Source organism: Triticum aestivum, chromosome 2D (assembly GCF_018294505.1).
Source record: "Triticum aestivum cultivar Chinese Spring chromosome 2D, IWGSC CS RefSeq v2.1, whole genome shotgun sequence".
NCBI classification, from domain to species: Eukaryota; Viridiplantae; Streptophyta; class Magnoliopsida; order Poales; family Poaceae; genus Triticum; species Triticum aestivum.
This window is the reverse complement of record NC_057799.1, coordinates 438,705,773-438,849,951: the sequence shown is the minus strand read 5'-3', so window position 1 is coordinate 438,849,951 and position 144,179 is coordinate 438,705,773.

Here is a 144,179-nt window from a genome sequence, read left to right as displayed (position 1 = left end):
AAAAATCCGAGTTGGTGATGATGGTACGGGTGCCATCTTGCAATATAGACCGTCCGATCTATATCTGACGGATGGAAATTAAACTAAAAGACACTTGCACCCCTCTCCACATTTGCAGACAAGGCCTTCCTCGTTCATCCTTATCTCCAACAACCTCATTGTTGAGCAATTAAGAAAGGAAGCCTCTGGAACAAACTAGCCTGGTGGCCGCTGCCGGCGTCGTCAATCCCCATGCCTCCGCTCAGTCCGAGCACCAATCACCACCACGCCCCTCTCCTCTTCACCTTATCTTCTATTTCTCGAGATATCATTAGTTTTTACACATGGGATTACTCCCGCATGGGTCAATCACAATGAGTGTTTTATAAAAAAATGCATCTTGATGTTCCGTGCAATGCACGGATCTTGCTAGTACTCCTACAGAAGACTAAGTTGGTGATGATGTTGTGTCTGCCATCCATCGTTTGTGACCATTAGATCTACATCTAACGACTGTGAGGTAAGTTGTTTCCTTTTCTCACCAACATCCCACTTGTCTACCAATTTGCAGAAAAACCCATAATTAGTACCAACCACATCCCTCCCTGACCTCACCAAAACAGCCCAAAGAATATATTCTAATTGAAACATAATATATCTCTAGTGATATATGTATATCAAAATTAGAGTGTTTTGTATCAAGTTTGTGAATAACTATTATTCTAATTATGATTCGCTGCAACGCACATGAACATTGCTAGTATTTCCAGCCATGCAATTTTTTTTCCTAGTATTCCATAGTTTTGAGTTTTCCATCAAGATATTAGTCACTCATGGTTGATATTTACCTTCAATCATGTACACATATGCACGATGTAACTAGCCTTGCTTATTGGGTTCCAAAGCTTACCTTTCACTCCTACTTACAATATGTACAGTATTTAACAAAAAACTACCACTTTCAACCAGCCCTAGGAAAAATCTATTGTACAAAAAATAGCAAAAACATACCCAAAATTTCTTAATCCACGCCAAAAACTACTACCTAGTACTCCCTCCGTCTCACAATGTAAGACGTTTTTGCAAGCTAGTTTAGTTTGCAAAAACATCTTATATTATGGGACAGAGGGAGTACCGATTAGGTTAGTTTAAACCCATTTAAAACAGGTTTGGCCCACACGTCCGTGCTGACGAGGCAGCTTAAAAAACACATTTTGTTTGACCGTTGACACGAGGGACCCACATCTGACCTTCTATCATGTTATCCCCCTCAAATCATTATTTTTCCTGAACATTACTTCAAACAGTACTGATGCGTGTTCGTCGGTGGTGTCGGTGATGAGCGAGTTGGCCGCCGCTCCGCCGGACGGGCCGGACGCCGCGCTGGCCTCCGCACGGGTTGGCAGGCTGGCCCGAGCGTGACTCATGAGCGAGCAAGCCGCCGCGCGGGCCTTCGCTCGAGCCAGATGGCTGGCCTTAGCGCGGCGCGCGTGAGCAAGCCGCCGCGCCGCCGTGCCAATCTAGCTAGGAAACCTTGCAGACAAGCAGCTAGATGGAGCTATCTTGGCTAGCTAGCGGCCACGAGCGCCGGACGGAGCTGGCATCCGGGCTGCCGCAAGATGGGCTCCGCACCGCCGGCGGTTTTGACCTCGCCTTTTGCCGGTGGCGGTAGCTGCGTCCAATGGCCGAGGATGACTAGGTGGACGGGCCAGAGGTAGGAGGTCACTCGGGGATTTTTGTGCAGACTGACATGTAGGTCCCACAAGTCATAACGCCCGGTCGAATAGAAGGTGTTGACTTAATGGGCGACATGGGCCCTATTTGGATACTCTAAGTCAGAGGTTAGATTCTAACCCTGAACTAACTCTAACCAAAGTGGTGTTTGGATGGCAGGGTTAGATTGACAACAAATGTATCCAAACAGGGCCATGGGTTGAAACGTGCCTATAACAGCACTTTGTAGAGTAGTCGTTTCTTGGTAGGGCTGGTTGGTAAGAGCATGTACAATGGTTGATAAGGTAGTCTTATCTTAGGTCTGCCACGTATGCAAGTGGTAGTAGTTTCTTCGCATTATTAGTGGTTTCTTGCATTATTAGGGGTTTCTTGTAAGGAACAATGTACTACTAGCGACAAAAGGCGATTCTAGGTTGCGTTGTACCCAACGAGTACTACTAGTGGTCGCGGGAGTGTATACCTTGTTTTGTGGGTTCGATCCCGGCCGAACGCACGACGGCCTTTTTTTAAAATAGTAACTTCGCTGCGAGCCAATATTTTACACGGGTAGTTTGAGTTTTGAAGTCAAACGGACGTGCGGCACCACAATCTGGGTGCACTGGATAGCCTAGCCACTTGAACAGGTTTTCCTTCCCAGCATCTCGTGGCTCGCGTGCTCACCCGAGCCGCACCTCGCTTGCAGCTTCCTCATCAGCTAGTAGCATATTTAAACTATCGCCTCCCAATTAAGCCCGAGGAGCCGGAAAAGCCTGGCGGGGCATTGGGAACTGTGCAATATGGCTCTGTACGTAAAGTGCTCTACTACTACTCTGTAGCTTGTGGCGTTGCACGCATGGACTTCACTCCATTATCGGCTCTACTATAAAAGAAATTCCTCTTGACGTGTTTTTTTTAAATGGAGGCAAAAGCTTTGCTTCATCTCATTCATAAAGAAGGAACTACTAACAAAGTTCGATGAGATCATTACACCTCCACAAATGGAAGCGAAAAGCCTAGTCTCGCTGTATCAAATAACTCAAATGTTCTGCTCCCGCAGTAACCATCGCTGATAAACAGGCTGCAAGTGTGTGCATGAGAGGAGTGGCTGAGTAGGCTAGCTACGTAAGAGGAGCGGCTGAATAGAGCACCGAGAGTACCCACTAGGCCACTACACAGGTGTACTTTCCCTGCATTGATAGTACAGCGATGGTTCTAGAGAACAGTAGTGCCCTCCACTTCCAACTGTAGCTCCTTGGCCCTGAGATTCAAGAGTTCAAAACGGGTGCACTATACAAGAAGTACAGTACATCGCACTACTAGTTGAGAAAGCAGTACTAGTACTACTATAGTACAAGTACGTACTCCTCCGTCACATAACGTAAGACATTTTTTGACACTAGTTGGCGTGTACAAAAAATAGCAAAAACATACCCTAAATTTCTTAATCCATGCCAAAAACTACTAGCTAGTGCCAAAAATTTCTTACTAGTGCTATTATTTACAGTATAATGCAATCCCATAACATCCCATAATGCTAGTACTAGTAGTAAATAATAGCCTCACCCCTTCGCTAAGGAACGATCTACAGTTGGAAGGGACGAGGCCCTGCGGTTACTACGCTCTTATCTCCTCCTCGCCAGTTCTCCTCCCCCCGAAGAGATGGTAGTTCGTCGTTGCTCCCATGGATTTGCCAGGCGGTTCTCCTCCTCGTCGGGGCTGGGAGACCTTGGACGACGATCCTCTGGGAGAAATCGCACGCCGTTCCGACGTCCTCACCGCCGCAAGACTCGGTGCTTCCTGCACCAACTTTTTCAAGACGGTGCTTAAAAAGGCTTGGGAAAAGGCCATGCTTGTTGGTCTTCCATGCGTCCTCGAGGAGAAGGTTCTTCTATGGGACAATCCTTTGAACAGTCCACCGCTCCCTGGCCATGGTTGCACGTTGATTCCGCTAGAGTTGCCGACGTTGAGAGGTAGTCGGATTTTGTCCGATGAGCAGGTCAGTAATGGAGTTTGATCATGTAGTACTTAGTTATTCCATTTCCATCCCGTAATTTCTCCGCTGCCCGCCGTCTTATATATAGGTCTGGGTCGGTGCCAACGAAGATTGGCTTGCATACCTCCGGCCGGATACCACCATCATTTTGAACAACATCCACAGCAGTGCGGCCGTTCCGGTAGACCCCTTCTCCACCATTGGGATTGGCCTTCCGGACTGGCTGGGCTTGAATACGTATGATGATGCCTACATGAGATTGAAGAAGATAGCAATTGCGGACCCGCCGACAAAGCGACGCGGCTACGACGATTACTATCTCATCGCGGTGTTCGACATAAGGATTGCCATCAATGCAAGAGGCAGTAACGGCAGAGGCTGGCGCATGTTGGCGGCGGCAGATTTGTACCCCTACACGTTCGAAGACGCTGTGCGCCATCTAGGCCGCATCTTCGCGGTTACAAGCCAAGGGACTTGTTTCATCTGGTTGCCGTCCTACGGTATGGGAGATTACAAACGGAATGCACAAACCATCATTTCCATCCCTAACGGTACTCCATTATTTTGCAGGGACCAGTCATCCCGCGATCAAAATAAGATCGCCGATCCTGGATGTGCATTTGCATCCGCGATTCGGTCTAACCTGGAACCTTGTAGCTGACTTTGGCATATTGGGATCAACTATCTTAGCAGTCGTTACCCATGGTACCACTGATGTGCAACATGGTCACACAATCGGACCGTCACCATCAACCCAGCTATTCCATTTTTTAACCCTCTCGCCTTCTCTTTCATTGTTGTACTAGTACTCTACTTACGTACTAGTAGGAGTACTTTTTACCTTGGAGGACGCGTATAGCTAGCTAGGCCCTTGAAGACTTGAACCCACTAGCTGCCACCATTTTTGTTTTTCCATGTCTTACTATCCCATCCACGTAGCCAAGAGTGGCTATATATAATAAGCCGGTTATTTTACTTCCTCTATCCCGGAGTAGTACTATTTGCTGCACAGTATTACTGACCGCCATATTTGAGCACAACATTATTATGCATGCACCTTGACTATGTACGTCACCATGTGTCCAGATCTGAGATGCCGCGTGTACCAGATGAACGGCACCGAGTTCGACCCCCATGATGCTACGTGGGTGCCGAGGAACACTCTTAGAGAGTACTCGCTTTTCATTGGGGACAGCTACCCCATTGTGACGCGGATGCCACCTTCCGTGCACGACACAGAAGGCCTGCCGTTCATGCAGCATGTTTGTGTCTTCAGTGCGCACCGCCAGATGAACGACATGCTGGGACACGCTATCCCTGATTTATGCCGCTTCAGCTTGGATGAGTCTCCATCGTGTGGAACCGGACTAGAAAGCTGTGACAATGCCGTTGCCCACCGCTATGGATCATGCCATCCATGAAGAACACCTAGGACTAGAACCTGGAGGAGGACATGTAGCCCATCTATAACGTGTAAGTGGAGTACGGTAAATTGTGAACGGTAGCGCTGTGAATATATGTAGAGTAGCCGTGCACAAATTTATCACATGAATTGGAAATGAACTTGTGTGGCAAACTGGCATTTCTCCTTTAGAATGTATTACTAGTAAATGTGTTATGTGTACGTGCAACTTGTGTGGTTGTTGCACGGGCCCCAACACGCTCTTTCAGAAGAAAAAAAAGGTGGCACAGCTTTGGATATATGTGACGTGCCGGCATCATAAAGTACCATCATTCGCTATAGTTGTAGTACACTCCTACTAGGACGACAACTCCTATAAAACCTTGCGCTTGGCTCTTTGCCTCTTCGGGAGGTTCAACAGTTCGTACTCGTGTGAACCTTGCACTTGGCTCTTCGCCTCTTGGGAAGGTCCAACAATGATGATACTACAGTACATTATGCTTCTGGCAATCTGACACCGATTGAACTGCTGCACGTCCACCGCGAGGGCGAGGGAGAGGGCGATGTAGTCAAAACCCTCTCCTCGTCCTATGAACCACCGCGCGCGTGGGCGAGGGAGAGGCGTAGTAAGCAAGCTTCTCCTCGTTCGACGAGTTGACGGGACACATCAAAGCAGTACTAGTACTAGTCCATACTGTGTCCTTTCTATTTAATATGGCTTAATTTGAAACAAGAAAAATACTCTGGCGGTCAACGTATGTAACAATACGCTCTTTACGATCACTATATATAGTTTTGCGGTGATTATACGATCACTAGCTCATCGTAGAGCACCGTATTGCACCCTACTGACCGGCCACATAGTCGACGTGGCACTTTGTTGACTGGTTAAATTGTCACCTGGTTTCTGGGTCCCACCTGTCAGTTGGCAGAGCAAAGAAATTAGCTAAAAACAAAGAGTGTAGTACATCTACACTTCCAATGCATTTAGCCTTTAATCTAAATCGATATTGATTGACTAATGCACCAACTTGTGCTCTAGCTATAGGCTACATGTATATCCTTAATTACAGCATGCAACGACCTTCATTTAATCTTCTTCTCTCAATGGTCGCATGCACACATAAGTCTGCTACTTTTGGGCGTTAATTATGCCCTGGTCAATGTGTAAATCTCTAAATGTACAGTCTTTCATGGACGTAGGGAGTAGGTTGAGCACTTGAGCGTGAGCGTGTGTGTTGCGTCGTGTGTTGTGTGCCACATGGGTGCGTGAGTGTTGCGTGCGTCCATGTGTACGTGTGAGTGTTGCATGTTGCATGCATGCATGCATGCATGGGGCTTACTCCCTCCCATTGACATGTTCATATTTCAAGCTTCCTTTGTTCCCTCCATATGCTGATACTCCCTCTATTCCCAAATACGGAGTAAAATCCTCCCTCTGTTCCCAAATATGGAGTATTTGTCTTTCTAGAGATTTCAACAAGTGTCTACGTACGGAGCAAATTGAGTGAAGTGGGTGTAGAGGCATTGGGATAATGTAGAAAGGAAGTCTTTTCACAATCCATTATTCCCCATCTCGGTTAGAGAGAACTATTCAACTAGTCTTCGCAGTGAAGTGACAATACACGCTGCAGCAGATGGGACACTTCATTAATAAGCTAAACCAGCGTGTTGGTGTTACTAAATCAGCCTTACCCAGTACTGCCATCATGTTTGCTAGTAGAGCACGCTTCTGTCCTCCATTAACTGACATATGGGCCCTCTTGTGGTAGACCCACATGTCATCGGTGTAACTATTTATACTCCAAAGGACGGTATATCCTGGTAATAGTACTAGTAGAATTGAGATTTAATGCACTTTCTTCCCCGGCATCCACTCTTCTTCCTCCTCTCTTCTTCTTCCTCCTCTCTTCCCCATCGTCGGACGCACACCATTTCCCCCCACTCACTGCTCGCCCGCCAGCGCTATCTTCCTTGGTAGCTCGCGCGTACCATATCCCCCCGCTCACTGCTCGGCCACACGAGGAGAAGCTTCTTCACTCGCCCGCCCGAATCCACTTCCCCGCTGGCTCGCAGGCACCGAAAACCCCAATGGCAGAACCGACTGACACGCAGAGCCGCGATTGGAATTCCCTCCCGAATGTTCTCTTGGAGCAGATCTGTAATTGTATGACCTACTCAGCACTGTCCATCTAGCCGCATGCTCGGTGTCTTTGTACCGTCTAGTCGTCTGCAACCGGCCGGCTCTTTTCAAGACACCCTACTTGCTGATGCCCGATCCTCGCAGGTGGCCCAGGCACCGACTTGACGATCATACGGAGGTTGCCGTGGTGCCCCTCGACATGCTACCACTACCCGTCCACCTGTCCTTCATACGCGGCCACTACTGGGCGTGCATGAAGGCCAACTGGATCGTCCTCATCCACCAATCCAGTAGTCCGTGGCGTCTCATGGATATCTACACCCAGCGAGAGGTCACCCTTCCATCGTTGGATACCGCCGCCATCGAGCCTCGCGGCCCGCCGAACACTCCTGCCTACTACGCACGAGACGCATCAAGCTTTTGGCTCGACCTCTGTTTGCTGAAAGTTGTAATCTGCGAAGTGCCCACACCATCAGAAGACTACATGGATTACAAGCTCATTGCCTTGTTTAACATGGGATTAGTTTATCTGGAATCCGGTCGCCATACATGGTTATGGCTCATCGTCAATCCTGTTGAGGCAATATTTCTGTCTGATCCTATAGTGCACGATGGCATCGTTTACGCGGTCGACGCACAGATTGGTTGCCTATACTGGTGGAATCTATCGCCGTGTAATTGTTCTATCTCATCTCATCTTTACCTTATGAATACGACTGCCTGTTCATTGTTACAAATTTAGAATAGATAGTATGTCTATAACCAGATCATTGCTATATGTTCCTCTCATGTCCTAGATTTTTATGACCACACATGTTATTGTTAGAGTTGATATGATAACAATTGGCATCTAATGATTGTTAGGATAGATATTATGAGCATAACATCATGATTGTTATAGGTTACTCTCATTTCCAAGATTTTTATAACAACGCATGTTATTTCTTAGAGTTGATATGAGCACAGTAGTAGTAAGTGCTATGGTAGAATATGAGTAGGCTCTATCATAGCTGTTTTCCTCTCATTGTTACATGATGTTTGAACCATGACATATTGCTAGAATATGAAAGCCATTGGCTTATTTTTTAAACTTGGGGTATGATTATGACCACGGCATTGCAATTCTCTGTGTATGATATGTGTCACTGTTATAATAATCTTAATTCCACACATACTCTGAACATGATTGTTTATTTTTGTCCTTTTGGTCTCCAATTTGAATTGTTGCAGCAGACGCAAATGCGCTGGCCTTCATGATTCCAGGTCCTGGAATCATACCAGCCGATGGGTGGTGGTTTATCGCTCGTTCAGCTGACGGCGGTGATTTGATGCTCATTCGCCCGTACCAAATTGACCAAACATTACATCAAACCACATGCAGTACAATGCCTGGGGCATTCGTGACATTGATGGCTATGGCTGCTTCGTGTTCGAGAAAGATCCCAGCTTCGTTGGGCCAGGCGTATTCAACTGGAGGCGGGTTTACAGCCTCAGCAACCACTCCATGTTCCTCGGGCTCAATTATCCAATCATCCAACCAATCATCGATCATATCACCGGCGATGATTACTGTGCTATGCAACTTCCATTAGCCAGGGGGACTATGTTTACACATCATACCATGGGTTTCATGAATCACCATATCCAGAGATTCGTCGACACAACTTGTTGCCAGATAATCTTCAGTGTGTGAAAGGCATCAAGCTTCCATGCGATGGACGCTTTTGCAAACCCGACATGCGGCGATGTGGTTCATGCCAACAGCCAATATGCACAACTTGATTCGTACTGATATCTAGACTGAGCCATGTATTCTGCTGCTGTAGCACGACCCTCTTTTGTTGGATACTATGTACTGTTGTTAGTTTGAAGCACTCCTCTGGTTTGAAGGATAGATACCTTTCTGGGATCAAGTGCATCCTAACTCACCTGTGCAGGATGTACTGATAATGATGATGGAGATGTTGTGCAGTATATATATATATATATCAATTAGGCATCAAGTGTGTACTCGTTAGTTAAACCTATGGTTAAAATGTGACACTAAATACGACTAGTAAGTAGTACAGTAGCAGTACTAGTATACGTCGGTCAAATTATTCATCATGTCCACACATTGAATTGACGTGACAACACGCTGCGCGTGAGGTGACATAAGAATCCTAGCGGCGTGTTCGGGTATTCTGGACTTCAGATTTGGAGTACCACTTATCTATCGAAATCTTTCACCATTCACTTAAAACAGTCGATTGATCATACATTGAGTACCATATAACTGGAATTAACCAATGCAAGTCGAAGAAGGATTGGCTGGTGCTGCCGACTGGCGTCAAGTTTGATCCCATGGATCAGGAGCTGATCGAGCACCTTGAGGCCAAAGTGAGTGCTGACAACGCAAGATCTCACCCTCCCATCGATTTGTTCATACCAACCATCGACAGCGAGCACGGCGTATGCTACACCCATCCTGAGAAACTTCCAGGTAAGAAACCGATCGGCCGTCTACTTGCACAAACATATTCCTTTGTTTATAGCTCTATTTTTCTTTTTAGATGCAGACCTGGTGAAGCAATTACAATTCGACAGTTAATAAAAAGTGAAACAAGTGACTGCAACATGCCAAAGATGTTATAAAAATGCCAACTACGTACAGTAAAACCTGTATTCGAGAATACTACAGGTGTCACACTGAGTGGCCTAAGCAAGCATTTCTTCCAGCGCAATTCCAGGGCGTTCAAAAGGGGCACGTGGACGCGTCGCAAGATACAGTCGGAGTGCGGCATGCACGCGATGCGGCACAACACCGGCAATACCTTGGCGGTGATGGTCAACGGCAGGCAGATGGGCAGCAAAAAGGTTCTGGTGCTGCACACCAACAAGCACTTCGACCAACAGAGGACCAACTGGGTGATGCACCAGTACCACCTCGGGGACCTGGAGCAAGAGAAGGAGCGGGAGCTGGTCCTCTGCAAGATTTTCTACCAGACGAACACTAGGGCCAGGAGTAAAAAGATTATAAGTTAGTTTGGTATTGGTACTTGTACTACCTTGTCGTCCGCAAGTTGGTATTGTTGTTAATGATCTTTTGGTATGAACTTGGCATTTGCTTCCAACCATCATTCCGAGGGTCGACGTGGATATAAAGCTGAATCATTTGTTTCGAAACGAATTTTCAGGCACCTGATTTTTATTTGATGGGTAGCATAAGTACATGTCGTTCGAATTCCAGTTCTCCAAATTTTTCGAAACAAGTGCATGCACTTATTATCACGATGAAAAAACAATATCCCTGCTGCATCCCAATTATCAGTCTGTACTTGCAGAATTCTCTCGTTTATTGAGCACGTATATTGTTTTTTCAGGTCGAGCAAGTTTCAACTGGGTTGTAGACTGCCCAGGCTTGGTTTTGTTTTTAACAAGCCCAGCCCATGACGACAATGGGGCACAAAGATCCAGCAGGTATCTACTAGCCTCTGGCCCGCCAGCGTTAGTTATATTTTGTCTTACAACATTCGCAGGCAGTTTTTTTACTGAATCAAACACACAACCCAGTTCTATTTTCCTCTTGAAACGCATGTCCTACATGTGTTTTCGAATCTCTACCTATAGTTTTACTAGTTCATATACACGTATCATTATATTGAAAATACATAAAATTCCCTTTTCATATTTACATCCTTATTTTTGTTGTTGTTTTCCCTCCCAGCGTTGATTCTTTTACCACTGGTTTTCCCTTAAACCAACTCAATTGTCCCACGTCTTATTTGCTTACAAAAACAAAATGAATTTTTTGGCAAATCAATAAGTTCTTAAAAATGTTTATCATTTCGGGATTACAAAAGTTCGGACTCCACCGAAATATGCAAAATAAGGTTGAACTTTTTGACCGTGGTCCTGGGCAAAAAATGGGATGTAATAAATTACTTAAGAATGAGCAAATGGGCTGCAAATTATTAAAAAATAGCAAATGGGCTCTATGTTGTCTGCCACAGATTTGGAGGCTGACTTGTGGGCCTACTAAGTTCATGCGTACACAAGGTTTCTCAAAAAAGAAACTTAGTTAACAATCGACACTACCAGCGTCAGACCGTTAGATGTCAATCTAACGGCAATCGTGCTTCTTCAGTCTCTGATCTTCCTGCCCCAGCCGCCCAAACCAGCGCCGTCCGGAACCACCTGCTCCCGCCTCCCGTGGCCGGCTGTGCTGCCGGGCAGGCCTCACGGCCCCATCATATACTCGCATCCCTGGCCTGTCTATCCCTCTACTCACCCACACTTCCTGTTATTTTCCGGCGACGGCAGCCGAATCAGTCAACCCTTGTACTCTCCATTGCGTGGGCAGCCACTGCCGTGTCTTTGGCTCCGTGTCGTTCCCTTCGTAGGCCTCGGCGTCGTCCACCGCCCTGGTGCTCTCGGCGCGGCGTTGTCAACGTGGTCAACGAACGACATCCATCGGAAGTGGACTATACGTGGAGAGACTGACAGCTGGGTCCACGGCCGCACACAAGGAAATGCCTCCTTATTACGCGCAAAATAATGATTCCTCCACCTGACATCTGGGACCCGCCAGAAGGGCCTCTGTATTTCGAGAAAAAAACGTTCCCTCCTCTGACAGGTCGGACCCACCAACTATATCTTCGCACGCAAGGAAGTGCCTCCTTATTGCGCACAAAAAATGAATACCCCCCTGCCAGCTGGGACCCACCACAGTGGGAGGCTGACTTGTGGGCCTACTAAGTTGACGGGGATGGAGGGCTTTGTCAACTTAGTCAATATATGAATGATTCTAGCTCCAGTGACCGTACGATGTCCATCCAACGGCCGTACTGCTTCTTCAACATCTGGTCTTCTTGCTCCAGCCGCCCAAACCAGCGCCGGTCGTGCCGCGTGCTCCTACCTCCCGTGGCCGGCTGTGATGCCGCGGAGGCCTCACCGCCCCCTACTACTCCCACCGCTGGCTAGGCCATCCCTCTACTCACCCACACCCCCTGTTATTCAGCAGCGACGGCAGCCTCACACCGCAGCCGAACCAGTGAAACCTCGTACTCCTCTCCGCGTGGTCATCCACTGCCGCGTCTTCCATGGCTCCGTGTCGTCCCCTTCCTAGGCCTCGCCGTCGTCCACCGCCTTGGTGCTCTCGGTGCGGCATGGTCAATGTGGTCAATGACCGACTTCCATCGGAAGAGTACTGAACGTGGAGAGGCTGACAGCTGGGTCCACGGTAGCTGCAAGGAAGTGCCTCCTTATTACGCGCAAAATAATTATTCCTGCACCTAACAGCGGGGACCCACCGCACGGGCCACCGTATTTCGCAAAAAACGTTTCCCCCCGACTGTTGGGACCCACCAGCTACATCTTCGCATGCAAGGAAGTGCATCCGGGCAAAAAAACGATTCGCCCCCTGACTGCTGGGACCCACTAGCTACATCTTCGCAAGGGAGGAAGTGGCTGACAGTCGCGACCCACCTGGTCGAAGCGTACGTAGCACTGTCATTCTGGTCGCGAACGTGTACGTACATACTGGTCGATGTAGAGGCGCGCACGTGTCGTAGTAGAGGCGCGCCCGTAGCATGTACACGTACGTACAGCGACCAGTGTGCAAGAAAGAAAATACGGCCACGTACGTACATACGGGCGGGGTCTCGAACGCCTACTCGCGCATACGTACGGCCAGGGCTCGTGTACATGGCTGGGTCGGAACGGAGAAACATCGTCGTCGTCGTGTTCATGGGGAGGAAACGGAATGCGTTGTGTCCATTGGGAGGTAACGGAACGCGTAGGAGCCAACTGGCTTGGACGGAACAGCCGATGGAAATGAGGCCTGGCGTACCGCACAACGGAGGAAACGGCCTTGTGTTCGACCGACCATGTTGGAAACGGGATCCTGTTCATCGGGAGGGGTCTGGCGTACCGCAAAACAGAGGAAACGGACCTCCTACGGTTGAAACGGGGTCCAGTTGATCGGGAGGGTTGTAGCGTACCGCAAAACGGAGGAAACGGGCTTGTGTTGGAGCGCTACGGTCGAAACGGGGGGTCCTGTTCATCGGGAGGGGTGTGGCGTACTGCAAAACGGGACTCCACGGGATACTGTTCGTCTCCACCGTCGACCCCCTCCAGCCTTTATGGGCTACTGTTCATCCACGGGCTCCTGTTCATCCAGCCTCCACCGTGCGCTACTCCACCGGCTACTGTTCAACCAGCCCTCTCCACGGGCTCCTATTCAACCACCCCTCCAAGGGCTACTGTTCATCCAGCCCTCCACCATCTATTGTTCATCCAGCCCACCACGGGGTGGTCCTGTTCATCCAGCCCTCCACCATCTACTGTTCATCCAGCCCTCCACGGGGTGGTCCTGTTCATCCAGCCCTCCACGGGGTCCTGTTCATCCAGCCCCAACCGGCTCGATCGATCGGGGTCATGTTCATCCAGAGGCAACACCACGGGGTCCTGTTCGTCCACCGCCATGTGACACCCCGAGACCGACTCTCCAGACGGCTTCCATGTTTTTTCGTTATCGTTGTGTGTATTTATTTGTTTGTTGCATTCATCATCGCATTGCATCCACATGTTTTCATAAAACTTGCATCCGCTCATAGTTGCCGCGTCCCCCCTTGCTTTCGTTGACCGTTTCGAGACCAACCACACTTGCAACGTTGCTCCTCGTTTTCTCTCTTGTCTTCTCTGGGGCCTTTTGTCAGACACTTTGTCTTTGTCGACCCCTCTCAGACCACCCCTCGCGCACGTCCGAAAATTGTCCCGAACCCGACCCGGGTTGTTGTTACCGATGGGTCCGGATCATCCCCTAACATCCCGAAAGTATCTTCGGTTCTTTATTGGACTCTCCCTAGCCTATTTTTTCGTCCGCCCGATTACGATCGGAGGGAGAAGATAGCCCCTAACCTAACCCACTCGCTATATACACTAGTCTAAACCGAGACCAAATCCCTAATTTCTAGGGATCCTCCTAGCCGCCGCCGCCACTCTCTCTCGCATCTTCCTCGGGATCCCCCCGATCCACCCACCTGCCCATCTCCTTCCGCGCCCAGCCACTCCTCTCGATCCACCAACCACAGCGCCTGCAGCCTCCTCCCGGCCTCCGTCCGGCCAGCCACGCCGCCGTCGGACCCAACAGATGAGCCTCATCCCTGCTCCTTCCTTCCTCCTCTGATTCTCTCTCTCACTGCTCATCTCTCCCCCTGTTTCTTCCTCTACAGGAACGCCCACGCCATGGCACCTTGCTCGAGCTCTGCCTCGTCTTCCAAGTTGGCCGCCTCCATGGGATCTTCTCCGACCATCCCCGTCGTTCGCCGGCCTCCCCTGCCCGCCGACCAAGTTGCTGCTTCATCTTCGCGCCGCAGCCCAAGCTCTGCTCTGCCGCCTCCTCCTCTGGTTCACCCTGCACCGAACGACAAGCCGCAGCGATCGTCACAAGGTTCAGGCCAACCCCGCGACCTCTCCTCCTCCTGTTTTCCCCTCTCCCTCTCACGGTGGCCCCCTCTCCTTCCCAGGAACGAGCAGGAGCTCGCCCAAGCTCCATGGCGCCGCCGCGTCGTCCTGCTTCGTCCGGTGACCTCCGAGCAGCGCCACCCGCCGGATCTGCTCGAGCTCGCCTCGCCCCTGCGCCTCAAGTCCCACGCCGCCGCTCCTGCTTCATTCCGGCGAGGCTGCGTTCGCCTCCATGCCGTCCGTGTCGCCAAGCCCGGCCGTAGCCGTCGACCCCTGCATCCCCTGCTTCACGATCGAGGAGACCAGCGCTGCACCCTCGTTGACCTGTTCCAGCGCCAGCGTGGACGAGAACCACGTTGCCCGCACGGGGCCTCCTCTTGCCTCGCCAAGGCCCGGCCTAACTCTCCACCGACTGGGCCATGGCCCATGGTGAGCAGCACCCGCCCCTCTCCTGTGCATGTTGGACCAGCCAGTTTCGGCCCGTAGTATATTTTTCTGCTGCTGCGAATTTGTCCAATTATCCCGAAAACTGCATGTTTACAGATTGCACCCTCATGTTCATGCATATAACAACTCAACAACCATGCATCGGATTGAAATGTTTTAAACATGTAAAATGCTTAGAATTCCATCTAGTTTCATAATATGCTACTTTCATCCATGTTAAAAATGTTTAACTTGTTGTTTGCTTAATTTTGCATAAATGCCATGTTAAAATGATTTATTTCATAACTAAATAACCGTAGCTCCATTTTTAATAAACTTTATATGTAAATGGGGTAGAAATATGCATAGATTAACTTGGTGCACCTTGTTTTGCTGTTTAACAACAATAAAATATGGTTTTAGGCAGAACAGTACCATAACCAAAATATGCAAATGGGGATTTTCCGGAATTGTTGTTTGTTGTTCCGGCCTCATTTAAACTTGCCTAGATAGGTCTTACTATGCTTCACCTCTTGCCATGGTTAATAACATTTAATATTGTTGGGTACATAAACGAGAGAGAACTAAATAGATGTGGTGTTTCGTCAATATGCAACTCGTTGCACATTGAGCTCCACTTAATTTGTAGTGCTGTTTGTTGCACTTTGTCATGCCATGCCTCATTAAATCGTACATGCATCATACTTGATTGTGCATCATGTCATGTGTATGTGGTGGTTGTTTACTATGTTGTTTGCTTCTTTCCGGTTTGCTTCTCTCGTTAGCTTCGGTTTCGTTCCGGAGTTGTGAGGATTTGTTTGACTTCGTCCGTTTGCCTTCTTCATGGACTCGTTCTTCTTCCTTGCGGGATCTCAGGCAAGATGACCGTACCCTCGAAATCACTTCTATCTTCTTCCTTGCGTTCGCTCTATTGCTATGCCGCGCTACCTACCACTTGCTATATCATGCCTCCCATATTGCCATGTCAAGCCTCTAACCCACCTTTCCTAGCAAACCATTGTTTGGCTATGTTACCGCTTTTGCTCAGCCCCTCTTATAGCGTTGCTAGTTGAGGGTGAAGATGAAGTTTGTTCCATGATGGAACATGGATCTGTTGGGATATCACAATATCTCTTATTTAATTAATGCATCTATATACTTGGAAAAGGGTGGAAGGCTCGGCCTTATGCCTGGTGTTTTGTTCCACTCTTGCCGCCCTAGTTTCCGTCATACCGGTGTTATGTTCCTTAATTTTTCGTTCCTTACGCGGTTGGGTGATTTATGGGACCCCCTTGACAGTTCGCTTTGAATAAAACTCCTCCAGCAAGGCCCAACCTTGGTTTTAACATTTGCCACCTAAGCCTTTTTCCCTTGGGTTCTGCAGACTCAAGGGGCATCTTTATTTTAACCCCCCCGAGCCAGTGCTCCTGCGAGTGTTGGTCCAGACTAGAGCCACTTGCAGCGCCACCTCGGGGAAAGTTGAGGGCTGATTTTAGTTGTACGTAGTGTTCATCCGATGTGTCCTGAGAACGAGGTACGTGCGACTCCTATCGGGATTGTCGACACATCGGGCGGTTTTGCTGGACTTGTTTTACCATTGTCGAAATGTCTTGTAACCGGGATTCCTGTCACGACCGGATTTTCGGGATATCAATACTCCAGAAAATGGCCGTTGTGCTCACCAGCCCCAGGATTACTGTTAGCTGATGAGGCACCAACTTTATACAAGAAAATCCAAGCAAGTACAAAAATATGTAGTACAAGACCATTTAGGCCTAGGAGTACAACATTTGGTTTCTAATGGTTGAGGGCGGAAGCGATTGGATACATCTGCGTCTATGGGACTCCATTTCCCACAAGAACAGCTGACCAGGATAACTCCTATCTTCGCGAGGCTGCAAGAGTCAACACGTAGGTTCCGAGGTTGTCACCGCGATGCTTATCTCCCAGCGAGGAATCTGGCCAAGACAATAGCCAGGGACAAGCCAGTGAGTACGTTTGAATGTACTCGCAAACATTAAGAACACGGGTATAATATATCAAACATGTTCCGGATTATTATGTGATCACACGTCTGTCGCGAAATAAACAAAAAACCATGATGCACACATGTGGGTAAAATAAACAAATAAAAAGTACTGGGTGCCAAGCGAGGGTCTGAATGACTCCTCGAGCGGAAACTGCAAGAATAGTAATACTGGTGCCAAACGAGGGTCTGAATGACTCCTCGAGCGGAAACTGCAAGAATAATAATACTGATGCCAAGCGAGTGTCTGAATGACTCCTCGAGCGGAAAATGCAGAATAGCAATAATGCCGCAGTCGGGCGTCGGGGCGACACCACATAAAGGGCTTATAGAAGATAAATGAACGACAAGCATGCCGCAGTCGGGCGTTTGAGCGACACCACAGAAAGGGCTTATAAGGGAATAATCACAGTGGATATCCAGGAGGTAGAACCATCCCCGGGATACTCAAAAGGAATACATAATATAAATGGTTAGTCCAAAATAATAAAGATCACAACTCATATGTGCCACAATCATAAACAATATTTAGTACAGTCGCTTCTCCATCCGAAAACCGATAATCTAGTCAGGCCGTATCTCCATCCGAATACCGTTACTACGATCCAGTTAAATCGTTCTCCATCCGAATACCGTTACTCGATTCAACTCAGACTGTGGTCTTTACTCAAGAACATGACTATCTAACAGGATATATCCTCTGCAGAGGGAGTACCATTTTCCATGAGTAACGGGTTTACTTAGTCCCTCGGGACTAATTCCGTCTACGGTCTTTAAATTGAAAACACGCCTGACCTGCACACACCAGCTTAACTCACCGGTGTCTGGAATCACCCACGACACCTGCCAAGCAAAACTCTAAGTGGGGAGGCTATAACCTCGACGTAGCATGGGATCAAATTTCTATTCGCGCGCTCTAAGGGGGTGGCCCCCCCTCTCGGTCCCAACTGGAAACACCCATGCCCCCTGACCAAGTGGCATGCCTACCGGAGGCCTCCGGTATCTTCCACTATGGCCCCTCTGTACGGTGTGTGCCTTGGTAGGGGTTGACAACCTACTGAACCATACCCTGTCACCTGCAGGGACAAGTGGTGGTACCAACAAAAAGGAAGCTATTGATCAAGACTCGATCTACAACCGACTCAGGTGGTCCAAGAATCCTCCAACAATACTATCACTAGTGAAATAAATCACCACTCATCGAGCCTCACCATGCCATACCGGGCATACTCGTCTCAACGAGGGACTAGGGACAAGCTCGTGTCTACCCAAGACCACGACTTTCCCGGCTTCCTACCGGTATGCATGAGGAGCTCACGAGGATGATCCAAATCACTAATGTATCCATTGCTGACCACAACACAACTCCAAAGTGCACTTATGCACGAGACTATATCGATACATAAAGCCAACGCATATACCAAGTCAAAAGGTGTTGAGATCGCACCAGAACACCACAACAAAATATTATGCCAGAGTTCAGAAATGCTTGCCTTCAACAGTATGCAAAGGATGCACTTATTGGAAGCTTTCCTTTTTCTCCAAAAATCCTATTTTGCAAAATACACAAATAACAAATATTTCAAACACAGTACCAAAAATTGTCTCAAATATTTTTGAAATAAATCTTAAAATAAACTAGATGAAATTTGAGAGAGGTAGGAAAAAGAATCAACTCATTTGGAGTTTTATTTTAAAAGTTATAGCCAGTCAAACATTAGTCAAACTTCTGTTTTAATGAAATCAGAAAAAAAGGAAAGCGCTGCGGGGAAGAATACGTTTTCAAAATAGAGGAGATGTACTCCGGTATTTGCGCTATCACTTAAACAGAGAGGGCGGGGGAGCGGGTCACTGACAGTGGGTCCAGAGGGCCCACTGGTCAGGTTTGACTGGTCTCCCTCTCCCTCCTTTCTCTGTGCCCGACCGGCGCGGGGCTCCGGCGATCGCCGTCGACGAACGGCAGCACCTCACGGGCATCCAAGGGCGGGGATGGAACGGCCAGACCGAGGCGGTCCTCTGGGTGGTTGTTGGGTCGGCGGAGGTGGAAGGAGTCGCCGCCGGCGAGCTCCGCGGCGGACAGGGCTACGGTGGCGAAGTGACTTTTGTGCTCCGGTGATCTCCGATCGAGCTTGGGTAGTTGGGCAGCTCCCCACGGACTAGAGGAAACTACTGGTGGCGTTGGTTGGGCGAAAGGGTGGCCGGCTGCGACGAATCGCACCGGAGCTTAGCGGCGGCCGAACTGGCCGGAGTTGAGGAAGATGGCCACTACGGGTCGATCCACTGCCTAGGGAGCTCTAGAGGGAGAGTCTGGTGTCGCCTGAAGCCTTGAACGAGCTTGGGGACCCTTTATATAGGCGCTCGAGGCTGGCTCCCGCAGTGGCCGAAGATAAGATCGCCGGCGACCACTTTCCTGTAGTTGCAGGGCATCGTGGCGGCGACGTAAGCGTGCCGACGAGCGGGAGGATAAGGACGACCTGTACTCTGGGGCAGCTGGCGTGCGCTGGCGGTTTGGGCGGTGCCGAACATGGCAGAGGCCACTGCCGACGCCGGCGTCCTGCCAAGGGCGTGGCCTGCGGCGCAGCAGGGCGCCTGAGATGCCGTGGAGCAGGGAGCGGGCTAGTGCGTGGTTCAGCGATGCAGTAGGGGCCAGGGTCGGGTCGCGTCGAGTGCGGCAGTGCGGCGTGTCGGCTCAGTGCGCGCGCGTGCAAAACGTGCGCTCTGGGCGCGCCCAGAGCACGCACGGCACCTGTTCGACGAAATGCCAGTGTGGTCTAGAGCGCGAGGGTGGAGCTGGCAAAGAACAGAACAAGGGTAGGGGTGGCTAGGAGCTCAGTGGACAAGATTGTTGGGCCATAAGAGCAAGTCCACAGTGCAAACAGAGAACTCATGCCATAACAGACTGTGCACACCAGGTGTTCGACAGAATGCCAGATGCACTTAGGCAACTCTTGGAGTGGCCAAAATCTCCAGATCAGGGTCTCTTTAGGTGCAGGAGATGATGGTAAGATCACTTGGGCAAAACCAGAAACTTGTTAGTGCAAGTTTTGCAAAACTCCAGTTTTGGACAGAAAGAAAAAGGGTTTAAAGCATGCACTTCAAAACCTCCAATGAGCCCAATCTCCTGGACTTAAGAGTTTGGTAGGGAGGGCTATAAGTAGGAAAAAGCTCAGGGTTACTAGAGCAAAGGAAAATAAGGTTGCAGTACAAATCACCAAATTGGGCCAGAATGCAAAAGAGGTTGATCCACTCAATATTTTCAAAGAACATCACTGGTTTTTTGCTTGAAGATGAATTGTATGCACCCACTGACATCTCCAAACACTTGGAAGAATTTTTAAAGAAATATTTAAATGGGTTGTAGTGCAAAAGTGCCCACTGGACCAGATTGGAAAAGTTGGTGTAGAGCACAAAATCTCCAATGGCCAAAAGGTATATTTGCATAAAAATGATGGGGAAACCTCACATGACATCCCCAAATTTTGGTCAAATTTTTAAAAGCATTTATCAAATGGTTGCAGTGCAAAAAGGGGCTCCAAATTTATGAAAGATCATTTTAAAAGAATAAAGTTCATGAAAAATAATTATGCAAATAAATCCACTGATAAAGGATTAATTTTATAAAGAGGGCACACAAGTCCAACAATACCTTTGAAGGTTTTTCCCGCTTGAAGCAAAAATCCAGAATCACAAAAGGTAAAACTTGACAATTGGAAAAAGTTTTATTTCCTGGCAACATTTTAAATAAATAAAACAAGGCCAAAAATTTTGGGTGTCACAACACTACCCCCCTTAAGAAAAAATCTCGTCCTCGAGATTTTTTAAAAGCTGTTACGATGATGCGCGAATAAAAATCTATGTCCTGAAAGTATATACGCAGCAGTAACTCGGGGGAAAGAAATCTCCTCAAAAACATGTTGCGAGAGAAAAGTAATTAAAACAAAACTAACAGCAGTAAAACTGCTCACACAACAGGAACTAAAGAAAATCGGATCCGTCGCACAAAAAATTTTACGAACATGCTGCAACACATAAATACAAGTACTGGGACAATAAATACATCGGAGGCGTTTACAAGGAAAACGGCAAAAAGACAGGGTCCTGAGAAAACGCCTCTGGCACTGGGGCACACTCCTCTTCTATCGGGGGAAGCGGGTTGACCAGCCGATGAATGCGCCCTTCTTGGTCAGGCCTCAGAGGTCTGCCAATAGCGATCCGAGGATTTAAATCAGCGAGGCTTTGGAGATAGCCCATTACTCGCTGAGTTAAACGCTCCTGGGCGATAACGTACTGGGCAAGGTTGGCCAGTACTGGATCTCTCTCAATGCGCCCACCGGGAAAAGATGCAACTTCTCCGGGTGCTGCACGACTCGGAAAATAATAGTATCCTCGCTCGCTGGCATAGGGTACTGCGAATCGAAGACGAGTGAGCGCCTCGTACGCAGCAGCTTCTGATGTCACAATTCCGAAATTGATCGGGTCTTCCCGGGAGAAGGAATATCCTTCGTTGACCGTGAGAGCTTATGATGGGCTAAGTTGGGACACCCCTACAGGGTATTATCTTTCGAGAGCCGTGCCCGCGGTTATGTGGCAGATGGGAATTTGTTAATGTCCGGTTGTAGAGAACTTGACACTTGACTTAATTAAAATACATCAACCGCGTGTGTAGCCGTGATGGCCTCTTTTCGGCGGAGTCCGGGAAGTGAACACGGGTTTTTGGGTTATGTTTGACGTAAGTAGGAATTCAGGATCACTTCTTGATCATTGCTAGCTTCACGACCATTCTGTTGCTTCTCTTCTCGCTCTTATTTGCGTATGTTAGCCACCATATATGCTTAGTCGCTGCTGCAACCTCACCACCTTACCCTTTCCTACCCATAAGCTTAAATAGTCTTGATCTCGCGGGTGTGAGATTGCTGAGTCCTCGTGACTCACTAGATACTTCCAAACTGTTGCAGGTGCCGACGATACTAGTGCAGGTGATGCTACCGAACTCAAGTGGGAGTTCAACGAGGACCTTGGTCGTTACTATGTTTCGTTTCCTGATGATCAGTAGTGGGGGCCCAGTTGGGACGATCGGGGATCTAGCATTTGGGGTTATCTTCTTTTCATTTGGATTTGACCGTAGTCGGTCTATATGTGTATTTTGGATGATGTATGAATTTATATATGTATTGTGTGAAGTGGTGATTGTAAGCCAACTCTCTTTATGCCATTCTTGTTCATTACATGGGATTGTGTGAAGATGACCCTTCTTGCGACAAAACCTACAATGCGGTTATGCCTCTAAGTCATGCCTCGACACGTGAGAGATATAGCCGCATCGTGGGTGTTACAAGTTGGTAATCAGAGCCATCCCCGACTTAGGAGCCCCCCGCTTGATCGAATCGCTGACGTTGTTGAGTCTAGAACAAAATTGTTTTATGTCTTAGGATTATATATATCGGAGAGTAGGATTCTTTTTACTCCTCAGTCCCTTCGTCGCTCTGGTGAGGCCTCCTGACGTAGATGTTTTGACTTTCCTCTCCTCAAATTTCACTAAAAAAATTTAGGATCACGCGGGTATCTTGGAATCGTTCCGATGGTTTTGTGACGAGAACATTGCTCTTGGTGCCTCCTGACATTTAGGGGTTGTGGCGGTGTCCCGGGGAGTTGAGCTCCGTGGTGTTGTCGTCACAATTTTATCGTTGCAGTTCTAGAATACCTGAGTTTCGCCGACATCGAAAATCTCTTTTATGCAGTTGTTGGTGAGATCACCTTGACACCACCCAGTACAGGGGCGGGAGTTCGGGAGTATTGCCATAACTCGTATAACGGATGCTTTTCGAAGGTTGAGGTAAATGATTTCCGAAGGTTTCTTGGTTATGTGTTGAAGGATGGATACAGCTGGATCTAGGTATTGTTAGTTTGGGTGAGATATATTGTGTCCCCTGTATCCCCAACACCAGATTGCATAACCAGAAAGTTTCGGGAGTTTATAAGTGGGAATTGAAGTATCTCGTAGGATATCTTTCCAACACACACATGATACGATATGGGATCTATCATATGTTTGTTTCCGGATTATTTTGCAAGCCAATCCTTTGTTTTGTTTTGTTTTGTGGTATTCGAGTTGCTTCAATGCCAAGTGTTGATTCCATATCTTATTCTAAGCGGTGTTCTCATATTTCTATGTGGTTGCTAATCCTTTCGATCATCGAGGTTGTCATATTAATTCTTTTCAACCGGTGTGCTTCTCTTCAAGTGGATCCGATCATTTCAACATTCACAAGATCACCTCTCAGTTTTTCCCAACGTTGTTTGTTTCATCCATCCCAAATTGTCTTTGTTTTCCCGCCCTCCCACCCTTTTTCTTCAAGGACTAAGATTTCTTAACCAAGTATCCTTTTTATTGATGGGAAGTCTCTCCATCCTTTTTACAATCAATGTTCTGATCCGATGATTTCCCATGAAGATACTAACGAAGCTTCAAGTTCATCATCCTTCGTTGTTATTTCTTCTCCGGTGGATTCAATTCAAGCTTACAGTGTTGATCATATTCCTTTCCTCGCTTTAATGCTTTCTCATACCGGTGCACCTCGCAATCATTCACCTCTCACTATTTTCATTGGTTCCGGAGTGTACAAGATATCTCAGAAGATTCACATTTCCATTCCCAATCCGTTCAAGCTATCTCGAGGTTGTTATCTCTTTTGAGCCATTTAATTCGACCGGCGCAATCTTTCTTTTAAATCATTCCAACGTTGTTTCTTTTGAGTGGGCCCTAACCCACAGGTCTTTTCCCAGGATCTTACCTGACACTTCTAATTTTTCCGGTGTTATTTTCAAATTCATTTCAAAGTTTGACGTAAGAATGAATTATCATCAGTCAAATGCCTTTCTCCAAGATCTTTCAAATTCTTTTCATCGTTCGTTCAATCTTTCTAATTGTCATTCCAGAGTGCCTCAACAATTCATGGTGGTGTTTCTCATCATCATTCTCAACATTTGAAGACCGAAGAAGGACTTCTCCTAAATCTTGTCCATTCTCTTGAAGATTCATGGTTCTAGCTTGATGTCATCCTCTCATAATTGTTTTCGATTACGAGAATTCTTTTCACCCATCCAAAGCAATTCAGGAGTTTTTTCAGTTTGATTCTCCGGAACCCATAATCTCAGAATTATTCATGCCAGCTTTCAGCTCTCGTTCTCCAAATCTTACCGGTGCATCGCTTAAGTATTCCTTAGTCAGCTCGTGATCTCTTCATTCTCTTGTATCTAAATTTCCCCAAGTATCTTCATTCTTTTTATAATTCTTCCGGGTGTTTCTTTATCTTTTCTTCGTTCATTTTCAATTCTTACGTGGTTCGTTCAAGAGTTCTCTTCCTTGTTTATCATATCAATTCATTCGTTCTTTCAATCCTACCAGCGGATCGTTGAAGACTTTTCTCAAGTTTGTGCTATATCTCTCTTAATTCTTTCTACAAGAATAAGTAGTACGCCAAATCCGTTGCTTGTCATCAATTTAAATTGGTGAAGGATACCCATAACGTAATTCTTATTATTGTTTCATCCAAGTGGTCTAGTTTCTTCTTTCCAGAGTTGTTCATCATGTCACATTCTCGGTTCGAGTTGCTTCATCTTTCTTTTCCGGAGTTCCAAGTTTTCCGCTTTATCTCGTCGCGAAGCTCCATCTAAATCATTGCAATGATCACCTTGTTCTTTCAACTTCTCTTTCTTTCTATCATTCTTTTATTATGGGAGTTCTCACGAAGGCTCTACATGGTGGTTCATCAAGGATCCCTTTCATTCTTCAATTGTTCGTCAAGATTTCTCACGGAGTTAAGATCCGCCAAGATATACTCGAAAATAAACATGGTGTTCAACACACGTTTTGTTTTGGGGAGTTCAAGTATTCTTCATCTCGCATTCCGAAGTGCAATTCTTCCTACCTTATCTTTTGAGATGGTAATACGTCATTCCTGACAATTTCTTTTCGTGCTTCATGATTCACATGTTGTCAAGAATGAGGTATTTTAAATCCATTAATCACTTCGTTTGAGTTATCTTGTGTCATCTCTTCAAGTTCTTTTCATCTTATCAAGTTTTCCTTCTTCTTTAGTCAGAGTGCTGCCCAAATTATATCAATCTTATTCCTTCTCTATCTAGTTTTAACCGGAGTCTCATCCAAGTGCTTTCATTTTGCCAAGTTCAATTCTATTCTTTTCCTTTCCAACCGGACCGTTATCGTAATTGATCCTTATCGTTCCTTGTACATCTCGTTTCAACCGGAGTGCTTGCATGTACTTCTCGTCCATTGTTCTCGTCATTCATAGCTTTGCAAACTCCAAGGTTCACATGGTGTTCCTTGTTTCTCTTTTCTACCGGTGTGCTTTCATATTCCTTTTGATCCGTTAAGCTCTCGTTTCATATTCTTCAACCTACAAAGGTTCTCGCAATGTTCCTTGTTCCTCTTTGATAACGGAGTGTTTTCAATCTCGTTCATCTCCCTTGTATTCTCTCTTTTCGTTCGTTCAATCTCTCAAGGTTCGTGGTTTCACTTGTTTGTTAAAGAAGCAACTTAGCTTTACCTCTTCTCTTCCTCTTCCGCTTTTTTTCGGTGCCGTCCTTAGATCTCGGGACGAGATCCTCTTGTAGTGGTGGAGTGTTGTAACGCCCCGAGACCGACGCTCCAGACGGCTTCCATGTTTTTTTGTTATCATTGTGTGTATTTATTTGTTTGTTGCATTCATCATCGCATTGCATCCGCATGTTTTCATAAAACTTACATCCGCTCATAGTTGCCGCGTCCCCCCTTGCTTTCGTTGACCGTTTCAAGACCAACCACACTTGCAACGTTGCTCCTCGTTTTCTCTCTTGTCTTCTCCGAGGCCTTTTGTCAGACACTTTGTCTTTGTCGACCCCTCTCAGACCACCCCTCGCGCGCGTCCGAAAATTGTCCCGAACCCGACCCGGGTTGTTGTTACCGATGGGTCCGGATCATCCCCTAACATCCCGAAAGTATCTTCGGTTCTTTATTGGACTCTCCCTAGCCTATTTTTTTCGTCCGCCCGATTACGATCGGAGGGAGAAGATAGCCCCTAACCTAACCCACTCCCTATATATACTAGTCTAAACCGAGACCAAATCCCTAATTTCTAGGGATCCTCCTAGCCGCCGCCGCCACTCCCTCCCGCATCTTCCTCGGGATCCCCCCGATCCACCCACCTGCCCATCTCCAACCGCGCCCAGCCACTCCTCTCGATCCACCAACCACAGCGCCTGCAGCCTCCTCACGGCCTCCATCCGGCCAGCCACGCCGCCGTCGGAGCCAACAGATGAGCCTCGTCCCTGCTCCTTCCTTCCTCCTCTGATTCTCTCTCTCACTGCTCATCTCTCCCCCCTGTTTCTTCCTCTACAGGAACGCCCACGCCATGGCACCTTGCTCGATCTCTGCCTCATCTTCCAGGTTGGCCGCCTCCATGGGATTTTCTCCGACCATCCCCGTCGTTCGCCAGCCTCCCCTGCCCGCCGACCGAGTTGCTGCTTCATCTTCGCGCCGCAGCCCAAGCTCTGCTCTAGCCGCCTCCTGCTCTGCTTCACCCTGCGCCGAACGACAAGCCGCAGCCGTCGTCACAAGGTTCAAGCCAACCCCGTGACCTCTCCTCCTCCTGTTTTTCCCCTCTCCCTCTCACGGTGGCCCCCTCTCCTTCCCAGGAACGAGCAGGAGCTCGCCCAAGCTCCATGGCGCCGCCGCGTCGTCCTGCTTCGTCTGGTGACCTCCGAGCAGCGCCACCCGCCAGATCTGCTCGAGCTCGCCTCGCCCCTGCGCCTCAAGTCCCACGCCGCCGCTCCTGCTTCATTCCGGCGAGGCTCCGCCCGGATCCGTTCGCCTCCACGCCGTCCGTGTCGCCAAGCCCGGCCGCAGCCGTCGATCCCTCCATCCCCTGCTTCACGATCGAGGAGACCAACGCCGCACCCTCGTTGACCTGTTCCAGCGCCAGCGTGGACAAGAACCACGTTGCCCGCGCGGGGCCTCCTCTTGCCTCGCCAAGGCCCGGCCTAACTCTCCACCGACTGGGCCATGGCCCATCGTGAGCAGCACCCGCCCCTCTCCTGTGCATGTTGGACCAGCCAGTTTCGGCCCGTAGTATTTTTTTCTGCTGCTGCAAATTTGTCCAATTATCCTGAAAAACTGCATGTTTACAGACTGCACCCTCATGTTCATGCATATAACAACTCAACAACCGTGTATCGGATTGAAATGTTTTAAACATGTAAAATGCTTATAATTTCATCTAGTTCATAATATGCTACTTTCATCCATGTTAAAAATGTTTAACTTGCTGTTTGTTTAATTTTGCATAAATGCCATGTTAAAATGATTTATTTCATAACTAAATAATCGTAGCTCCATTTTTAATAAACTTTATATGTAAATGGGGTAGAAAAATGCATAGTTTAACTTGGTGCACCTTGTTTTACTGTTTAACAACAATAAAATATGGTTTTAGGCAGAACAGTACCATAACCAAAATATGCAAATGGGGATTTTCCGGAATTGTTGTTTGTTGTTCCGGCCTCATTTAAACTTGCCTAGATAGATAGTCTTACTATGCTTCACCTCTTGCCATGGTTAATAACATTTAATATTGTTGGGTACATAAACAAGAGAGAACTAAATAATTGATGTGGTGTTTCGTTAATATGCAACTCATTGCATATTGAGTTCCACTTAATTTGTAGTGTTGTTTGTTGCACTTTGTCATGCCATGCCTCATTAAATCGGACATGCATCATACTTGATTGTGCATCATGTCATGTGTATGTGGTGGTTGTTTACTATGTTGTTTGCTTCTTTCCGGTTTGCTTCTCTCGTTAGCTTCGGTTTCGTTCCGGAGTTGTGAGGATTTGTTCAACTTCGTCCGTTTGTCTTCTTCATGGACTCGTTCTTCTTCCTTGCGGGATCTTAGGCAAGATGACCATACCCTCGAAATCACTTCTATCTTTGCTTGCTAGTTGTTCGCTCTATTTCTATGCCGCGCTAACTACCACTTGCTATATCATGCCTCCCATATTGCCATGTCAAGCCTCTAACCCACCTTTCCTAGCAAACCGTTGTTTGGCTATGTTACCGCTTTTGCTCAGCCCCTCTTATAGCGTTGCTAGTTGCAGGTGAAGATGAAGTTTGTTCCATGATGGAACATGGATCTGTTGGGATATCACAATATCTCTTATTTAATTAATGCATATATATACTTGGAAAAGGGTGGAAGGCTCAGCCTTATGCCTGGTGTTTTGTTCCACTCTTGCCGCCCTAGTTTCCGTCATACCGGTGTTATGTTCCTTACGCGGTTGGGTGATTTATGGGACCCCCTTGACAGTTCGCTTTGAATAAAGCTCCTCCAACAAGGCCCAACCTTGGTTTTAACATTTGCCACCTAAGCCTTTTTCCCTTGGGTTCTGCAGACTCAAGGGTCATCTTTATTTTAACCCCCCCAGGCCAGTGCTCATCCGAGTGTTGGTCCAGACTAGAGCCACTTGCAGTGCCACCTCGGGGAAACTTGAGGGCTGGTTTTAGTTGTACGTAGTGTTCATCCGGTGTGTCCTGAGAACGAGGTACGTGTGAATCCTATCGGGATTGTCGACACATCGGGCGGCTTTGCTGGACTTGTTTTACCATTGTCGAAATGTCTTGTAACCGGGATTCCGAGACTGATCGGGTCTTCCCAGGAGAAGGAATATCCTTCGTTGACCGTGAGAGCTTATAATGGGCTAAGTTGGGACACCCCTGTAGGGTATTATCTTTCGAGAGCCGTGCCCGCGGTTATGTGGCAGATGGGAATTTGTTAATGTCCGGTTGTAGAGAACTTGACACTTGACTTAATTAAAATACATCAACCGCGTGTGTAGCCGTGATGGCCTCTTTTCGGCGGAGTCCGGGAAGTGAACACGGGTTTTTGGGTTATGTTTGACGTAAGTAGGAGTTCAGGATCACTTCTTGATCATTGCTAGCTTCACGACCGTTCTGTTGCTTCTCTTCTCGCTCTTATTTGCGTATGTTAGCCACCATATATGCTTAGTCGCTGCTGCAACCTCACCACCTTACCCTTTCCTTCCCATAAGCTTAAATAGCCTTGATCTCACTGGTGTGAGATTGCTGAGTCCTCGTGACTCACCAGATACTTCCAAACTGTTGCAGGTGCCGACGATACCAGTGCAGGTGATGCTACCGAACTCAAGTGGGAGTTCGACGAGGACCTTGGTCGTTACTATGTTTCGTTTCCTGATGATCAGTAGTGGGGGCCCAGTTGGGACGATCGGGGATCTAGCATTTGGGGTTATCTTCTTTTCATTTGGATTTGACCGTAGTCGGTCTATGTGTGTATTTTGGATTATATATGAATTTATTTATGTATTGTGTGAAGTGGCGATTGCAAGCCAACTCTCTTTATCCCATTCTTGTTCATTACATTGGATTGTGTGAAGATGACCCTTCTTGTGAAAAAACCTACAATGCGGTTATGCCTCTAAGTCGTGCCTCGACACGTGAGAGATATAGCTGCATCGTGGGTGTTACACGCCATCGGGAACTATTCATCCAAACCCCCCCCCCCCAGCAACACTCACTGTTCATCCAGAGGCAGCATCGATCGGCTTCAGTTAGTAGCAGTAGCGAAGGAATCGCTCGATTGGGTTCAGTTAACAGCCATCGATCGATCGCTCGGGTTCAGTAATGCGTAACCTGCAGTGCAATCGCTCGGGTTCAGTAGGCGAACGCCTCGCTCGGGTTCAGTTAGATCCCAATGCCTCATACACACGCGCGTACGTGTACGAGAGAAACTCACATCGCTCGGCCCCGACCACCCACCGTAATCGGCAACACCCCGATATTTTCCTCGCCCTTGCTTCTACCACGGTTTTTTCTGTCATGGACGGCCCAAAGAATGTCATGCAGCTGCGTCTTCGGCCCGCCCAGGACGAAAAGCCCATTTTCTGTCATCATTTTTTGTCATAGAAGTAGGAGCCCACCACATCTATGATGATACCGGGTTTTGTCACAATTATCGTTATAGAAGTGCCATAAGTATGCCAGAAAAAATTTCCGTTCGGCCCAAAATGTCACGGATGTGTCTTTTTTTGTAGTGAAGTGACTGGGCGCTCCGACCAGTGCATGTATTCCGGCTTGACCGGGATGACGGTGTTCACCTCCTGCCGGAGCAGGCGCTCGCCACGCTTGTCATCAGCGAGGCTGGTGAAGACGACGTAGGTCGCGTTCTGGGTAGGGTAGGCGTCGTCGCGGATCGCGCCGCCAGCCGGGGGCGGCGGAGGAGGTGGAGGCGGCTGCCCCGCTCCCGGAGCCGGGGCCGGAGGAGGCGGGATGTCACCCCTCATGAGGCGCTTGGTGATGGCGCATTGCTGAAGCGTGTGCGTGGACGGCCTTGCGTTGCTGTGGTGCTTGCAGGGAGCGTCGAGCATCTCCTCGAAACTCATGGTGGGCTGCCACGCCGTCTTGCCGGTCTGCCGGCGTTTGGCGGCCGGGTCGGTCGTGGGTGCCTGCTCGACGGTCACGACGAGCCGGTTGTCGTAGCGCTGGGCCGTCTAGTCGGCCTTGCGCTTGTTGTTCTACTGATTGTGTTGTTGCCGGGTGCCTTCGCTGGCCGGATTCGGAGGGGGAACCGGCTTTGCTTTGCCGGGTTCGTCCAGCGCCACCTTGATCTTCATGGCGGAGTCGGCGTTGGCGTACTTGTCCGCCGTCACCATGAGCGCGGCCATGGTGGCCAGCTCGAAGCGTAAGAGCTTGTGCATGAGGAGGGTGCCATCTCGTCACCTGTTGACGAAGTACTGGATTGCTTGGACTTCGTGGACGCCCTCGCAGCTGTTCCGGAGCTCGGTCCAGCGTGCGAGGTATTCGCGGCTGGTTTCCGTCGGCCCCTGCATGGACATGGCGAGCTGGCTGGGACGGCCTGGTCGCTGGTAGGTCCCGCTAAAGTTCCGTACGAAGGCTTGTTCGAAGTCGACCCACGCGTTGATGCTGCCCACCGGCAGACTGTTCAACCATGTGCGGGCCGACCCTTGGAGCATGAGCGGCGCATAGCGCACGGCGAGCCGGTGATTGCTGCCCGCGATGCCGATGGCGGTGGTGTAGTCGGTGAGCCAGTCCTCCGGCTTGACCGTGCCGTTGTACTTGGGGTGTCAGGGGGAGCATGAACCCTTTAGTAAAGGGCTCGTCCCGGATGCGCGGACCGAAGCACGCCGGCCCGACAGGGCCGCTTTCCTCCAGCTCCAGGGAGAGGGCGAGTCGGTCACGGCGGCGGCGGGCGTCGGTGTCGTCAATGTCGCGCGGGCCCAGCCGGCTGGCGACCGCGCCACGGGCGGCCGGGTTGACCGAAACCGGACGTCGATCGGGTTGGAGGGGTGGATCAATCCGGCGTCGGTCTTCCAGGACCGGCTCGTCACCCAAGCCGCCGGCAGTCGTCGGGGCGGGGTTGCGCCGGGTCCGGGTGCGGCCGGAGTGCGCCTCGCCGGGTGGCGAAGACGCCGTGTTCTGCTGGTCCTCGGGACCGTTGGCGCGGGCGGAGTCGGATCCCGCCGGCTTGGCAAGTTGGTTGAGGCGGTCCTGCTGCACGTTGGTCGCGTTGAGGAGGTCGTTCACCCGCTTGAGGCGATCCTTCAGCTCCTCGCCCGCGAGCTGATCCATGCCGACTGCAGCCGCCTGGGCGGCATGCATGTTCTTCACGGGAGTGTCGTAGACGGGAGGAATGGCGCTGAAGGCGCGGCCGATCGCGCCACCCCGGGCTCACACGTCGGCGACCCGGCTTGGCTTGGCCGCGGCAGGCGTGAAGCCATAGGCGGCGTTGCGCTCCAGCTGAGTGGAGTCCAGGCGAGTGTTAGTGTCAAAATCGGCGGATCTCAGGTAGGGGGTCCCGAACTATGCGTCTAGGATCGATGGTAACAGGAGACGGGGGACACGAGGTTTACCCAGGTTCGGGCCCTCCCTATGGAGGTAATACCCTACTTCCTGCTTGATTGATCTTGATGAATATGAGTGTTACAAGAGTTGATCTACCACGAGATCGTAATGGCTAAACCCTAGAAGTCTAGCCTATGAGTATATCGTAATGAATCTGTCCTATCCATGAAGGAAATATGCCCTAGAGGCAATAATAAAGTTATTATTTATTTCCTTATATCATGATAAATGTTTATTATTCATGCTAGAATTGTATTAACTGGAAACTTGATACATGTGTGAATACATAGACAAACAGAGTGTCACTATTATGCCTCTACTTGACTAGCTCGTTGATCAAAGATGGTTATGTTTCCTAGCCATAGACATGAGTTGTCATTTGATTAACGGGATCACATCATTAGGAGAATGATGTGATTGACTTGACCCATTCAGTTAGCTTAGCACTCGATCGTTTAGTATGTTGCTATTGCTTTCTTCATGACTTATACATGTTCCTATGACTATGAGATTATGCAACTCCCGTTTACCGGAGGAACACTTTGTGTGCTACCAAATGTCACAACGTAACTGGGTGATTATAAAGGTGCTCTACAGGTGTCTCCAAAGGTACTTGTTGGGTTGGCGTATTTCGAGATTAGGATTTGTCACTCCGATTGTCGGAGAGGTTTCTCTGGGCCCACTCGGTAATGCACATCACTATAAGCCTTGCAAGCGCTGTAACTAATGAGTTAGTTGCGGGATGATGTATTACGGAACGAGTAAAGAGACTTGCCGGTAACGAGATTGAACTAGGTATCGAGATACTGACGATCGAATCTCGGGCAAGTAACATACCGATGACAAAGGGAACAACGTATGTTGTTATGTGGTCTGACCGATAAAGATCTTCGTAGAATATGTGGGAACCAATATGAGCATCCAGGTTCCGCTATTGGTTATTGAACGGAGAGGTGTCTCGGTCATGTCTACATAGTTCTCGAACCCGTAGGGTCCGCACGCTTAAAGTTATGATGACAGTTATATTATGAGTTTATATGTTTTGATGTACCGAAGGTTGTTCGGAGTCCCGGATGTGATCACAGACATGACGAGGAGTCTCGAAATGGTCGAGACATAAAGATTGATATATTGGAAGCCTATGTTTGGACATCGGAAGTGTTCCGGGTGAAATCGGGATTTTTCTGAAGTACCGGGAGGTTACCGGAACCCCCCGGTAACTTAATGGGCCTTATTGGGCCTAGGTGGAAGAGATGAGAGGAGGCTAGGGCAGGGCCGCGCCCCCCTTCCCCCCAGTCCGAATAGGACAAGGAGAGGGGGGCGCCGCCCCCCCCCCCCTCTTCCTTCCTCCCCTCCACCTCTTCCTCCTTCCACTCCTAGTCCAACATGGAAAAGGGGGGAGTCCTACTCCCGGTAGGAGTAGGACTCCTCCTGGCGCGCCTCTACCTCCTAGGCCGGCGGCCTCCCCCTTGCACCTTTATATACGGGGGCAGGGGGAACCTCTCGACACACAATTGATCAACGATCTTTTAGCCATGTGCGGTGCCCCCCTCCACCATATTACACCTCGATAATATCGTTGCGGAGCACAGGCGAAGCCCTGCGTCGGTAGAACATCATCATCGTCACCACGCCGTCGTGCTGGCGAAACTCTCCCTCAACACTCGGCTGGATCGGAGTTCGAGGGACGTCATCGAGCTGAACGTGTGCTGAACTCGGAGGTGCCGTGCGTTTGGTACTTGATCGGTCGGATCGTGAAGACATACGACTACATCAACCGCGTTGTGTTAACGCTTCCGCTTTCGGTCTACGAGGGTACGTGGACAACACTCTCCCCTCTCGTTGCTATGCATCACCATGATCTTGCGTGTGTGTAGAAATTTTTTGAAATTACTACGTTCCCCAACAGTGGCATCCGAGCCTGGTTTTATGCGTTGATGTTATATGCATGAGTAGAACACAAGTGAGTTGTGGGCGATATAAGTCATACTGCTTACCAGCATGTCATACTTTGGTTCGGCGGTATTGTGAGATGAAGCGGCCCGGACCGACATTACGCGTACGCTTACGCGAGACTGGTTTCACCGTTGCGAGCACTCGTTGCTTAAAGGTGACTGGCGGGTGTCTGTCTCTCTCACTTTAGTTGAACCGAGCATGGCTACGCCCGGTCCTTGCGAAGGTTAAAACAGCACCAACTTGACAAACTATCGTTGTGGTTTTGATGCGTAGGTAAGAATGGTTCTTGCTAAGCCCGTAGCAGCCACGTAAAACTTGCAACAACAAAGTAGAGGACGTCTAACTTGTTATTGCGGGGCATGTTGTGATGTGATATGGTCAAGACATGATGCTATATTTTATTGTATGAGATGATCATGTTTTGTAACCGAGTTATCGGCAACTGGCAGGAGCCATATGGTTGTCGCTTTATTGTATGCAATGCAATCGCCATGTAATTGTTTTACTTTATCACTAAGTGGTAGTGATAGTCGTAAAAGCAATAAGTTGGCGAGACGACAACGATACTACGATGGAGATCAAGGTGTCGCGCCGGTGACGATGGTGATCATTACGGTGCGTCGGAGATGGAGATCACAAGCACAAGATGATGATGGCCATATCATATCACTTATATTGATTGCATGTGATGTTAATCTTTTATGCATCTTATCTTGCTTTGATTGACGGTAGCATTATAAGATGATCTCTTAATAAAATTTCAAGATAAAAGTGTTCTCCCTGAGTATGCACCGTTGCGAAAGTTCTTCGTGCTGAGACACCACGTGATGATTGCGTGTGATAGGCTCTACGTTCAAATACAACAGGTGCAAATTAGTTGCACACGCGGAATACTCAGGTTAAACTTGACGAGCCTAGCATATGCAGATATGGCCTCGGAACACGGAGACCGAAAGGTCGAGCGTGAATCATATAGTAGATATGATCAACATAGTGATGTTCACCATTGAAACTACTCCATCTCACGTGATGATCGGACATGGTTTATTTGATTTGGATCACGCAATCACTTAGATGATTAGAGGGATGTCTATCTAAGTGGGAGTTCTTAAGTAATATGATTAATTGAACTTAAATTTATCATGAACTTAGTCCTGATAGTATTTTGCAAATTATGTTGTAGATCAATAGCTCGCGTTGTTGCTTCCCTGTGTTTATTTTTGATATGTTCCTAGAGAAAAATTCTGTTGAAAGATGTTAGTAGCAAAGATGCGGATTGGATCCGTGATCTGAGGATTATCCTCATTGCTGCACAGAAGAATTATGTCCTTGATGCAACGCTAGGTGACAGACCTATTGCAGGAACAGATGCAGACGTTATGAACGTTTGGCTAGCTCAATATGATGACTACTTGATAGTTTAGTGCACCATGCTTAACGGCTTAGAATCGGGACTTCAAAGACGTTTTGAACGTCATGGACCATATGAGATGTTCCAGGAGTTGAAGTTAATATTTCAAGCAAATACCCGAGTTGAGAGATATGAAGTCTCCAACAAGTTCTATAGCTAAAAGATGGAGGAGAATTGTAACACCCCGGGTGTAACTTGCCATATTTGTAACTTCGACTCTTGCCATTTTCGGGTATGTGCTATGATATTTCCCTCCGGGGTCGGGTTTTGTCTTTCGTTTTGTATTTTGTTCATGTCATGCATTTCATATCATGTCATCATGTGCATTGCATTTGCATACGTGTTCGTCTCATGCATCCGAACATTTTCCCCGTTGTCCGTTTTGCAATCCGGCGCTGCTATCTCCTCCGGCGCACCCCTCTTGTTTTCTTTCGTGAGCAGGTGTCAAACATTCTTGGAATGGACCGAGGCTTGTCAAGTGGCCTTGGTATACCACCCGGAGACCACCGGTCAAGTTTCGTTCCATTTGGAGGTCGTTTGGTACTCCAACGGTTAACCGGGCATCCGCAATGTCCATTTGTGTGTTGCAGCAAAACCCCCTCTCTAAACAGCCCAAAACCCACCAAACTCTCTTCCATGCTGTAGGTCGTTTGATAACGATCGTGTGGGCGAAAACCGCACCTCATTTGGACTCTCCTAACTCCCTCTACCTATTTATATGTGACCCTCCCGAAAAACGCTCGCAGTCCAAACCCTAACCCTCGTCCCTCCGCGCGCCGGACACGTCCGCCCGGCGCCGGACAAATCGCGCCGCCGCCCGCAGCCAGTGGCGCGCTGCCACGTGTCGCCGTACGCCGCGCGCTCCCGCCGGCCCGCCGAAGCCCGCCGCGGGCCCGCTGGCCCGACCGCCCGCCGCCCGCTCCCGTGCGCCGCCGCCGCCCGGCCTCCGCCTGCCCGCGCCGTCGTCGGCCTCCGCCGCGCCGCCCGTCCGGCGTCCCGCCGCCGCGGCCGCCCGCCGCCTTGTCTTCGCCGCCGCCGCCGCCGGCCATCGCCGTCGCCGGCCCCGAGGCCCGCCGCCTCCTCCTCCCTCCGATGCCCCTCCGGTCTCCCTCACCGTCGCCTCCGCCTCTTCCCCGACTCCGGCTGCCGTCTTCCCGAGCTCGAGCTCGGCCGGCCGAGCCAGATCCGATCGAGGTATCCCGTGCGTTGACTTTTCCCGAACCCCCAAATTCTTCCAAGTCTTTATTTGTCTCAGCATGTGCCCATATTCAACAGTGCATAACTCTCTGCATGTAGCTCCGTTTTGCGTGTGTAATATGTCAAATTGTTAATCTTGTGATGCTCTACATTTTGTTCAATTGCACCATGTTCATTAGGGTTATCTTGATGCCCAAATCTCTGTTGCAAGAGGGCTAGTTGCTGTTATCTGCTGGTTCTTAACAAAACTAGGAGATTTGTCATTTTTGTATCATTTAATCTGTGCATCTTATGGGCATGAGCTCTACATGTGTTTTGTTGTATGCCATGCCATCTTTCCAGTGGTGTATGCCATGTATTTTTGTGATCTCTGTGGTGACTAGCACAAGCATGCAAACTAGGCTTCGTAATGTTTCTGATTTCAGGGACTTGGTGATTTCTCCAAGTCCTTGTCTGCTGTTATTTTGTTGCCATGTAAACTTGATGCTACAGAGAGATCCATGCATATTTTGGAGATGTTCAGTAAGGATGTTTTGTAGATATTACTGTAATTGATCCATTCCTGCCCTTGTTTCCAATTATGGCGTAACATAGCAGGACTCAATATTGCTCTACTTTTGCTATAAAACATTTCTGGCAGATTCTTAACATGATATTCATTTTTGCCAAGCTTATTGTAGTTGATCCAAACATGCTATGTATTTGTTCTTGCCATGGATAGCTTCATAAACATGCCATATTGCTGTAGGTATGCTTGTTTTGTCATGCATTGCTTTGTGGTGAGTGCATCAAGCTCACAAAGAGGCCTTCATATTATTGTTTCTGCCATGCTCTGTTTTCTGCCAAGTCTGGAACCTGATAACAAAACTTGCTATGTTTACATGCTTCCATCATATCTTCTGGTCCTTTTTGGCTTATGGTCAGTAAGGGACTTTTGTCATATGCATTTAGTAGAATACTGCCATGCCTTGTTTTGCCATGTTAAGTTCTTGTAGCTTGTTGATTTCGTGCTCTGAACATTGCTACCTGATGCTGTTTTCTGCCATGTCCAGTAATTTCACCAAGTCTGGAACCTGTTATCTTTTGCACTTTTGCCATGCTTGTTTGAGCTTGATATGTTGTGATCTAGACGTAGCTCACTGTTCATCTTTTGTCAAGCATCTCCTGTAAATTACTGCCATATGCTTTGTTGCTATGTTGGAGTGATGTAGCATTGTTGCTTGTTGCATTTTAAGTGCTATCATGCTGTTAATCACAGATTCGTCTCATTCTTGTTTTGCTTGCCATTTGCAAACCGTACATCCGTTTCCGGTGATCTTTATATCGATTTCGACCGAAATCATCTCATCTTTCCAGTGGCATGCTTGGTTTGCCAAGTTACTGCCTTGTTCATCATTTTCCTCCCGGAGCACGCATATGCATCGCATATCATATCTTGCATATCATACATGTTTTGCATCATGTTGCTTGTGCATTTCTCGTGGTTGATTGTGGTTCCGTTGCTTGTGTTCTTGTCTTGGGTAGAGCCGGGATACGAGTTCGTGAACGAGGAACCTGTTGAGTACGCTTACGAGGATCAAGCTTTCGACAACTCTGAGAACCTTGCAGGCAAGATGACCACCCCTCGAAATCACTTCTATCTTTGCGTTGCTAGTTGTTCGCTCTATTGCCATTACGCGCTACCATCACTTGCTATATCATGTCTCCCATTTTGCCATGTCAGCCCCTAACCATCCTTTCCTAGCAAACCGTTGTTTGGCTAAGTTACCGCTTTTGCTCAGCCCTTCTTATAGCGTTGCTAGTTGCAGGTGAAGTTGAAGTTGGTTCCATGTTGGAACATGGATATGTTGGGATATCACAATATCTCTTATTTAATTAATGCATCTATATATTTGGTAAAGGGTGGAAGGCTCGTCCTTATGCCTGGTGTTTTGTTCCACTCTTGCCGCCCTAGTTTCTGTTATACCGGTATTATGTTCCTTGAGTTTGCGTTCCTTACGCGGTCAGGTGATTTATGGGACCCCCTTGACAGTTCGCCTTGAATAAAACTCCTCCAGCAAGGCCCAACTTTGGTTTTACCATTTGCCACCCAAGCCTTTTCCCCCGGGTTTTCGCGAGCCCGAGGGTCATCTTTATTTAAATCCCCGGGCCAGTGTTCCTCTGAGTGCTGGTCCAAACTAGAGCCACTTGCAGCGCCACCTTGGGGAAACTCGAGGATTGGTTTTAGTTATACGTAGTGTTCATCCGGTGTGCCCTGAGAACGAGATATGTGCAGCTCCTATCGGGATTTGTCGGCACATTCGGGCGGCTTTGCTGGTCTTGTTTTACCATTGTCGAAATGTCTTGTAAACCGGGATTCCGAGATTGATCGGGTTTTTCCGGGAGAAGGTTTATCCTTCGTTGACCGTGAGAGCTTATGATGGGCTAAGTTGGGACACCCCTGCAGGGTATTATCTTTCGAAAGTCGTGCCCGCGGTTATGAGGCAGATGGGAATTTGTTAATGTCCGGTTGTAGAGAACTTGTCACTTGACCCTATTAAAATACATCAACTGTGTGAGTAGCCGTGATGGTCTCTTCTCGGCGGAGTCCGGGAAGTGAACACGGTTTGAGTTATGAATGACGTAAGTAGGAGTTCAGGATCACTTCTTGGTCATTGCTAGTTGACGACCGTTCTGTTGCTTCTCTTCTCGCTCTCTTTTGCGTATGTTAGCCACCATATATGCTTATTGCCTGCTGCAGCTCCACCTCATTACACCATCCTTTCCTATAAGCTTAAATAGTCTTGATCTCGCGGGTGTGAGATTGCTGAGTCCTCGTGACTCACAGATTCTACCAAAACAGTTGCAGGTGCCGACGATGCCAGTGCAGAGGATGGGATCGATCTCAAGTGGGAGTTCGACGAGGAATGCGGTCGTTACTATGTGTCTTTTCCTGATGATCAGTAGTGGAGCCCAGTTGGGACGATCGGGGATCTAGCATTTGGGGTTGTCTTATTTTCATCTGGATTTGACCGTAGTCGGTCTATATGTGTGTATTTTGGATGATGTATGAATTATATTTATGTATTGTGTGAAGTGGCGATTGTAAGCCAACTCTTTATCCCATTCTTGTTCATTACATGGGATTGTGTGAAGATGACCCTTCTTGCGACAAAACCACTATGCGGTTATGCCTCTAAGTCGTGCCTCGACACGTGGGAGCTATAGCCGCATCGTGGGCGTTACAAGAATAGCTCAAGCAGTGAGCATGTGCTCAGATTGTCTGGGTACTACAATCGCTTGAATCAAGTGGGAGTTAATCTTCCAGATAAAATAGTGATTGACAGAATTCTCTAGTCACCATCACCAAGTTAGTAGAACTTCGTGATGAACTACAGTATGCAAGGGATGACGAAAGTAATTCCCGAGCTCTTCGTGATGCTGAAATCGACGAAGGTGGAAATCAAGAAAAACATCAAGTGTTGATGGTTGACGAGACCACTAGTTTCAAGAAAAGGGCAAAGGGAAGAAGGGGAACTTCAAGAAGAACGGCAAGCAAGTTGCTGCTCAAGTGAAGAAGCCTAAGTCTGGTCCTAAGCCTGAGACTAAGTGCTTCTATTGCAAAGGGACTGGTCACTGGAAGCGGAACTGCCCCAAGTATTTGATGGATAAGAAGGATGGCAAAGTGAACAAAGGTATATTGGATATACATGTTATTGATGTGTACTTACTAGTGTTTATAGCAACCCCTCAGTATTTGATACTGGTTCAGTTGCTAAAGGGTAGTAACTCGAAACGGGAGTTGCATAATGAACAGAAACTAGTTAAGGATGAAGTGACGATGTGTTTTGGAAGTGGTTCCAAGATCGATATGATCATCATCGCACACTCCCTATACTTTCGGGATTAGTGTTGAACCTAAATAAGTGTTATTTGGTGTTTGCGTTGAGCATGAATATGATTTGATCATGTTTATTGCAATACGGTTATTAATTTAAGTTAGAGAATAATTGTTGTTCTGTTTACATGAATAAAACCTTATATGGTTACACACCCAATGAAAATGGTTCGTTGGATCTCGATCGTAGTGATACACATATTCATAATAATGAAGCCAAAAGATGCAAAGTTAATAATGATAGTGCAACTTAATTGTGGCACTGCCGTTTAGGTCATATTGGTGTAAAGCGCATGAAGAAACTCCATACTGATGGGATTTTCGAATCACTTGATTATGAATCACTAGATGCTTGCGAACCGTGCCTCATGGGCAAGATGACTAAAAACGCCGTTCTCCGGAACAATGGAGCGAGCAACTAACTTATTGGAAATAATACATACTGATGTATGCGATCCAATGAGTGTTGAGGCTCGCGGCGAGTATCGTTATTTTCTAACCTTCACAGATGATTCGAACAGATATGGGTATATGTACTTGATGAAACATAAGTCTGAAACATTTGAAAAGTTCAAAGAATTTCAGAGTGAAGTGGAAAATCATCGTGACAATAAAATAAAGTTTCTACAATCTGATCGCGGAGACAAATATTTGAGTTACGAGTTTGGTCTTCAATTAAAACAATGTGGAATAGTTTCACAAAGTTATGCCACCTGGAACACCACAGCATAAAGGTGTTGGGAATCGTAGCATAATTTTAAAAAAATTCCTACGCTCACCAAGATGCATCTATGGAGTCTACTAGCAACGAGGGGAAAGGAGTGCATCTACATACCCTTGTAGATCGCGAGCGGAAGCGTTCCAATGAACGTGGATGACGGAGTCGTACTCGCCGTGATCCAAATCACCGATGACCGAGTGCCGAACGGACGGCACCTCTGCGTTCAACACACGTACGGTGCAGCGACGTCTCCTCCTTCTTGATCCAGCAAGGGGAAAGGAGAGGTTGATGGAGATCCAACAGCACGACGGCGTGGTGGTGGATGTAGCGGGTCTCCGGCAGGGCTACGCCGAGCTTCTGCGAGAGAGAGAGAGGTGTTGCAGGGGAGGAGGGAGGCGCCCAAGGCTGTTCTGTGCTGCCCTCCCTCCGCCCCCCTTTATATAGGCCCCCTGGGGGGCGCCGGCCCTGGAGATCAGATCCAAAGGGGGGGCGGCGGCCAAGTGGGAGGGAAGGGGTGTCTTGCCCCCCAAGGCAAGGGGGAAACTCCCCCCCTAGGGTTCCCAACCCTAGGCGCATGGGGGAGGCCCAAGGGGGGCGCCCCAGCCCACTAAGGGCTGGTTCCCTTCCACTTTCAGCCCATGGGGCCCTCCGGGATAGGTGGCCCCACCCGGTGGACCCCCGGGATCCTTCCGGTGGTCCCGGTACAATACCGGTAACCCCCGAAACTTTCCCGGTGGCCGAAACTTGACTTCCTATATATAATTCTTCACCTCCGGACCATTCCGGAACCTCTCGTGACGTCCGGGATCTCATCCGGGACTCCGAACAACTTTCGGGTTCCGCATACATATATCTCTACAACCCTAGCGTCATCGAACCTTAAGTGTGTAGACCCTACGGGTTCGGGAGACATGCAGACAGGACCGAGACGCCTCTCCGGTCAATAACCAACAGCGGGATCTGGATACCCATGTTGGCTCCCACATGTTCCACGATGATCTCATCGGATGAACCACGGTGTCGGGGATTCAATCAATCCCGTATACAATTCCCTTTGTCAATCGGTATGTTACTTGCCCGAGATTCGATCGTCGGTATCCCAATACCTTGTTCAATCACGTTACCGGCAAGTCTCTTTACTCGTACCGCAATGCATGATCCCGTGACTAACTCCTTAGTCACATTGAGCTCATTATGATGATGCATTACCGAGTGGGCCCAGAGATACCTCTCCGTCACACGGAGTGACAAATCCCAGTCTCGATCCGTGCCAACCCAACAGACACTTTCGGAGATACCCGTAGTGCACCTTTATAGTCACCCAGTTACGTTGTGACGTTTGGCACACCCAAAGCACTCCTACGGTATCCGGGAGTTGCACGATCTCATGGTCTAAGGAAAAGATACTTGACATTGGAAAAGCTCTAGCAAACGAAACTACACGATCTTTTATGCTATGCTTAGGATTGGGTCTTGTCCATCACATCATTCTCCTAATGATGTGATCCCGTTATCAATGACATCCAATGTCCATAGTCAGGAAACCATGACTATCTGTTGATCAACGAGCTAGTCAACTAGAGGCTTACTAGGGACACGTTGTGGTCTATGTATTCACACATGTATTACGATTTCCGGACAATACAATTATAGCATGAATAATAGACAATTACCATGAACAAAGAAATATAATAATAACCATTTATTATTGCCTCTAGGGCATATTTCCAACAGTCTCCCACTTGCACTAGAGTCAATAATCTAGTTACATTGTGATGAATCGAACACCCATTGCGTCCTGGTGTTGATCATGTTTTGCCCTAGGGAGAGGTTTAGTCAACGGATCTGCTACATTCAGGTCCGTATGTACTTTACAAATATCTATGTCTCCATTTTGAACACTTTCACGAATGGAGTTGAAGCGACGCTTGATATGCCTGGTCTTCCTGTGAAACCTGGGCTCCTTCGCAAGGGCAATAGCTCCAGTGTTGTCACAGAAGAGAGTCATCGGGCCCGACGCATTGGGAATCACCCCTAGGTCGGTAATGAACTCCTTCATCCAGACTGCTTCCTGTGCTGCCTCCGAGGCTGCCATGTACTCCGCTTCACATGTAGATCCCGCCACGACGCTTTGCTTGCAACTGCACCAGCTTACTGCTCCTCCATTCAAAATATACACGTATCCGGTCTGTGACTTCGAGTCATCCAGATCTGTGTCGAAGCTAGCGTCGACGTAACCCTTTACGACGAGCTCTTCGTCACCTCCATAAACGAGAAACATATCCTTAGTCCTCTTCAGGTACTTCAGGATATTCTTGACCGCTGTCCAGTGTTCCTTGCCGGGATTACTTTGGTACCTTCCTACCAAACTTACGGCAAGGTTTACATCAGGTCTGGTACACAGCATGGCATACATAATAGACCCTATGGCCGAGGCATAGGGGATGACACTCATCTCTTCTATATCTTCTGCCGTGGTCGGGCATTGAGCCGTGCTCAATTGCACACCTTGCAATACAGGCAAGAACCCCTTCTTGGACTGATCCATATTGAACTTCTTCAATATCTTGTCAAGGTATGTACTCTGTGAAAGACCAATGAGGCGTCTTGATCTATCTCTATAGATCTTGATGCCTAATATATAAGCAGCTTCTCCAAGGTCCTTCATTGAAAAACACTTATTCAAATAGGCCTTTATACTTTCCAAGAATTCTATATCATTTCCCATCAATAGTATGTCATCCACATATAATATGAGAAATGCTACAGAGCTCCCACTCACTTTCTTGTAAACACAGGCTTCTCCATAAGTCTGTGTGAACCCAAACGCTTTGATCATCTCATCAAAGCGAATGTTCCAACTCCGAGATGCTTGCACCAGCCCATAGATTGAGCGTTGGAGCTTGCATACTTTGTTAGCATTCTTAGGATCGACAAAACCTTCCGGCTGCATCATATACAACTCTTCCTTAAGGAAGCCGTTAAGGAATGCCGTTTTGACGTCCATCTGCCATATCTCATAATCATAGTATGCGGCAATTGCTAACATGATTCGGACGGACTTCAGCTTCGCTACGGGTGAGAAAGTCTCATCGTAGTCAACCCCTTGAACTTGTCGGTAACCCTTAGCGACAAGTCGAGCTTTGTAGATGGTCACATTACCATACGCGTCCGTCTTCTTCTTAAAGATCCATTTGTTTTCTATGGCTCGCCGATCATCGGGCAAGTCAGTCAAAGTCCATACTTCGTTTTCATACATGGATCCTATCTCGGATTTCATGGCTTCTAGCCATTTGTCGGAATCCGGGCCCGCCATCGCTTCTTCATAGTTCGAAGGTTCACCGTTGTCTAACAACATGATTTCCAGGACAGGGTTGCCGTACCACTCTGGTGCGGAACGTGTCCTTGTGGACCTACGAAGTTCAGTAACTTGATCTGAAGCTTCATGATCATCATCATTAACTTCCTCCCCATTCGGTGTAGGCACCACAGGAACATTTTCCCGTGCTGCGCTACTTTCCGGTTCGGAAGGGGTGACTATCACCTCATCAAGTTCCACTTTCCTCCCACTCAATTCTTTCGAGAGAAACTCCTTCTCTAGAAAGGACCTGTTCTTGGCAACGAAGATCTTGCCTTCGGATCTGAGGTAGAAGGTATACCCAATAGTTTCCTTAGGGTATCCTATGAAGACGCATTTTTCCGATTTGGGTTCGAGCTTTTCAGGTTGAAGTTTCTTGACATAAGCATCGCATCCCCAAACTTTTAGAAACGACGGCTTAGGTTTCTTCCCAAACCATAATTCATACGGTGCATCTCAACGGATTTCGACGGAGCCCTATTTAAAGTGAAGGCGGCAGTCTCTAAAGCATAACCCCAAAATGAGAGCGGTAAATCGGTAAGAGACATCATAGATCGCACCATATCCAATAGAGTGCGATTACGGCGTTCGGACACACCATTTCTCAGAGGTGTTCCAGGCGGCGTGAGTTTCCACATTTCCTTAAGTGTGCACCAAACTCGTGACTTAAATATTCTCCACCACGATCTGATCGTAGGAATTTTATTCTCCTGTCATGTTGATTCTCAACTTCACTCTGAAATTCCTTGAACTTTTCAAAGGTTTCAGACTTGTGTTTCATCAGGTAGACATACCCATATCTACTTAAATCATCAGTGAGAGTGAGAACATAACGATATCCTCCGCGAGCCTCAACACTCATTGGACCGCACACATCGGTATGTATGATTTCCAATAAGTTGGTTGCTCGCTCCATTGTTCCGGAGAACGGAATCTTGGTCATCTTACCCATGAGGCATGGTTCGCACGTGTCAAATGATTCGTAATCAAGAGACTCCAAAAGTCCATCTGCATGGAGCTTCTTCATGCGCTTGACACCAATGTGACCAAGGCGGCAGTGCCACAAGTATGTGGGACTATCGTTATCAACTTTACATCTTTTGGTATTCACACTATGAACATGTGTAACATCACGTTCGAGATTCATCAAAAATAAACCATTGACCAGCGGGGCATGACCATAAAACATATCTCTCAAATAAATAGAACAACCATTATTCTCAGATTTAAATGACTAGCCATCTCGAATTAAACGAGTCCAGATACAATGTTCATGCTCAAAGCTGGCACTAAATAACAATTATTGAGGTTTAAAACTAATCCCGTGGGTAGATGCAGAGGTAGCGTGCCAACGGCGATCACATCGACCTTGGAACCATTCCCGGCGCGCATCGTCACCTCGTCCTTTGCCAGTCTCCGTTTATTCCGTAGTTCCTGTTTTGAGTTACAAATATGAGCAACCGCACTGGTATCAAATACCCAGGAGCTACTACGAGTACTGGTAAGGTACACATCAATTACATGTATATCACATATACCTTTGGTGTTGCCGGCCTTCTTGTCCGCTAAGTATTTGGGGCAGTTCCGCTTCTAGTGACCACTTCCCTTGCAATAAAAGCACTCAGTTTCAGGCTTGGGTCCATTCTTTGACTTCTTCCCAGTAACTGGTTTACCGGGCGCGGCAACTCCCTTGCCGTCCTTCTTGAAGTTCTTCTTACCCTTGCCCTTCTTGAACTTAGTGGTTTTATTCACCATCAACACTTGATGTTCTTTTCTGATTTCCCCTTCCGCTGATTTCAGCATTGAATATACCTCGGGAATGGTCTTTTCCATCCCCTGCATATTGTAGTTCATCACAAAGCTCTTGTAGCTTGGTGGAAGCGACTGGAGGATTCTGTCAATGACCGCGTCATCCGGGAGATTAACTCCCAGCTGAGACAAGCGGTTGTGCAACCCAGACATTCTGAGTATGTGCTCACTAACAGAACTGTTCTCCTCCATTTTACAGCTGAAGAACTTGTCGGAGACATCATATCTCTCGACCCGGGCATGAGCTTGAAAAACCAGTTTCAGCTCCTCGAACATCTCATATGCTCCATGTTTCTCAAAACGCTTTTGGAGACCCGGTTCTAAGCTGTAAAGCATGCCGCACTGAACGAGGGAGTAATCATCAGCACGTGATTGCCAAGCGTTCATAACGTCTTGGTTCTCTGGGATTGGTGCTTCACCTAGCGGTGCTTCTAAGACATAATCTTTCTTGGCTACTATGAGGATGATCCTCAGGTTCCGGACCCAGTCCGTATAGTTGCTGCCATCATCTTTCAGCTTGGTTTTCTCTAGGAACGCGTTGAAATTGAGGACAACGTTGGCCATTTGATCTACAATACATAGTGTAAAGATTTTAGACTAAGTTCATGATAATTAAGTTCAGATAATCAAATTATTTAATGAACTCCCACTCAGATAGACATCCCTAAAGTCATCTAAGTGAAACATGATCCGACTTTAACTAGGCCGTGTCCGATCATCACGTGAGACGGACTAGTCAAGATCGGTGAACATCTCCATGTTGATCGTATCTTCTATACGACTCATGCTCGACCTTTCGGTCCTCCGTGTTCCGAGGCCATGTCTGTACATGCTAGGCTCGTCAAGTCAACCTAAGTGTATTGCGTGTGTTCCGAGGCCATGTCTGTACATGCTAGGCTCGTCAACACCCGTTGTATTCGAACGTTAGAATCTATCACACCCGATCATCACGTGGTGCTTCGAAACAACGAGCCTTCGCAACGGTGCACAGTTAGTGTGAACACTTTCTTGAAATTATTATAAGGGATCATCTTACTTACTACCGTCGTTCTAAGCAAATAAGATGCAAAACATGATAAACATCACATGCAATCAAATAGTGACATGATATGGCCAATATCATCATGCTCCTTTGATCTCAATCTTTGGGGCACCATGATCATCTTCATCACCAGCATGACACCATGATCTCCATCATCATGATCTCCATCATTGTGTCTTCATGAAGTCGTCACGCCAACTATTACTTCTACTTGTATGGCTAACGCGTTTAGCAACAAAGTAAAGTAAATTACATGGCGTTATTCAATGACACGCAGGTCATGCAAAATAATAAAGACAACTCCTATGGCTCCTGCCGGTTGTCATACTCATCGACATGCAAGTCGTGATTCCTATTACAAGAATATGATCAATCTCATACATCACATATATCATTCATCACATCTTCTGGCCATATCACATCACATAGCACTTGCTGCAAAAACAAGTTAGACGTCCTCTAATTGTTGTTGCAAGTTTTACGTGGTTTGTAGGTTTCTAGCAAGAACGTTTTCTTACCTACGTATGACCACAACGTGATTTGCCAATTTCTATTTACCCTTCATAAGGACCCTTTTCATCGAATCCGTTCCGACTAAAGTAGGAGAGACAGACACCCGCTAGCCACCTTATGCAACTAGTGCATGTCAATCGGTGGAACCTGTCTCACGTAAGCGTACGTGTAAGGTCGGTCCGGGCCGCTTCATCCTACAATGCCGCCGAAACAAGAAACGACTAGTAGCGGCAAGAAGAATTGGCAAACTCGACGCCCACAACTGCGTTATGTTCTACTCGTGCATAGTAACTACGCATAGGCCTGGCTCATGATGCCACTGTTGGGAATCGTAGCATAATTTTAAAAAAATTCCTACGCTCACCAAGATGCATCTATGGAGTCTACTAGCAACGAGGGGAAAGGAGTGCATCTACATACCCTTGTAGATCGCGAGCGGAAGCGTTCCAATGAACGTGGATGACGGAGTCGTACTCGCCGTGATCCAAATCACCGATGACCGAGTGCCGAACGGACGGCACCTCCGCGTTCAACACACGTATGGTGCAGCGACGTCTCCTCCTTCTTGATCCAGCAAGGGGAAAGGAGAGGTTGATGGAGATCCAACAGCACGACGGCGTGGTGGTGGATGTAGCGGGTCTCCGGCAGGGCTACGCCGAGCTTCTGCGAGAGAGAGAGAGAGAGAGAGAGAGAGGTGTTGCAGGGGAGGAGGGAGGCGCCCAAGGCTGTTCTGTGCTGCCCGCCCTCCCCCCCTTTATATAGGCCCCCTGGGGGGGCGCCGGCCCTGGAGATCAGATCCAAAGGGGGGGGGGGCGGCGGCCAAGTGGGGGGGAAGGGGTGCCTTGCCCCCCAAGGTAAGGGGGAAACTCCCCCCCTAGGGTTCCCAACCCTAGGCGCATGGGGGGAGGCCCAAGGGGGGCGCCCCAGCCCACTAAGGGCTGGTTTCCTTCCACTTTCAGCCCACGGGGCCCTCCGGGATAGGTGGGCCCACCCGATGGACCCCCGGGACCCTTCCGGTGGTCCCGGTACAATACCGGTAACCCCCGAATCTTTCCCGGTGGCCGAAACTTGACTTCCTATATATAATTCTTCACCTCCGGACCATTCCGGAACCTCTCGTGATGTCCGGGATCTCATCCGGGACCCCAAACAACTTTCGGGTTTCCGCATACATATATCTCTACAACCCTAGCGTCACCGAACCGTAAGTGTGTAGACCCTACGGGTTCGGGAGACATGCAGACATGACCGAGACGCCTCTCCGGTCAATAACCAACAGCAGGATCTGGATACCCATGTTGGCTCCCACATGTTCCACGATGATCTCATCGGATGAACCACGGTGTCGAGGATTCAATCAATCCCGTATACAATTCCCTTTGTCAATCGGTATGTTACTTGCCTGAGATTCGATAGTCGGTATCCCAATACCTTGTTCAATCTTGTTACCTGCAAGTCTCTTTACTCGTACCGCAATGCATGATCCCGTGACTAACTCCTTAGTCACATTGAGCTCATTATGATGATGCATTACCGAGTGGGCCCAGAGATACCTCTCCGTCACACGGAGTGAGAAATCCCAGTCTCGATCCGTGCCAACCCAACAGACACTTTCGGAGATACCCGTAGTGCACCTTTATAGTCACCCAGTTACGTTGTGACGTTTGGCACACCCAAAGCACTCCTACGGTATCCGGGAGTTACACGATCTCATGGTCTAAGGAAAAGATACTTGACATTGGAAAAGCTCTAGCAAACGAAACTACACGATCTTTTATGCTATGCTTAGGATTGGGTCTTGTCCATCACATCATTCTCCTAATGATGTGATCCCGTTATCAATGACATCCAATGTCCATAGTCAGGAAACCATGACTATCTGTTGATCAACGAGCTAGTCAACTAGAGGCTTACTAGGGACACGTTGTGGTCTATGTATTCACACATGTATTACGATTTCCGGATAATACAATTATAGCATGAATAATAGACAATTACCATGAACAAAGAAATATAATAATAACCATTTATTATTGCCTCTAGGGCATATTTCCAACAAAAGGTGTGTCCGAACGTCATAACCGTACTTTATTGGATATAGTGCAATATATGATGTCTCTTACCAATTTACCACTATCGTTTTGGGGTTATGCATTAGAGACAGCTACATTCACGTTAAATAGGGCACCATCAAAATCCGTTGAGACGACGCCTTATGAACTATGGTTTGGCAAGAAACCAAAGTTGTCGTTTCTTAAAATTTGGGATTATGATGCTTATAAGGAAAATTTTCATCCTCATAAGCTCAAAACCCAAATCGGAGAAATGTGTCTTCATAGGATACCCAAAGGAGACAGTTGGGTACACCTTCTATCACAGATCCGAAGGCAAGACATTCGTCGCTAAGAATGGATCCTTTCTAGAGAAGGAGTTTCTCTCGAAAGAAGTGAGTGGGAGGAAAGTAGAACTTGATGAGGTGATTGTACCTGCTCCCTTATTGGAAAGTAGTTCATCGCAGAAACCAGTTTCTGTGACGCCTATACCAATTAGTGAGGAAGTTAATGATGATGATCATGTAACTTCAGATCAAGTTACTACCAAACCTCGTAGGTAAACCAGAGTGAGATCCACACCAGAGTGGTACGGTAATCCTGTTCTGGAGGTTATGTTACTAGACCATGACGAACCTACGAACTATGAAGAAGCGGTGGTGAGCCCAGATTCCGTAAAATGGCTTGAGGCCATGAAATCTGAGATGGGATCCATGTATGAGAACAAAGTATGGACTTTGGTTGACTTGCCCGATGATCGGCAAGCCATAGAAAATAAATGGATCTTCAAGGGGAAGACGGACGCTGATAGTAGTGTTACTATTTACAAAGCTAGAATTGTCGCAAAAAAAGGTTTTCGACAAGTTCAAGGTGTTGACTACGATGAGAGTTTCTCACTCGTATCTATGCTTAAGTCTGTCTGAATCATGTTAGCAATTGCCGCATTTTATGAAATATGGCAAATGGATAAACAAAACTGCATTCCTTAATGGATTTATTAAAGAAGAGTTGTATATGATCCAACCAGAAGGTTTTGTCAATCCTAAAAGTGCTAACAAAATATGCAAGCTCCTGCGATCCATCTATGGACTGGTGCAAGCATCTCAGAGTTGGAATATACGCTTTGATAAGTTGATCAAAGGATATAGTTTTATACAGACTTGCGGTGAAGCCTGTATTTACAAGAAAGTGAGTGGGAGCACTACAGCATTTCTGATAAGTATATGTGAATGACATATTGTTGATCGGAAATAATGTAGAATTATTCTGCAAAGCATAAAGGAGTGTTTGAAAGGAGTTTTTCAAAGAAAGACCTCGGTGAAGCTGCTTACATATTGAGCATCAAGATCTATAGAGATAGATCAAGACGCTTGATAAGTTTTTTCAATGAGTACATACCTTAACAAGATTTTGAAGTAGTTCAAAATAGAACAGTCAAAGAAAGAGTTCTTGTCTGTGTTACAAGGTGTGAAATTGAGTAAGACTCAAAGCCTGACCAGGCAGAAGATAGAAAGAGAATGAAAGTCATTCCCTATGCCTTGGCCATAGGTTCTATAAAGTATGCCAAGCTGTGTACCAGATCTATTGTATACCCTACACTGATTTTGGCAAGGGAGTACAATAGTGATCTAGGAGTAGATCACTGGACAGTGGTCAAAATTATCCTTAGTGGAATAAGGATATGTTTCTCGATTATGGAAGTGACAAAAGGTTCGTCGTAAAGGGTTACGTCGATGCAAGTTTTGACACTAATCTAGATGACTCTAAGTCTCGGTCTAGATACATATTGAAAGAGGGAGCAATTAGCTAGAGTAGCTCCATGCAGAGCATTGTAGACATAGAAATTTGCAAAATACTTACGGATCTGAATGTGACAGACCCGTTGACTAAAATTATCTCACAAGCAAAACATGATCACACCTTGGTACTCTTTGGGTGTTAATCACATAAGTGATGTGAACTAGATTACTGACTCTAGTCAAACCTTTGGGTGTTGGTCACATGACGATGTGAACTATGGGTGTTAATCACATGGTGATGTGAACTATTGATGTTAAATCACATGGCGATGTGAACTAGATTATTGACTCTAGTGCAAGTGGGATACTAAAGGAAATATGCCCTAGAGGCAATAATAAAGTTATTATTTATTTCCTTATATCATGATAAATGTTTATTATTCATGCTAGAATTGTATTAACTGGAAACTTGATACATGTGTGAATACATAGACAAACAGAGTGTCACTAGTATGCCTCTACTTGACTAGCTCGTTGATCAAAGATGGTTATGTTTCCTAGCCATAGGCATGAGTTGTCATTTGATTAACGGGATCACATCATTAGGAGAATGATGTGATTGACTTGACCCATTCCGTTAGCTTAGCACTCGATCGTTTAGTATGTTGCTATTGCTTTCTTCATGACTTATACATGTTCCTATGACTATGAGATTATGCAACTCCCGTTTACCGGAGGAACACTTTGTGTGCTACCAAACGTCACAACGTAACTGGGTGATTATAAAGGTGCTCTACAGGTGTCTCCAAAGGTACTTGTTGGGTTGGCGTATTTCGAGATTAGGATTTTTCACTCCGATTGTCGGAGAGGTATCTCTGGGCCCACTCGGTAATGCACATCACTATAAGCCTTGTAAGCATTGTAACTAATGAGTTAGTTGCGGGATGATGTATTACGGAACGAGTAAAGAGACTTGCCTGTAACAAGATTGAACTAGGTATCGAGATACCGACGATCGAATCTCGGGCAAGTAACATACCGATGACAAAGGGAACAACGTATGTTGTTATGCGGTCTGACCGATAAAGATCTTCGTAGAATATGTGGGAACCAATATGAGCATCCAGGTTCCGCTATTGGTTATTGACCGGAGAGGTGTCTCGGTCATGTCTACATAGTTCTCGAACCTGTAGGGTCCGCACGCTTAAAGTTACGATGACAGTTATATTATGAGTTTATATGTTTTGATGTACCGAAGGTTGTTCGGAGTCCCGGATGTGATCACGGACATGACGAGGAGTCTCGAAATGGTCGAGACATAAAGATTGATATATTGGAAGCCTCTGTTTGGACATCGGAAGTGTTCTGGGTGAAATTGGGATTTTTCCGCAGTACCGGGAGGTTACCGGAACCCCCCGGTAACTTAATGGGCCTTATTGGGCCTAGGTGGAAGAGAGGAGAGGAGGCTAGGGCAGGGCCGCGCCCCCCTTCCTCCCCAGTCCGAATAGGAAAAGGAGAGGGGGGGCGCCCCCCCTTCCTTCCTCCCCTCCACCTCTTCCTCCTTCCACTCCTAGTCCAACATGGAAAAGGGGGGAGTCCTACTCCTGGTAGGAGTAGGACTCCTCCTGGCGCGCCTCTACCTCCTAGGCCGGCGGCCTCCCCCTTGCACCTTTATATACGGGGGCAGGGGGGCACCTCTCGACGCACAATTGATCAACGATCTTTTAGCCGTGTGCGGTGCCCCCCTCCACCATATTACACCTCGATAATATCGTTGCGGAGCTTAGGCGAAGCCCTGCGTCGGTAGAACATCATCATCGTCACCACGCCGTCGTGCTGACGAAACTCTCCCTCAACACTCGGATGGATCGAAGATCGAGGGACGTCATCGAGCTGAACGTGTGCTGAACTCGGAGGTGCCGTGCGTTCGGTACTTGATCGGTCGGATCGTGAAGACGTACGACTACATCAACCGCGTTGTGTTAATGCTTCCGCTTTCGGTCTATGAGGGTACGTGGACAACACTCTCCCCTCTCGTTGCTATGCATCACCATGATCTTGCGTGTGCATAGAATTTTTTTTGAAATTACTACGTTCCCCAACAATCCGGACTATGCTCTCCGGTTTATATAGACACCGGAGAGATCTAGGGTTACATGGAGTCGGTTACATAAGAGGGAATCTTCATAGTCAGTCGCCTAACTTGCCGTCCACGCCAAGTAGAGTCCAATTCGGACACGGGTACAGTCTTCGGTCTTTATGTCTTCATAGCCCATTAGTCCGGCCCAGTAGATAACAGGCCGGATGCCCGGGGACCCCTTAGTCCAGGACTCCCTCAGTAGCCCCTGAACCTGGCTTCAATGATGAGGAGTCCGGCGCGCAGATTGTCTTCGGCATTGCAAGGCGGGTTCCCTTCTTCCGAACTCCAAGATAGTCTTCGGACGCGATGATTGTATCCAGACCTGTTACACACCATGCACAACTGCAGTGAGAATAAATATATATTTTACACGAGTTCCATCCGCTGACAGCTTTCTGCAATGTGACATTACATCCGTTTGGTCATAATTTCGAACCGTTTTACGTTTCAAGATGCGGTTGCTATTGGCACGTCTTGTCGAAGCCGAGATCGTGTCCCCTTATCGCGGGATTCTCATCAATGCGGGCATGGGTAACCCAACCGTGTCATTTACACAGCCCTTGGGAATAGGCGAATCTCAAGGCGAGTGAGGAGGCATTTAATATTTACTGCCTTTATAAGGAGATAAGGATTCCCCCTTCCTCTTCTCACGCTTTCTCTCTGTCTCTGCCTTCCCAACCTTGAGCTCCAGTGCCCAAGTTCCAATCTCCTTTCCACCCCAGCAACCATGTCCGGATCCAGTGGTCAGGGCAAGTGGATGGTCTCCTCCGTCACGGAGGAGGACATTACTGAGCTCTGGGCGGCCGGATATTTGGCGAAGGAGATCGCCCACCGTCTGCCGGCCGAGGGATAGATCGTCCCCACGCCGGAGCCCACAGAGAGGGTGGTATTCATCCCCCATTTCTTGCGCGGGCTAGGGTTTCCACTCCACCCCTTCCTCCGCGGGCTAATGTATTATTACGGGGCAGATTACCATGATCTGTCCCTGAATTCTTTCCTCAACATCCTGGAGTTTATCATCGTGTGCAAGGCCTTCCTCCGCATCCAACCCCACTTTGGGCTGTGGCTCAAAGTCTTCAACGTGAAGCCGAAGGTGGTGGATGGCCAGCACGCGGAGTGCGGAGGGGCCATGGTGAGCAAGCTGCCCAACGTCTCCTGGCCAAAAGGTATCTTTGTGGAGACAGTGAAGGAGTGGCAGAGACAATAGTTCTACATCACAGAACCCCGCGGCACCACCTGGGCCGCGGCGGCCGAATTCCGCTCTGGAGCTCCCATGCGGCTCACCTCTTGGGTCGAGAAGAGCCCGGATTGGTGTTCGTCTGATGAGCTGATAGCGCTGCAGACACGCATTCAAAGCATGGTAGCCAAGAACGTCAAGCTTGTTGATGTAATCCAGGTTATGTTAGTTCGCCGGATTCTCCCGTGCCAGCGCCGAAGCCGCCCTTTGTGGGAGTTCAATCCGAAGAAGCACCAGACCTTGGTGCGGCTCTTCGAGACTACTCACGAAGACGCATGGAAGTTGCTCTTTAAGGACAACAAGAAACCGCCGGCCGCGGATTCAGATCGCGGACACGACGCCAAGCATCCTGCCAGTGAGGTGTGTCTTTTTAATGTATTCCCTGCTTGTTTGTTTCGAGGGTGATGCCTGAGCTTTTATGATTGTTCTTTCAGGACTGGACGGAGAGGGCAAAGCGGATCCAGTGTCCGGCTCCGCTGCCTGAGGAACCAGTCATCCCGCGTCTAGCGAAGATGCCGGTACCGGCGCCATATAAGGCGCCGGAGAAGAAGGCCAAGGGGGCAAGAGTGTCCTCTGTCATAAGGGTACCTCAGACGTGGTTTCCGAGGACGACGAAACTCATTCCTCTGTCCCTGAGGACAATGACGGGAAAGAGGAGGAGGAAGAAAACAATCCTCCCCCTAAGGGGAGGAAGAAGAAGAGGGAGGCTCCGACGCATCTGGAGGCGGCGGCGCCCAAAAAGGGGAAGGGCGTTCCAGCGGTCAACACCGCATGGGACGTTGACAGCAGTCCGGAACGACGCCCCCGCACTAAGCCCGAGGCCGCATCGTAAGTGACATGGCTTATTTATGCGCACATCCAGCCCTTTCTTTCCATTAACTTGATGTAGTTAACTGTACCATTGCAGTCTGGCCCGCGACCTAATCCAGCGATCCTCGTCTGGAAGTTCGTTGGCTCCGTCGGAGATGGCGAGCCAGTCGCCACCGCCTGCTTATTTCCCCGGGGCCGGGGACGACACCGAAGTGCTGTCCTGGAGGGCCCATCCGAACCGGGGAGGAACCCAGGACGCTGTCCGGGAGGCGCCACGAGGCGAAGCCTCCACTGCCGGACATATGGAGGGGACGATCCCCATGGAGACTGGCGAAGAGGGCCGCATCCAGCTTGGCCCTCAGCCGAACACGATTCTGGAGACCCATATGGCTCCGGAGTCGGGCGAGCAGCCCCCTTTGAAGGAGGGGGGTGCGCCGCCTCCATCGGTGGCTCCTGTCCATCCAGGAGCGCCGGATGACCTGATGGGGGCGCTACGAAGTGCCTCCATCGTGGACGAGCACCGTGTCCTTATGGGTGCGATGATCGAGAAGGTTCAGCCCGTCAAGAGCGGATTGAATGAAACCTGCAGCAGCCTGTTAACGGGTTTCGAGGTGAGAAAGAGAAAAAAAACCGTGTAGTCAGTAGCCGCTGAGACACTGTCCGGTGTTCGGTAAGAAGAACCGGATAGAGGATCAATCTTCTAGTGTAGGAGACTAACGTCATATGTATGCATAAGTAGGCGTCGCTGTTGGCCGCAGCCTCGCATGCCGCCGAAGTCTCTGAATTGAAGCAGAGGCTGGAGCGGACCGAGAACGAGCTCGGCGAGGTTAGAGTGCAGCTGCAGGAGAAGCAAGGTGAGTAACGTCTTGCTGTGTGTTCGGAAAGCAGAGGCACTGTGTATTGACTGTAATGTCAAAATGTATGCAGGAGCCGCGACCGAGGTCGAGGTCCTGAGGAAGGCCCTGGGCGAGGCCGAGGGGATGGATGTCCAGCAGCGAGCCGCCCGTAAGAAGCTCGAGGCCCGTGTCAAGGAAATCCAGCAGGAGCTCCAAGATGCAGTGAAAAAATGTGAGACCTTGGAGAATGATGCGTCGGTCGGGAGGCCGAACTCTCCAAGCCTCATCAGGGCGCGGAGACCGCGCGGAATGAGGCCCAGGACATCATCCAGGAGATCCAGGAGGCCAGGAAGATAACGGCGGGTAAGGCTTTTAAGATGCAAAGCAAGTATGCGGAGAGGCAGTACCTTTTACTAACCCGGGTTCGGAGTTCCCCAGGTGCTTTTGCGGATCTACCACGCAGCATATTAGACGCTGCAGAGTTCTACCGAGCCGAAGGAGGAGGCTCTACGGAGAAGCTATTCTGGTCACAGTATGCGACGCCAGAGCATCCCATGTCTTTCACTGATCAGCTGAAGCAGCTAGTGGAGTTGCACAGGGTGGCCGAACTAGCCATGAAGGATTTGACAATCCGGCTATGGCCAGCCGAAGCTATGCCCGGCAGCTACTTCGGACTCGTGAGGCGCCTAGTGGAAGCCTGTCCGCGGCTGGACATCGTCAAGCGCTCTGCCTGCATTGAAGGTGCCCATATGACCTTCTCTCGCTGCAAGATGTGGTGGGCGAAGATGAACGTTGTTGAAGTTGCCAGCGGGCCGCCGGAGGGCAAGGAGCACCGCACACCCGAGAAATATTTTGCGGATGTCATAGAAGGGTCTCGACTTGTGGCAGCTCAATGTTCGCAGGACATTATTTTTGAATGAATACATTCATGTTGTCCTTGGCCTTGTATTATATAGACAAAGCTTGTTTTGTAATGTAATTTTGTTATGCTTTAAATTGTTTCCTCCTGTGCGGCCGTGTTATATGCAATCTGAGGGTTGGCCAGTCGTCGGCTTCTGCCCTCACGTAATTAGTACGGAGGTGTTCGGGATGGGATCTAAACAATCTTGATCCAATTATATGGTCCTTGAAGGAGTTGTTTAGCGCAACGAACAAGGCAATCAGACTATACGGCTTAAACGCCCTCACTTAGCCATAGGAGTTTCATAATTAAGCAAGTGTGCAGCCCCTGGTCCAAGCCAGGGTGCTGTCAGCATCTGATCGGGAAGTGCCGATCCTTCGCGTGACAAGGAAAAAATCTCCAACGATTTTGTAACCCTCGAACAGCTGACCGGCTCTCGCCGTATCATGACAGTCAGTTTTCGGCTTTCTCTACTGAGGTGCTCATCCGGTCGAGGCCAGGGCACAATCGCAGTAGTTCTCCCTTTACTACCATAGCCGATAGAGCGGAACGTAGGGTAGCAAGCACAGGAGACGGGCAACCCAACTATTGACCAAAGACATGATTCGGAGCCAATGCATATCATGCTAAATTTGGGGTGCCGAACTTTTATACAAGAAGTGTTCGGACTTTGTTGCCGTGTTATGGGGCGATAAGCAGCCCCTGGCGAATATGAAACGTACAAAAGAGTACCGATGTAGCTGATAAGCAGATCGAAATAAAATGAAGTAAGAAGCGAAAACCACAGAAACTGGGCCGCAAATCATTTTTATTATAACTAAATGGATACGTCAAGGCGTATCTTATACAAATAGTGCGATAAGCACCCGGACCATTTAACATGCCGGGATCAAGAAGGAGCAGCGTGCGGCTCCTAGGAAATAAGTAAAAATACCATCAAGAAGAACGTATGGAGGTTACCCTATGCACCTATACTGCGTGCCCCCTTTGTATGCCGATCCTTCGAAGGGGCTGGTGATCAGGCTTGCGGGAAAAGGAACCAGAAACAGAAAGGAATAAGTGTGTCCGGGGTCGGTCTAACCGAACTGTAGATCCCGTGTTACCTTGTGCCTCCGTTGATGTCCATGGAATTTCGAGTGCGTAATTATGTACGCGTGGTACGAATGCCACTAGTTCATCGGGACTGGGACGGAGGCCGAATTGCTAGTCGAGCTCTTGACGAGCCTTGCTGTCCTGCTGCAGTGTAGTTCGGAACCTCTTGATGGTGTCCAGGGGCTCGGCAGCCGCGCTATGGTGCTGCTTGAGAAGGCCGCTCTGTACTCCTGCTGCTAGGGCGGTGGTGTGCTCCTCTGTTCGGAGGGAGTGTTCCGTGTTGCCATTGACTGTTATGACACCGCATGGACCGGGCATCTTGAGCTTGAGATAAGCGTAGTGTGGCACTGCGTTGAATCTAGCAAACGCTGTTCGTCCGAGCAGTGCGTGGTAGCCGCTGCGGAATGGGACGATGTCGAAGATTAACTCCTCACTTCGGAAATTGTCCGGAGAACCGAAGACCACTCCCAGCGTGATTGAGCCCGTACAGCGGGCCTCGACGCCTGGTATGACTCCTTTGAAGGTAGTCTTTGTTGGTTTGATTCGTGAGGGGTCGATGCCCATCTTCCGCACTGTGTCTTGATAGAGCAAGTTGAGGCTTCTACCCCCGTCCATCAGGACTCATGTTAGGTGGAACCCATCAATAATTGGGTCCAGGACTAGTGCGGCTGAACCGCCGTGGCGGATGCTAGTTGGGTGGTCTCGTCGATCGAAAGTGATCGGGAATGACGACCACGGATTGAACTTTGGGGCGACTGGCTCTACTGCGTAGATGTCCCTGAGTGCACGCTTGTGCTCCCTTTTGGGGATGTGTGTAGCGTATATCATGTTCACCGTTTTGATTTGAGGGGGAAATTTCTTCTGCCCCCCAGTGTTCGGCTGTCGGGGCTCTTCATCCTCGTCCTCACTTTGTGATCCCTTTTCCTTGTTTTCGGCATTTAACTTGCCAGCCTGCTTAAAAACCCAACAATCCCTGTTGGTATGATTGGCTTGCTTATCCGGGGTGCCGTGTATCTGGCACGGATGGTCGAGTATGCGGTCCAGGCTGGAAGGTCCTTCATTATTTCTTTTGTAGGGCTTCTTCCGTTGGCCGGACTTGGAGCCAGTGAATCCGGCGTTGACTATGGTGTCATCGGTGTGGTCGCCATTGTTTCGGCATTTGTGTCTATTGCATCGGAGCTTGCCCGTGCTATTCTTGGCCTTGGAGGGGCCTGTCTCGCTGGCTGTGTTGTTGCTACGAGCCAGCCAACTGTCCTCTCCCGCCCAAAAGCAGGTCATGAGTGTCGTGAGGGCTGCCATAGACTTCGGCTTTTCTTGGCTGAGGTGGCGTGCTAGCCATTCGTCACGGATGCTGTGTTTGAAGGCTGCTAAGGCCTCGGCATCCGGACAGTCAACGATCTGGTTCTTTTTGGTTAGGAACCTAGTCCAGAATTTTCTAGCTGATTCTCCAGGTTGTTGAACTATATGGGTTAAGTCATCCGCGTCTGGTCGCCGGACGTAAGTTCCTTGGAAGTTATCAAGGAAAGCCTCTTCCAAGTCCTCCCAGCTGCTGATGGAGTTCTCAGGCAGGCTATTTAACCAGTGTCGAGCTGGTCCTTTGAGCTTTAATGGGAGGTATTTGATGGCGTGGAGGTCATCTCCTCGAGCCATATGGATATGGAGAATAAAATCCTCGATCCATACTGCGGGATCGGTTGTGCCGTCGTATGATTCAATGTTGACAGGCTTGAACCCCTCGAGGAATTCGTGATCCAGCACCTCGTCTGTGAAGCAGATAGGGTGTGCGACGCCTCTATAACGGGCTGCATCGCGGCGGAGTTCTGATGGAGTCCGTCTGCGGCATTCAGCCCGGGCATGATTAGGTTTGTCACGTCTGAATAGGTAGCCATCGTCGTGCCTCGAGGCACGTCCTCGCGATCCATAGATCGATCTTGTATGCCCTGCTCTACTATCCAGGGTCTGCCGAAGGTCGTACGTGTGACCCCGAACTCTTTTGTCTTTATTTTTTTGGGGTGGTGTTGCAGGCTGCTGTTCGGCCTGAGTTGTCGCTTTATCCCGACCGCGGGGTAGCCGGTCGGCCGCCCTGTCTCGACCACGCGGTGGTCTCTCCGCATTACGCAAGGGAGATATGTGTTCTGGTGCCTCCTCATCGAATTGAGGTAGCAGTCTGCGTTTCGGGTAGCTCTTGGCTAGGCGCTTGAGGCCGTATTCTTCGGCTGTCAGGACGTCGGGCCATCTGTCGACGAGCAGTCTTTCGGCTTGAAGCTGCTGCTGCTTCTTTTTCAGGCTCCTTGCAGTGGCTATGAGCTGAAGCTTAAAACGCTCCTGCTCCAGAGGGTCCTCTGGCACGATGAAGTCTTCGTTGCCGAGGCTTGTCTCCTCTTTGGAGGGTGGATGGTAACTATCATCCTCCGAGTTATCTTCTATGGCCTGTTCATCAGGGTTGTCTTGCGTGTTGTCATGTTCCTCCTGTTCGGAAGCAGCGCCAATAGGGTCTTCATTGTTTTCGGCGTCGCCCGGAGGACTATTTTCTCCGGTGCCAGTGTTGCCATCCTTTGAGCGATGAGGCTTAGAACAGCGTTTGGGGCGCCGGCGCTTGGACTGAGTCTCAGAGGGTTTGTTCTTATCCGGCTCTTCTTTGTCGTCGCCAAATCCTTTGGGTGTATCGACCATGTAAACGTCGTACGAAGAGGTGGCCGTCCAACGTCCAGTGAATGGCGGGTCTTGGCCTTGCTCATTGTCGGCATCGTCGTCAATACCGGTGATGTCTTCGGAGCCATAGTCAAGCACGTCGGTTAAGTCGTCGACAGTGGCTATAAAGTGGGTGGCGGGTGGGAAGCACAATTCCTCATCGTCGGCCTCTAGCTCGAACCGAACATAGTTCGGCTGTGAGTCATCCTCCAAGGACAAGTTCTTCAAAGAATTTAGCACGTCACCCAAAGGCGAATGCTGGAAGATGTCTGCGGCACTAAATTCGAAAATCGATAACCGATCCAGCTCGGTGTCCGCAGGCACACTTTATCCAGAACGTGTAGCCGGAGATGAGTCCGGAGTTCCATTGACGCAAGCATTGCAGGATGTCGAGTCCGTGTGCGGCTCCAACGCCGCGGACTTTATGGCCTCGGAGGGGATGATCTTCTTTTGTACTGAGGCCGTTGCAGCAACAGGATCCATCTCCTGGGTGTGCTCCGATGACAGATTTAAGTCATGTTCATCGGAGAGAAGGGGTGCGATCGCCGTGGTCTCGAATCCATCGAAGATCAAGTCTCCACGGATATCCATGACGTAGTTCAAGCTTCCAAATCTGACCTGATGGCCAGGGGCATTGCTATCGACCTGCTCCAGATGGCCAAGTGAGTTGGCCCGCAGTACGAAGCCGCCGGACACAAAGATTTGTCCGGGGAGAAAGGTTTCTCCCTGAACGAGGCCATTACCGACGATTGAAGGGGCCATCGAGCCTTATGTCGACAGCACAGAGGAACTCTCAATGAAAGCACCAATGTCGGTGTCAAACCTGGCGGATCTCGGGTAGGGGGTCCTGAACTGTGCGTCTAGGATCGATGGTAACAGGAGACAGGGGACACGAGGTTTACCCAGGTTCGGGCCCTCTCTATGGAGGTAATACCCTACTTCCTGCTTGATTGATCTTGATGAATATGAGTGTTACAAGAGTTGATCTACCACGAGATCGTAATGGCTAAACCTTAGAAGTCTAGCCTATGAGTATATGGTAATGAATCTGTCCTATCCGGACTATACTCTCCGGTTTATATAGACACCGGAGAGATCTAGGGTTACATGGAGTCAGTTACATAAGAGGGAATCTTCATAGTCGGTCGCCTAGCTTGCCTTCCACGCTAAGTAGAGTCCAATCCGGACACGGGTACAGTCTTCGGTCTTTATGTCTTCATAGCCCATCAGTCCGGCCGAGTAGATAACAGGCCGGACGCCCAGGGACCCCTTAGTCCAGGACTCCCTCAGCGAGCTTCTCGGTCAGGTCCAGCAGGCGCTAGCGATCTCCCTCGAGCCGAGTCCGGGCCTCGGCGATGTTGGAGGCATCGACGTCGGTGGCGATGGGGATGCGAAGGCTCTGCATTGTGGCGCGCAACGGGTTGGGCGAGCCGGCCCGATCCACTGCGGCCCTGGCTTCGCGGCCTTCCTCGCCGTGCTGGACGAGGAAGAAGCGCCAGTGTCGGTGACGAAGACCTCCACAAAGAGGTCCATTCCGTCGGCGGGAACACTACCGCCGAGGGAGGGGGGAGTCGGAGAAGTCAAGTACCTTGTTGGGATACTCGTCGGCCATGGGCGCATCAGAGATGCGCAGCGTGGGGAAGGAGGCGGCGAGCGCGTCGATGACGTCGTCCGCCAGCATGACGGGCTCGTCGGAGTCGGAGAGGAGCCCCGTCTGGAGCATGCTTCCAGCCAGGACATCGAGCTGCCCCACAGTGGGCGCCAACTGTCGTGGTGGGCGCACGGCAGATGCCAAGGGATGGCTAAAGAGAGGAGGAGGCTCGAGGGCACTGGTGGGCTCCAGAGGCGAGGTCGGCATGAGCGAGCGCAGGACGCAAGACATACCCAGGTTCGGGGCTCTCCGGAGAGATAACACCCCTAGTCCTGCCGAGTGTGGGTTATATGTAACAGTATACACAGCTGCTCCTAGAGCTGTATGGCGGAAGAAGGAAGGCATACCAAGGCTTAGGTTGCTCCCTCTCCCAGTGTGGCTAGTCTGGTTTGGTGTGTGATTGCTATTGTTCTCGTCGTGCCCGTATGCATGAGGGCTCCTGGGGGGTTTTATAGGCCAACCCCCAGGGGTATAATGGTAATGTTACAAGGCCGGGGGCCGGGTTGTCATCGTCCGAGAAGTCGGTGCTGGGACCCGCCGGGTGTCAGGGCTTGCCGGTTTCTCCGGGCGCGGGCCCGCGTGCCTAGGGGCACTGCTCGCCATCTTGTAGATCATCAGGGAGTGGCCAGGTTGAGCCTGCTACAGCGGCGCTCCGTCAGGTCGCCGCTTGCTGGCGTCAGCAGTGACAGTGGGTGCACTGTAGCCACGCTGGCCCTGGTCAGCGGGTAGGTGGGGCATTGTTGCCACGCCCCGGCTGACCAGAGGCATGGGAGGGGCACTGTTGCCTTGCTCATCCTTGAATGAAGACTCGTCCCATCGTACGGCCAGGATGGGATGGGAGCTGACCCGTGGCCGGGTTGAGGAACACGCCAAAGGGGAGCTGGCTTGTTGGAGAAGTCTTGGTATGCCGGGTTCGGTCGTCTTGTGCCAGCTCTTGGGGCCGGGTTGAGGAGTTCGGCCGGGTTGTGCGGCTTGGCTGGGTTGAGCAACCTGGCCAAGCGTGAGCCGGCTTGAGGGGCGTTGCTGGCCCCGTTGTTTTAGAAAAGGATCCGAGTTCCGTTGCCTGCCCGGGGTTCATCCCCCCGACACATGTGGTGTATTATCTTTGGTCGTTTTTGCCTGTATAATCATACACCTGTGTATAGATAGTAGCCCCTAAGACTCTGTTCGGCTTTTTGAAGAAAGGGCCAGACAGAGGGTAGAATATTCCAGAGGTAACATACTTGTCTATTTTGGTGAACAGGCTTCGCTACTACCGGCATCAGCCAAGAACGCGGAAGTTTCCGAACTCCAGCAGAAACTGAAGCTGGCCGATGATGAGATTGACCGTATTAACAAGCGGTTTAATGAGGCCAAAGGTATGCTTTTCAAAGACCCCTTACAAGCCTGAATTATAATGCAAACTCAAAGTTTTAAGCTCTGGTGCAACTATTAATGATTGTAGGCAATGGGACCGAGGTCGAGGCCCTCAAGAGTGCCCTTGCCGAAGCCAAGGAGGAGGCGAGGGTAAGCAAGGCAGCCGCAGAGAAGGTGGCTGTGGATGTGGAGGCCGAAAAGGCCGCCCGCCTTAAGTATGAGGCGAGGTTGACCGAAGTGGAGCAAGCGCTCCAGGAGGCTGCGACCAAGTGTGAGTCCTTGGAAGAGAGTAACAAGGCCCAAGCGGCTGATCTCACCAAGGCTCTTCAAGCTGTGAAAGAGGCGCGGTCCGAGTCCCGGGCTGCTCGCAAGGAGATCAAGCAAGCCGAACAAATAGCGGCTGGTAAGCCTTTTCTTTTACAGAGTATATTCGGCGGTCAAAGATATGCTTTGCTAAATCGACTGTGGAGTGCTCCAGACGCTTTCGCGGATCTCCCGAGGAGTGCTGCTGATGCCGCCCAATATTTCCGGGCCCAAGACGAGAATGCGACGGAGAAGCTCTTCTAGTCACAATATTTGGTGCCGGAGCGACCAGCATTACTCAACAATGAGATGATGCTGCTGGCGGAGCTGCACAGGATGTCCGGCTTGGCCATGAAGGACATCATAGTTCGGCTATGGCCAGCCGGACCCATTCTGAGCAGCTACTTTGGCCTGGTCAAGCGACTCGGCGATGTCTTGCCCCGAATAGAGGCAGTGAAGCGCTCGGCATGCATTGAGGCTGCGCGGATGGCCTTTGCCCGTGTCAAAATGCACTGGGCCAAGATGAAGGCTGTCAGCATGGCCGTTGAAGGTCCGCCCGGAGACAAGGCTCACCGCAAGCCGGAGCGCTACTTCGACGATGTCCTTGAGGGTGCCCATTTGATAGAGGGCCAATGCTCAAAGGATATTATGTTTGAGTAACTGTATTCGAGCTACTGTATCCGAGCTACCCAGACATTGTATTATAAACCGAGGCCTTTGTAATATATTTAAATTGTTGTTTCTCCTGTGCGGCTATTTTTATCTTTGAGAGTTTGCCAGTCGTCGGCTTCAGCCCCCACGTAGATACTACGGGGGTGTTCAGGGTAGCACATAGCCACTCTTGACCCAACGTCTTGGTCCGTAAAGGAGGTGTCAGTGCAGCGAACGAGGCAATCGGACTATGCGACTTTACCACTCTCACTTAGCCATAGAAGTTTGACAATGGGGTTGTAAGGTAGCCCCTGGTGCGCATGTAGCTATCGAACTTAGATGCCTTTAGACGTGTGTCTGAACAAAGCTAGACCTTCGTGTAAGACGGAAGAAATCGCGAGAGATTTGATAAGTAACCGAATTGCTAACCAGCTCTCGCCGCATCACGATAGTCAGTTTTCGGCTTTCTCTACTGAGGTGCTTGACCGGGCTAGCCGGAAACACAATCGCATTAGTTCTCCCTTGACTAGCTTAGCCGAAAACAGAACGTACGGTGGAAAGCACAGGAGCCGGGCAACCCAACTATTGACCAAAGACATGATTCAGAGCCGATGCATATAATGCAGTATTCGGGACGCTGAAGTATACTCTTAAGAGTGTTTGGACTTTCCATAGTTGAACATATGTGTATGGCTTGAATAGAGCCCCTGGCGATTTAAGTCGTACCAAGGTGTATATGCCAATTTGAACGTAAGGTGGAAAAACAGAAAAAGGGCCAATACCAAACAGGGCTAGGCGAAACTGTTTCCATTATAATCTGATTGGTACGTCAAAGCGTATTTTTACAGAGAATGTAATAAGCATCACGGCTATTTTACATGCCGAGAACAAGGGAAAGTTGTATACAGGTCCTAAATTTGAAAAGATGATATAGAAGATCCTTTGGACATTCTGTCGCACGTCTACGCCGCTTTTCACCTTGGTGTAGGATCCTTTGAGAGGATCGACAATCGAGTATGTATAAGGGGCCTAGAAGGGGGCCCTTGTTAGCTCCAGAAATTGATGTGGGCTGTAAAGAACCTGAAAAATTGAAATCAAGAAAAAAGGTGGAGCAAGATGTAGGTCCAGATAGGGTCAAGCCGTATTGTGGACCCTATGTTTAGCATGCCTCCGTCCTTGCCCATGGGATTTCTAACGCGTAGTTATGTACGCGCGGCATGTATGCCGCTATCAGGCTAGGGTACTTACGGAGGCCAAATTGCTAATCTAGCTCTGGATGAGCCGGATTGTCGGTCTGCAGGGTAGGCCGGACTCGTTTAATAGTGTCAGGAGATTTAACTGCCAGTGTAGTATTCGGTTTAGCGAGGCCACCCTGCACCTCGGCTACCAGGGCAGCGGTATGCTCCTCTGTACTAAGGGAGCGCTCCATGTTTCCATTGACTATTATAACGCCACGTGGTCCAGGCATCTTGAGCTTTAGATAAGCATAGTGCGGGACGGCATTGAAACGGGCGAAAGCAGTTCGCCCGAGTAGTGCGTGATAGCCACTGCGGAACGGGACGATGTCGAAGATCAGGTCTTCGCTCCAGAATTTATCCAGTGAGCCGAACACGACTTCCAGCGTTATGGATCCTGTGCAACAGGCCTCTACGCCGGGTATTACCCCTTTAAAGGTGGTTTTAGTGGGCTTGATTCTTGATGAATCAATGCCCATTTTACGAACGGTGTCTTGATAAAGCAGATTAAGACTGTTGCGCCGCCGTCCATGAGGACTCGTGTTAAGTGGAATCCATCAATAATTGGATCTAGGACCAATGCAGCCGAGCCTCCATGACGGATACTGGTCGGGTGGTCTCTACGATCAAAGGTGATCGGGCAAGCTGGCCACAAATGAAATTTTGGGGCGGCTGGCTCTATGGCGTAGACGTCCCTTAGCGCGCACTTGCGCTCCCGCTTAGGGATATGAGTAACAAAGATCATGTTCACCGTTTTGATCTCGGGGGGGATTTCTTCTGTCCCCTTGTGTTCAGAGGGCGAGGCTCTTCATCGTCGTCCTCGCTGGGCGGCCCTTTCCCCTTGTGTTCGGCATTGAGCTTGCCGGCATGTTTAAAGACCCAACAATTTCTATTGGTGTGATTGGCAGGCTTATCAGGGGTGCCATGAATCTGGCAAGGCCGATCGAGTATTCTGTCCAAACTAGATGGACCATCTCTGTTTCCTTTGAATGGCTTCTTTCGCTGACCAGATTTAGAGACACTGAATCCGGCGTTAACCGTCGTGTCTTCGGCATCTTAGTTGTTGTTTTGACGTTTGTGCTTGTTGCGTCGTGGCTTGTCATTGCCATCCCTGGCTTCGGAGGTGCCAGGGTCGCTGGTGCTATTGCTTCTACGAGCTAGCCAGCTATCTTCTCCCGCGCAAAAGCGGGTCATAAGTGCAGTAAGGGCTGCCATGGACTTCGGCTTTTCTTGGCCAAGGTGTCGGGCGAGCCACTCGTCTCGGACGCTGTGTTTAAAGGCCGCGAGGGCTTTGGCATCCGGACAATCCACAATTTGGTTCTTTTTAATTAAGAACCTAGTCCAGAGTTTCCGGGCTGATTCTCCGGGTTGCTGGACTATGTGGCTAAGGTCATCGGCGTCTGGGGTCCGAACGTAGGTACCTTGGAAGTTGTCTCTAAGGGCATCCTCCAAGTCTTCCCAGCTGCCGATAGAGTTCTCTGGGAGGTTGTTTAGCCAGTGCCGAGCTGGTCCATTTAATTTGAGCGGGAGGTATTTGATGGCATGGAGATCATCACCACATGCCATGTGGATATGGAGAAGAAAGTCTTCGATCCATCTGCGGGATTTGTCGTACCGTTGTATGATTCAATGTTGATGGGTTTAAACCCTTCTAGGAACTGATGTTCCATTACTTCATCGGTGAAGCATAGGGGGTGTGCGGCGCCTCTGTACCGGGCGATATCGCGGCGTAGTTCGAATGAAGGACGTATGCAGTTTTCGGCCCGTGTGAGGTTCTGTCTGTCGCGCCAGGTCTGATGGACGTCCTCGCGCGTTGGAGCACGTCCCCTCGATCCATAGATTGATCTTTTCAGACCGGCCCTATTGTCCAGGTCCTTGCGTAAGTCATAGGTATAGCCCGGGGCCGTTGCCTCCTTGCCCTGACGGTGGGGTGGCGCGGGCTGGTGTTCGGCATGAGTAGCCGGTCTATCCCGTCCACATGGCGGTCGGTCGGGCTCATCAGCAGTTTTATGCTTTGGCGGTATGGGCTCAAAGGCCTCGTCTGTCGGTGTTCTCGGAACGGGGGTCCCCAGACTTGCCTGCCTGCGGCCCACAGCATGGCCAAGCAGCAGGCCGTGCGGCCCATCTTCGTCAGCAAGGCACCCAAGACCCTCGCGAGGGTCCAAGCCTCGCGAGGCGGATGACGCAAGACTTCCTCTGGAGTGTCCTAGCCAAGCAGGCTCACGAGGAGCGGAGATATCAAGGCGAGATGAACCTCACGAGGCTCTCGTGACGTGAGCCATGACGAACGGTACCATGCGGGTGCCAGGCGGGCGCCAGTGCACGCAGCGTCCCTATTTCCTCTTTGGTGCTAAGGAGGCCAGCGCACGCGAAGAGTACCGAGGCATCAGGCAAAGGTTACCATATTGGTGCAACGACACCAAGACCGGAGGACGGCAAGGCGGAGGTCATCGTGGAGCCCAAGACGGCGTCACCCCAGAGCTTTTCGCAGGCGAAGACCGCTTTTGTCAGGATAGCTTGTACTAGTTGTCCACCTTCAAATTTTCCCGCCGTTGTTGGCTCCCTTCCTGCTCGATATTTGGGAAGAGGACCAGGGCCTATATAAGTAGAGCTAGCCACCACAGTAGAGGCATCGAATCCTCACGCCACAAGTTCACAAGCACAAGAACACCTCAACCTCAGGAGGCTGTTCTTCCCTTGTACTGTTCATCATCAGCCCAAGAGGCAATCCACCACAACCACACTGGAGTAGGGTATTACACCACAATGGTGGCCCGAACCAGTATAAACCCCGTGTCTTTCTGTGTTGCAAGTTCGTCGAGTTCATCCGTGAGATCTTAGCGAGCTAGAGCGTAGATCGGTAGGAGGGAGAGACTTCGCGCGCACCCCAGTGTTCGAACCTTAAGGGTTTGCCAGAACCCCACATCCGACATTTGGTGCGCCAGGTAGGGGTGCGCCGGAGCTCCTCTCCACCAACCTGCGCCCCGTGCCGCCGCGCTTCGCTCCCATGGCAGGTGCGCCGCCACCCGCCTCTGCGACCGACACCAACAGCAGGGAGTCTGGGTACCGGGCCCTGGCCCCCGCCCTACGGCAGGTGCAGTGGCCAACCAAGTTCAATCCGGAGATGCCGCCGTGTTACGACGGCGCGGCAGATCCGGCGCCGTTCCTGCTGGCATACGAGGAGGCCATCCTTGAAGCCGGAGGCAACGACAAGATCATGGCCAACTGGTTCCCCATGGCCCTCGCCGGCGAGCCACGCGCCTGGCTGCTCAACCTCCCGGGGTCCACGGTGGCGTCCTGGGAGGAACTCCACAACCTCTTCACCGCACGTTATGCGGTGCCGGCGCACCACGCAGTCGCTGCGCTGCTGGGTGGCTCTCAAGCACTGCCTTCAGATTGCCACGTCAAGCCTTTCCTCCGTCAGATTGGGGCAGCCTCCAAGTGCCCGGGGGCTCCGCCGGGTTGGGCTGCGCCGGAGGCCGACCTCACTTTCAACTCAGAAGACCACCTCGGCTCCACCGCTGGCTCTGACATACTCCCAATGCTCTGCACGCCTACCATCTGCATCGTGGCCGTCACCAAGACCCTCATCGACGGCGGTGCCAGCCTCAACTTGCTCACCGTAGAAGCCTTCAGCCTCCTCCACGTGCCGCCCGAGCGGCTCAGCCTCAGCAAGCCTTTTTCGGGAGTGGGTGGTGGAGCTGCCCACTCTCTGGGGCAGATCCGCCTCCCTGTCACCTTCAGCACACGCGACAACTACTGCACGGAGCTAGTGGACTTCGACATCGCCCGCATCGGTCTCCCGTACAATGCCATACTCGGGTACCCGGCTCTTGCTCAGTTCATGGCGGCGACTCACCCGGCCTACAACCTCATGAAGATGCCAGGGAGCAAGGCCGTCCTCACCATCAAGGGGGACACTAAGGAGGCAGTGACGGCGCTCAGGCTCGCCTTCAAGACCGCGGCAGCAGCGCAGCTAGCCAGCGCCAGTACGCCCGAGGCCAAGGAGACCGCGTCCCGCCAAGAAGAAGCAGTTGTTCACCCAAGACAAGGAGGAGACCAAGCAGGTGCCGGTTGACGAGGACGGGTCTTCAGGAGCCACCTTTACCATAGGAACCAGCCTTGACCCGGGACAAGAAGAAGCTTTGGTGAGGTTTTTGCGCGCAAACAAGGAGATATTCGCATGGGAGCCCAATCAGCTGGTAGGGGTCCCGAGAGAGGTGATCCAGCATCATCTAAGGGTATGCCCCAACATACGTCCCGTGAAGCAGCGGGCAAGACGGCAGTCCACTGAGAAGCAGGCCTTCATCGTCCAAGAGATGTGCAAGCTGGAGGCAGCAGGTACCATCCGAGAGGTTTGATACCCCGAATGGCTGGCGAACCCTGTCGTGGTACCAAAGAAAGGCGGGAAAGAATGGATGTGCGTCGACTTCACCAACCTTAACAAAGCTTACCCCCAAGATCCGTTCCCACTCCCACGCATCGATCAGATTGTCGACTCCACCGCCGAGTGCGACTTGCTATGTTTCCTGGATGCATTCTCAGGATACCACCAAATCAAGATGGCGGTGGAGGATGTGGAGAAGACAGCCTTCCTGACACCATGCGGGGTGTACTGTTACACCTGCATGCCTTTCGGGCTGCGCAACACGGGCGCAACCTTTCAGCGGCTGATGCACATCGCCTTGGGGCGGCAGCTCGGCAGGAACACAGAGGCCTACGTTGATGACGTAGTGGTCAAATCTCGCGAGGCAAGGACATTGATTCAAGACTTGGAGGGGACCTTTGAGAGCTTGCGCCGGGTGAACTTGAGGCTTAACCCGGAGAAGTGCGTGTTTGGCGTCCCCTCCGGCAAGCTACTAGGGTTCCTCGTATCCCACAGAGGGATCGAGGCGAACCAGGAGAAGATCGAGGCCATTGAAGACATGAGCCCACCACTGACCCTCAAGGAGATGCAAAACCTAGCAGGGCGGGTGACCGCGTTAGGGCATTTCATCTCCAAGCTAGGCGGGCGCGCCTTGCCCTACTTTAAGCTAGTGAAGAAGAAGGGGCCCTTCGAGTAGACCCCGGAGGCCGACCGGGCCTTCCAAGACCTCAAGAAATACCTCACCAGCCCCTCGGTGATGGTGGCACCACGGCCTCTCGAGCCTCTGGTACTTTACCTTGCCGCCACCCCGTACTCCGCTAGCGCAGCGCTGGTGGCGGTTCGGGAGGAGCGCCAAGACAAGGGTGCGCCGCGCCAAGCCAGAGCTGATGCAGCGCCGGGTCAGGAAGGAGCAGTAGAGCCATCAGCGGCGGAAGACCAAGCTCAGCAGTGCAACATCGCAGAAGCTCCTGAGGACGGTCAGGTCTCAGGAAACCCTCCACCTCAGGATATGCCACAATCTCCGCATGACCCAAGCCTCAACAGTGTGCCAGCCCGTCGAGCACCCGGTGTACTTTGTCAGCACCGTACTGCAGGACGTGAGGGCACGCTACCCCATGCCGCAAAAGCTCTTGCTCGCACTCTTGGTGGCCTCGCGCAAGCTGCGGCACTACTTCCAGGGCCACCCCATCAAGGTCGTCTCATCTTACCTGGAGTGGGTACTCAGGAGCCCGAACTCAGCCGGAAGGGTCACTGAATGGAACATCGAGCTGCAAGTATTCCAGCTGGAGTTCAGCACTACCAGGGTCATCAAGGGAGCCGCGCTCACCGATTTTGTGGCAGAATGGACCGATGCCCCGGCTCTGGAGGAAGGAGAAGACCGGTCCACCTCCCCAGGAAGTGAGGCACCAGACGGCTGGGTCATGTATTTCGATGGCGCCTTCGCGCACCAGGGCGCGAGGGCTGGAGCAGTGCTCATCTCGCCCACTCAGGACAAGCTTTACTATGTCGTGCAACTCTGCTTCCAGCACGGCGAGAAGGTCTCCAACAATATCACAGAATACGAAGGCCTCATAGCTGGCCTAAAGGCCGCGGCGGCTCTGGGGGTGAGGCGCCTTACCGTCAAGGGCTACTCGCAGCTCCTCGTCAACTTCTCCAACAAAGTGTATGAGCCGAAGGACGAGCACATGGAGGCCTACCTTGCGGAGGTGTGCAAGATGGAAAAGCAGTTCCCGGGCCTGGAGCTGCAGCACGTGCCCCGGGGCACCAACAAGGAAGCCGACGACATCGCCAAGAGAGCATCCAAGCGGCAACCACAAGAGCCTGGCATCTTTGAAGAGCGGCTCTTCAAGCCATCAGCTACGCCACCTCTTTCAAGCATGACTCAGCCTCGGGAGGATCTCCCACAGCCCTCGGCCACGGGAGCCCCAGCCTGCGGCCCAACCACAGGAGCTTGGCTGCTCTTGGTGCTCGAGCCCCAGGAGGAGTGTTGGACCAAGGAATTCAAGGAGTACCTGATGCACGGGACGCTGCCGGAGAAGGAAGAAGACGCGGAGCGCGTGGCCCGACATGCCACGGCATACTGCATTCAAGACGGCGAGTTGTATAGGAAGCAACCGAACGATGTCACGCTGCGTTGCATCTCCAGCGATCAAGGAAGGGAGTTGCTGATTGACATACACGGCGGTGACTGTGGACACCACTCGTCGTCACGGACCCTTGTTGGCAAGGTGTTCCGCAGTGGGTTCTATTGGCCTACAGCACTCAACGACGCGGTCGAGCTGGTGAAGTCTTGTGAAGCTTGCCAATTCCACGCCAAGAAGATCCATAAGCCTGCACAGGGACTCCAAACCATCCCGCTCACGTGGCCATTTGCGGTCTGGGGGCTGGATCTCTTAGGACCGTTTCCTCGAGCGCCAGGGGGCTACCGATATCTCTACGTCACCATTGACAAGTTTACCAAGTGGGTGGAAGTAGAGGCCGTCCGTACCATTCCAGCCGGCTCTGCTGTCAAGTTCATCAAGGGCCTCGTGAGCCGCTTCGGGGTCCCCAACCGCATCATCACAGATAACGGCTCGCAGTTTTCAAAACCTACTGTGCTAACCTTGGAACGCAGATCTGCTACGCTTCGGTAGCACACCCCAGGAGCAATGGCCAGGCCGAGCGCGCCAACGCGGAGGTCCTGAGGGGCCTCAAGACCAGGACCTTCAAGAAGAAGCTGGAGGCCTGCGGAAGGGGCTGGCACGATGAGCTCCAGTCCGTGATGTGGTCCATCCACACCACAGCCACCAAGCCATCGGGCGAAACTCCATTCTTCCTCGTCTATGGAGCTGAGGCAGTCCTTCCTCACGAGGTCAAGCATCGCTCCGCACGGGTCCTGGCGTTCGACGAAATGCAGCAGGACGCCACGCGGGGGATGGATCTCGTGCTGGGGGAGGAGCGCCGTCGCGAAGCTACATTGAGGGCGGCAAGGTACCAACAGGCGCTGCGGTGATACCTATGCCGCAACATCCGCTCGAGGACGCTCGAGGTGGGCAACCTCGTCCTGAGGCGGGTCCTCTCCAGGGAAGGGCTGCACAAGCTTTCGTCCATGTGGGAGGGCCCGTTCAGGGTCGTTCATGTCTCCAGGCCGGGTGCAGCGCGCCTGGAGACGCAGGATGGGACACCCATCCAGAATGCCTGGAACATCCAGCACCTCCGGAAGTTCTATCCATGAAGCAAGGCCCAGAGCCTGAGAAGCAAGGCCCAGAGCCTGAGAAGAAAGGCCCAGAGCCTGTGAAGAAGACCCGGTGCCTGTGAAGAATCGCCGCCCATGACACTCTCACGTAATAATGAGTTGGGGCTGTACACGCCCCAGAGTCTCAGGAGCGCCGGCCTCAGGCCCTGGGGCTCCCTCCCACGCCTAGTGGACAACACTTAGCTCCGCGCTGGTGAGAAGACTTGAAGACTAGATTAGGTGTCCGACGCGGCTTTTCATTTGCTTTCCGTAGTTGGCTTGCTTTTCCTTAATCAAAGTTTGCCTTTGGTTTCCGTGCTGATTTGGTTCCCTCGCCTTTCACTGCATTTTTCTAGCTCGAATCCGCTTGTGTTCTCTCTCTCGCATACCTCGCGAGGGGGCTAGGCAGGTGCCCTCGCAAGCATTTCTCTTCTCTTTGCCTTCTCGCGAGCCACCCTCGTTCGAGCCTGGAAGCTGGCACATCTCCCCTAAATCCGTGCCCCTCGGGTACCGTGATACAAGGCGCCAAGTCAAGGCTTGGGTGGACGGCAAATCCTTTGGTGCACCCCTAATGAATTTTTTGCAGTTACTGAGCAACGCGGACACCACGTGAGGGAAAGGGCATCCCAAACACACCAGGTTAAGTTATCTTTGCGCAAAATAACAACACGGCATGGGAACGACTCGCACAGTGCATCAACCAAAGAACCATAGTTCGATACACGCCCCTCTGGGCCCATACTGGTTTCGTTTTCTGATGCAGGAAAGAAAGAAAAACCTAAGCAAGGCAGTGTTGTAGCAATCCGCGGAGGCAGGCCCTTGGCGACGCCCCGAGCCTAGCCAGACCCCTCCTCACGCTTCACGGAGGCGCGACGATGAGATGACCCGCTACCTCCTTCGAAGCGGGTGCGGCGGCGCGGCAACTGGTCGTAGCCACCGCTGCTGGAGCTGTCACCGGAGGAAGAGCCGCCGTAGCTGGAGGAGACGCGGTCGCCGCCGAGGGCAGGCTCGCCCTCGTCCTCATCACGACCATCACCAAGGCCGAGCACCTCCTCACCGTCGTTCGTCTCGGGGCAGCACCCGGCGCGGCGACCATCTTCCCCGAACACCCTCACATAGGGTCGATTCACCATCGTACCTGAAGTGGAGGGTGCACCGCCTGCCCAGGCCGCGCGCGCGGGCGAACATCTGCCAGCTGCGGGCCAGGGCTATGTTGCCCGCGGCGGAAGACTCGACCACAACCCAAGAGGCCCTGCTGTAGCAGCCGTCCGCCTGCAGCCAGAGCCCGCCCGGACCAGAGGCCTGCAGTTCGCCGGCGAAGAAGCGCGGAAGTTGGAGCCAGTTGCTGGCCGGGCTCTCCGACCAGACAACGAACTCCGGCGACACCTCAGCCGAATGGAAGCGCGGGCGGGGAGGACGCGCCACCATCGCGCGCCTCCCCTCACCGGCCGAACCACCATGGATGGGATGATCCCCTCCGCGTACCATGGCGCCACCTCGACGGTGGCCACGGCGGGGGTCGCGGCGTGCTTGCGCGGACGGCCGCAGCCGCGCTTGGGCGCCGAGGAGCCGGGGCCCTCGCGAGGGGCCTTTCCTTTCTCGGCGGCAGAGAACTTCTTTCATGGTGCCATCGATGGCACTGCAAGCAATGGAGCGGAGAAGCAAGCAAGCGAGGAAGATATGGGCAACGGGAGCTCTGCCTGTCGGAGTAAATGTCCACGGGTAGCCTAACCGACTGCCCCTGGCTCTTCAAAAATTATCAGGCCATTTGAGCCTTCAAGCATTCAAAGCATTGGGCCGCCTTCCCCGGTCGGCTACCTCTGAAGCTGACTCTCAGAGGGCGACCCAGCCTCAGCAACCTCCCCCCAAGATAACCACGGGATGGCCGACTCCAGGAAGCCGGCCATAGAGGATGCCGACTCCCTAGAGCCGGCCATGAAGAACGCCGACTCCCCAGAGCCGGTCACAAAGGGCGCCGACTCCAAGAAGCCGGCCAAGACCGCACCCACCAAAACTACACCCACATAACGGTGACAAGACGGGGTGTGGCCATAGTGCGGCCCACTACCCCGAAGCCCGAGGCAGGCATGGCCACAGGACGCCGTACGGGACGCCCATCTCCCGTCCGGCTCGGCACTGTAGCCATGCTGGCCTCAACGTCACCCACGACAGACGCCAGTACAGCCCATGGGCGGCGGGCCCCTTTAGCCAGAGAGAGGCGCGAAGGCGGCCCGGCCTCCCCCAGTCGGCCAAGGGCGTAGCCGGCCCCCAGAAGCCGGCTACCCCCTCCCTCGAAGCATGTGCCACATTAAGGAGACAAGACGAGGTAAGGCTACAGTGAGAGCCCTCGAGGCGGCACACTGTAGCCACGCTTACCTCGACGAAGCGCTCGTCATCAGGGACGAGGCTACAGTAAGCAGCCGCTGACAAGACCCCTAGGCGGTGGGGCCGGCCTGTCGACCAAGAGGCCGGCAGCCGGCGGGACCCACCAGTCGGCGGGCCCCAACGGCCGGCGGAGAAGCCGGCGAGCGCAGACACTGACGGCTGGGACCCGCGCCCAGCCGGATTACAATTGTACCCCCGGGGGGTAGGCCTATATAAACCCCCCGGGGCACCCATGCAAAGGGTTGGCTTCTTAGAGTTACACACACACCATAGAGAGAAGGAAGCAAGAGCTAGCCTTGCTCTTCTTCTTCCTTCAACCCGACAGCTCAAGGAGCATTTGTAGCTACTCGTTCTGATCTAGTGATCATGCGGAGACCCCGCGGAGCAGGACTAGGGGTGTTATCTCCACGGAGAGCCCCGAACCTGGGTAAGATTCGCCGGCATGCATGTCTTCGCCTCATCCCGTTTCCAGGCACCGGCGACGTCTTACTGGCACCCACCATGATAAGCCACCCGTTGGCATATGTCGCACCTACCACCCGACACTGCCCCCCTCCCCATTAATAGCAAGAGAAGGCCAACCGGCGTCTCCCACGATCGCAGGTAATGATGGTTTTCCTTGCATGTCGCAGGGACTTGTCAAGACGTGCAGTTGCCGAGGCAGCGTGGGCAAGCGAAGACGCCCACGTCCAATCAACCGCCATGCGTCGACCGAGGCCACAGGCTTTTGGGGCCCGCGGTGCTCCAAACTTGACCCTTGGCTTCGCCGCGAAGCCAAGCCCGAGCGTACCTTGGGGCCGAGGGCTGCTGTCGGCGTTCTGGGAATGGGGGTCCCCAGACTTGCCTGCCTGCGGCCCACAACATGGCCAAGCAGCAGGCCGTGCGGCCCATCTTCGTCAGCAAGGCACCCAAGACCCTTGCGAGGGTCCAAGCCTCGCGAGGCAGACGATGCAAGACCTCCTCTGGAGTGGCCTAGCCAAGCAGGCTCACGAGGAGCGGAGATATTAAGGCGAGGCGAACCTCACGAGGCTCTCATGACGTGAGCCATGACGAACGGTACCAGGCGGGCGCCAGTGCGCGCGGCATCCCTATTTCCTCTTTGGTGCTAAGGAGGCCAGCGCAGGCGAAGAGTACCGAGGCATCAGGCAAAGGTTGCCATATTGGTGCAACGAGACTAAGACCGGAGGACGGCAAGGCGGAGGTCATCGTGGAGCCCAAGACGGCATCACCCCAGAGCTTTTCGCAGGCGAAGACCGCTTTTGTCAAGATAGCTTGTACTAGCTGTCCCCCTTCAAATTTGCGTGCCGTTGTTGCCTCCCTTCCTGCTCGATATTTGGGAAGAGGACCAGGGCCTATATAAGTAGAGCTAGCCACCATAGTAGAGGCATCGAATCCTCACGCCACAAGTTCACAAGCACAAGAACACCTCAACCTCAGGAGGCTGTTCTTCCCTTGTATTGTTCATCATCAGCCCAAGAGGCAATCCACCACCACCACACTGGAGTAGGGTATTACACCACAACGGTGGCCCGAACCAGTATAAACCCCGTGTCTTTCTGTGTTGCAAGTTCGTCGAGTTCATCCGCGAGATCTTAGCGAGCTAGAGCGTAGATCGGTAGGAGGGAGAGACTTCGCGCGCACCCAGTGTTTGAACCTTAGGGGTTTGCCGGAACCGCACATCCGACATCGTCGTCAAATTGAGGTAGTAGCTTGCACTTCGGGTAACTCTTAGTTGGGCGTTCGAGGCCGTATTCCTCGGCTTCCAGGACATTAGTTCATCTGTCATTGAGTAGATCCTGATCAGCTTGAAGCTGCTGCTGCTTTTTCTCAGGCTTCTTGCAGTGGCGATTAGCCGGCGTTTAAAGTGCTCTTGTTCGAGGGGTTCCTCCGGCACGATGAAATCTTCGTCACCGAGGCTCACATCCTCTTCGGAGATCGGTAGGTAATTACTATCCTCTGAGTCCTCATTCCTGATTGGATCATCGGGGTTAACTTGTCCATCCTCCCAATCATCTTGTTCAGATTTTGGCTCGACAGGGGCTTCGGGGTCTTCAGCGGTCGCCGGAATGTTATTGTCTTCGGTACCGGTATTGCTGTCTTTTTCGCGACGTGATTTTGAGCGGCGCCACTGCCGTCGACGCTTTGGAGATGCTTCGGTAGGCTTGTCCTCAACCGGATCCTTCTTGCCGTCATTGTCATCCAATTTGGGTATGTCCACCATGTACACGTCGTATCTGGAGGTGGTTGTCCATCGTCCAGTAAATGGAGGATCCTGGCCTTGACCGCCTCCGGCATCGTCGTCCATACCATCAATGTCTTCGGAAGTGTAGTCTAGCATGTCGATTAGATTTTCGACAGTGGCTATGAAGTGGGTGGTGGGTGGGACGTAAAATTCCCCGCTCTAAGCCCCTAGTCCGGGATGGGCGTAATTCGGAAGCAATTCCTCTGTGATGGCGAGGGACCGCATTAAGTCCAGAGCCTCATTTAGGAGCGAGGTTTGGACAGAGAAAGGAGAGTCCGCCGGCAACTTAGTACATGTCTGGATACATAGACAAACAGAGTGTCACTAGTGAAAGGATCGATACGGTCGACTAGAGGGGGGGTGAATAGGAGACTACAAATTTTACTCTTTCTTGTCAATTTTAAGGCTTAGCGGATAAAAAGGGTTCACTAGATATGCAACTAGGTGAACACAACCTATATGACAAGCAAGTTCTAAGCTAAGTATGCTAGGCAACAAACTAATTAGCAAGCCAACAAGCATACAAGGCTAAGTAAAGTGCGGGAAAGGATTAACCACAAGTGAGACGAGGACGCGGATTTTATCCCGAAGTTCACTCTTCCTTGGGGAAGAGCTACTCTCCGTTTGGAGCGGTGCCGGAGCCAAAGCTTGCGAAACGCCACCGAAGGCTCACCGTAATCTCCTTCGAGTCACCCCCAACGGATGAGCCTCGAATCACTCGGGGTTGGTCTTGAAGGCGACCACCACACCTTTACAAACTTCTCCGGAGCACACCACAAGCAAGGAAGCTTCCGGAGGAACCTCTAACCGCCTAGGAGCCCAAGCTCCAAGAGTAACAAGTCATGGTGGATGAATGTTGCGGGGAATGCGATTTGGTTTGGTCAAAGTGTAGATCGGGTCTTGCTCTCCCAATCCCCAAAGTTTCAACAAGATTGGGTGGAGGGATTGAGAGTAGTGAGCAAAATGGGGTGTAGCAATGGAGGAGCTCAACAAGACATTAGGGTTAGGGGATGGAGGAGGAAGAAGGGGGCTTTTATAGTGTTCTTGGCCGGGAGGGGATTTCTGCCCGTTGGACCCCGTGCGCACGGGCCAAGTCAGCCCCGTGCGCACGGGGTGTCCAGTGAGATGCGAGGTACCCCGTGCGCACGGGCCAAGTCAGCCCCGTGCGCACGGGGTGTCCAGTGAGTTTCGAGGTACCCCGTGCGCACGGGCCAAGTCAGCCCCGTGCGCACGGGGTGTCCAGAAATATTCTGACTACCCCGTGCGCACGGGGGTCAGAGACCCCGTGCACACGGGGTGTCCAGAAGATTTCTGATGAAAACATCACAGGACACCACGGCAAAGCACACAACAAGTGGAATATCTGAGGAGGTGTAGGAGGGCTGGTGTATCTGTCTTGGAGGCATTCCCACACGACACTAATTCCACGAAGACCCCTCTTGATAGTGCGGTTTTACCTACGACTCAAATCGAACCAAAACGAAAAACCTTCGAGTCGCCGGTAACCACGCCTTTGATCTTTTTGGACTGGGGGGTCGCACACCTCCATCAATGGACACCTTGGAACCAATGTCCTGAGATAAACTTTAGCAACCAACATTAGTTCCACTAACCACATTGTCATCACACCAAAATATAATCTAAGTGATACTTGCACTTTCAATCTCCCCCTTTTTGGTGCATTGATGACAACATGGTTAGGACATGGCATATAGGATACAACTTAAGTAAACAGCCATGCGACAATAGTTGATCAAAGGAGCTCCCCCTATATATGTGCAAGGAAAAAAATGCTTGATTATGCATCAAGCACACACATATGAGGCTCCCCCTAGATCCACATTGTCAAGGCATGTGATCAACATAATAAAACCCAACACGGTGCCTAGATCACATGCAAGTGTGGTGAGCAGAAAACGTGAGACTAACATATAGAAGCTTGATCATACTCCACAAGATATATCAACATAAGCATAGATAAATTCCATAAAGTAGATAGTCTCTCACATAGACTAGGTAGCTCACGACCACACCGCGAAAGCAAGTAAATAAGAGTATCTCAAGCCAAATAAACACAACCAAAACAAACGAGAAACGAGGCCTTGAGATCTCACCCAACTGAAACCAACTGCAAACGCCCCTAATAGAACACTTCTCCCCCTTTGTCATCAAGACAACAAAAAGGGAAAAGGCGATGCTAACGAGACTCTAGACAAGAGGAGGTGCGCTCGAAGCATCATCATCATCATCAAAGTGCCATCCCCCCAAGGGAAAAGAACGAGCTGTGGCCACACTGTCGATGTCCTCGGACCCTGGACCAACCTCCTCACCAGCTGCAGCACGCTCAGCCTTCTCCTGACGCCTCACCAGCTTGCCCTTGTTGATCTCCTTGACCTGACGGCGCTGAATGGACTGACACATTTTGAACATGTTGCTCACGGTCTTCAGAAGAGACTTCTTCTCCTCTCTGGTGAAACTGGCATCAGTAGCAACTTGCTTCCCTTTGCTACGCGGAATCCGCACATAGGATGAACATCCCTCAGTGTAGGTAGCACGATCCTCAGGCCTGGGGTTGCGCCCCTTCTTGGGAGGCACATATGGTGGAGGAGCAGCCGGAAGCCAGTTGGAATCACGCTTCGGAAAGGAGGTGCGGTACTTGGCAATGTACCTGGCGGGACAGACGGACTCAATCAAAGCTTGGATGAACGGAGCATAGATGCATGACTTGTTCTCCTGAACACACTGCCTGATCTCAAAGAACATGAAGTCCAGAACATCCACTTTCTTCTTGTTATGAAGGTAGACAAAGATATCCAACATGGAGCTCCTCAGATTGTGAGAGTCCCCGGTCTTAGGATTAAGCGTGTACCTAAGAATGTGACGCATAGTATCATAGGTTGGCTTCAAATGTTTGATAGAACCGGTGGTGAAGGCCTTGTCTGGCTTGTAAGCAAAAGCAATCTCATCCTTGTCTCTACCTGTCTCACGAACACGGCCATACTCAGGATGCTCCTCAGCAAAGAACCGATACGGAATGATGTCAGAGAACTTGGCCATGGAGGCCTCACACTCATATGTGCCAGACATCCAAGTCATAGTGCGAGCCTCATCACTGTGGAAGTATACGGTGGCAAAGAACTGCATCACAAGATCTTCACTGAACGGATGGTGGAAGGCGACGAACGGGATCAAGCCAAGCCTCCCAAGAGCACTATACACACCGGGATAGGTATGATCATTGTCCCGAAGAGCCTCCACATTGATTTGCTTGTGGGGGGCAAACTTGTTTTTCTTGGTCATGATCAGCTCAGAGAACACCCGGTGTTGAAAATCATTCTTGAATCTTGGGTCAACCCCTGCATCAGTGTTTGGCACATAGGGGAAATCCTGCCTGCAAGCCCAAAGCTCTGGCTTGGTCCACTTAGAGAGAGGTAGATTCTTGACATTCCGACCTCCTGGGAGCACATGTTCCTCTCCTTCCTCCTCATCAACATCATCAGCAGAATCATCCTCATCTTCTATCTCTGCATCTGCGGGGTTCTCATAGTGAGCATCTTCCTGCGAATCATACTCCTCTTCTGAATCCTCGGAGGCTTCAATCACTGGCTGCTTGGAGGCGGTACGGCGAACACGGCCCATCTCAGAGCCCTGACCACTTCCTTCGGACGGCTGACGAGGAGCCAAAGAGAATTCCCTGGAACCTGCCTTGGTGCGCTTGCGACGGAGCTCGGACCTCTTGTCAGCAGAGTCTGAAACACAACAGCAACAAAGCACAACAAACACGAGAGACACAAATAAGTACAAGTGCTCGAGAAGCTGGCGAGGAATGGAAGACAGAGAAGAAGGAGGACTGGCACCACTGTGTACCCCGTGCACACGGGGGTCTGACCACCGTGGACACGGGGTCCCGTGCGCACGGTACAAGGCCCGTGGACACGGGGCCCCGTGCGCACGGTACAAGGCCCGTGGACACGGGGTTCGCCCAGCGGCAACCACTTCCAGATCGAGATCCGGGAGTGAGTGCGGCAGGGAGAACTGCCACAGTAATGCCCATCCGCCCCTAGTCTACCACAAGGGAATGACTGGCCTAGACTAGTAGAGGAGGAAACCCTAGACTAAAACGGATCCAAAGGAGGAAAAAGAAGAACAAGGGGAGGGAGATACCAGAGGAGGACCCCATCCCGGAAGATCTCCACGGAGCAGCGAAGTCCCACGGCGCACGGAGGAGCACCGGCGACAAGGAGGCGACGGCGGCGGCCTGGAGGCGATCTGGGGCGTGGAGGGGGCGACTGGGTGGGAAAGAACCCAAACCCCCCACGTCCCACCTCTTCAGGGCCAGAAACCGCAGACCCCGTGTGCACGGGCTAAAGGCCCCGTGCGCACGGGGGCCCGTGCGCACGGTACAAGGGCCGTGGGCACGGGGTCCCCGTGCGCACGGTACAAGGGCCGTGGGCACGGGGTATCCAGAGGATTTTGACAGGAAGAAGCTTGTTGGGTTATGGCTGAATGCAAATTCTTACCAAGACCCCAAAGAGCATTCCCGCCTCACTTCTGAACACGTCGCAGAAGAAATCCAACACTACTAGAAAGGAGTATGTGTAGCACTTGCACTGGAAGAGACTCGAGAAAACACACACTCACGGAAACACGAACACAAGGACAAGAAGAACCACACAAACAAAAGACAAAAACGATCCAACCTCCAACGGAGGGCGGTGGCCGAAGCCACCATGTTTGAGTTTGTTTGGTATGGCACCGCGAAGATATGAACCTTGGGTCCAAGACCAATACTCATCTTTGAAGCACAAATGCCATCTTCAAATGGCTAATGTGAAAGATTTTGATCAATTTATGCACTAGTAGGATAAGATAGCTCATTAGTTGAGCTAGCTCCCCCTACTTAGGTGCCTACATCTAAAACAAGATACTAGTAGAGTATGTGTGTGTATGCAAGAACCTCAATCCAAGTTACTTATATCCACGATATTCAGCTCATGCCTTAACTCGCGGAATCTTGCTTCATCAAGTGGCTTGGTAAAAATGTCGGCAAGTTGCTTCTCGGTGTTGACATGGAATAAATCAATGTCTCCCTTGGCCACATGATCTCGAATGAAGTGATGACGAATCTCGATATGTTTGGTTCGGCTATGTTGCACTGGATTGTCGGCGATCTTGATTGCACTTTCATTGTCACAAAATAGAGGCACTTTGTCACATTTGACACCATAATCCATCAAAGTTTGCCTCATCCATAATAATTGTGCACAACAACTTCCTGCAGCAATGTACTCGGCCTCGGCGGTTGAAAGGGACACACAATTCTGCTTCTTTGAAGACCAACTTACCAATGACCTCCCTAGGAATTGACAAGACCCGGAAGTGGACTTGCGGTCTACCTTGTCTCCGGCCCAATCCGAATCCGAATATCCTAATAGCTTGAAAGTTGCTCCTTTGGGGTACCAAAGGCCCAAGTTTGGGGTATGAACCAAATATCGAAGGATTCTTTTCACTGCCGAAAAATGGCTCTCCTTGGGAGCGGATTGAAATCTTGCACACATACACACACTCAACATAATATCCGGCCTAGATGCACAAAGGTAAAGCAAAGAACCGATCATAGAGCGATATACCTTTTGATCCACATCTTTACCATTGGGATCAAGATTAAGTTGGCCATTTGTGGGCATGGGCGTCTTCATGGGCTTGACATCTTGCATTTTGAACCTCTTGAGCATGTCTTGAATATAAAGTGCTTGGTTGATGAAGGTTCCTCCTCTCAATTGCTTCACTTGAAATCCGAGGAAAAACTTCAACTCTCCCATCATGCTCATGGCAAATTCCTTGGTCATAAGATTCTCAAACTCAACGTTAATAGCATGGTTAGTGGAACCAAAAATAATATCATCAACATATATTTGGCACACAAACAATTCTCCTTTTACCCTCTTCGTGAAGAGAGTGGAATCTATTAACCCGATCTGGAACCCCTTCTCGCTTAAGAACGCCGTAAGGTGATCATACCAAGCACGAGGTGCTTGTTTAAGTCCATAGAGCGCCTTATGGAGTTCATAAACGTGAGAGGGGTGATCGGGGTCTTCGAAACCGGGAGGTTGTTTGACATACACCAACTCCTTAAGAGGACCATTAAGAAATGCACTCTTCACATCCATTTGATACAATTTGAAATCATGATGTGAAGCATATGCAAGCAAGATACGAATGGACTCAAGACGGGCAACGGGGGCAAAGGTTTCACCGAAGTCCAAACCTTCAACTTGGGTGAACCCTTGTGCCACTAACCTTGCCTTGTTTCTAGTGACTTGTCCATGCTCATCTTGTTTGTTCTTAAAGATCCACTTTGTTCCAATGACATTATGATGTTCTTTGGGTCTCTTCACAAGAGTCCATACTTTGTTGCGGGTGAAGTTGTTGAGTTCTTCATGCATGGCATTTACCCAATCCGGGTCGTCAAGTGCATCTTCAACCTTAAGGGGCTCAACACAAGAGACAAACGAGTGATGTTCACAAAAGTTTGCCAAACGTCTACGAGTAGTTACCCCTTTGTTGATGCTTCCATAAATGTTGTCGGTGAGATGTTGAAGATGCTTTAACTTGGCGGCCGCTTTTTGCACTTTGAGGGTAAGCTCTTCTTCACTTGGTTTTGAACTTGTGGAAGAAGCTTGGCCTTGAGAATGCTTTAGCCTTGGAGACACCCTTCTCTTCACAACCTCTAGTTCTTGATCACTTGGATGTGATGATGTGGAAGACACTTGAGGTTGGGATTGATCTTGATCTTGATCTTGATCAAGAGCTTGACCTTGGGCCTCACGGATTGGTTCTTCGCCATTTGGTTGGGCTTGCCCTTGATCTTGCTCGGGAACATGAGGGACTTGATCTTGTTCTTGGATAGGTTCATGATTTTCCATAGCATCTTGACCTTGTGGTGGCGGTGATGACTTCCCTTGTGGAGAATCCACAAGAGGGGCTCTTACTCCTTCTTCTTCTACTTGGACTTGGGGTGTTTCTTGTGGACGAATGTGGCCTATCCCCATAGTCCTTATAGCTTGTGAAGGAGCCTCATCACCTACAACACTAGGAACAATTTGCTCCGCACGGGAACCATTATCTTCATCAAACTCCACATTTACCGTTTCCTCAATACATCCGGTGGATTTGTTGAGAACACGGTAAGCATGCGAGTTTGATGCATATCCAACAAATATGCCCTCATAAGTTTTAGGCGCAAACTTAGCTAAACGGGATTTCTTATTTAGAATGAAACACTTACAACCGAATACTCGAAAGTATTTGACGTTAGGCTTTCTCCCGATTAGGAGTTCGTAGGGAGTCTTGTTCTTGAGCTTACGAAGATAAAGCCGGTTTGTAGCATGGCACGCGGTGTTGATGGCTTCGGCCCAAAGCTTGTATGGAGACTTGTACTCGTCAAGCATGGTCCTTGCCATCTCAATGAGAGTCCGGTTCTTCCTTTCCGCAACACCATTTTGTTCGGGAGTGTATGGCGCGGCATATTGATGCTTGATCCCCTCATCGCTCAAGAACTCGTTCATAGTGTAATTTTTGAACTCGGTGCCGTTGTCACTTCGAATTGCCTTGATCTCACAATTATGTTGACGTTGAGCTTCTTTGGCAAAGTTGATGAAGGTGTCTTGAGTTTCATCTTTAGTCTTGAGGAAGAACACCCATGTATATCTTGTATAGTCATCGACAATGACAAGGCAATACCTCCTCCCTCCCAAACTATCATAAGATGGAGGCCCAAAGAGATCCAAGTGAATGAGCTCGAGAGGCCTCAAAGTGGTAATGATAGTTGACACCTTATGAGCTTTTTCATGAAGTTTTCCGGCAATGCACGCACTACAAGGACGATCTTTGGCAAAAGACACATTGGTTAGTCCAAGGATGTGCTCCCCCTTTAAGAGAGCTTGTAAATTTCTCATGCCAACGTGCGCTAGCCGGCGATGCCAAAGCCACCCCACGTCGGCCTTGGCCATTAGACATGTTGCAAGATAAGTTTTCTCATTTGAGAAATCAACCACGTAAAGGTTGTCTTCAACATGCCCAACAAAGACCACTTTGAGATTGCTTCTCTTAAAGACGGTCACATGAAATTCACCGAAATGAGAATCATAACCGGCACGAGCCAATTGAATCGTAGAAAGTAAATTGTAGTGAAGAGATTGAACAAGCATGACATTCTTAAGTGATGCATCACTAGAGATTACCACCTTGCCCAAACCCAATACCTTGCCCTTGCTATTGTCACCAAAAGAGATGTTTGAAGTGGCCTTGACCGAATCAATGAACTCCACAAGCATCTCCCTCTCTCCGGTCATATGATTGGTGCAACCACTATCGATCACCCATTGTGTTCCACCGGAGGTATAGTCCTACAAGAATCAAGCTTTGATTTTAGGTCCCCATTTTGCAATGGGTCCTAGAGAGTTAGCAATAAGGGTCTTAGGAACCCAAATAGTCCAAGCATAATCATCATAGTTAGTGCCAACAAATTTAGCAAAGGTATGACCATCATTTCCTCTCATGAGGACATAAGATGGGTTGTTCTTGCCGGCAAACTCTTTGGGAATGGCCTTGTCCCTAGTGACCTTGCCATCCCCGACATTCCCTTTTTCCTTCTCCTTCTCCTTGTGTCCTTCATGAACAAATGCTATCTTTTGTTGGGGAGGAGAAGTAGGACCGATCTTCTTCTTGTTGCTCTTCTTCTTGGTCTTCTTCTTCTTAGAAGAGGGGTCAAACCCAATTCCCTCCTTGGCAACACACTCCTTTTGGTTGCTCAAGAGGTCATTGAGGTTTTTCTCCCCTTGAATGCACGACACAAGCCCTTTCTCAATTTGGGCTTTTAACTTCTTATTCTCCTCTTGGAGAGAGGTGCAATCATGAGCAAAGTTAGCCGTACAAGATTCATCATTTAAATCAATATGAGGGACGGAAGTAAGAGCCTTAATGGTTGTAGCTTTAAGTTGAGCATACGACTCGGTGAGGGCAATGAGGTCACCTTTGACAACCTTGGAACTAGTCACAAGGAGCTCATGTTCCTCAACAAGTCTCGTGTGATCAACTAGAAGCTTTTCAACCCTTACTTTAAGGGCATCGTTGTTCTCAAGAGCAAGTTGCAACGCATCATCGGTTTTAACGAAGTCAATTTTATGAGAAGACAAGGCTTCCTCAAGTGATGCTCTCATGACACTCTCTTCATATAGCTCGTGCTCGAGGAGTTCGACTCTCTCTTTTTCCTCTATGAGGAGGTTTTCAACGTTCTCAATAAAATCATCGCGTTCGGCGAGTGATTTAAGGAGATCACTAAAACGAGCACGAGCTTCACCATGAAGAGTGTTCATGAAAGCCATCAAGGATTCCTCATCATTATCCACACCATCATCACACTCATCCTCCACTATCTCACATGAAACATTGGGAGTGTGGATGAAGGGTTTTTGAGAGTTGGACTTTGTTTTTACCTCTTTGGCCATGAGGCAATGATGAGTGAACGGCTTGTCCTCGTTGGGAGAGTCGAAGAGGCCGGTGGTGGAGGAGGAGGTAGTGGCATGCATGGCAATGGCGGCCGTGCCCACATAATCATCATCACCGTCATCTTCATCTCCGGACATGTACTCCTCATGAACAAGAGCCTTGTCATCTTTCCTCTTGGAAAACTTGGTGAACTTCTTCTTCTTGAGCACAAGCTTCTCGGACTTGTCTTCACGTCTCTCATAAGGACAATCGTGCACAAAATGTCTTGGGCTATCACAATTGTAGCATTTTCTTCGTCCAAACGATCTTCCTTGCAGATTCTTCCCTTTGTTTGCCATGGTCCCGGAATATTTCTTGACCAAGAGAGCCAAGTCTTCCGCAAAGTCATTTGCCGGGCATGAGGTGTCAACATCTTCCTCACAAGTCTCTTCAACAACTTCTTCATCCCTTGAGGGTTGGGCAACTACTTTCTTGGCCTTCAATGCAAGATTTGAGTTCTTGGTGGCTTGAGCTATGGCAAAGGTCTTCTTGGACTTGGTCTCCAAAAGAACATGAGTTGAGAAGGTGGATACAACTTGTGCCGCGGTCAACTTTTGATAGTCCGGGCGTTGATGTATCATCATCACCATGGTATGTTCCGTGAGAACCATAGCATCAATGAACTTGTCCTTAATGAAATCATCATTCGCCCAAGTGCACCCAAAGGTTCTCAAATTGAGCACAAGAGACTTCAACCTTCGATATACCTCTTCCGCGGACTCACCCTCATTTCTCACAAATAGGTTGACTTCTTGCTTGAGCAAAGCCAACCGAGATCTTCGAATTGCTTCATCACCTTCGAGGGCCTCCTCAAGGCAATCCCAAATTTCCTTGGCGGTCTTGAGGAGAGCAATGGAGTCACTATAGTCATCGGTCACCGCGGTGCGCAACATGTGGTGGGCGGTAGCATTGAGTTGATCATCAACTGCTTCTCTTGGAGTGAGATTCATGGGATCCTTGGGGTTGAAACCATTGACCACAATCCACCATAGTTGTGTAGATGCACTGCGAATATGAGACTCCATATCTAGCTTCCACTTAGCAAACGCGTTAGCTTTCAAAGGGGGCGGAGGCCCCACAGGATTAATGCGAGGGTGCTGCAAGGGTTGTGGTGAGTAAAATGGTTCCACGGCATTGTACTTGGGAACTTGAGTGCGAGCCGGGGATGCAAGAGGTTCTCTCGAATCATCCGCATCATGAACCGCATTTGGATCAAATGAGTTTGAGGCGGATGTCGAGGGCTTTAAGCGAGCATCAATTTCCTCCTTGACCGAGGAGCGAACTTCTTTCAACATAGAAGTTTTGAGGTCCGCAAACATTGAAAGAATATCGGCCGCGGTCAACGGGGCACCCGGGTTAATGGGGGCGACGGGAGCAACGGCCGGAGCAACAAGTGCGTCGGCCGCGGCGGGGGGTAGGTTTTGACCATCCTCCGCAAGTGGTGCGACACCTCCCTCATTCCCTAGATCGGCCATATCCTCTAAGGTTGTAAAACCTTATATTAGAGCACGAGGCTCTGATACCAATTGAAAGGATCGATACGGTCGACTAGAGGGGGGGTGAATAGGAGACTACAAATTTTACTCTTTCTTGTCAATTTTAAGGCTTAGCGGATAAAAAGGGTTCACTAGATATGCAACTAGGTGAACACAACCTATATGACAAGCAAGTTCTAAGCTAAGTATGCTAGGCAACAAACTAATTAGCAAGCCAACAAGCATACAAGGCTAAGTAAAGTGCGGGAAAGGATTAACCACAAGTGAGACGAGGACGCGGATTTTATCCCGAAGTTCACTCTTCCTTGGGGAAGAGCTACTCTCCGTTTGGAGCGGTGCCGGAGCCAAAGCTTGCGGAACGCCACCGAAGGCTCACCGTAATCTCCTTCGAGTCACCCCCAACGGATGAGCCTCGAATCACTCGGGGTTGGTCTTGAAGGCGACCACCACACCTTTACAAACTTCTCCGGAGCACACCACAAGCAAGGAAGCTTCCGGAGGAACCTCTAACCGCCTAGGAGCCCAAGCTCCAAGAGTAACAAGTCATGGTGGATGAATGTTGCGGGGAATGCGATTTGGTTTGGTCAAAGTGTAGATCGGGTCTTGCTCTCCCAATCCCCAAAGTTTCAACAAGATTGGGTGGAGGGATTGAGAGTAGTGAGCAAAATGGGGTGTAGCAATGGAGGAGCTCAACAAGACATTAGGGTTAGGGGATGGAGGAGGAAGAAGGGGGCTTTTATAGTGTTCTTGGCCGGGAGGGGATTTCTGCCCGTTGGACCCCGTGCGCACGGGCCAAGTCAGCCCCGTGCGCACGGGGTGTCCAGTGAGATGCGAGGTACCCCGTGCGCACGGGCCAAGTCAGCCCCGTGCGCACGGGGTGTCCAGTGAGTTTCGAGGTACCCCGTGCGCACGGGCCAAGTCAGCCCCGTGCGCACGGGGTGTCCAGAAATATTCTGACTACCCCGTGCGCACGGGGGTCAGAGACCCCGTGCACACGGGGTGTCCAGAAGATTTCTGATGAAAACATCACAGGACACCACGGCAAAGCACACAACAAGTGGAATATCTGAGGAGGTGTAGGAGGGCTGGTGTATCTGTCTTGGAGGCATTCCCACACGACACTAATTCCACGAAGACCCCTCTTGATAGTGCGGTTTTACCTACGACTCAAATCGAACCAAAACGAAAAACCTTCGAGTCGCCGGTAACCACGCCTTTGATCTTTTTGGACTGGGGGGTCGCACACCTCCATCAATGGACACCTTGGAACCAATGTCCTGAGATAAACTTTAGCAACCAACATTAGTTCCACTAACCACATTGTCATCACACCAAAATATAATCTAAGTGATACTTGCACTTTCAACTAGTATGCCTCTACTTGACTAGCTCCTTGAATCAAAGATGGTTAAGTTTCCTAGCCATAGACATGAGTTGTCATTTGATTAACGGGATCGCATCATTAGAGAATGATGTGATTGACTTGACCCATTCCGTTAGCTTAGCACTTCATCATTTAGTATGTTGCTATTGCTTTCTTCATGACTTATACATGTTCCTATGACTATGAGATTATGCAACTCCCGAATACCGGAGGAACACTTTGTGTGCTATCAAACGTCACAACGTAACTGGGTGATTATAAAGATGCTCTACAGGTGTCTCCAATGTTGTTTGTTGAGTTGGCATAGATCGAGATTAGGATTTGTCACTCCGATTGTCGAAGAGGTATCTCTTGGCCCTCTCGGTAATGCACATCACTATAAGCCTTGCAAGCAATGTGACTAATGATTAGTTGCGGGATGATGCATTACGGAACGAGTAAAGAGACTTGCCGGTAACGAGATTGAACTAGGTATTGAGATACCGACGATCGAATCTCGGGCAAGTAACATACTGATGTCAAAGGGAACAACGTATGTTGTTATGCGGTTTGACCGATAAAGATCTTCATAGAATATGTAGGAACCAATATGAGCATCCAGGTTCCGCAATTGGTTATTAACCGGAGATGAGTCTCGGTCATGTCTACATAGTTCTCGAACCCGTAGGGTCCGCACGCTTAATGTTCTGTGACAATCGGTATTATGAGTTTATGTTTTTTGATGTACCGAAGGTTGTTCGGAGTCCCGGATGTGATCACGGGCATGACAAGGAGTCTCGAAATGCTCAATACATAAAGATCGATATATTGGATGACTATGTTTGGACATCGGAATGGTTCTGGATGAGTTCGGGCATTTACCGGAGTACCGGGAGGTTATCGGAATCCCCCGGGGAGTGTATGGGCCTTATTGGGCCTTAGTGGGAGAGAGGAGGAGGCGGCCTAGGAGGGGGCGCCCCCCCAAGCCCAATCCGAATTGGGAGGGCGGTCGGCTCACCTTTCCTTCCTCCCTCTCTCCTCCTTCCTTCTGTCGGCGTCCTGGGAACGGGGGTCCCCAGACTTGCCTGCCTGCGGCCGACGGTGTGGCTCCACCAGTCGCCCTGTACGCCCCATCTTCACCAGCAAACACTCAAGACCCTCACGAGGCAGACGATGCAAGACCTCCTCGGGGGCGGCCTCACCAGGCTGGCTCGCGAGGGGCGGAGAGATCAAGGCAAGGGCCACCTCGCGAGGTTCCTGTGACGCAAGCCATGACGACCGAGGCAAGGCGGGCGCCAGCGCGCACAGTGTCCTCGTTTCCTCTTTGGTGCTAAAGGGGCAAGCGTAGGCGAGGAGTCCCGAGGCATCAGGCAAAGGTTTCCATATCAGTGCAACGAGACCAAGACCAGCAGGATAGAGGTCACCGTGGAGCCCAGGACGGCGTCACCACCAGAGCCTTTGGCAGGCGAAGACCACCTTTAGTCAGGATAACTTGTATTAGTTGTCTCCCTTCAAATTTGGCCGTTGTAGCATCCCTTCCCGCCAGCATTTGGGCAAAGGACCAGGGCCTCTATAAATAGGGCTAGCCGCCATAGTAGGAGGCAACTGATCTGAGGCCATTCAGATCATCCTCAACCACACAAACTCACCAAGCACAAGAGCACCTCACCTCAGGAGGCTGTTCTTCCCTTGTAACTGTTCATCCTCAGCCCAAGAGGCAATCCACCACACCGAACTGGAGTAGGGTATTACACCACATCGGTGGCCCGTACCAGTATAAACCTTGTGTCCCTTTGTTCTGTGAGTTCGACGCGCCGAGCCTTGAGATCGCGGTGAGGGAGAGTGTTAGGGGGAGGAGAGATCTTTGTGCGCACCCCAGTGTTAGAACCTCAAGGGTTTTGTCGGAACCCGAAATCCGACATTTGGCGCGCCAGGTAGGGGTGCGCCGAAGCCTCTCTTCCCAGAGCAGACCCGCGAGCACTCAGCGACGCCGATGTGTGGTGACCTAAGGGCCGATGCCGACCACTGGGCAGCTTGGCCAGCCCGGGCGGCGTCGGCCGCCCAAGAAGACCTCAACTCCGCACTTCAGGCGGCACATGCGCCGCCAAATGCTGTGGGGCGCGGTCGGACGCCGTCCACCCTTACCCCGCGGTGCGCGCGGGCCGCCGCAAGGGCCTCAAGCTACACCGCGGCCACAGTGCCGCACACCCGGCGGGAACAAGCAAACATGAGGGCCACGCTCATAGTGGCGCGGGAGCTGCTACGGTGCCGACTGATGGAGAGCGGCCGACATGCGTTGCTGGAGCGTGTTGCCGAGCTATTGGATGCCGCAGCCAAGGGTACGCTGCCTTTCTGCTCCTTGCTTACACCTCAGGCTGCGGTCGGATCGCTCGGCGAGCCTTGACGCGCCCGCGCGCCCCCGGGCGCACCTGGAGGTTTCGTCGGTATCGGAGCAGCCAGCGGCGCCGACCACCCAACTGCACCCGTGCCTGTCTCGATGGGCGCAGGCGTGAGCGTTGCCACCCACGGTCCCAACAGGATGCCACCCTACCATCCTCAGAGCAGCACGCCGGGCCGGGCGGCGTGGAGTGCGGGGCACTTCAGCGAGGTTTCTGGGGCGATGGCTCCGGAGGCCTATGTGCCCCGCGTGATGGACCAGGAGTACACGCCGGAAGATGACCCTGGCTCGTTCCTCGAGCCGGGTTGGGAAGAGGAGATGCTGGAAGTTGAGGCCTTCCAGGAGCCACCCGGGGGCCTCGCCGACCACGCCGGCGACAACAACTACAGGGTACCACTAATCTCTCAGGAGCAGGCTTACGCTAACCATGGGTCGCAAGTGAATCAGGTCACAGCGGTGGACGACGGCCCCAGCACGGCAGTCCCCCTTCCACCAGGGGAAGCGCACTGGGGGCTGCGTGGGAGGAGCCGGGAGCAAGGCCCCTCCCTGCATCGCATGGTGCAAGGCGTCGCCCGGAGGTAGGCCCTCTGCCGGGTAGGCGCTGGCGAGCCTTCCCCCCGGTAGAGGGCCCGTGGTCGCCGAGGGTGCTGCTAGCGTCCCCTTTGCCCCTTGGCGTTGTCCTGGTTTCCGAATGCCCCCAACGGTGGTCGAGGGTGGCGCAAGGCGGTGCCCTCGTCTGGCGATATGAAGCAAGGCTCACGCCTGTGAAGGTCTCCGCTCGTGACACTCTCACGTAATAATGAGTGGGGCTGTACACGCCCCGGAGTCTCCGGAGTGCCGCCCTCGGGCCTCGGGGGATCCCGCCCACGTCCTAGTGGAAGCACCATGCTTCGCGCTGGCCGTCGACACTGTCCCCAATGACTATGCTCACAGCCAGTGAAAGCACTTAGCTCCGCGCTGGTGGGAAGACACGAAGGCTAGATAGGTGCCGGACGCGGCCATTTGCTTTTGCTCCCTTTTCTGTAGCTTGGACTTGCAGCTTTTGATCTTGAACTTGAAGCCGTGTTTCCATTAGCAGTCGTGGGGAGGGTATTCTTTCTCGTGCGTGTTGATTTCATGAGTTTCTGGATTCGTGTTTTGTTTGGGATTTGCATCCGCTATTTCCCTCCTTCCTAGCGCCTCGCGAGCGGGGGCTGGCAGCGGCGTACACATGCCAGGCTCGCACCTCGCCATCTCTAGTGCTCATTTTTCGCGAGGCCCTCTCGGCTGGACCAGCGGACCCCCCAGGAAACCAAAACCTCGCGAGCTCGTGAGGGGCTCTCCTCAGAAGGAATGCACGTTCGCAGCCGCCGAACCAGTTTGAAGCTCGACTGGACCAAGGTAAGTTATGGCAGCAAGCCCGCAAGGGGTTTCGCGAGCACACAAAAGCACACTTTAAGCCTAGCCTGGGGAATAAAGCGGTGGTCTATTTACATGAGGGGCTCCCCCTCCACAAAATGCTCTTACATCGTGAGGGGCCGTACCCAAGCTTTTTGCGTGCAGGTTCTAAATAAGGGAGCACAGGCTCAGTCGGATATGTCGCTCGCCTCATCTCCTGAATTGCTTCCAGACAGGTTGCTGGCGCCGTTGCTGTCGTTGTCTCCACCGCCATCAACCACGTCACCCTCATCCGCTGTGACCACCACAGCGTCGTCATCAGAAGCAAAGGCCCAAACAAGGGCATCCACATTGTCATCCACCCAGCGCGCTAGGTTGTCCCGGATGACCTCAGGCACTGGGCCAATGGCGGCGTCGAAATCGAAGTTAGGATTGGTGTTCAGAAGGTGGCTGAAGACGTGAGAGAACGCGCGCCCGAGCAGGCCTCGGCTCTTTTCGTCCACAAGCTCACGAGCCCTCTCAGCATGGATCTCCAGGCATGTCACAACATCAGTGAAGAAGCGGAGATGGCTGCCGTAATCCTCGGCGTGAGGATGAGGGGCATGCTCATCGCAGATGGTACCAAGCGCCTGGTTGGCCTTTGTCCTGAGGTCCCGAAGCATGGGAGCGTGCTCGCGCAATAGCGTCTACCAGCAAAGTGCCTCCTCCCCGCTCTGTTGCGCGAAGGACTCAGCACTGGCAACCCACTGCTGAAGAGAGAGCAGCTCGGCACGAGCGGAGGCCAGCTCAACCTGCACGGAGATCAGGGCGGCTGTGGTGGCTTTCTCACGTTGTTCTGCCTCGGCCAGCCCTGACCTAAGGGCAGTGGGCCTGCCCACAGCTTCAGCTTCCACGAGCTTCAGCTTCAGATTGTACCTGCCAACGAGGTCCGCGCGAGCCTCGGCCACCCGGCGGTTGACCTCCTCCTGGGCCTTGGCCTCACGCGCACCGACAACATCCTCTGCTTGGGCGACCTGGCGCTCCCTCGTCTCCAACTGCTCGAGCTCGAGGCTGCGCTCCGTGGCCTCCAGCAGCAGTGCTTCTTCGCGCCTCAAGATCTCCTCCTTGTCGGACGGTGTGCCCTTCATCGACGCTAAGGCGACTTTGCACGCCTCCACCTGCTGCTCCAAGCAGGCATTCAAGGCCTGGAGCTCCCGCCTGCGCTCCTCGGCGATCGCGCAGCGACAGTCTGCCTCCCTGGCCTCCTCCAAGGCTCGGGCGCTGGCCTCGCGCGAGGTTGCCAGGGATGCCTTGGCCTTCGCATTGGCGTGCTCACGCTAAAGGCGCCCGAGGTTGATAGCCACCTTCAGTTGATGCCACTCCTCCACCAGCCGGAGGCCCTCGGCCTCAAGGCGCGCGTCGACATCCATGAGTTCTCCGCCGAGTCGGCTCAAAGCGTCCATTGCCTCCTGAAAGAGCTCGTGGCGGATGACACTCCGCTCGTGCGCAAACTTAAGCGCGCGACCGGGTCCGTCCCCCGCAGCGGGGGTTGCCGACGGGATTCGAAGCGGCTCACCCCTCTACAGCAGGGGGCTAGGGGCTGGCACCTCCCGGGTCGCCGACCGGGCTTCGGCAGGGGCCCGGATGGGTTGAGGCCTGTTGCTCGAAGAAGAAGCCAGGATCGAAGTCAGCCAGTCGCTGTCCATAACCAGAGGAGGAGCCCTTGGCACGCTTGTCGCACCCCAGGCGAGGCCACGAAGGAAACACGGCAAGGGCGCGGGCTCGGGGTGCCAGGCTAGTGTGTTTGCCTCTCCGGCCGACCTCGCGCCGGGTGCGGCATGCTGGCTTGGGGCGCTCAAGGCCAGCGGGGGATTCGAGGCAGGAGGAGGCTGCTTCCCGGGAGACTTCGCCGCCTTGGCAGAAGGGACCCTGAGGAGCCACGGTCAGGAGGGGAAGCAGCACTCGAGAAATTACAAAGAGAAGGTACTCACTCGTCTATGGCGATATACTTCCTCTGCTTCAACGGCCGGAAGGCATCACTGCTGTAGCTTGGAGACCCTTTCCTCTTGCAGAGCGCATCGAAGTCCAGACGAAGCCGGCCAAAGCCCTGGACGCGGCGACTAGCGTAGGGAGCGGCTGGTGAAGCGCCCGAGGAGACGACCTCGGGAGTGTTGGGCTGAGGAGAGCCCTCGGGCTCCGCCTCATGTCGACCTGTTGAGGCCTCGGGGGCTTCGGCCTCAGGAGCAGCGGGGCCGCAGTCTGTTAGGGCCCGCGAGGCGGACGATGCAAGACCTCCTCGGGGGCGGCCTCACCAGGCTGGCTCGCGAGGGGCGGAGAGATCAAGGCAAGGGCCACCTCGCGAGGTTCCTGTGACGCAAGCCATGACGACCGAGGCAAGGCGGGCGCCAGCGCGCACAGTGTCCTCGTTTCCTCTTTGGTGCTAAAGGGGCAAGCGTAGGCGAGGAGTCCCGAGGCATCAGGCAAAGGTTTCCATATCAGTGCAACGAGACCAAGACCAGCAGGATAGAGGTCACCGTGGAGCCCAGGACGGCGTCACCACCAGAGCCTTTGGCAGGCGAAGACCACCTTTAGCCAGGATAACATGTACTAGTTGTCTCCCTTCACATTTGGCCGTTGTGGCATCCCTTCCCGCCAGCATTTGGGGAGAGCACCAGTGCCTCTATAAATAGGGCTAGCCACCACAGTAGGAGGCAACTGATCCTAGGCCATTCAGATCATCCTCAACCACACAAACTCACCAAGCACAAGAGCACCTCACCTCAGGAGGATTTTCTTCCCTTGTAACTGTTCATCCTCATCCCAAGAGGCAATCCACCACACCACACTGGAGTAGGGTATTACACCACATCGGTGGCCCGAACCAGTATAAACCTTGTGTCCCTTTGTTCTGCGAGTTCGACGCGCCGAGCCTTGAGATCGCGGTGAGGGAGAGTGTTAGGGGGGTGAGAGATCTTCATGCGCACCCCAGTGTTCGAACCTCAAGGGTTTTGCCGGAACCCGAAATCCGACACCTTCCTCTCCTACTCCTACTTGGAAGGGGGAGGAATCCTACTCCCGGTGGGAGTAGGACTCCCCTAGGGCGCGCCATAGAGAGGGTCGGCCCTCCCCCTCCTCCACTCCTTTATATACGGGGGAGGGGGGCATCCCATAGACACACAAGTTGATCATTGTCTTAGCCGTGTGCGATGCCCCCCTCCACCATAATCCACCTCGGTCATATCATCGTAGTGCTTAGGCGAAGCCCTGCGCTGGTAGCTTCATCATCACCGTCATCACGCCGTCGTGCTGACGAAGCACTCCCTCGACACTCAGCTGGATTGAGAGTTCGTGGGACGTCACCGAGCTGAACGTGTGCAAATCGCGGAGGTGTCGTACTTTCGGTACTAGGATCGGTCGGATCGTGAAGATGTATGACTACATCAACTGTGTTGTCATAGCGCTTTCGCTTACGGTCTACGAGGGTACATGGACTACACTCCCCCGCTCGTTGCTATGCATCACATAGATCTTGCGTGTGCGTAGGAATTTTTTTGAGATTACTGCGTTCCCCAATAGTGGTATCAGAGTCGGGTTTATGCGTAGATGTTATATGCACGAGTAGAACACAAATGAGCTATGGGCGATAATAGTCATACTTCTTACCAGCATGTCATACTTTGATTCGGCGGTATTGTTGGATGAAGCGGCCCAGACCGACATTACGCGTACGCTTACGCGAGACTGGTTCTACCGACGCGCTTCGCACATAGGTGGCTGGCGGGTGTCAGTTTCTCCAACTTTAGTTGAATCGAGTGTGGCTACGCCCGGTCCTTGTTGAAGGTTAAAACATCACACTTGACGAAAAATCATTGTGGTTTTGATGCGTAGGTAAGAACGGTTCTTGCTCAGCCCGTAGCAGCCACGTAAAACTTGCAACAACAAAGTAGAGGACGTCTAACTTGTTTTTGCAGGGCATGTTGTGATGTGATATGGTCAAGACATGATGCTAAACTTTATTGTATGAGATGATCATGTTTTGTAACGGAGTTATCGGCAACTGGCAGGAGCCATATGGTTGTCGCATTATTGTATGCAATGCAATCACCCTGTAATTGTTTTTACTTTATCACTAAGCAGTAGCGATAGTCGTAGAAACAATAGTTGGCGAGACGACAACGATGCTACGATGGAGATCAAGGTGTCGCGCCGGTGACGATGGTGATCATGACGGTGCTTTGGAGATAGAGATCAAAGGCACAAGATGATGATGGCCATATCATATCACTTATATTGATTGCATGTGATGTTTATCCTTTATGCATCTTATTTTGCTTTGATTGGCGGTAGCATTATAAGATGATCTCTCACTAAATTTAAAGGTACAAGTGTGCTCCCTGAGTATGCACCGTTGCGAAAGTTCGTCGTGCCGAGACACCACGTGATGATCGGGTGTGATAAGCTCTACGTTCACATACAACGGGTGCAAGCCAGTTTTGCACATGCAGAATACTCGGGTTAAACTTAACGAGCCTAGCATATGCAGATATGGCCTCGGAACACTAAGACCGAAAGGTCGAGCGTGAATCATATAGTAGATATGATCAACATAGTGATGTTCACCATTGAAAACTACTCCATCTCACGTGATGATTGGACATGGTTTAGTTGATTTGGATCACGTGATCACTTAGATGATTAGAGGGATGTCTATCTAAGTGGGAGTTCTTAAGTAATATGATTGATTGAATTTTAATTTATCATGAACTTAGTACCTGATAGTATTTTGCATGTCTATGTTGTTGTAGATCAATGGACCGTGCTACTGCTCCTTTGAATTTTAATGCGTTCCTTGAGAAAGCTAAGTTGAAAGATGATGGTAGCAATTACACGGACTGGGTCCGTAACTTGAGGATTATCCTCATTGCTTCACAGAAGAATTACGTCCTGGAAGCACCGCTAGGTACAAGACCCGCTGCGGGAGCAACACCGGACATTGTGAATGTCTGGCAGAGCAAAGCTGATGACTACTCGATAGTTCAGTGTGCCATGCTTTACGGCTTAGAACCGGGACTTCAACGACGTTTTGAACGTCATGGAGCATATGAGATGTTCCAGGAGTTGAAGTTAATATTTCAAGCAAATGCCCGGATTGAGAGATATGAAGACTCCAGTAAGTTCAACAGCTTCAAAATGGAGGAGAATAGTTCTGTCAGTGAGCATATACTCAAAATGTCTGGGTATAACAATCACTTGATTCAACTGGGAGTTAATCTTCCTGATGATAGTGTCACTGACAGAATTCTTCAATCACTGCCACCAAGCTACAAGAGCTTCGTGATGAACTATAATATGCAAGGGATGAACAAGACAATTCCCGAGCTCTTCGCGATGCTAAAGGCTGCGGAGGTAGAAATCAAGAAGGAGCATCAAGTGTTGATGGTCAACAAGACCACCAGTTTCAAGAAAAATGGTAAAGGGAAGAAGGGGAACTTCAAGAAGAACGGCAAGCAAGTTGCTGCTCAAGTGAAGAAGCCCAAGTCTGGACCTAAGCCTGAGACTGAGTGCTTCTACTGCAAAGGGACTGGTCACTGGAAGCGGAACTGCCCCAAGTATTTGGCGGATAAGAAGGATGGCAAGGTGAACAAAGGTATATGTGATATACATGTTATTGATGTGTACCTTACTAATACTCGCGGTAGTACCTGGGTATTTGATACTGGTTTTATTGCTAATATTTGCAACTCAAAACAGGGACTACAAATTAAGCGAAGATTGGCTAAGGACGAGGTGACGATGCTTGTGGGAAATGGTTCCAAAGTTGATGTGATCGCCGTCGGCACGCTACCTCTACATCTACCTTTGGGTTAGTTTTAGACCTGAATAATTGTTATTTGGTGCCAGCGTTGAGCATGAACATTATATCTGGATCTTGTTTGATGCGAGACGGTTATTCATTTAAATCTGAGAATAATGGTTGTTCTATTTATATGAGTAATATGTTTTATGGTCACGCACCCTTGAAGAGTGGTCTATTTTTGTTGAATCTCGATAGTAGTGACACACATATTTATAATATTGAAGCCAAAAGATGCAGAGTTGATAATGATAGTGCAACTTATTTATGGCACTGCCGTTTGGGTCATATTGGTGTAAGGCGCATGAAGAAACTCCATTCTGATGGACTTTTGGAATCACTTGATTATGAATCACTTGGTACTTGCGAACCATGCCTCACAGGCAAAATGACTAAAACTCCGTTCTCTGGAAACAATGGAGCGAGCAACAGTGTCGGATGTGGGGTTCCGGCAAACCCTTAAGGTTCGAACACTAGGGTGCGCGCGAAGTCTTCCTCTCCTACCAATCTACGCCCTAGCTCGCTAAGATCTCACGGACGAACTCAACCGGCTCGCAACACAGAAAGACACGAGATTTATACTGGTTCGGGCCACCGTTGTGGTGTAATACCCTACTCCAGTGTGGTGGTGGTGGATTGCCTCTTGGGCTGATGATGAACAGTTACAAGGGAAGAACCACCTCCTGAGGTTGAGGTGTTCTTGTGCTTGGTGTCTTTGAGGGAAAGAGCTGGGTGAATTGCTCGATGCCTCTCTACTGCGGTGGCTAAACCTATTTATAGAGGCCCTGTTCCTCTTCCCAAATAATGAGCGGGAAGGGAGCCAACAACGACGGGCAAATTTGAAGGGGGACAGCTAGTACAAGCTATCCTGACAAAAGTGGTCTTCGCCTGCGAAAAGCCTTCGTGGTGACGCTGTCCTGGGCTCCACGATGACCTCCGTCTTTCCTTCCTCCTGCTCTTGGTCTCGTTGCACCAATATAGCAACCTTCGTCTGATGCCTCGGTACTCTTCGCCTGCGCTTGCCTCCTTAGCACCAAAGAGGAAACAAGGACGCTGCGCGCGCTGGCGCCCGCCTGGTGCCGTGCGTCATGCCTCACGTCACGAGGGTCTCGTGAGGTTTTGCCCCGCCTTGATATCTCAGCTCCTCGCGAGATTGCCTGGCCAGGCTACTCTAGAGGAGGTCTTGCGCCGTCCGCCTCGCGAGGCTTGGACCCTCTCGAGGGTCTTGGATGCCTTGTTGACGAAGATGGGCCGTACGGCCTGCTGGCTCAGCCACGCCGTAGGCCGCAGGCAGGCAAGTCTGGGGACCCCCGTTCCCAGAACACCGACAGTAGCCCCCGGGCCGAAGGTGCGCTCGGGCTTGGCTTTGCAGCGAAGCCAAGGGTCAAGTTCGGAGCGCCGCGGGCCCCAAAAGCCTGCGGCCTCGGTTGACGCGTGGCTGTTGATTGGACATGGGCGTCTCCACTCCCCCACGCTGCCTCGGCAACTGCTTGTGCTGACAAAAGGCTGGCGCGGGCAGCACTTGCCTTCATTGCTTCTTCCTTGCCTCGCTCCAGATCCCCTTTCTCGCTCTTCGCCGCCGTTGTTTCCAAATCTGCTCCAGCCTTGCTCTGCATCTGCCGCCCATGGCGCCGCGCAAGGTCAAGACCTCCTCGGCACCGGCTTGGTATGAGCCGGCCCTCGAAGCGCCCACGGTCACGGAGAAGAGCCTCGCCTCAGTGCGCCTGCTGACGGCGGGAGAGAGCAACGAGTGGGGGAAGACGGAGCTTCGGCTCGCCTCCGACGAGCCGGAGCTGGAGGGAAGCCCCTTCTTCCCCTTCTTCTCGAGCGGAGTCGCCGTCGGGTTGGTTCCTCCCTTCTCTGATTTCTTTTATGAAGTCCTCGACCACTACGGTCTGCAAGCCTGCATCTCCATCCCTCCGTCCTTCTTCTGTCCATCTTCGCCTACTACTGTGAGGCGTACCTGGGCGTGATGCCGTCCGTGGCATTGCTTTGCTATTTCTTATTCCTTCGTGTCAGCGAGGGTCATATCTCCGGGTGCGCTAACTTCATCGCATGCGGCAAGGCCAACTCGATCTCGAGCACCGGGAAGAGGGCCGATAACATCCGATCCAATGGGTTATGATGGATGCCCAGCATGCCGATCCGCGCCTGGCGTTGCCGACGGAGGCGCCCCGGCAGGGCAAGGGGTGGCCCAAGGCGGAGCTCACCGATGAGCGGGCATCACTAGTGTTGGGGCAGATGGTGACCGACCTGAAGCCGGGCAATGCGAGAGCGTCCAAGGTAACGGCGGCGGTGCTCCTGAGGGAGTTCTTGATGTTGCGGGTTGCCCCACTCCAGGCGCGCGCGCACCCCCTCTGGGAGCTTGAAGAAGAGGAGAACAAGACCCGCCTGAGGCCAGGGGACCTGCCTGGCGATGAACTGGACGCCGTCCTGCGCCTCATAGTCGGGGACAACCAGGAGTACCCGCCTAGAGCCTTCGTTCCCCTGTTCCAACGCAGGGACCGGGACGAATTCATCGCCTCCAGGCCGACTTTTGATGCGCGGGGGCTGGTGCCGCCGACGCTTCCGGGAGCTCCTACAGTGCAAAAACTGGTGGAGGTGTCTTCTGGCGAGTCCCGCGGAGAGGAAGAAGAGGAGGTGGACTCGGAGAAGGCTCTGGAAGAGGTGGGGGAGACTTCCCCTCTGAGAAACGCCGAGATTCTCCGTGCCTTGCCTGACGATGCTGAGGTCGACGCCCGTTAGGAGGTGAGGGAGCAACTCCTCGTCCCAACGAAGGGCAGGTCATCGCTGGTGGCCCGTGGCGCCGCCTCTACCCCGACACCTCCTGGGGCCGGATCCGGCTCTGCCTCTGCACCGCCTGCTGCTGCTGGGACCCGAGCGCCTGCTCCTCAGGTCCCGATGCTGTCAGGCTTCAAGCTTCCCAAGCGGAAGGTGGAGTACCTCGCGGTGGACCGGTAGGTCTCTCGAGCTTCCCTGTATCCCTGTTGGTGCTTGTTATTTCCTGATGCTCTCCCTTGGTTGATCAGGCCGACATCTTCGGCGAAGAAGAGGAAGGAGGATACGGCGGCCGTGCCTCCCTCCGCGGAGAAAGGAGGTAGCAGCACCCGCATCTCCCCAGCCCGGTCGTCCTCCCGGGGCCAAGAGGAACATTACCGCGTGGAAACAGACCCCATGACCCCGCTGGCTCCGGAGGTGCCGGCGCTTGGCGCGGCAGACCAGGTCCCAGCTGCTCCAGAGTCCGCGGTCTCCCAAGCGCTGGTGACGATGTCTCTTCCTCCTACCGCCGCAGCTCCACTCCCTGGTTCTCCTGTTCCTGCCGCTGTCTTGGAGCGCGCCCTTTCAGAGATGACCCAGCTGCAGGCGGATCTCCTGAGCGCGGACCCGCGCCTGGTGGCCGGGCGTCTGGAGTTGGCCTCTGGCTGGCTTCACTCCGACCTGGCGGTTCGCGCGGCGCTAGGCCAGGCTGCTGCGGCTTCGGAGAAGGAGAAGCGAGGAGCCGCCAGCGAGGCAGCCGATCGCGAGGCGGCGCTGAAAGACGCCAAGGCCGCCTGTGACCGCTGCCAAGAGCTGGAGAGCGAGTTGCAGAGCATGCACGACAAGCACGCCGAGGAGGTACGCTGCTGCCAAGCGAAGGAGGAGGAGATGAAGGCTCGGGAAGAAGCCGTCAAGAACCGCGATGCTGAGCTGGCGGAGCTGGAGAAGAAGCAGGCCGCCGAGCGCAGCCGGTTGGAAGAGTTGGAGTGGAAGATGGGGACGAGGGAGGCCGATCATGACGCCAAGGCGCGAGTCCTGGCCGAGGACCGCGTGGCCTTTGCTGATCTCGAGAAGAGATCTCGCAAAGCGCTGAAGACGCTCTATGAGAACGGCCTAGAGAAGCCGCTGGACGCCGACAAGAACGGCCCCGCCCAGCTGCTTCCTCTCGTGGTGAGGGCGCTTGAGGAGGTCGTTGATGGCCTCGGTCCCATGGCGGAAGCAGAAGCCCGCGTCCTGTCTTCAGCCGCGCTGACCCGCGTCTTTAGCCACCTGCACCTTCGCGACCCGAAGGCTTGCCTTGACGAGCTCCTGGAGCCTGTAGCTGAAGATCAATACGAGGCGGCTGCCACGGTCGTGCAAGATCAGGTGGGGGCCTTGCTGAGGAAGTTCCGCAGCTTTGTCTTCGCTCCTCTGTCCGGCGATGTTGTCGACCTTGCAGCTGGTGGTGAAGGTGAAGACAAGATTGCTCATGGGGAAGTACCTTCCGCAGGCGACGGCGACGTCTAGAGGTGACCGGCGGCCATTCTTCCCGTTCTGTTCCTGCGACATGCATCAGGCCTCGTGGAGGCGTTTAGACTTTTCATTTGGTATTGTGAGAACAATGTGCTTGTAATATTTGCTTCGAGATTTTGCGTTTTCCTCCCTATTTGCTCTGTTCTGCGTCGGCAGAGCCCGGCCCCGCGCATACCTCAACCGCCGTTCGGCCGACCGGAGACCAGGATGGTCCAAGGAGTGAGGGGCTACGTGACCAGTTAGGCTCCTGAGTAGCGATGCTCAGGAGTCCCCCTTGACGCGCAAACAGCATATAGGGAGAGTTTGTGAGGATAGATTGATGTTCTATGTCGGCAGAGCCCGGCCCCGCGCATACCTCAACCGCCATTGGGCCAACCAGAGACTAGGACGGACCAAGGAGTGAGGGGCTACGTGACCAGTTGGGCTCCTGAGTCACGATGCTCAGGAGTCCCCCTTGACGCGCAAACAATTTCCATACCTGCCCTTGCCGAGGCCTCAGGAGGGGCACGCGACGCCCAGGTCCGGGGGACCTGGTTGGGTGGCATGCGCTTGGGCGTGACCCGGGCGCAGCCCCCTCGTGCGGCTCTCCCGAGGGGAGGCGTTGTGGTGAGGCTGGGCGTTGAGCTCTGGGCTCCCTGAGGTTGGTACGACCATGGGGCCGCCCTCAGTTGTTTATCACCAGCGCGGAGCATAGTGCTTCCGCTTGTGCACGGGCATAGCTGCTCCTCGGCAGTGTCGACAGCCAGCGCGGAGCATGGTGCTCCCACTTGGGCGTGGGATGGGGGGCCCTCCGGGAGCAGCCCCGGGGGTGTGTACAGCCCCGCCCTGACACGTGGCTTGCACGGCAGGGCTGCGAGGTGTATCTGGGCACTCGTGAGCCAGCGCGGGACTCACGAGGCCCTACCTCAAGGCGGGTTGCGCCTGGTCTTGAGTCTTGGTAACTGTATGTCCCTGCAAGGCGGTTAGATGCAAGCACTCTACGTCCTCACGTCCCGGCCCTCGAGCGAGCTTAGCCGCCGCTGGTATGCCACGTCGCGATGTCGTGGGCAAGGCCAGGGGGTGAGGGCTGGAGAGCCAGTAGGAGCTCCTGAGTCGCGATGCTCGGGAGCCCCCCTTTTAACGTGCAAGCGAATTGCATAGGAAGAACAGGCCCGTGGCGGGCGGCAATCGAGGAGGCGACAGCCGTTAGCAGGTTAAGCATGGAGAGCAGGTTAACTTGGATAAATGCATGAAGATACATGCCACTGGGTCCGGCCCGAGCGGCTTGGGGATGATGCAGCCCGAGGGGCGCCCCCGACAAGGTAAGCTAAAGACATAAGCAAAATGGATACATGCCACAAGGACGGACCCATGTGGCCTGGGAATAATGCAGCCCGAAGGGCGCTCCTAGCTAAACGTGCTTGGAAGATGTCACCTGGTTCTGTAGGCGAGGGAGAGTTGGTGCAGCTGAAGGCGTGTGTTGAAGAAATGACTCCTCATGAGCCACCGGCACCCTGAGCCTCGGGAGGCTCTGGGGGCTCGGGAGGCTCCCTGAAGACCGTCTCCATCTCCTCCAGGACGGCGTGGTACCTGGCCTCCTGAGCCGCCAGGACACGCCGCAAGTCACGCTGATAGGCTGACGCCACGCTCGGCAGGCCGAAGAGCATGCGGACGTAGCTGTGGGGAGGGCCCTCGCAGCGGCCCACACACGAAGGCCAGAAGCGCTCCTGAGATGCGGCCCTGCTGAGCCCGGGGACGTCGATGCAGACACGTAGCCCCACATCCTCGCCAGGATGCTGCGCCTCATGAGCGGCTGTTGCCGCGCATGGCTCTTGCTTCTTGCAGTTCCTGAGTGGTCTTGGTGATGAACTCCTGAGTGTTGGGCACTCCTTGCCTTGTGCTCTCCCGAGGGTCACGTGTTGCGAAGCACGCCTCCAAGTGGTGCCCGAGCGCCTCCCTCGTGAGGTTGGCAAGGTCAGAGGCCCTCCAGAAGAGAACCCCCGAGCCCTGCCAAAGGAGGGCGCCGGGCACGCCTTCCTATGTGATGGAGGGAGGCGCCCCTGGAGCGGGCGCTCATCCCCATGAGGCTTCGGCCGCGACGCCATCCTCGTGAGGTCCCGTACGGCGCGGCTGTTTCTTCTTGGGGATGGCCTCCGGAGGGCCTTCCCTCCTGCTGTCGGGGTCGTCGATTGTTGTGGCTTGAAAGGCGCGCTCGAGGGAGCACACCGCATCATTCTCTTCACACGGGACAGTGATGATTCCTCTGCTTCCTGGCATCTTGAGAACATTGTAGCCGTGATGACTGACTGCCATGAACTTGGCCAAGGCTGGATACCCGAGGATGGCATTGTACGGCAGGCGGATGTGCGCCACATCAAAGTCGATGAGCTCAGTGCGATAGTTCTTGTGCTCCCCGAAGGTGACAGGCAGGCGGACCTGCCCTATCGGTGTGGTGGAGCCGTCGGTCACTCCTGAGAAAGGCTTGGTGGGATGGAGCTGTTCATATGGCACTTGGAGGTTATTGAACGTGTCGACGGACAGGACGTTGAGCCCCGCGCCACCGTTGATGAGGGTCTTGGTGACCTGCAGATTGCTGATGACTGGGGAGCACAGCATAGGGAGGGCGCCAGCGGTGGCTGCGCACTTGAGCTGATCCGCCGAGTTGAAAGTGATGGCACATTGGGACCACCTGAGCGGGCGCGTGGCCTCGAGCTTGGGGAGCGCCGCGTTCACCTCGCGAGCAAACTGTTTGAAGATGCGCTGAGAGGCTGGGGCCTGGGTGCCGCCCAAGATGCAGGCGATTGCTCGTGGCTCCTGGAAGCCCCCAGCCCTCTCGTCATGGTGGTGGTCATCATTCCTTCTTGGTGGCGGCAGTGGAGGTAGACCAGTGTTGCCCTGGGGGCGATCCTCACGAGGCAGATCCCTCTAGGCGCCCTTGCGAGGTTGGTCCTGCCAGTGGTCCTCACGAGGCCGGTCGCGCCACTCCTGGCGTGGGCCGCGATCGTCCCAGCGTCCGCCTCCACGTCCTCCTCCGCGGCCGTAGCCCTGGTCGCTGTGCTCGGGGCGTCGACCGTAGCGTCCCTCTCGTATGGCTCTGCGCTCTTGGCAGTCGCTGGTGTTGTGGGTGTTCAAGTTGTGGAAGGCGCAGAACGGTCGGCCGTTCTTGGACGACTCGGGCTGATCTCTGCCCCGCTTGGTGTCGGGCTCTGCTGCTAGCACCACCGCCTCCTTGCGCTTCACGTCCTTGGGCTTGGACTTCTTTTCCTCCGCTCCTGCAGCTGGCAGGTCGAGGAGGGAAAGGCGTCCCTCCTCGGCTCTTGCGCACTTGGTTGCCATGTTGAACAGCTCCTGAGATGTGCAGAGCTCCTCACGGACGCCATCGGAAAACGCGGAGATGATTGCCTCGTCCGTGACCTTGCGGATCTTGAGGCGGGTGCTGTTGAAGCGCTGGATGTACTTCTGGAGGGTCTCACCTGGTTGCTGCTTGATGCGGCGTAGATCACCCGCGGCCGGTGGGCGGTCGCGAGTGCCTTGGAAGTTGGTGACGAAGCGGTCGCGCATCTCGTCCCAGGAGGAGATCGAGCCGTGCTGCAGGTTCAGGAGCCAGGAGCGTGCTCCATCCTTGAGAGCCATGGAAAACCAGTTCGCCATGACTTTTTCATCCCCGTTGGCCGCTTCGATGCTCAGCTCATAGAGCTGCAGGAACTCTGCGGGGTCGGCGGTGTCGTGGTAGCGGGGAGGCAGATCCGGCTTGAACTTGCCTGGCCAGGCGACGCTACACAGCTCGGGGGTGAAGGCGCGGCAGCCGGCCGTGGTTGCCGGGGCCCGCTTCGGAGGCGGAGCTTGATCTTGACGAGGTCCGCGCTACGCCGCTGCAGGCGGCGCAGGGTCTTAACGAGGTGGCGCGGGGAGCGCGGGTGCAGCTTGTCGCGGCCGCGGATTTCTTGGCAGATTGCCTCGCGCGCGGGCACCGGGCGCGGCGGATCGCGCCGCGGAGCCGCGCGCCTCGGTGCCAAGGCACCATCTTGGGGCTGAAGTGGCGGAGGCACGCCATGAGCCTCGCCACCCATGGCTGGTTGAGGGGGTGGCAGAGAGAGGGACAGCGCCGGAGAGCCCCCTGCGGCGCGGACGAGCACGGCGACGCGGTCGAGCCACTCCCCGTAGAGGTCGTCGATAGGGCGATAACGCAGGAGCTCATTCGCCGCGAGGAGCGCGGCCCGTGCCTCCATGGGAGCGCGGTGCGCATGAGACGAAAAACCGGCAGGGGTCAGCGATGGAGTGGTGGTGCGGCCATCCTGCCGCACTGAAGGATGCAGCAAAGAAGCCTGCTGCTCGTTCCCCGCCGGGCCGGTGGCGGCGTTGGCGGCGGGGGACGAAGATCGACGAGGTGGCCCGCCAACGGGAGCCGTCTGAGCGATGGGGGCGGTGAGGGCAGCCCGACGCTCAGCTCGAGCACGGCGAGCGTCCGCCATGGAGACGACGGAGCGACGGAGCGGCGAACGGACGGAAAGGAAGCTATGGCGCACCCCTACCTGGCGCGCCAAATGTCGGGTGTGGGGTTCCGGCAAACCCTTAAGGTTCGAACACTGGGGTGCACGCGAAGTCTTCCTCTCCTACCGATCTACGCCCTAGCTCGCTAAGATCTCGCGGACGAACTCGACTGGCTCGCAACACAGAAAGACACGAGATTTATACTGGTTCGGGCCACCGCTGTGGTGTAATACCCTACTCCAGTGTGGTGGTGGTGGATTGCCTCTTGGGCTGATGATGAACAGTTACAAGGGAAGAACCACCTCCTGAGGTCGAGGTGTTCTTGTGCTTGGTATCTTTGCGGGCAAGAGCTGGGTGAATTGCTCGATGCCTCTCTACTGCGGTGGCTAAACCTATTTATAGAGGCCCTGGTCCTCTTCCCAAATAATGAGCGGGAAGGGAGCCAACAACGGTGGGCAAATTTGAAGGGGGACAGCTAGTACAAGCTATCCTGACAAAAGTGGTCTTCGCCTGCGAAAAGCCTTGGTGGTGACGCTGTCCTGGGCTCCACGATGACCTCCGTCTTGCCATCCTCCTGGTCTTGGTCTCGTTGCACCAATATAGCAACCTTTCCCTGATGCCTCGGTACTCTTCGCCTGTGCTTGCCTCCTTAGCACCAAAGAGGAAACAAGGACACTGTGCGCGGTGGCGCCCACCTAGTGCCGTGCGTCATGGCTCACGTCACGAGGGTCTCGTGAGGTTTTGCCCCGCCTTAATATATCCGCTCCTCGCGAGCCTGCCTAGCCAGGCTACTCCAGAGGAGGTCTTGCATCGTCCGCCTCGCGAGGCTTGGACCCTCGCGAGGGTCGGATGCCTTGTTGAGCAAGATGGGTCGTACGGCCTGCTGGCCCAGCCACGCCGTGGACCGCAGGCAGGCAAGTTTGGGGACCCCCGTTCCCAGAACGCCGACAAACAGATTTGTTGGAAATCTTACATACTGATGTATCTGGTCCGATGAATATTGAGGCTCGCGGTGGGTATCATTATTTTCTCACCTTCACAGATAATTTGAGCAGATATGGGTATATCTACTTGATGAAACATAAGTCCGGAACATTTGAAAAGTTCAAAGAATTTCAGAGTGAAGTGGAAAATCATCGTAACAAGAAAATAAAGTTTCTACGATCTGATCGTGCAGGAGAATATTTGAGTTACGAGTTTGGTCTTCATTTGAAACAATGCGGAATAGTTTCGCAACTCACACCACCCGGAACACCACAACGCAATGGTGTGTCCGAACGTCATAACCGCACTTTATTAGATATGGTGCGATCTATGATGTCTCTTACTGATTTACCGCTATCGTTTTGGGGTTATGCTTTAGAGACGGCTGCATTCCCGTTAAATAGGTGTCGGCGTTCTGGGAACGGGGGTCCCCAGACTTGCCTTCCTGCGGCCCATGGCGTGGCTCTGCTAGCGGGCCTGTACGGCCCATCTTCATCAACAAGGCATTCAGGACCCTCGCGAGGGGCCAAGTCTCGCGAGGCGGACGACGCAAGACCTCCTAAGGAGCTACCTCTCCAGGCAGGCTCGCGAGGAGTGGAGATATCAAGGCGGGGCAAACCTCGCGAGGCTCTCATGACGTGAGCCATGACGATCGGCACCAGGCGGGCACCAGCGCACACAGCGTGCTTGTTTCCTCTTTGGTGCTAAGGGGGCAAGCACAGGCGTAGAGTACCGAGGCATCAGGCAAAGGTTTCCATATCGGTGCAACGAGACCAAGACCAGAAGGACAGCAAGACGGAGGTCACCATGGAGCCCAAGACGGCATCCCCGCCAGGGCCTTTTGCAGGCGAAGACCGCTTTTGTCAGGATAGCTTGTACTAGATGTCCCCTTTCAAATTGCTCGCCGTTGTTGGCTCCCTTCCCGCTCAATATTTGAGAAGAGGACCATGGCCTATATAAGTAGAACTAGCCACCACCGTAGAGGCATCTCATCTTGGACTGGATCCACTCCATCCTAACACACGCAAGTTCGCCAAGCACAAGAACACCTCAACCTCAGGAGGCTGTTCTTCCCCTTGTATTGTTCATCATCAGCCCAAGAGGCAATCCACCACCACCACACTGGAGTAGGGTATTACACCACAACGGTGGCCCGAACCAGTATAAATCTCGTGTCTTTCTGCATTGCGAGTTCGTCGAGTTCGTCCGCGAGATCTTAGCGAGCTACGGCGTAGATCGATAGGAGGGGAAGAACTTCGCGCGCACCCCAGAGTTCGAACCTTAAGGGTTTTGCCGGAACCCTAGATCCGACATCTGGCGCGCCAGGTAGGGGTGCGCCGTAGCTCCTCTCCACCAGCCTACGCCCGGCGCCACCGCACTTCGCCCCCATGGCAGGTGCCCCGCCACCTGCTCCGGCGGCCGGTGCTGACGACGGGGCCAGGGGGCTCGGAGCCCTGGCCCCCGCCCTGCGGCAGGTGCGATGGCCACCCAAGTTCAGGCCGGAGATGCCGCCGCGCTACGATGGCGCGGTGGACCCGTCGCCGTTCCTACTGGCGTACGAGGAGGCCGTCCTCAAGGCCGGGGGCGACGACAAGGTCATGGCCAACTGGTTCCCCATGGCCCTCGCCGGCGAGCCACACGCCTGGCTGCTCAACCTCCCTGGATCCACGGTGGCGTCCTGGGGGGAACTCCGCAACCTCTTCACTGCTCGCTACGCGGTGCCGGCGCACCACGCAGTCGCAGCCCTGCTGGGCGGCTCTCAAGCACCGCCTTCAGATCGCCACGTCAAGTCGTTCCTCCGTCAGATTGGGGCCGCTTCCAAGCGCCCGGGGGCTCCGCCGGGTTGGGCTGCGCCAGAGGCCGACCTCACCTTCAGCTTAGAAGACCACCCTGACTCCACCACCGGCTCGGGCATGCTCCCAATGCTCTGCACGCCCACCATCTGCAATGTGGCTGTTACCAAGACCCTCATCGATGGTGGTGCCGGCCTCAACTTGCTCTCCGTGGAGGCCTTCAGCCTCCTTCATGTGCCGCCCGAGCGGCTCAGTCTCAGCAAGCCCTTCTCAGGAGTTGGTGGCGGCGCTGCCCACACTCTGGGAAAGATCCGTTCCCGCTCCCACGCATCAATCAGATCGTCGAATCCACCGCCGAGTGCGACCTGTTGTGCTTCCTGGATGTGTTCTCAGGGTATCACCAGATCAAGATGGCGGTGGAAGATGTGGAGAAGACAGCCTTCCTGACCCCGTGTGGGGTGTACTGCTACACTTGCATGCCCTACGGGCTGCGCAACACAGGCGCGACCTTTCAGCGGCTGAAGCACATCGCCTTGGGGCGGCAACTCGGGAGAAACACAGAGGCCTATGTCGACGACATAGTGGTAAAGTCTCGGGAGGCGAGAACCTTGATTCAAGACTTGGAGGAGACCTTCGAGAGCCTGCGCCAGGTGAACTTGCGGCTTAACCCGGAGAAGTGTGTGTTCGGTGTCCCTTCCGGCAAGCTGCTGGGGTTCCTCGTGTCCCACAGAGGGATCGAGGCGAACCTGGAGAAGATCAAGGCCATCGAGGACATGAGCCCACCACAGACCCTCAAAGAGATGCAGAAGCTGGCGGGATGGGTGACTGCGTTGGGGCGTTTGATCTCCAAGTTGGGAGAGCGCGCCTTACCCTTCTTCAAGCTCATGAAGAAGAAGGGCCCGTTCGAGTGGACCCCGGAGGCCGACCGAGCCTTCCAAGACCTCAAGAAGGACCTGACCAGCCCCCCGGTGATGGTGGCACCACGACCTCTTGAGCCCCTAGTGTTGTACCTTGCCGCCACCCCGTACTCCGCCAGCGCAGTGCTGGTGGCGGTTCGGGAGGAGCACAAAGCCAAGGGCGCATTGCGCCAAGCTATTGTTGAAGTAATGCAGGGTTAGGAAGGCACCACAGAAGCCTTAGCAGCAGAAGACCAAGCTCGGCAAGACGATGTTGCCGAAATTCCCGAAAGCAGGCAGGCCTCAGGAGCCCCTCCACCTCAGGAGATGCCCCAATCTCCGCAAGACCCGAGCCTTAACAGCGCGCCAGCCCTCGTCGAACACCCGGTGTACTTTGTCAGCACCGTGTTACGGGACGCGAGGGCACGATACCCCATGCCTCAGAAGCTCCTGCTCGTGCTCTTGGTGGCCTCACGCAAGCTGCGGCACTACTTCCAGGGCCACCCCATCAAGGTCGTCTCGGCCTACCCATTGGAGAGGGTGCTCAGGAGCCCGAACTCAGCTGGAAGGGTCGCTGAATGGAACATCGAGCTGCAAGCATTCCAGTTGGAGTTCAGCACTACCAGTGTCATCAAGGGGGCCGCGCTCACTGATTTTGTGGCGGAATGGACGGATGCCCCAACACTTGAAGAAGGTGAGGACCGATCCACCTCGCCAGGGAGCGAGGCACCGGACGGTTGGGTCATGTACTTCGATGGCGCATTCGCGCACCAAGGCGCAGGGGCTGGAGCAGTACTAATCTCGCCCACTTAGGATAAGCTCTACTACACCGTGCAACTCTACCTTCAGCACGGCGAGAAGGTCTCCAACAACATCGCAGAATACGAAGGCCTCATAGCTGGCCTGAAGGCCGCGGCAGCTCTGGGGGTGAAGCGCCTTACCGTTAGAGGCGACTCGCAGCTCCTCGTCAACTTCTCCAACAAAGTATACGAGCCGAAGGACGAGCATATGGAGGCATACCTCGCGGAGGTGCGCAAGATGGAAAAGCAGTTCTTGGGCCTGGAGCTGCAACACGTGCCCCGGGGCACCAACAAGGAAGCCGACGACATCGCCAGGAGGGCATACAAGCGGCAGCCGCAAGAGCCTGGCGTCTTTGAGGAACGGCTCTTCAAGCCATCAGTGACACCACCACTTTCAAGCACGGCTCAGCCTCGGGATGAGCTCCCACAGCCTCCTGCCACGGGAGCCCCAGCCTGTGGCCCGACCTCAGGAGCTCGCCTGCTCTTGGCGCTCGAGCCCCAGGAGGAATGCTGGACCCAGGAATTCAAGGAGTACCTGATGCAAGGGACGCTGTCGGAGAAGGAAGAGGACGCAAAGCGTGTGGCCCGGTAGGCCACGGCATACTGTATCCAGGACGGTGAGTTGTACAGGAAGCGACCGAACGATGTTACGCTGCACTGCATCTCTAGTGACCAAGGAAAGGAGTTGTTGGGTGACATACACAGTGGGGACTGCGGCACCACTCATCGTCATGGACCCTCGTCGGCAAGGTGTTTCGCAGTGGATTCTACTGGCCCACGGCGCTCAACGACGTAGCCGAATTGGTGAAGTCCTGCGAAGCTTGCCAGTTCCACGCCAAGCGAATTCATCAGCCGGCTCAGGGCCTCCAGACCATCCCGCTCACGTGGCCGTTCACGGTCTAGGGGCTGGACATCTTGGGCCCGTTCCCTCGAGCGCCAGGGGGCTACCGCTACCTCTACGTCGCCATCGACAAGTTCACCAAGTGGGCGGAAGTGGAAGCCGTCCGTACCATCCCAGTCGGCTCTGCTGTCAAGTTCATCAAGGGCCTCGTGAGCCACTTCGGGGTCCCCAACCGCATCATCACAGATAACGGCTCGCAGTTTACTAGTAACCTCTTCAAAACCTACTATGCTAACCTTGGAACGCAGATCTGCTACGCTTCGGTGGCGCACCCCAGGAGCAATGGTCAGGACGAACGCGCCAACGCGAAGGTCCTGAGGGGCCTCAAGACCAGGACCTTCAAGAAGAAGCTCGAGGCCTGCGGCAGGGGCTGGCACGACGAGCTTCAGTCCGTGCTATGGTCCATCCGCACCACCGCCACCAAGCCAACGGGCGAGACCCCATTCTTCCTTCTCTACGGAGCTGAAGCAGTCCTTCCTCACGAGGTCAAGCATCGCTCTGCACGGGCCTGGTGTTCGACGAAATGCAGCAGGACGCCATGTGAGGGATGGATCTCGTGCTAGGGGAGGAACATCGTCGCGAAGCTGCACTGAGGGCGGCAAGGTACCAGCAAGCGCTGCGGCGATACCACTGCCGCAACGTCCGCTCCAGGACGCTCGAGTTGGGCGACCTTGTCCTGAGGCGGGTCCTCTCCAGGGAAGGGCTGCACAAGCTCTCACCCATGTGGGAGGGCCCGTTCAGGGTCGTCCATGTCTCCAGGCCTGGCGCCGCGCGCCTGGAGACGCAGGACGGGATACCCATCCAGAACGCCTGGAACATCCAGCACCTTCGGAAGTTCTACCCATGAAGCAAGGCCCAGAGCCTGTGAAGAAAGGCCCAGAGCCTGTGAAGAAGGCCCGGTGCCTGTGAAGAATCGCCGCCCGTGACACTCTCACGTAATAATGAGTGGGGCTGTACACGCCCCGGAGTCTTAGGAGCGCCGGCCTCAGGCCGTGGGGCTCCCTCCCACGCCTAGTGGCAGCACTTAGCTCCGCGCTGCTGAGAAGACTTGAAGACTAGATTAGGTGCCAGACGCGGCTTTTCATTTGCTTTCCGTAGTTCGCTCGCTTTTTCTTAATCAAAGTTTGCTTTTGGTGTCCCTTGCTGATTCGATTCCCTCGCCTCTTACCGCATTTTCTGGCTCTGATTCCCTCGCCACTTACCGCATTTTCCGGCTCTATATCGCTCATGTTCTCTCTCTCGCATACCTCGCGAGGGGGCTAGGCAGGTTCCCTCACGAGCATTTTTCTCCTCTCTGCCTTCTCGCGAGCCACCCTCGTTCGAGCCCAAAAACTGGTGCATCTCTCCTAGTCCGTGCCCCTCGGGTACCGCGATGCAAAGCACTAGGTCAAGGCTTGGGTGAACGGCAAATCTTCTAGCGCACCTTCTAATGAATTTTTGCAGTTCCTGAGCAAACACAGACCACTAGGTCAAGATGGACATGAGGAAGCAAACACCTCGTAAGGAAGAGGGCATCCCGAATGCACCAAGTTAAGTTATCTTTGCGCGAAATAACAACGCGGCATGGGAGCAACACGCATAGTGCAATAACCAAGGAACCACAGTTCGATACACGCCCCTCTGGGCCCATACTGGTTTCATTTTTGATGCAGAAAAAAGAGCAAAACAAAAGCAGCGCTGCAGCGATCTACGGAGGCAGGTCCCCAGCGACATCTCGAGCCTAGCCAGACCCCTCCTCGCGCTTCACGGAGGCGTGGCGATGAGACGACCCGCTGCCGCCTTCAAAGCGGGCGCGGCGGTGCGGCGGCTGGTCGTAGCCACCACTGTTGGAGCTGTCACCGGAGGAAGAGACGCCATAGCTGGACGAGACATGGTCGCCGCCGAGGGCGGGCTTGCCCTCATCCTCGTCGCGACCGTCGCCAAGGCCGAGCACCTCCTCGCCGTCGTTCGCCTCAGGGCAGCACCCGGCGCGGTGACCATCTTCCCCAAACACCCTCACATAGAGGGTCGCTTCACCATCATACTTGAAGTGGGGGGTGCACCGCCTGCCCAGGCCGCGCATGCGGGCGAACGTCTACCAGCCACGGGCCAGGGCTATGTTGCCCGCAGCAGAAGTCTCAACCACGACCCAAGAGGCCTTGTTGCAGCAACCATCCGCCTGCAACCAGAGCCCGCCTGGATCAGAGGCCGGCAGTTCGTCGACGAAGAAGCGCAGAAGCTGGAGCCAGTTGCCGGCCGGGTTCCCCAACTAGACGACGAACTCCGGCGACACTTCCGCCGAATGGAAGCGCGGACGGGGAGGCCGCGCCACCAGGGCACGCCTCCCTTCGTCGACTGGACTGCCATGGCTGGGACGACCCCCCCCCCCCCCCCCCCCGCGCGTGCCGCGGCGCCGCCACGACGGTGGGCTGCGGCGGGGGTCGCGACGTGCTTCCACGGATGATCGCGTCCGCGCTTGGGCGCCGGGGAGCCGGGTCCCTCGCGAGGGGCTTTCCCCTTCTCGGAGGCTGAGAACTTCCTTCGTGGCGCCATTGGTGGCGCTGCTAGCAATGGAGCAAGGAGGAAGAAGCAAGCGAGCAAGGAAGAGATGGGCGACGGAGGCTCCGCCCCCCTCCCCATTTATAGCAAGAGAAGGCCAACCAGCGCCCCCCACGATCACAGGTAATGATGGTTTTCCTTGCATGTCGCAGGACTTGTCAAGTCGAGCAGTTGCCGAGGCATCATGGGGAAGCAGAGACGCCCACGTCCAATCAACCGCAACGCGTCGACCGAAGCCGCAGGCTTTTGGGGCCTGCGGCACTCCGTACTTGACCCTTGGCTTCGCCTCGAAGCCAAACCCGAGCGCACCTTGGGCCCGGGGGCTACTGTCGGTGTTCTGGGAACGGGGGTCCCCAGACTTGCCTGCCTGCGGCCCACGGCGTGGCTCTGCTAACGGGCCTGTACGGCCCATCTTCATCAACAAGGCATTCAGGAGCCTCGCGAGGCGGACGACGCAAGACCTCCTAAGGAGCTACCTCTCCAGGCAGGCTCACGAGGAGCGGAGATATCAAGGCGGGGCAAACCTCGCGAGGCTCTCGTGACGTGAGCCATGACGATCGGCACCAGGCGGGCGCCAGCGCACGCAGCGTGCTTGTTTCCTCTTTGGTGCTTTCCTCTTTGGTGCTAAGGGGGCAAGCGCAGGCGCAGAGTACCGAGGCATCAGGCAAAGGTTTCCATATCGGTGCAACGAGACCAAGACCAGAAGGACGGCAAGACGGAGGTCACCATGGAGCCCAAGACGGCGTCAGCGCCAGGACCTTTTGCAGGCAAAGACCGCTTTTGTCAGGATAGCTTGTACTAGTTGTCCCCTTTCAAATTGCCCGCCGTTGTTGGCTCCCTTCCCGCTCAATATTTGTGAAGAGGACCAGGGCCTATATAAGTAGAACTAGCCACCATCGTAGAGGCATCTCATCTTGGACTGGATCTACTCCATCCTCACACGCGCAAGTTCGCCAAGCACAAGAACTCTCAACCTCAGGAGGCTGTTCTTCCCCTTGTACTGTTCATCATCAGCCCAAGAGGCAATCCACCACCACCACACTGGAGTAGGGTATACACCACAATGGTGTCCCTAACCAGTATAAATCTCGTGTCTTTCTGCGTTGCGAGTTCATCGAGTTCGTCCACGAGATCTTAGCGAGCTAGGGTGTAGATCGGTAGGAGGGGAAGAACTTCGCGCGCACCCCAGAGTTCGAACCTTAAGGGTTTTGCCAGAACCCTAGATCCGACAATAGGGCACCATCTAAATCCGTTGAGACGACACCTTATGAACTGTGGTTTGGCAAGAAACCCAAGTTGTCGTTTCTTAATGTTTGGGGCTGCGATGCTTATGTGAAAAAGCTTCAACCTTATAAGCTCGAACCCAAATCGGAGAAATGTGTCTTCATAGGATACCCAAAGGAGACTATTGGGTACACCTTCTATCACAGATCCGAAGGCAAGACATTCGGTGCTAAGAATGGATCCTTTCTAGAGAAGGAGTTTCTCTTGAAAGAAGTGAGTGGGAGGAAAGTAGAACTTGATGAGGTAACTGTACCTGCTCCCTTATTGGATAGTAGTTCATCACAGAAATCAGTTCCTATGATCCCTACACTAATTAGTGAGGAAGGTAATGATAATGATCATGAAACTTCAGATCAAGTTACTACCGAACCTCGTAGGTCAACCAGAGTAAGATCCGCACCAGAGTGGTACGGTAATCCTGTTCTGGAGGTCATGTTACTTGAGCATGACGAACCTAAGAACTATGAGGAAGCGATGATGAGCCCAGATTCCGCGAAATGGCTTCAGGCCATGAAATCTGAGATGGGATCCATGTATGAGAACAAAGTGTGGACTTTGGTTGACTTGCCCGATGATCGGCAAGCCATCGAGAATAAATGGATCTTCAAGAAGAAGACTGACGCTGAAAGTAATGTTACTGTCTACAAAGCTCGACTTGTTGCGAAAGTTTTTCGACAAGTTCAAGGAGTTGACTACGATGAGACCTTCTCTCCCGTAGCGATGCTTAAGTCTGTCCGAATCATGTTAGCAATTGCTGCATTTTATGATTATGAAATTTGGTAAATGGATGTAAAGACTGCATTCCTGAATGGATTTCTGGAAGAAGAGTTGTATATGATGCAACCCGAAGGTTTTATTGATCCAAAGGATACTAACAAAGTGTGCAAGCTCCAGCGATCCATTTATGGACTGGTGCAAGCATCTCGGAGTTGGAATAAACACTTTGATAATGTGATCAAAGCATATGGTTTTATATAGACTTTTGGAGAAGCCTGTATTTACAAGAAAGTGAGTGGGAGCTCTGTAGCATTTCTAATACTATATGTGGATGACATATTGTTGATTGGAAATGATATAGAATTTCTGGATAGCATAAAAGGATACTTGAACAAGAGTTTTTCAATGAAAGACCTCGGTGAAGCTACTTATATATTGGGCATCAAGATCTATAGAGATAGATCGAGACGCTTAATTGGACTTTCACAAAGCACATACCTTCATAAAGTTTTGAAGAAGTTCAAAATGGATCAAGCAAAGAAAGGGTTCTTGCCTGTGTTACAAGGTGTGAAGTTGAGTTAGACACAATGCCCGACCACTGGAGAAGATAGAGAGAAAATGAAAGTTGTTCCCTATGCTTCAGCCATAGGCTCTATCATGTATGCAATGTTGTGTACCAGACCTGATGTGTGCCTTGCTATTAGTTCAGCAGGGAGGTACTGTCGTGGATTTGTCACGGCAGATGTCCTAGTGTGAGGACTTAGTCGTGAGGCCAACGCATCTATGTGGTAGCTTGAGAGGGGTTGATCGAGACGAGAGACGCGAGGCGGATCAACACACGAGACAAGGATCTAGACAGCTTCGGGCCCCGGGAAACATCATCCGGTAATAGCCCTACATGCTGTTTGTGGCTAGGTCTCATTACGCTCATGAGGGACTCGCTGTATAAGCCGGCTCCCCTTTTGTTGTATCTAGCCTTAGAGATTACTTCTCCTCCCTCTTGGGGTGCCCTGCCCCTCCTTATATAAGTTGAAGGGGCGGGTTACATGACTAGTCCTAGTAGGATTAGGATTACTCTATTACAAGTGGAGTCCTAGTCTTGCTTCCTTTGTAAGGGAATACTCCTTACGCTTTCCTCTTAAGCCGGCCTTCTGGGCCTTGGGCCTAGTCCTCTATCTGACCCGCCGTCGGGGCCATCCGTGAGTCGCCAGGCTCGTGAGTCGTCAAACCAGTGAGCCACCAGACTCGTGAGTCGTCAAACCAGTGAGCCGCCAGACTCGTAAGTCGCCAGTCCTCTGGTGGGTTACCAATGAAACACCAAGTCCCAGCTGGGTCATATATCAGGCCGGGTCATACCGCGGGGTATATCCCCGACATTAGCCCCTAGTTTAGCTTGGATTTATCCATGGTAAACTTATCCTGCAAAACAAACACAAGAACAATTTTGACAGGTTGTGCTCTGGATTAAAATATTTCTGAGCCGGCACTTGATCATCGTTAAGTCCTTGTCATTTCCTTGTTGATATATACATGTCCATGATCTCATAGCAAATCTTCCTTAGCAGATATGTTTCAACTTTGTCAATGCAAAAAAAATCCGGGCACTTCTTCTGAAAAATCCGGGTCAACAGGCCAGCTTCATAATCAATTTGCTGACATTGGTTTCTTGTAGATAAATATTATAAGAAATAATCCATTTGAGTCGGTTTCCAAAGCTCCGGGTTAATGAAAATATTGGACTCAAGATACTCATCTGGTAATCCACCGGCTTGAGGATGTAGAGGCTGGCGAGTTATAATTGCAAAAACCGCCGGCTTGTAAATATTGATAACACCGGGTCATAACTGTTGCTAACACCAAGCTTGAAAGTGTACCTCCCTTATATGCATATCACCTATAGCCCCCAAGTCTTAAGAAGGGAGCGTAGTAACAACTTAAGACTTGCTTCAATATAAATGTTGCAACCTTGAAGAAATCCAGGTTGTTCATCTCAATCACTAGTCAAAACGGAATATTACACATATGTAGCCCCCAAGTGCCGGGTTGTCATGCTTGCAGCAACCTGGGACTTGTAATTTCCTTATGCTCATAAAAACTTCAACCAGTGTAGCCCCCAAGGGCCGGGTCAGTATGCAATAATGAGCAGGGACTTTATAGATATGATCATGTAGACTTGAGCAGCAACGTGTAGCCCCCAAGGGCCGGCTCAGCAAGACAATACTGAGCTGGGACTTTATATATATACTTCATTGAAAATTGTCGGATCACGGGTTCCGGCAAAACCCTCAAGGTTCGAACACTAGGGTGCGCACGAAGATTTCCCACCTACCGATCCACGTCCTAGCTTACTAAGATCTCAAGAACGAACTCAACGAACTCACAACACAAGGGACACAAGATTTATAATGGTTCGGGCCACCGTTGTGGTGTAATACCCTACTCCAGTGTGGTGGTGGTGGATTGCCTCTTGGGCTGATGATGAACAGTACAAGGGGAAGAACAGCCTCCTGAGGTTGAGGTGTTCTTGTGCTTGGTGTGTGGCTAAAGATCAGATGCCTGAGGCTCAGTTGTCTCTCCCCTCCTACGGTGGTGGCTAGTCCTACTTATATAGGCGCTGGTCCTCTCCCCAAATATTGAGCGGGAAGGGAGCCAACAATGGCCAATTTGAAAGGGGGCAGCTAGTACAACTTATCCTGACAAAAGCGGTCTTCGCCTGCAAAAGGCTCTAGTGGTGATGCCGCCTTGGGCTCCATGGTGACCTCTGTCTTGCCGTTCTGCTGGTCTTGATCTCGTTGCACTGATATGGAAACCTTTTTTTGATGCCTCGGTACTCCGCGCCTGCGCTTGCCTCCTTTGCACCAAAGAGGAAACAAGGACGATGCGCGCGCTGGCGCCCGCCTGGTCTCGATCGTCATGGCTCACGTCGAGAGAACCTCGCGAGGTTTGCCTTGCCTTGATCTCTCCACCCCCCGCGAGCCTGCCTGGCGAGGCCACTCCTGAGGAGGTCTTGCGTCGTCCGCCTCGCGAGGCTTGGCCCCTCACGAGGGTCTTGAATGCCTTGTTGATGAAGGTGGGCCGTACAGGCCTGCTAGCAAAGCCACGCCGTGGGCCGCAGGCAGGCAGGCAAGTCTGGGGACCCCCGTTCCCAGAACGCCGACAGTAGCCCCGGGGCCCAAGGCGCACTCGGGCTTGGCTTCGAGGCGAAGCCAAAGGTCAAGTACGGAGCGCCGCAGGCCCCAACAGCCTGCGGCCTTGGTCGACGCATGGCGGTTGATTGGACGTGGGCGTCTCCGCTTCCCCACGCTGCCTTGGAATCCGCCTGGCTATGCGGCCCCCGCAACCTACACAGTTATTCTTCCATCGCCCGCGCCATACTCCCCCGATTCCTCTGCTTCCCCGAGACTCTGCTCCTCCTCCCAATCTGGCCTGCGCTCTGCCCGCTCCATCGCCATGGCGCCGAAACAAGCTGACAAGGGGAAGAAGCCCCTATCTTCTGCCGGCGCGCCTTCGGCCATCGAGCCCGCGGTTGGCCGATCGCTGGTGCTCAATGATGAGGCCATGGGCAAGGTGCACCCCATGCTCGCCTCCAGTTTCAATGAGTGGGGGAAGACGGCGGCTTGGCCTGCGTCTCCTGCTCGTATTGACCGGGCAGCCACCAAGGTCCCAATCTTCATCGATGCTCTTTGGGCTGGCCTGGTCCCCCCTTTCTCCACCTTCTTCAACACAGTGCTGGAACACTATCAGATCCACTTGCTACATCTTGACCCCCAATCCGTGACCCTCCTTGCCGTCTTTGCCTTTGTGTGTGAGGCCATAGTGGGCATTGCCCCTTCCGTGGCCCTTCTTCGCCACTTCTTCTCATTGCACCTGATTGATCCTCGGCAAAGCTTGGGGTGCGTGAGCTTCCAGGCTGTGGCTGTGACGGTAGGCGCAGGGATCGACTTCGAGCTTCCTCCATCCACGAGGGAGTTTCGGACACGGTGGGTATTTGTCGATGCCGGGGCGCTCAACCCTCTGCTCCATTCTCCGTCAGCACCTACCGTTCCCAACTCCGGTTGGGGCCACTCGCGAGCTCCTGTCTTGTCCCCGTCTGGCTCAAGCTGAGGAGGTTGAAGGACTGCGGCGTGACTGTGCCTATGGTGGTGAAGGAGTTCATCAGGAGCCGAGTTGCTCCGCTTCAGCGCCATTCTCGCCCGATGTGGGCTTTGCTCAACAGTCAGGACCATATGAGGCTTCCGGAGTCCGGGCTCCCTCTTGAGACGCGGCGAACAGTGCTCGAGGTCCTCACGGGTGTCCCTTCGCTGGACGACATGCCTAGGAAGAGCTGTCTGTTGTACCGCTGCACGAACAAGGTAGAATTCGTAGAGCACATGCCTTCCTTTGATGAGTGGGGGTTGCGCCCGGACGGCCTGGTGGGGCCCCGCGAGAATCCCGTCAACGTGGTTCCCTTCTTCGTTGCTGGCACCGAGCTCGCCCCAAATGTGAATGCAGGGGGGCAAGCACCGCCGGAGGCTGGCGGCCCGAGTGCTGAGGTGCAGATGTCGTCTGGGGCTCCTGGGGCGTCGTCCTCAGGGACTCATGATCCTTCCCCTGGGGTGTCGGTCACTGAGACGATGCAGCATGCGGCTCCCGAAGCCGAAGCTCTAGAGGTCTCGGGAGTCGCGGTGAGACGGCGCCCGACTGCTCTCCGCAGCCCGGCACCCCTGAAGCTGTCCCTTCGAGCGCATCTCCGGTCGCACCCCGTGTCGGCCGCCACGTCCAGCGCTTCGGCTCGAGGAGCTCCGCAAGAGGAAAGGATCCCCGAGCAGCAGTTGTATCTTCGGGCCATTGAAGCGAAGGAAGTAAATCGCCGTCGACGAGTAAGTAATGTACCTTTGTGATTTCTTGAGTGCTGCTTTCCTTCCTGACGGTGGTCCTTCAGGGTCCCTTCCGCCAAGGCCGTTGCATCTCCTGAGGAGCAGCCTCCTCTCTCCTCGACTCCCCCGCTGGCCTTGAGCGCCCCGCGCCCGCGCGCCGCTCCCGGCGCGGGGTCGGTTGGAGAGGCGCGCTCGCCTCCATGGCGCCTTGAGCCCACGGCCTCGTCGCCCGTCCTTGGCGGCCTTGCTTGGAGCTTGGTGGGCGTGCCCAGAACCCCTCCTCTGGTTATGGACGGTGGTTGGTTGGCCTCGGTCTTCGGCTCCTCTTCAGGCAGTGGGCCCCGTCTAGTTTGGGCCCCTCGTGAGGCCCGGCTAGCGCCTGGGGCAGCGCCAGCCCCCAGCCCCCTGCTGGGAGGGGATGCACCACTCCAGGCCTCGCCCACAGCTCCCGTGGCGGAGGACGAGATGGGCCATGCGCTTGAGTTCGAGCACAGGCGGGGCGTTGTTCGTCATGAGCTCTTCCAGGAGGCTATGGGCGCAATGCACCGACTCGGTGAAGAACTTGCGGGTGTCGACGCGCGCCTTGAGGCCGAGGGTCTTCGGTTGGCGGAGGAGTGGCACAAGTTGAAGGTGTCTATCAACCTCGGCCGTCGTCAGCATGATCTTGACAATGCGAAGGCCGAGGCGTCTCTTAAGGTCTCTCGTGAGGTTTGCTCCAGAGCTTTGGAGGAAGCTCGCGAGGCTGACCGTCATCGTGAGGCTGCGGAGAAGCGCGCGTGGGAGCTCCAGGCCTGGAGCGTGTCCCTGGAGTAGCAGGTGGAGGCGCCCAAAGCCGTCCTTGCGTCTCTTAGGGGGATGCCCGTCGAAGAAGAAGAGATCCGGAGGCACGAGGAGGTGTTGGCACTAGAGGCCGTGGAGCGCAGCCTTGAGCTTGAGCGGCTGGAGACGAGGGAGCGTCAAGTTGCGCAAGCGAAAGATGTTGTTGGTGCGCGCGAGGCCAAGGCTCAGGAGGAGGTCGATCGCCGGGTGGCCGAAGTTTGCGCGGGTCTTGAGGGTAGGCATGACCCGAAGCTGCAGCCTGCGAAGACTGAGGCTGCACGCAGGGCCGCTACCCTTGGGCCCAGGCTTGCTGGGGTAGAGAGGCGCGAGGAGGCCACGGCAGCCGCCCTGGTCACGGCGCAGGCGGAGTTCGCCTCCGCCCGCGCCGAGCTGCTCTCCCTTCAGAAACGGGTTGATGACGCCGAGGCCGTTGCGCGGCTGAACAGGGAGGAAGTGCTTCAGCGGCGGACATTGGACCGCGAGCATGCCCCCATGCTCCAGGTTCTCAGGAACAGGGCTAACATTGCACTGGGCCATATCTGCAATGAGAATGCCCCTCATCCTCATACGGACGACTACGCCAGCCATCTTCGCTTCTTCTCCGACGTGGTGACGCATCTTGAAGCTCGATTCGATAGAGCTCGCCAGCTTGTCGAAGAGAGGAGTCGCGGCTTGCTCGGGCACGCGTTCTCCCATGTCTTTAACCACCTCCAGAACACCTACCAGGATGTTGACTTTGACACCGCCATCGCCCCAGTTCCGCAGGCCATCCGGGGCGACCTGGCGCGGTGGGTGGAGGACAACATGGATGCGCTGGTCAGAGCCTTTGCTTCTGAAGACGACGCGGTGGTGGTCGCTGCAGACGAAGGTGACATGGTTTACAACGGCGATGTCGGCGCCGATGAAGGTGGAGGCAACGCCAACGACGGTGACAGCGACGCCAGCGGTGCGTCTGAAGATGACATGGAGGACGCGGCAAGCGACATATCCGGCTGATCTCACGTTTCCCTGCTGTTTACCCTGTAAAACTTGGGTGCGGCCCCTAAAGATTGTAAGAGCATTTTGAGAGGGGGAGCCCCTCATGTAAACGAATCACAGTTTTCATTCTTCTATGTCAAGTTGGGTAAGCGCCTTTGCGTGACCGTGAGTCCAACGGAGAGTCTTCGGTGTGGCTTACCTTAGCTAGCGCATGCTCCGAGCTGGGTCGTAAGGTCATGAGCTCTTGAGGAACTTCTGAAGAGTCTGCTGACTCGCCCAAGAGGGCCTCGTGAAAATCCAGCGCCGATAGTGGTGTTGACGCGCGTGGCACGCATGCTGCGCCCTGCCCCGCTCGCGAGGAGCCCGCGAAGGGGAGGCAGCAAGCGTAAGCTCCGGGGTAAGGCAAGAACCAAATAGCGAGAAACCGTCGAACGAGAAAAAACACCCCCCCCCCCCCCGCACTCATCAATGAAAATTCAATTTCAACTCAAATCCAAATCTAGAAGGCAGGGCTACAGAAAAGAGATCCAAAGCAAATGGCCGCGTCCAGCGCCTAGTCTAGTCTTCTTGTCTTCGAGTCTTTTCACCAGCGCAGAGCTAAGTGCTGCCACTAGGACATGGGAGGGAGCCCCCAAGGCCCGAGGGCGGCTCTCCTGAGGCTCCGGGGCATGTACAGCCCCACTCATTATTATGTGAGAGTGTCACGGGCGGCGATCTTCACAGGTGTGAGCCTCACTTCATATCGCCAGACGAGGGCCCCGCCTTGCGCCACCCTCTACCACCGTTGGGACGACCGGAGACCAGGACGACACCAAAGGGGCAGAGGGGACGCCAGCGGCGCCCTCGGCGACCACGGGTCCTCTGCCGGGGTAGGGCTCGCCGGTGCCTCCCCGTCAGAGGGCCTACCTCCGGGCAACGCCTTGCTCCATGCGGTGCAGGGAGGGGCCTTGCTCCTGGCTCCTCCCACGCAGCCCCCAGTGGGTCTCTCCTGATGGGGCGGGCATCGCCATGCCGGAACCATCGCCTGGCGTCATGACCTGGTTCACCTGTGACTCATGGTTAGCGTAAGCTTGTCCCTGAGGGATTAGTGGTACCTTGTATCTATTGTCAACGGCACGGCTGGTGGGGCTCTCTGGCGGCTCCTGGAAGGGTTCAGCTCCTAACGCCTCCTCCTCCCATCCTGGCCCGAGAAACGAGCCGGGGTCGTCCTCCGGCGTGTACTCCTGGTACATCATGCGGGGCACGTAGGCCTCCGAGGCCGCTGCCCCGAAGACCTCGCCGAAGTGCCCCATGCTCCATGTTGCTCGGCCTGTCACGCTGTCCTGAGGATGGCAGGGCGATGCTCTGATGGGGCCGTACGTGGCAACACTTGTGCCCGTGCAGGCGCGGCAGGGCGCCCTCCACCGTGGGTCATGTTGACGTCGACGAGGCCCCCGGGTGTACCCGGGAGCACACGGGCACGGCAAGGCCCGCCGTGGGACCCAGCCGCCGCCTCAGGCGTGAGCTGATAGCAGAAGGGCGGCGCTCCCGTGGCCGCCGTGTCCAGTAGCTCGGCAACGCGTTCCAGCAGCGCATCCCGGCCGCTCTCCATCAGTCGGCATGGCAGTAGCTCCCGCGCCACTGTGAGTGCGGCCCGCATGTTCGCCTGCTCCCGCCGGGTGTGTGGCGCCGTTGCCGCGGCGTGGCTTGCGGCCCTTGCAGCGGCTCGCGCTTGTCGTTGAGTAAGGGTGGATGGTGCCTGGCCGCGCCGCCCGCGCCCAGCAGCGTTAGGTGGCGCCCGTGCCGCCTAGAGCGCGGGGTTGAGGTCTTCCTGGGCAGGCGGCGCCGCCCGGGTGGGCCAGGCTGCCCAGCGGTCGGCGTCAGCCCTCGGGTCGCCGGACATCAAAACCGCGGAGCGTCGGCAGATCGACTGGTGGGGAAGAGGCTCCGGCGGACCCCTACCTGGTGCGCCAAATGTCGGATCATGGGTTCCGGCAAAACCCTCAAGGTTTGAACACCGGGGTGCGCACAAAGATTCCCCCCCTACCGATCTACGTCCTAGCTTACTAAGATCTCAAGAACGAACTCAACGAACTCACAACACAAGGGACACAAGATTTATACTGGTTCAGGCCATCGTTGTGGTGTAATACCCTACTCCAGTGTGGTGGTGGTGGATTGCCTCTTGGGCTAATGATGAACAGTACAAGGGGAAGAACAGCCTCCTGAGGTTGAGGTGTTCTTTCACTTGGTGTGTGGCCGAAGATTAGATGCCTAAGGCTCAGTTGTCTCTCCCCTCCTACGGTGGTGGCTAGTCCTACTTATATAGGCCCTGGTCCTCTCCCCAAATATTGAGCGGGAAGGGAGCCAACAACGGACAATTTGAAAGGGGGCAGCTAGTACAGCTTATCCTGACAAAAGCGATCTTCGCCTGCAAAAGGCTCTGGTGGTGACGCCGCCTTGGGCTCCATGGTGACCTCCGTCTTGCCGTCCTGCTGGTCTTGGTCTCGTTGCACTGATATGGGAACCTTTGTTTGATGCCTCGGTACTCCGCGCCTGCACTTGCCTCCTTTGCACCAAAGAGGAAACAAGGACGTTGCGTGCGCTGGCGCCCGCCTGGTCTCGATCATCATGGCTCACGTCACGAGAACCTCACGAGGTTTGCCTTGCCTTGATCTCTCTGCCCCTCGTGAGCCTGCCTGGCGAGGCCGCTCCTAAGGAGGTCTTGTGTCGTCCGCCTCGCAAGGCTTGGCCCCTCGCGAGGGTCTTGAATGCCTTGTTAATGAAGGTGGGCCGTGCAAGCCTTCTAGCAAAGCCACGCCGTGGGCCACAGGCAGGCAAGTCTGGGGACCCCCGTTCCCAGAACACCGACAAAAATAATATCATATGATGTAAACCCCACCATGAGGCTCAAAGCCACGTCCATAAGGTTAAGAGCTTTGTACTCTACCAACTGAGCAATGAACCCTTCAATATAATAGATTAAGGCTTGTGTACCTTGAATTTTTGACAGGAGCAATTGGTAGCCCCCAAGGGCCGACTCATTACAATGTGATGAGTCGGGTCTTCAATAAGGCGAGCGAAAAATGACCTTTCATTAGCCCCCAAGTGCCATGGTACATGTTGGCAGTGACATGGGACTTGCATATTTGATGTAATCTCAACTTGAATAATGTAGCCCCCAAGTGTCGGGTCGTAAGCCTGCAGCAACTCGGGACTATTGCTTCCATTGATAAAATAATAGCCATTGCGCTGAAGCGACTTTGAAGACCTCAATCATAATACTGGTTATTTGATAACCATAATAAAAATCCAGCCGTGTTGGCTATTCAAGATTTGAATAATATAATCTAGCATGAAAACCTCAATCATTCAATATCATCATGAAAATGCAGCCAAGTTTGGCTATTAAAGATTTGAATACCTTATCTGTTGACAAGTAAAAGCGGAGCTTAAATACCCGGCGGCTCTTAGCCGATGGTGACTTAATGCGCATCCATTGTAATCTGGGATTTTTGTAACCTGGCGTGTCATGGAATTGTCACGACAGATGTCCTCGTGAAAGGACTTAGTCATGGAGCCATCGCAACTAGGAAGCCTAAAGGGGTTAACGTGGGACAAAGGACACGAGGGTTCATACTGGTTCGGCCCCTTGCGATGAAGGTAAAAGCCTACGATCCAGTTGAGGTGGAATTACTAGGGTTTCGATGACCAGGGAGCAAATCTGCTATGCCTGGCTCTCGATTTGATGTTAATTGCCCTGAACCGCCGCCGGGTCGTCCCTTTATATACAGAGGACGACACCCAGCGGCTCATAGAGTCCCGGCCGCCTCATAAACAGTGTCCGGCTCGGTGACCAATTAATCTTGCCTTACAATACAAGTTATGCCCTTATGGCGGTTTATCACTACAGGCCTTGAGTCGCCTTTGGGCCTTGGGCCCTTAACTGAACCGCCATCTTCAAGCTTGTTATTGGGCTTCATATGATGAATCGCCATAGCGTAGCCCGGCCCCTCCTGGGCGGGTTACACTAGTAGTTATATCCCCAACATTAGGCCCCAGATTGATTTGAACTGGTTCATGTCAATCTTTCAACACTTGAGAAAAAATCTTCTGTCTTCCACCTGCGCAAAAATTCATAACCCGCCATGACGTCATCTTCTGGATTCATGATAACTCGCCGTGACGTCATCTGCCATTTAATTATCATTTTGTTCAATCATATCCCAACGGATCCTTTTCTTTAATGACCGTTCCGAGAATCGAGGCATCTGAGTAGCTGGATAACCATGTTTCGGCCTCCTCGTTTCTCGCGCCCGCTCTGTCAGTCTTTTCCTTACAAATAGGCACGACTTTTAGGTCTTTCTTCATTCACCCCCTTTCTGTCGTCCTCTTCCTCTCGCAACTCCGCTGCTGCTCGAGCTCCGCCGCCGCCACCGCAGAGCACCTCATCTTCGTCGATCTTGGCCGCTGCATCAACCTGAATCGACCAGAGAACGACGGCGATCCTCCGTAGTAGATCTGCAGTTGTAAGTCTTCACCTTCCCGCACTTCAGATCTGCATTAGGGTTTTCAAGTTCTTCCGCGTTCTTCACGGTTCTTCACCGTTTCTTCGCAGTTCCTCCACCGCAGCTTCTTTTGATCCAAAAAGAACATATAACTTGTGCGGTAGCTGTTTCGCATCCATTTCGGATGCTAGTAGATTCCTTTCTCTAGTTCAGAGGCCTCATTAGAACTCAAAGACTCATCTGCACCAGATTTTTAGGTCTAGAATATTTTCTTTTCTAAACGACCGTTTGATCCAAAATAACAACTGCAATCTATGAAACTTGTTTATGTGACACTTAGGCAAAAACTATATCTGTTAGATCCACCTAGCCATGGCGACTCTTATTGCCGGCTTAAAAAAGGTAATGCTCAATCAATAATTCCGACCACTCATGGCGGTTTAAATAACTTGATTGTTTATGATGCCCATGGCGGCTTGAATAATCTGATATAATTAGCCATATGTCATTAGGCCCCTTCGTAAGCCGCCATCTTGGATATGAATTGAAATAGTTTTCTCCGGCTTATATTTGAGCCGGAAATTTTTATTTTGTCATAGGCTTCCATCTCCATAATGCCGCCCAAAGCACCCGTTACATGCAACTGGGTTAGATCCATCGTCACAGATAACACCTTTAATGAGTTCGTGAAGACGGGTTATCTGCCGAAGAAGGAAGTCATGTCCTATCGTGCTCCTGATCCGGCAGAAGAAAAACCTCAACCCAAGGAAGGAGAAGTTATTGTCTCCACTGATCACATGAACCGAGGCTTTTCTCCACCCGGCTCAAAAAAATTCAGAGACGTCTTGCACTTTTTTGACCTGCGACCTCAAGACATCGGACCCAATTCCGTGTCAAATATCTGCAATTTTCAAGTGTTCTGTGAGGTGTACCTTGGAGAAGAACCCAGCTTGCTACTCTTTAGAGAGTTATTTATTTGAACCATCAAAATGAATGTGCCAATGGGCCCAGCTTGGAGCTTGGTGGAATCTCAATCCAGCGACGGAGAGACGGTCTCTTTCCGTATGCCGAACCACTGAGTCACCCAAAAGATTGGAACCAAACGTGGTTCTATTGTCAAGACACTTCTCCGGCTAATGAGAACCCTCTACCCGGCTTTCGCGCCCTGCGCCTGGAGTCAACTCACCCCTTGCCAGATAAATTGTCTCCGGCTGAACGTCAAACACTTGCCCCCACCATGAGCAAGGTCAAGGCTCTTCTGGGGAATGGACTAAACAGCATTGATCTGGTCCGGGTTTGGCTTGCCTGGCGGGTTATTCCTTTGAGCCGCTGCCCCGGCTTGATGTGCGACTACACAGGCCAAAAAAATGATCCTCTATGGCACAGCCCTGACGACTTACCTGAGGATGTCGTTTATGATATGACCAGGTCTCTTCTGAATGAGAGCCTGGCAGATTGCGGGAAAGTGGGTTTAAGTCCTTTTTGCAAAGCTAACCCGGCTCCAGCGGTAAGCCATTGACTTAAGCATTTTTACCTTCAACTTTAACAATTTCGCCTTTTTTACTCAAAAACCTTTGTTGTAATTTATAGGCTGATGACGAATTTTGGAAGGTCAAGTATGACCATGAGGCTGCAAAGAAAGCCAAAAAAGCCAAGAAAGCCGCCAGGAAAGCCGCTGCACGAAAGAAGGGGAACAAGCCTAGCGCTTCAGATATGCTTCATTTGGAAGATACCTCCGAGTCAGAGGTAGCTCTTGACTCTTTAGGCTCCTTTTTTAACCATCTTATTGACACTGATTATCATCAGGAGGATACCGGAGCAAGTCATGTAGCAATTGAAGAGGTAACTATAATTTCCTCCGATTCCGAGCCTTTGCCGAGACAGAAAGTCCGAAGAGTAACCCGGAAAGTAAGATTTTCACATCCTTTAGCCTACCAAGATCCTCAATTTCTTTTGAAGCAACAGATTCATGAGAGCCGGAGGCAGACCCGGACCAGTAAAGATGCGGAACTCTCCTCCGGCTTACCCGATGTAACAAGGAAACACCGGACTGAGGTCATCTTCGATTTACGTTCTTTTTACCCTTTGGCGGGTTTCATTCGTCAACCACTCAATTCTTCTGACTCGAACTATCAGGGAACTTCACCTTCCTCCGGCGAATCAATGCAGTCCAATATGCCGGCTTTCAAAACAGCTCCAAGGTAACGATAATATGTTTATCTTATGCTTATCTTACCCATGTTTTTTGTACTAACCTTTTGATTTGTACACAGCGTACAAGTAAAGCCCAGCAAGAGGGCGAAGAAGAACAAGCCGGCCGAAGAGCCGATCTTGAACAAACCCGAGCTCAGAACGACTGCTCCTGACACCTCCGCTCATGAGCCGCCACCTGAACCATCCCATGATATTCCAACATCTACTGCTGACCCGCCTCTCGAGCAAGCCATTGACGGCTCTGAAAATCCGGAGATCCCTAGCCCGGCCAAGATGGATGACCTGGATGTTGAAATCATCAAAACTGACTTTGTTGAACCGGGGAGACCCACCGTGCTAGCCAAGTGCTCCGCCAAAGAAGAACTTCTGGAACGCCGCAAAGCTAAGCTGTATGTCACTGATTATACTCATCTGAGTATTGGAGAGATCGTCTCTGGTTACATAAATCAAGTGCACAACAGCCGGGACATGGAAATTGACATGGTGAAACAGATACACCAAAAATCTGAGGTATAACTCTTTTTGCTGTACGTTTACCTGTCCTTACCATACTAGCCCCCAAGTCTACTGCTTATGAGGAAATATGTCGTAGACTTAAAACCAGCTTAGTAATATATGTAAGAACTCCGGCTTATTCTGTAGCCCCCAAGGGCCGGCTTAAGCAGTATGTTTGAACCGGTTCTTATTATGTTTTAATCAAGAAGTACTCGGAACAGCAATATGCATTAGCCCCCAAGTGCCAAGTACCTTTGCCTGCAAAGTGCTTGGGACTTACTTTTGATGAACCACTATTATAAACAGAGTTCTTCAGCATACATTAGCCCCCAAGTGCCAAGTATCTTTGCTTGCAAAGTGCTTGGGACTTAATGTTGCATTATGATGATCCTGACTATAACCCGGCATTAATACAGGCCACCATTAGTCAATTTGAATCGGAGATTTCTGACTTGAAGAATCGCCTGGAAGCTCAGGAGATTGAGACCCAAAAGGCCAACTCCAAGTTTGAATTCAGTGTATCTGAACAAGATAAACTGAAAAAGAACTTTGAAGCAGAGAAGAAGGCCTGGGCTGATGAAAAGATTGCCTTGATCAACAGGGCTGGGAAAGCGGAGGCAACTCTTGCAGAAACAACCGCCAAGTTATCCGGCTTAAAACGCCATGTATCTCAGATGGTCTCAGCAATCTTTGGTAAGTTACTCTGCAAGTGTTAGATATTTTAAATCTTTTTCAACAAGTATCTCAATTGTCATCAACTCACCTGACTTTGTAATGCAGGCCCTAGGAGTTCCAATCTTAACCAAAGCATGCTGATAAAGCTGAAGGCGGTTTATACAGTGGTGGAACAACTCTACACCAGGTCACAACGTGCTTTAGCCGTCGTGGCCTTGTCGAATGAAGTTCCCACTCTCATGGCAGATGTACTAAAGCGGCTTGCCGTGCTACCTCAACGGGTCCAGGAATTAAGACGAGCTTCTGCAAGAGCCGGAGCCATAGCCGCATTAAGCCGGGCCAAGGCGTGGCTACCAAAGCTAGACCCGGCCGACATCCCCCTTGGGTATCCAAGCCTGAAGGAGGACGGCACCCCATTTGACCAGAAGAATTTTGCCGCTTGCGTGAAGGAAATACGCCCTGTGGCCACTCTGATTGGTAACGACACGGATCTTACCAAGTACCAACTGGGTTATGACGCCGAGAATCAGAGAATCCCAACGCCACATTATGAAGCAATCAGCATGATCCCTCCAATTCGTAAGCATACCTTCGCCCCTGAAGTTGATCCGGCCGGGTTAATTGATGATGAAGTTGAATTTGAAGCTTTGAGTGGCATTGACTTGTCATCATCAACCTTCCAGGACAGGGAAACAAACGGAGGAGCGGAAAGGGATGAACAGGAAGCTTCAGGCCAACAAAACAATTGATCCGTCGGGCAACTTATATATGTGATTTGGTGAAAAAACAATATTAATCTTTTGGACTCGGGGAGTCATGTAATATGGTAGAAAAAACTTGGTTTTGCCGTGCCATCGTGCACGTACTTGGTGCTCAACATTGTTAAGCTGCCGTCTGATATTCCTCCACATTTATGCTTGTCATCTGCTTCCTTATGCCTTAAGAGAGTTTGATTCAACTGTCCTGCATACAGAAATAAATCACAAGATCCTTGGCGACCTACCGCAAGGCGGGTTATATAACTTATATAAAACCCCAAAAAGAGTCATAGATAGAGAAGCCTACTATCATTATAACTTTGAAATACAACTGATGATATCATACCTATAATCCTTTGAATGACACCACCGGCTTATATGACCCGGACGGTGAGGGTGAAAACCCAATTCTGGAAAAAAAAACGGCACATATGATGTTTGCTATGTGCTGACAACTTTTACTGATCAAGTTTAAGCTAGTGAAATAAAAGCCACTCCCGAGATGCTTTCAAATATGATCAAAAAAGTCTCAAGTCAAATAATTGTGATTGCAAAAAATTTCACAAGACAACAAACAAAAATTTGAGGCTTCTGATTTGAATACGATCAGTAAACCATTCCAAAGGGGTTAAGCTAAGATTCGAATACGATCATATAGCCCCCAGTGGCGTTGGCATTGCCGATCAAGAGGGTATCGACAGCTATGTTCTCTTTGGTTCAAATACAACCTATGTTTGAACAGGAAGCCCCCAAATGACCTTGAGAGTTGTTTAATGACGTTGATTCGAGTACGATCCACGTCAGACCCAAAGGGGTTGAGCTATGATTCGGATACGATCAAGAAACCCCCTATTGGGTTTGGCAGTATGCCAATCAAAAGGGTATCGACAGCTATGTTCTCTTTGGTTCGAATACGACCTATGTTTGAATAGGAAGCCCCCTAGTGATCATGATATTTAACGGCTAGATTCAGATATGATCATAAGCCGGACCAAAGGGAGAGCCGGATTCAAATATGATCAGCTCCCTGTTGGTCGTTTTAACGATATAATAATGAAGACATATAAACCTTTGAGGATGAAAAGGACAGAGGTCCTGCTTTATTACTTTTCATAATATATACATTGACAAAATATGTACATCATGAGAGCCGGTGGCTCAAGTGTAGTAAGGCCGAAGATGAGCGATATTCCACGGCCGGCGGGTCTCCTCCTCCGACTTACGTGAATCTTTGTACTCTCGAACATCGATGAGGTAATATGACCCGTTATTCAGGTTCTTGCTGACCACAAAGTGTCCTTCCCAAGGCGGGGATAGCTTGTGCATATTGGACTGATCCTGGATGAGCCGGAGCACTAAATCACCTTCTTGAAAGGTTCTGGACTTAACCCGACGGCTGTGATAACGATGCAGGTCCTGCTGGTAAATCGCCGAGCGGGCTATCGCTAAGTCACGTTTCTCATCCAACAAATCAAGTGCCTCCTGACGAGCTTGATCATTATTACCTTCAACATAAGCCGCCACTCGGGGCGAGTCATGACGGATGTCACTTGGTAGGACCGCCTCTGCTCCGTAAACCATGAAGAAAGGCGTATAACCCGTGGATCTGTTAGGTGTAGTATTGATGCTCCAAATCACAGAAGGCAACTCCTCCACCCAACAACCCGGCGTCCGTTGTAAAGGGACCATGAGCCGGGGTTTTATACCTTTCAAGATCTCTTGATTGGCTCTTTCAGCTTGACCATTGGATTGAGGATGAGCTACTGATGAAACATCAAGCCGGATATGTTCACGTTGACAAAACTCTTCCATAGCCCCTTTGGACAGATTAGTACCATTGTCAGTTATGATGCTGTGTGGAAAACCAAAACGAAAGATCACCTTTTTCATGAACTGAACCGACGTGGCTGCATCACACTTACTGACCGGCTCTGCCTCAACCCACTTCGTGAATTTATCAACTGCCACCAGGAGATGTGTCTTTTTATCTTTGGACCTTTTGAAAGGCCCAACCATATCAAGCCCCCAGACTGCAAACGGCCAAGTGATTGGAATCATCCTTAATTCTTGAGCCGGCACATGAGCTCTCCGTGAGAATTTTTGACAACCATCACATTTGCTGACCAGATCCTCCGCATCAGCATGAGCCGTCAGCCAATAAAAACCATGACGGAAAGCTTTGGCCACAAGAGATTTTGAGCCGGCGTGATGACCACAATCCCCTTCATGGATCTCGCGAAGTATTTCCTGACCTTCCTCAGGCGACACACAACGTTGAAACGCCCCAGTAACACTGCGATGATGCAACTCATCATGAACAATTGTCATGGACTTAGACCGCCGGACGATTTGTCTAGCCAAGGCCTCGTCCTCAGGCAACTCGCCCCGGGTCATGTAAGCCAAATATGGCACTGTCCAATCTGGGATGACATGAAGAGCCGCCACTAACTGCGCTTCTGGGTCTGGAACAGCTAAATCTTCCTCTGTGGGCACTTTAACAGAAGGGTTATGCAAAACATCCAAGAAGGTGTTAGGTGGCACCGGCTTCCGCTGAGATCCCAGCCGGCTTAAAGCATCAGCCGCCTCATTCTTCCTTCGATCAATGTGCTCCACTTGATAACCTTGAAGTGCCCAGCTACAGCATCAACTTCACGGCGATAAGCCGCCATGAGAGGATCCTTAGAATCCCACTTGCCTGACACCTGTTGAGCCACCAAATCTGAGTCGCCCAAGCACCTTACCCGGCTTAAGTTCATCTCCTTAGCCATCCGAAGACCATGGAGCAAGGCCTCATACTCAGCTGCATTGTTGGTACAAGGAAACATCAACCGGAGCACATAACAAAATTTGTCACCTCGAGGGGAAGCTAAAACAACTCCAGCCCCCGAGCCCTCCAATTGCCTGGATCCATCAAAGTGAATAGTCCAATATGTGTTGTCCGGCTTTTCCTCAGGCGTCTGTAGCTCTGTCCAATCGTTGATGAAGTCCACCAGTGCTTGAGACTTAATAGCAGTGCGTGGCACATACTTCAAGCCATGAGGCCCAAGCTCAATGGCCCACTTGGTGACTCGTCCTGTAGCCTCTCTATTCTGAATGATGTCTCCCAAAGGAGCAGAACTTACCACAGTGATGGGGTGACCCTGGAAGTATTGCTTAAGCTTCCGGCTCGCCATGAACACCCCATAAACGAGCTTCTGCCAATGTGGATATCTTTGCTTAGACTCAATAAGCACCTCACTGATGTAGTAAACCGGCCATTGAACCAGATGCTCCTTGCCAGCCTCCTTGCGCTCCACCACAATTGCAACACTAACAGCACGTGAGTTAGCAGCCACATACAACAATAGTGGCTCTTTATCAATGGGAGCCACAAGGACCGGCGGCTCAGATAACTGTCTCTTTAAATCTTCAAAGGCAGCATTAGCAGCATCACTCCAGACAAAATTGTCGGTTTTCTTCATCATCTGATACAACGGTATGGCCTTCTCACCTAACCGGCTTATGAACTGGCTTAAAGTAGCAATACGACCCGCCAGTCAATGAACATCATTAACACACGCCGGCTTAGCCAAAGAGGTGGTTGCCTTGATCTTCTCCGGGTTAGCTTCAATGCCTCTGTTAGAAACCAGAAAACCCAAAAGCTTGCCTGCTGGCACGCCAAACACACATTTGGCCGGGTTAAGCATCATTTTGTAGACCCGGAGATTATCAAAGGTTTCCTTCAGATCATCTATCAAGGTTTCCTTCTCTCTGGATTTCACCACAATATCATCCACATAAGCATGAACATTGCGCCCAATCTGATTGTGGAGACAGTTCTGTACACATCGCTGATAAGTCGCCTGGGCACTCTTGAGCCCAAATGGCATAGATACATAACAGAAGGCTCCAAACGGAGTGATGAAAGTCGTCTTCTCCTGGTCCTTAACTGCCATTTTGATCTGATGATAACCAGAGTAAGCATCCAAGAAGCTCAAACGCTCACAACCCGCCGTAGCATCAATAATTTGATCAATACGGGGAAGAGCGAAAGGATCAGCCGGGCAAGCCTTATTTAAGTCCGTGTAATCCACACACATCCGCCAGGTACCGTTCTTTTTAAGTACAAGCACCGGGTTAGCCAACCACTCTGGGTGGAAAACTTCAATAATAAACCCGGCCGCCAAGAGCCGTGCCACCTCCTCACCGATAGCTTTACGTCTCTCCTCGTTAAACCGCCGAAGAAACTGCCTGACCGGCTTAAACTTTGGATCAATATTAAGAGTGTGCTCAGCGAGTTCTCTCGGTACACCCGGCATGTCAGAAGGTTTCCATGCAAACATGTCCCGGTTCTCACGGATGAACTCGACGAGCGCGCCTTCCTATTTAGGATCCAGATTGGCACTGATACTGAATTGCTTAGATGAGTCGCCTGGAACAAAATCAACAAGCTTAGTGTCATCAGCTGACTTAAATTTCATCACCGGGTCATGCTCTGTGGTTGGTTTCTTCAGAGACGTCATGTCCGCCAGTTCAACGTTGTCCTTATAAAACTTCAACTCCTCTGCTGCACAAACAGATTCGGCATAAGCAGCGTCACCCTCCTCACATTCCAGGGCTATCTTCCGACTCCCATGTACTGTAATAGTGCCCTTGTGACCTGGCATCTCGAGCTGTAAGTAAACATAACACGTCCGCGCCATGAACTTGGCATAAGCCGGCCGTCCAAACAAAGCGTGATATGGGCTCTTGATCTTGACCACTTCAAAGGTTAATTTCTCAGCCCTAGAATCATGCTCATCTCCGAAAGCTACCTCCAGCTCAATCTTACCAACCGGGTATGCCGACTTACCAGGCACCACTCCATGGAAAACGGTGTTGGATGTCTTTAGATTCTTGTCAGTCAACCCCATACGATGAAAGGTCTCATAATAGAGGATATTGATGCTGCTACCTCCATCCATGAGTACTTTAGTGAATTTATATCCACCAACCTCAAGTGCTACCACCAAGGCTAACTGACCCGGATTGTCAACCCGGGGAGGGTGATCTTCCCTGCTCCACACAATAGGCTGCTCTGACCACCTTAAATAACGGGGAACCGCCGGCTCAACAGCGTTCACAGCCCTTTTATGAAGCTTCTGGTCTCATTTGCACAAGCTAGTGGTGAACACATGATATTGTCCACTATTCAGCTGCTTTGGATTGCTCTGATAACTCGACTGCTGCTGCTACTGACCTCCCTGACCAGACTGTTGATTATAACCACCTTGATTTCCTTGAAAGCCGGAACTTGAGCCACCGCCCGGGCCATGAAAACCGCCTCCACCTGAGCCGCCACCAGACCCATGGTTGCCGTCGAACATGTTAGAATTTTTGAAAGCCTTCATGATCGCGCAATCTTTCCACAGGTGAGTGGCTGGCCTTTCCCGAGTGCCGTGTCTCGGACAAGGTTCATTGAGCAGTTGCTCAAGAGTAGGACCTGACCCGCCGAACCGAGGGGGCGGCCTCCCCTTGCGCCGTTGATTGTTACCTTGTGAATTGGTGTTAGCCACAAACTCCGGATTACCGTCGGCCTTACGCTTATTGCCTCCTTGATTCGCCGGGTTATGCTGCTGACCCTTTCCGTTGTCGTTCTTCTTTCCCTTCCCTGTCTTCTCTTCATCAGACGCGGGATCCTTGGTACTATCAGAATCGGCGTATTTGACTAGAGCCGCCATCAACTGGCCCATGTCATTACAGTCATGCTTGAGCCGCCCCAGCTTCTGTTTCAGAGGTTCAAATCGGCAATTTTTCTCTAACATTAAGACCGCAGAGCCGGCATCCATCTTGTCAGACGAATGTATTATCTCCTTGACCCGGCGCACCCAATGAGTGGTAGACTCACCTTCCTCTTGCTTGCAATTAGTCAAGTCCACAATTGACATGGGCTGCTTGCAGGTGTCTTTGAAGTTCTGGATAAACCGGGCTTTTAAATCTGCCCATGAACCAATGGAATTAGGCGGCAGCCCCTTCAGCCAAGTGCGGGTCGTTCCATCCAGCATCATGGTAAAGTACTTGGCCATCGCCGCATCACTGACCTCCAATAGCTCCATGGCCATCTCATAGCTTTCAATCCACGCCCGGCCTGTAAATCAGCTGTGTAATTCGATACCTTTCGGGGTCCCTTGAAATCCTTGGGCAAACGCTCATTACGCAAAGCCGGAACCAAACAAGGAACGCCGCCGGTTCTTGTGGCCACTCCTGCCTCAATAGAAGTCGTTGGATAATCCGGGAAGGTTTGGTGAGCCGCCTGCTGAGCCGCCCGCTCATCCTCTCGACGTATCCTGTCGTGTACCGGATTATACCCACCTGGCTGGTTACGGCGCTGAGCGTTGCTTGACAAGGCCTCCGAATCCATGTGTCTGTTGTAACTTGGGTTTCGTCTTGGGCGAGGAGTCGAATGAATCCTGTCTCGACTATAGGAATAAGCCTCCTGCTGAGCCAGAGCCGTCTGAAGAAGTTCTCTGACCCTTCGCGTCTCAACTGCTGTTGGAGAGTCGCCATCCACCGGGAGAGCCGCCAGACGTGCCGATGCAGCGATCAGGTTCTCCAATGGGGTTGGAAAAATGACCCGGTGGTGTTGGTACGTAACGAGGCGGGGCCGTATTCACGTGAGGAGGCTCCATCACCCGGGGCTGAACCGGTCCCCCGCTCCGGATGTTATAAACTGGTTTGCCTCCGGCGGGTTACTAGGGCCGGCTCTGGGCGTGCAGAAGAGATTCCGAGGATCATAAACTAGTGGCAAACGGGATTGAGCCTTCTGGTGCCTCCTCATCATCACCTCATTAGATGCGTTCAGACTCATCATAAGCTGGAAAGCCTCTGACTGGATCTGTTGCGCCCGAGCATCCAAAGCCACCCGCTCCGCGGCCAATCTGGTGTCCTCAGCTGCTAAGGCTTCTTTGGCTCGGGCTATTTCCTCACGTACCTGTGCTACCTCTGCATCATGCTCAGCTTGACTCGCCGGAATAACTGTGGCGGTTAACAGGGTCGTCAACTTGTCCATGAGATCAATTAGCACCTGAGCCGGCGGGCGCACAGGGCCTCCTGCCTCGGCCGCTCCTCACCCGGAAGTTATCGCTGCCGCAGGCGTAGAATTTTGACCGGGTTGAGTGCCAGCCATGAAGATCCCTACTCTGCTCGGAGGCTCAAAGGGGTCCGGAATACTGCTGCCATCGGAACAGCCCCCAAGCCCGCCACCTTGCAATTGGTATAACGAATCCATCTCACCAGTGGACGACTCACCATCGGAGTAGACGGCCATCTCATCGCCGTCCACGGATCCTTCAGAAAGTTCTCCTCCATGGATGCAACCCACGAAGGCACGCTTCATGGCGGGCTGAGCCCGGGCGGGTCTCGCACGCTGAGCCGTCTCGATGATGTCGGTGTAGATGTCCGGCTCAGGGCCCGGCTCGCCAATCCGGCCGGTGAAGACGTGGATTCCGCCGAAGGGGACCCGGTACCCGTACTCAATTGAGCCGGCGTCAGGACCCCAACCGGCGTCGTCAATGTAGAGCTTGCCGCGACGACTCTTAGTCATCCGGCCCACAGCGTATCCCTTGAGCCCTTCGAAGCTGCCCTTCAAGAACTCAAATCCACCATGCGCTGGCCCCACGGTGGGTGCCAACTGTCGTGGAATTGTCACGGCAGATGTCCTTGTGAAAGGACTTAGTCGTGGAGCCATCGCAACTAGGAAGCTTAAAGGGGTTAACGTGAGACAAAGGACACGAGGGTTTATACTGGTTCGGCCCCTTGCGGTGAAGGTAAAAGCCTACGATCCAGTTGAGGTGGAATTACTAGGGTTTCGATGACCAGGGAGCAAATCTGCTATGTCTGGCTCTCGATTTGATGTTAATTGCCCTGAACCGCCGCCGGGTCGTCCCTTTATATACAGAGGACGACGCCCAGCGGCTCATAGAGTCCCGACCGGCTCATAAACAGTGTCCGGCTCGGTGACCAATTAATCTTGCCTTACAATACAAGTTATGCCCTTATGGCGGTTTATCACTACAGGCCTTGAGTCGCCTTTGGTCCTTGGGCCCTTAACTGAACCGCCATCTTCAAGCTTGTTATTTGGCTTCATATGATGAATCGCCATAGCGTAACCAGGCCCCTCCTGGGCGGGTTACACTAGTAGTTATATCCCCAACACGGCGGCTTACAGCTTTTGAGAAAATCCAGAATAGATAACCCTTTTGAAACACCAATTTCAATTTTTGATGATGGGCTTGAACTTAACCGTTTATGTAAATCATAGCTCTGCAAATCCTGCACAGAGTTTAAACAAATATGCCCTGGCGACTTAATGTCAAAGCCAGGGCGGGTAACAACCCAAACTTAATATAGTCTTATGCAATTATGGAAAGACTAGCATTAAGGCAATTCAAGCCTAAACATACTAGCGACTTAAAGTCAAAAGCCAGGGCGGGTTATCAAACCTCGCATATTCAAATAAGCAGGAAAACATACCTGTAGGATTGATTTATACTGCTGGCTTACATTGCCATCCGGTGAAGGTAACAATCCAATGATTTATAAGCGCATGATTTCAATGGCGCAATCCAAAATATACTGGCGACTTAACGTCAAAACCAGGGCGGGTTATCAAACCTCAGATAACAAAAATAAATATCATACCTGTGATACTTATGAACATTGCTGTCTTATCATGCCAGTAAGGGTAACAACCCTGAAGATATAGAGCACAACGCCCTGTTCACTTTAGTCACGCCGCCGGCTTATCACGCCATATGCAGCAAGGGGTAATATTCCAAAACTTAGAGCCAGTACTCAAAGCACATATCCATCATGCACTGGCGACTTAACGTCCAAAGCCAGACCGGGTTAATAAACTCCGGATAGATTCATATATGAACCATAAGGCATCATAGCCCTCATCAGTTTTCAACCATGTATTAATATGTCACAGGAGAGGAACCTCAAAAAATGTTCAAATCAAATAACAAAAAATCAAGACTTTCATAGGCGGCCAGGCCTAAAAATCAAGTGCTTTCAAGGGCCGCACAGCCACTGAGTTAAACCTTCATACAAACCTTATAAGCCGGACATCACATGACCAATCATCGTTTTAACTTTGACAAGTTCAGGGTCTGTATAAGATTGACTTTTCAAAAGTATGACGGGTCATTCCAGGATTACCTGGGCGGAGTGGCAGACTTAAAAAGGCAGGATAACCCGGGTTTTTAGGTGAATACACCTGGCTTTCAAGCCTGGCTTTTAAGCCTATTACAAGGGTCATAAAAACTCTTGTCCGTTGAACAAAGAGCCCCTAAGTAACATTTTATTCCAGGCATACAAGCCGGATCAACAAGGGTGGTCATAGCTA